Below are 123,331 nucleotides of genomic sequence, written 5' to 3'. Positions count from 1 at the left end.
ATATGTCTTTCTCCAACTGACTAATTTCATTTAGCATAATACACTCTAGTATATATATATACAACTATGTATACAACTCCATCCATGTCTTTGTAAATGGCAAGATCTCACTCTTTTTGATGGCTGAGTAATATTCCATCATATATGTATGTGTGTGTGTGTCTATTTTCATATATGCCACATCTTCATTATCCATTCATCCATTGATAGATATCTGGGCTCTTTCCATAGTTTGACTATTGTGGACATCGCTGCTATGAACATTGGGGTGCATGTGCCCCTTTAATTTACTATTTTTTGTATCCTTTGGATAAATATCTAGTAGTGTAATTGCTGAGTCCTAGGGTAGTTTTATTTTTAACTTCTTGAGGAAACTCCTTACTGTTTTCCAGAGTGGTTGCACCAATTTTCATTTGGGTGGGGAGAAATTCTGACTACAAAGGAGTGTGGCATAAGGGAATTTTGAGGGGAACAGAAGCTATTCTGTGTCCTAATTACAATAGTAGTTACACAGATCTATTCATGTGCTAAAATGAGCAGGACTGAATACCTTTTTTAAGAAAATAGTTTTAGTGTTCCCTTATTTCCCGCAATAGTCACTTCAGACCTTCACAGATCTCCTCTACCTCCCCGCTCTTCTGTCAACCCTTCCCCTCACACATCTGAAAGAGAAAACTGACATTATTAGAGAACTTTCTCTTTCTTGGCACCTTTGTCAGCCTTTAGCACTCCCCCTGTGGTAAGCAGAATTCTAAGAGGGGACCCATGATCTCCACCCCTAGAGTCACGCCCATGACTAGGTTATGTTATATAACAACAACATTGAACGTTATTTAAGCCTGCAAAATAGTGATGCTTAAGAAATTTCCCAACCTTCTGTCTTCCAAAATTCCTTTACCCTTTTATGTTCTGAGAAATAGTTTGCCATAGAGAACCACTTTTTCCAACTTAAATAAGATTTGCTGTCCAACTTGTTCATGGTTCTCCTAAGACTTCCAGATGTCTCTGTTGTTTATCTATAATAAGCCCCTTTTCTATGAACCTGATGATGTGGGCAGACTCAGAACATCTAATTTCCATTCTCTGTTTCATGGTTGATTAGCTGAGATTAGAAGTATTTGTCTGCCTGAAACTAGCTGTCCACAGAGCAAAACATTTCGTTCAGTTGAGCAAGTGAGACCTCCCTCCACCTGCAAAACATCTCCAACTATAAAGCATGCCGTATGCTACTTGGTTCATCTAATTGGTTAATCAGTTCAGGCTGCTATGACAAAATAGTATAGCCCAGGTGGCTTATAAACAAGAGAAATTTATTACTCACAGTTTTGGAGGCTGGGAAGTAAAAAGTCAAAGAGCTGGCAGATTAGTTGTCTTTTGAGAGCCTGCTTTTTGATTCATAGATTGCACCTTCCAGCCCTATTATGGTTTGGGAGTACTGTGAAGTCTTTTTTGTAAAAGCCCTAATCCCATGCATGTGTATTCCATCTTCAGGACCTAAGCACCTTCCAAAGCCCCAGCTCAGCTGGGTATTAGGACTTCAGCATATGAATTGGGGGTGGGGAGGACCAAAATAGGTCAGGACAGCTCTCCTAGAAGCTTGAAAACCAAACCACCTGATCTTTACTTAATAGAACTGTGATTGATCTTTACTTAATAGATCTTTACTTAATAGAACTTATCTGATCTTTACTTAATAGAACTGAAAGATTGTGTTCACATAAGATCCTGTGTGTGAATATTTAGTTCTTCCTAATATTGTCCCTCATTTTATTTTAATTAATTAATTAATTAATCAATCAATTTTATTTTCCTTGAATAAAATCAATATCCTCATCTGTCCAGGGTTTGATTTCAATGTGTGGTGCAATGAATCAGATAGGATTGCATCTCACCTTGAGTCCGTCTTTGTTCCCCCCAGGCGAGGAGGACTCCTCAAGCCTTTGTGGTCACTCCACTCTTCACGGGCAGTCCAGGGAACCCGATGGCAAGTCCAGCTTTTGGTCCTGTGTCACAGACCCCTGTCCATCAATGTGGCACAGTGAGGATTTTATGGGCTTGATTCCGGGTGCTGGCTACTTTTGGGTTTATGGTCTCACCTTTTGATGAGCTCCAGAAGTGATTTAAATGATTTATGGAAATCTCACCACTGTGGGTAAAAAATAGCAGAGAATCTGGTTTATTACTCTTTTCTCTATCTATTTTGTCTATTTTAAACTCAAATCAATTAAGGATTTGTGCAATGGGCACAGAACCCCTCTTTTATATGAGCCAGTGAGTTTTGTATTTCTGCTTGGCTGAAATACAAAACTGGATGCAATTTTTAAAAAAAGGATTTTATTTAAGGGTGCCTGGGTGGCTTAGTCGTTAAGTGTCTGCCATTGGCTCAGGTCATGATCCCAGTGTCCTGGGATAGAGCCCCACATCAGGCTCCCTGCTCCGAGGGAGGCCTCCTTCTCCTCCTCCCACTCTCCCTCCTTGTGTTCCTACTTTCACTATCTCAATCTCTGTCAAATAAATAAATAAAATCTTTTAAAAGAAAATCTTTAAAAGAAAGATTTTATTTATTTATTTGAGAGAGAGAGAAAGCATGCCCATGAAGGGGGGAGGGGCAGAGGGAATCTCAAGACCACTCTGTGCCCAGCATGGACCTGGACATGGGACCCAATGTGGGAGCCTGATGGCGGTCAGTCCCAGGCCCCTAAGATCATGACTTGAGCCAAAATCAAGAGTCAGACGCTCAACCAACTGAGCCACTCAGGTGCCCCTGGATGCAATTTTTAAACTGAAGCTATAACCTATTTGCGTCTATATGTGTATTTATGTGTCTGTGAGTGCGTAGTATTTCCTTTCCTTCATGGAATTACCAGATTAGAGAAGAGTGCTTTTGGGATTGATTTAGAGATAAGTAAGCCTTATATAATTTCTAGAATTCCCAGAAATGAAGGAAATTGATCCTTTAATAATTTCAATGTATGTATATACTAACTCAAATGGTTTAAAAATTCAAGTTCATATGATTTAGGTAAATTTTTGGCAAATGAGACTAGATTAGTCCTATTGCTTTAATAAAAACACCTATATTTTTGAGTTATTAGCATTAATTATAAGACAAGCATATGCTTTTTTCTAATTGGGTATGCTTTTCCTGGACTTGTACAAGTTTATTGATCAAATAAGCTAACATTACATCCGCTAGATGTTTAAGATTTTTAAAAATGCAAATTGCGTTTAACCAAATTGAATCATCATTCTGACAAACTTCATCTCAACAGTATTGAGGTTTGTAGTATGTCAGCTTGAAAATGATTTCCAAGATCTTTAGGTAACTTAAACTCTTGGACTGATGCTCAGTTGAAATAATGGATACTCATTAGATGCCTAGATCATTTCTAAATAGGATAAGATACTGAAACATTCATTGCAAAGCAAAATTTTTAGCTTATGTAATCTTCATGTACTTTTTTGCCTCTCATTTTTATATAATACAGAGAGGTCATATATTTGGATCTGTTAATGAATGTGTTGATTTTTGCAGCTTTGGAATGTGTATGGCTATGAAAATTTGTAAGATGGATATTCATAAGCTCTGTTGGCCTGCTAAAAATGCTAATGTATTACATTATCTAATGTCTTCATATTCTCTGTAAAATTGAAGTGACTGTAGGGTTTTTTTGTTTATATATTTTTATTTTTATTTTTTTGATCTGTGATTTTAATTATCTTAAGCCTTATCACATAATTTACAAATTTGTGCTGATGATATATCTCCTCTATTTTAACCCTTCTAACGAGTTGGCAAAAGGACCATTACCAATCATACATATATGGTATTTCCACAGATATTTTTATTTTTTAAAGATTTTCTTTATTTATGGCAAAGAGAGAGAGAGGGAACACAAGCATGAGGGGGCTGGAGAGAGAGAAGGAGGCTCCCCTCTGAGCAGAAAGCCCCAATATGGGGCTGATATGGGGCTCCATCCCGGGGCCCTGGGATCCCAGATGCTTAAGGACTGAGCTACCCAGGTGCCCAGGGACTGTGGTTTAAAGTCATAGTCAGGGGCGCCTGGGTGGCTCAGTGGGTTAAAGCCTCTGCCTTTGGCTCAGGTCATGATCCCAGGGTCCTGGGATGGAGCCCCACATCAGGCTCTCTGCTCAGCGGGGAGCCTGCTTCCCCCTCCCTCTCTGCCTGTCTGTCTGCCTACTTGTGATCTCTGCATGTCAAATAAACAAAATCTTAAAAAAAAAAAAAAAGTCATAGTCAGTGTATGTGAATGAGTCTCTACTCAGCAATAGGGACAGAGAGAAAAAAACTGTATGCAGGGCTTGCAGGATGAGTTTTGTTAAGCAAAATGAGAGTAGTTTTGTCCCAAGGTAATATGACTGTACCATTATGAGAAGGAAGGAAGTATAGGAAAAAATCTGAATGGATATATAAAGTTGTAGAAGGTTCTCAGAAAAGAAGTTTTATTTGTGGTGAAGGTGGATAAAGCTTTATTTACAAGATTACGAGGGGCTGCTGGGTGGCTCAGTAGATTGGGTGTCTCATTTCAGCTCAGGTCATGATTTTGAGCTCCTTATCAAACCCCACGTAGAGTGCCCTGTACCGGCTCCCTGATTTCAGGCAGTCCGCTTGTCCCTCTGCCGCTCCCCCTGCTTGGGCTCTCTCTCTCTCTCAAACAAATAAATAAAATACTAAAAAAAAAGATTATCTAAGTTTTAGAAATAAATACACTGATGTAAAACTAGAAACTGGTTTTCTCTCTGTTCAAATGATAGTCTTCTTGTATTATTTGCCTGATTTATTTAGTAAGAGATTGTCAGGGATTTTTCTTTTTCCTTTTTTAGATTTATTTATTTATTTATTTGAGAGAGAGAGAGAGAGAGAGAAAGAGAGAGAGAGAGAGAGAAAGAGAGAGGAGAGAGAGAGAGAACACAGAGGGAGAGGAAAAAGCAGGGATCCCGACATGGCGCTTGATTCCAGGACTCTGGGATCATGACCTAAGCTGAAGGCAGTTGCCTAACGACTGTGTCACCCAGGCACCCCGAGATTTTTCTTTACCTTCTTAATACTTTGTCTATATAACAAAGATTCTATATCTTATTAGAATTTTTTCCTGTGCTGTATGTTGATTTTATCATGTTCTTGGTTATTTAAGAGAACAAAGTCTTCCTACTTTTGAAAGTGCTAAGGTTTTTTATAATCATAACTATCTCCTATGTATATTTTTTAAATCTTTTATTGCCATTTTGGTTGGATAGGTAGTCAAGCATTTCCCGTAACCTATGATCGATCCTATTTTTTTAAAAAGATTTTATTTATTTATTTAACAGACAGAGATCACAAGTAGGCAGAGAGAAAGTGAGAGGAAGGGAAGCAGGCTCCCTGCTGAGCAGAGAGCCGGATGAGGGGCTCCATGCAGGGCTCCATGCAGGGCTCGATATGGGGCTCGATCCCAGGACCTTGGGACCCTGACCTGAGCCCAAGGCAGAGGCTTTAATCCACTGAGCCACCCAGGTGTCCCTGATTGATCCTATTTAAACAAATGTTAAAACCTCCTGATAACTTTTGATATTCTGCCTTCCAAAATCAAATCCTAAATGATATGATTTGCACCTAAAATGCATTTCCTGGGGCGCCTGGGTGGCTTAGTTGTTAAGCATCTGTCTTCAGCTCAGGTCATAATCCCAGGGTCCTGGAATCAAGCCCCGCATGGGGCTCCCTGCTCAGCGGGAAGCCTGCTTCCCCTTCTCCCTCTCTCCCTCCCCCTGCTCACATTCCCTTTCTCGCTGTCTTTCTCTGTCAAATAAACAAAAAATTAACAACAACAACAACAACAAAATGCATTTTCCAAAGGGCTTCTGAAAAAAATCACAAAGAATTTGTTCTTTTGTCTTATAAAAATAGAGGTTCTAGAAATACTTAGACTTACTTGATATGTTACTATTGATGAGTTGCATGGGAAGAGTTCTCAAATCAGAAGAAATGCTTAACCCTCCCTAGGCTATAATGGTAAATCCCTAGGTTATAGGTAAAATGTTATTAATATAAATATTTTAGAAATTGTATGTTTGGGGCTCCAGTCAGTAAAGCATGCAACTCTTGATATAGGAGTTGTAAGTTTGAGTCCCATGTTAGGTGTAGAGATTAATTAAAAATAAAATCTTTAAAAAATTGTATGCTATTTGGAAGTTCCTAGAGATTTGCCAATATCTCCATTGTCCATGGTATATGAATTATATCCTGTTTATCAGAGCCCATGGCTGCTTTGCTTGATATTTAGCAACTAATGTACAATGAATACAATAATAATTTCAGTCATTTTTTGCAACATTAAATTGGTCATAACTTTATTTCTTTAATATGGCTCTAGCATCTTCTAGTCCAAAAGTTTTAATCTGGGGATTCATATCATTTAGCTATGGAGTTTTATGAATATACAAATGTTCAGGATTTACTCCATTCTTTTTTTTTTTTTTTAAGGACTTACTACATTCCTACTGAATTTCTTTACTCGACAAATTTGATATATCCTTGGTATAATCTAACTATATACTTGGTATATCAATGGTATATTATGTCTCAGGATTATTACATGTTAAATCTGAAGAAAGTTTTTTCTCTATAAATATTTTCATTCATTTTCATAAAGTAAATGTAATATTCACTCCTTTTTTTTAAAGGTTATTTATTTATTTTTTTAAGTAATCTCTATATCCAACGTGGGGCTTGAACTCACAACCCTGAGATCAAGAGTCCTATGCTCTTCCAGCTGAGCAGCCAGGTGCCCCACACTCTCCTTGAAAACAAAATTAATCATGATGTTTATAGAGATTTTGTCTAAACCTTTTTTGGATTGACTTTATTTTGTTTTGCATGTCACAGAAACAGCCTTCTTTGCCAGTTTCATTATTCTTATAATGAACATATCCAATCTTTTCCTTCTGAAAACCATCAGTAATAAGTTAACTGTAGCTATTTTTAATCTTCTGTCATCTATCTGTGATGTGGGAAACAAAAGCAGAAGAAAAATTATTAAATTTCCTTACTATCTACAGCCCACTGACAAGCCCTTGAAACAGGCAGAGTGACTTTCCTCTTGGTACTCAACTGCCTTGATGCTGATACTTTGTTAAGGGCAAAAGGCAACCTTAGCCGGACCCCCAGGACCCTGTAAGTCTACTTTAATATATACAAATTCTTTGGGAAACTTCCTTTATCTCTACCCCCCAAGGTACATGTTGGGACACCTGGAGGCTCCCGTCATGATCCAGCCCTGCCTTAAGTTCCCTGCTCAGCAGGGAGCCTGCTTTTCCCTCTCCCAGACCCCTGTTTTTGGGTTCTCTTCCTCTCTCCCTCTCTGTCAAATAAATAAATAAATAAATAAATAAATAAATAAATAAAGTCTTTTAAAGAAAGATACATTTGATAATCCTCCTCCAAGTTATGACCCACTGATATACATCTGAAGGGTCTCATGGCTGAGGGTTTACTGAACAATAATAAATGACTTTTCCCAATAATAGCTAGCCCCCTCAGGATCCTGAAAACATTGTTTCCAAAATACCTGGGAGGCTTATGCTATCCTTAACCATCTCCCAACTGGAATGTATATAATGGGCCACTCATGACCCCAGTGCAGCTCTTTCTGCCCACAGGTCCTGTCCCTGTGCTTTAATAAGACCACCTTTTTGCCCTAAAGTTGTCTCAAGAATTCGCTCTTGGCATCAGCTTTGAACCCTAATGTCTTTCCTATAGCAATCTACAGATAGTTTTTTATTTTACCCTGATGCTTCCCAGGCAACAGGCCAGAGTGCATCACCAAAGATGGACAGTCTCAGAGCTCTGTGCCCAGATACTCTGGGGACAGACTTCTGATGGGGTTGCTTAAACTTGAGTCCATACCAGTGGGTTGAGCTCGGATTTCCAGAACTCCAGCTCAGAAGCAGGTGGGTTCCTGAGACTGTTAACCCAAGATGGAGTGGTATAAGAATTAATTATATGGGACTGAATAAACTAATGAAGGGTAATTGTGGGTTTTGTTTGGAATATTGTTGATATTAATGTTATATTTTCTGAGTATAAGGAACCCTTTTCTCTGTCCTCTTAAGCTCTCTATAACTCAAAATAATTTAGTATACCCAGCTCTTGTAAACAGAAGCATTTATCTTTTTCTCCCTACCTGACCCCTCCAAAATTTGAAAATTTATTGTGTATTCTTGTTTTCATGACAATATAGTACTTGCACAATTTCAGTAAGAGTTTGTCCTCTTCATTGATCAGACTTAATTGAAAACATTGGTTATGCAACCAAGGCCTTGTCTGGAATGTCCTGTTTGAGAATAATGCACATTTAGTCAGATATAACCACTTTTAAGGAACTATGGGTAATTTCATGACACTAACCCTTACAAAACGTGCTTAGGAAGACTAGACTGGTATCTGGCTTACAGGGTGAGTAATGAAGGTCACTTCCTTGCAGGCTTAGGAGCCTTAGGATATTTTAGGGAATCTGAGACATTACCCGAATTGGTGGCCTGGCTCAAGAGGCTTTTATTTATTTTTTTTTAAGATTTTTAAAAATTTTATTAATTTATTTTTGAGAGAGAGGAAGAGAGAGCACAGGAGTGGGGGAGGGGCAGAGGGCACTGAGCAGGGAGCCTGATGTGGGACTCCATCCCGGGACCCCGGGGTTAACGACCTGAACTGAAGGCAGATGTTTAACCGACTGAGCCACCCAGGCGCCCCTCTTTGTGATTTTCTTTGATTAGAAGGAGAAAGATTGTAGAGAGAAATTTTTCGTTAGTGGAAAACTATAGCACACTCTCCCAACTGTAATCCCAAGTAGCTGTAGTTGGAGTTATCAGACTCTAGCCCTGTTCATTGTCTTGACACTACTGGCACACTTTCTAAACTGCATGTGATTGACAGATTTGCAGACTGTCTTCTCTGGTGGAGAGTTAAATGAATCCTCCCTGCTCGTGGAAGAACCCTTTTGGGTACCTACCTGCGATTTGGACTGGATAGATCCTGTTGGCTTGCACAGAGATCATGAACCCTCCCCAACGGCTCAGTTCTTCCAGATTCCTTCACTATTTGGCTACGACTCTCTAAACAAAGTTTCCGAAATTTTCTGCCTCCTGCCTGACTCCGTGTACTCAAGAACTAAAACCTGACTGCCCATAGCCCATTTTTGTGCTGCAAAGGCCTTTCCCTTCAGGATCCCAAGAAGCCCTATGGGTGGGCTGAAGCCCAAGTGGCTTCATTTAAACCTTGGAGGGCTCAAGGACTTATACGCGTAACAGACCAAGCAGGATTTTTCCCTGGACGAGCCACTGTCTGGGCCAATAAGGAAGCTTGGCAAGATACTGAGTTACACCCGCCCTTACGTAAGAGGTAAGCAAAACCGTGGACAACATGATCAAGATTATGAACACCTTAGCTTCAGGGAACTCAGTAAGTGGTGCTCCACCAGCTTCATGGAACCCACTGAACTGGTCTACCCTTGGGTCCGGCTCCTGAGGCTATTTCCTTTAGTACAGATTTTCACCTTGTTTCCCTTTTTCATTCCAGGCATTCCTCTTTAAAAGATATCTGATGTCCAGGACTTTAAAACAACTGATCCTTTCCATGACCTCTACACCGATGGCTCAAGTGATTTTACAGAAACATTACCAAATAGAGATTTTTAAGAGATTATTTCTTGGATCCTACTTGGCCTCGCTTAGGAATTTCTTCACACTTCTGAGTTGTTGAGCAAAAACTGATATTCATTCATCTCAAACAAGAGACTGAGTAGGTTGAACTTTACTGGAGACTTGTGCCCTTGGAGAACAGCAAGCGTTAAGACCGTCCCTCCTCCCCCAACACCGATCTTTTGTGTTCCAGGAGAGGGCTCATGGCAAAGAAATACCCTTTTCCATGTGACTTGGATAAGACTCAGAGTCCACACTTTCTCATGATCCCCATAAGACTTGAGTGTAACTCTATTTATCTGTGACAAGGCCGAATTCCCATCTTTCCCTTTTTTTCCCACAAACTTGCTGAGAAAGCCAAACTAGGTCTTCCTATGTCTTGTTCTTTGTCTCATGATTGATTGGCTGAGATTTGAATTGCTTACCCCTGCAAGCAGCTATGCTGGTGAATTTCAGGTGTCACCCGGACTGGGCTGAAATGCTCAGAGAGCTGGTAAAGCATTTCTCGGTCTGTGAGGGCGTTTCTAGAAAAGATTAGTGTTTGAATTGGTGAACTGAGCAAAACAGGGGTGCGCTGGCTTGGTGGGAGTCACCTAATTCTTTGAGGGCACCATAGAACAAAAAGGAGAAAGGAGGGAATTAGCTCTCTGCTTGAGTTGAGAGATCCATCTCCTTCAGTCCTCTGACCTCACAGCTCCTCATTCTCACAAGCTTTTAGACTCAGGTCGGCTTTTACATCATCTCCATGGTTCTGAGGTCTTTGGACTCAGACTGAGTTAGATCGCCAGCTTCCCTGGTTCTTCAGATGCAGATGGCAGACTGTGGGTCTTCTTGGCTTCTGTAACTGTGTGAGCCAATTCCTTTTTTTTTTTTTTTAAGATTTTATTTATTTATTTGACAGAGAGAGTGCCAGAGAGCATAAACAGGGGGAGCAGCAGAGGGAGAAGGAGAAGCAGGCTCCCCACTGAGCAAGGAGCCCGGCTCAGGGTTCTATCCCAGGACCTGAGCTGAAGGACGATGCTTACTGACTGAGCCACCCAAGTGATCCAAGTGTGAGCAAATTCCTCTAATTAACCTCCTCTTTTTTTTTTTTAAGATTTTATTTATTTATTTGACAGACAGAGATCACAAGTAGGCAGAGAGGCAGGCAGAGAGGCAGGCAGAGAGAGAGAGAGTAAGGGAAGCAGGCGCCCTGCTGAGCAGAGAGCCCGATGCGGGGCTCGATCCCAGGACCCTGGGATCATGACCTGAGCCGCAGGCAGCAGCTTTAACCCACTGAGCCACCCAGGCGCCCCTAATTAACCTCCTCTTATCCTCTTCTTTCTTTCTCTCTCTCTCTCTCTTTTTCTCTCTCTATGTGCTATTGGTTCTGTTTTTCTGGAGAGCCTCCACTGGTATACTAGCTACTCATAGGGAAATAAAATATCCTGTTTGGCTACCTGAGACTTTCCCTGCTTGCAAAACCAGTTTAACCGTAAATCGCTCCATCTACAACTTGTTTACTCTTCTTTAGGAAACTCTAAGGCAGGGGCGCCTGGGTGGCTCAGGTGGTTAAGAATCCTTGCGTAGAACTGCCTGAGGGTCCCCTATGGTGTGGAACCGCAGAAGGCCTCTAGTTGGCGGAGTAGCTCCAGCTGGTACCCAGCGAGAGAGTGGGGACTTCAGGCCTTCAGCTGCTAGGAACTGAATTGTGCCAACAAAGTGATAGTCTTGGAAAAGTTCCTCAAGCCCCAGATGAGAACTGCAATCTCACTGACACCCTGACACCACCCTGGAGGCCAACCAGAGATCCCAACCACATCATGTCGGACTTCTGACCTACAGAATTGTGAGTGAAGAAATGTGTGTTGTTTTAAGTTGCTACATTTGTGGTAATTTATTACATAGCAATGGAAAACAAATACAACCTTTTAAAAACCATTCTTTGTCTTCATTGATCTACACCTCTTTTCCTTTCTCTGTGGTTAGTACCTCTATGCTACGGTCCCTCCCCTTTCTGCACCCTCAGAAACGTCTTAATCTACTGATTGCTCATGTTGTTACTCTTCTATGGTTCATTCCTCTCAACGTTTAAATATGCTCAAATCTCTCCTGTAAAAGCAAAAACAAAAACCTTCATTTGACCTCATCCTATACCGATCTCTTCTTCTTTTTTTTTTAATACTTTATTTTATTTATTTGAGAGACTGAGAGAGCACAAGCCGATGGGGGTGTGGGGAGGCTTACCAACCCGATCTCATAGTGGGGCTTTTAACCAAACATACTACCAAAATTGTTCTCAGACAGATCACCAGTGACCTCAATTTTGTTAAATTCCGTAAATGCTGATCACACCTGATCTCACTCTCTTTGTTTTTCCCCTTGTGTGAGGGGCAGAGTTAGGTCTCAAGCAGGGGCCCAGAAACTGTCCACTGAGTCACTTCCAGACCATGGCCTTGCCTGAGGTCCTTCAGCCCGCCAGGCAGTTGGAAAACCACCTCATGGAACTCGAGCTGCCAAGCTGGGCTGACACAGCCTGAATCAGGCCGGTTCTGGATTTGCATGTCCATTGGCCTTTCTCCTCTACAAGTCTCTTCTGCCGAGATCCCCTCCTTTCTGAGCCCCCCAGGCAGCTCAGTGTGGGCGTACAGGGGGAACAGAGGTGGGATGGACACAAGAGATTATCAGTCTAAACCTGCCAATTAGCCAATATGAGCCACTCCTCATCTGCTGCTATTTGAATTAACCTGAAATCAAATTAGAAATCCACTCTCCTTAGTCACCCTGGCCACATTACAAGGGCTCAACGGCCACATGTAGCTAGTGGCTCTCATATTGGACAGCACGGTCTAGGGCAGGCCCATCCCTGCTGAGAGTTCTACAGCACAGCACTGGGCTAGAATTCCTGATCAAAATTCAACGGGCAGGGACTGGAGTCTGAGAAGGGTACCATTTGGGCCCTGCCCCACTGCCTGCAGAAACAAGCCATTTTTTTTTTTTTTTTTTTTTAAAGCATGGAGCCCCATGTGGGGCTTGAACTCATGACACTGAGCTCAAGATCAGCTGAAATCAAGAGTTGGACGCTCAAACCATGAGCTGCCCAGGTGCCTCCAGACACAAGTCATCTTAAAGGAGGTTTCCACAGGTGAGGCCCTGGGGCCAGACTAGCTCTACGTACATTCCACTGGGTGAGGCACAGAGCTTGAGAGGTCAGGCTGAATCTCCATCTGTTGTAGCTCTTCACCATCCTGCTTATGCGTGGGCTGGGACAAGCCACAGACACCCCTTCTCCTCTGCTGAATGGTCCTTTACCCATGCTCTCCTGGTTTCCACAACACCACTCTCTTATCTTTCCCCTTATTTCTCTGATGATTCCTTTGCTCCTTCTCATCGCCTCTAGGGGGGGCTCTCTTTCACCCACCTGCTCCACATCTTAGGATAGCTCAGATGTTTAGGGGTTTTGCACTCCCTTGGGACTGCAAGCTCGGCAGACAGCTACATACCTCACACACACATTTGTGCCTGCACCCTGCCCCTGCACACACACACACACACCCTTGCAGCCTTGTATCTCCCTAGGACTTAGACTTACAGTCCCATGGAGAAAAATGGAAATAGAGCCCATGGACGATCGCTGAAATGTTCTCAAAATGCTGCTCCCCTCTAATGGCAGAGGTTCTTCTCAACTCTTACTGAGTCAAGTTCATTAAACTAGTTCCTCAACTTTTAGGAAGAGTCTGTTCCTAGGGCCCTCCTAAGACCACGAAGGCAGAGAGCTGTTGGGCCTCTCCTACCATCACATTAGGTAAGTCCTGATATTTCTGAACCTCCTCTCTAGTGGAGACCAGGGAAGAGCTTCTCAGATGATCCCAAAGAAGGACCAGTCCTGTTCTCCCCAAATCATTTTGGACTGATGCTCTTGGTAAAATAAAATAAAAAGGAACTGCCAGAAAATGTGATGGAAATCCATCTGATTAGGGGCACCTGGTGGCTCAGTTGGTTGTCAGACTCTTGATTTCAGCTCAGGTCTCCATCTCCGGGTCGTGAGATTGAGCCCTGTGTTGGACTCCACACTCAGTGCAGAGATGGCTTGTCCCTCTCCCTCCTTGAATACACACTTTGCCTCTCTCTCAAATAAATAAATAAATAAATAAATAAAATCTTTAAAAAAAGTCAATCTGATCAGGCAGTTTCAGACTGCTATGAAATCTTCTAAGTATCTGTACTCAATTTTTGTATTTCTTTACTTGTAGACCTGTAATATACAGTTTATTTCCCTACAGTATAGTTTATGGAGCATTTTGAGTAGTCCTGGTCTCTGGAGAGAAGGAAGGCCAAGGGACAAATGTTGTCTGCCATTTTTTTAAAATTCATTTTTTTATTGTGTTATATTAGGCACCATACAGTACATCATTAGTTTTTGATGTAGTGTTCAATGATTCATTATTTGCATATAACTCCCAGTGCTCATTACAACACATGCCCTCCTTAGTACCCATCACTGGGCTACCCCATCCCCTGCTCCGAAACTTTCAGATTGTTTCCTGGAGTCCAATCTCTCATGGTTCATCTCCCCCTCTGAATTCCCCCTCTTCAGTTTTCCCTTCCTTTCCCTAATGTCGTGCATGCTATTCCTTATGTTCCAGATATGAGTGAAACCATACGAAAATTGTCTTTCTCTGCCTGACTTACTTCACTCAGCATAATCCCCTCCAGTTCTATACATGTCAATGCAAATGGTGGGTATTCATCCTTTCTGATGGCTGAGTAATATTCCATTGTATGTATGAAACACATCTTCTTCTTCTTTTTTTTTTTTAAGATATTTATTTGACAGACAGAGATCACAAGTAGGCAGAGAGGCAGGCAGAGAGAGAGGAAGGGAAGCAGGCTCCCTGCCGAGCAGAGAGCCCAACGTGGGGCTCGATCCCAGGACCCTGGGATCATGACCTGAGCCGAAGGCAGAGGCTTTAACCCACTGAGCCACCCAGGCGTCCCGAACCACATCTTCTTTATCCATTCATCTGTTGAAAGACATCTTGGCTCCATCTTGGCTACTGTGGACATAGCTGCTATGAACACTGGGGTACATGTGCCCCTTCTTTTCATTATAACTGTATCTTTGTGGTAAATACCCAGTGTTGTCTGCCATCTTGAACTATATCCTGGTTACTGTTTTCCAGGATTTATTTTTTCTTCCAGCTTTTGGTGAGCTGGGAAGATGATTACCATCTTTCCTTCGTTTGAACTCTCGGCTCTCTGTGTGTGCCAAGCTTTCTACTTTCCAAATTATTTTTTGATCATAAGCATTGCTCAAGGTCTCCACCCTTTAGTTGATTGCTCCTTGGTAATGTTAACATCTCCATTAGAGAGTATGAGAGGTATTTTGCAGGGAGTTAAACTGAATTGTCAGCTTTTTTTTTTTTATAATAGCAGTGCTTGCTAGACGTTAGGGTCAAACACAAGTTTGAACATAACTTGTGAATTTCATTTCACTTTAGAGATAATATTACTGTATACTTGATCTGAGGGATCATCCTTCAGAGCAAGACTCAGTTGAGGGAGGACAGAAATAGTCACCTAAGCAGATAACAGATGCAGGGCTGGTGGACACTGGATCCCTACATCACCCTTTTCATTGACTCTCCAAATGTTCTCTTTCCTTTCCCAATTTTCTCCAAGTCTTTATCGTATACATCAGCTTAGCCTCTAGAGCTTCTCTTTTTGCCACGCTCTGGATTTTAAATCATAATGACATGAGATCCCCAATTCAGAAGAAATGACGAGGAGGGAAATGTCTGGAGAAGCCAAGCCATATTCACAATTGTTTTCTTTTACATATGAATCTCTGGGTCATGAGTGTGAAAGTAATGCTAGACCTGAAGCTTCTTCACTTTTACTATTCAAAAACACCAACTTTGACTAGAAACTAGAACACTCAAGAGGGATTTGTGATCATTTTGAGGAGAAAACAAATCAACAAAACCCCTTCAAATACATCCAGGATCTTTTTCTTTTTTTCCAATACCAAACAAACGGATGGTATCCAAATTCTCCCTGTACAACTTGTTTGAAGAGGTTTAAAATGCCAGTTTTAAGAATGCTGCCAGGAAAGAAAGGACCAGGGTTATGGATCTCTCTCCTTAATAATAAATTATCATATTTTATGTATGGTCACATCTCATATTTAAAAAAAATTTCTGTAGACACTTGTGCCCTGAAAGTCTCTGAGTTTAGTAGGAGAGGCTTTAATCAAAATTGGCTGAGAATGAAACAGGACATGATTGAATTACCTTGTCAACTAAAGGGAAAAGATTAGACTTGTAAGAGTCATCAAGATGCTGAGACATTTTAGAGTCTAGAGAAAACAGAACTTGCCTTTTAACCTCTCCAGCTTCCAACACTTTGCAATGAGGAAATGTCTCCCATGACTGTACTTGATTTCCTATAATTATAGGAAATAATTTGAAGGCAGTGGGAATCTCATCTTCCTGACCCAAACTGGCTACATAGAAATACCTCACCTCTTAATACTATAGTAGACATTGTTATCCAAAGAGGCTTTCCGCAAAGGTGTTCCTTGTTTCTCCCATACTATTACTAAAGTGATATTAAAATCTCTTTACTGGTTGAAAAAGAAAAAAACTTCAATTTTCTCATGAATTAAAATGTCAACCTATCTATTGTTAAAATAGATAGTATTTAATTTTGGATTTGGGGCCTAGGTTTCATTTTTTTCCCCAGCCTTATTCTGATATAATTTTTAAAAATTTTATTTATTCGTTTGACAGAGAAACAGTGAGATAGGGAACACAAGCAGGGAGAGTGGGAGAGGGAGAAGCAGGCTCCCCACTGAGCAGGGAGCCCAATGTGGGCCTGGACCCCAGGAGCCTGGGATCATGACCTGAGCCAAAGGCAGACATTTAACAACTGAGCCCCCTCAGCAGCCCCTATTCTGATATAATTGACATATAACATTGTATAAGCTTAGGGTGGACAATGTAATGCTTTGCTATACATCTATATTGAGGAATGATTATCACAATAAGGGATTTCTTTTCTACAAAGATGCACTAATGAAAGTACTGCTAAAGAGAGGACACAATTGCAGAAATTACCATGACATCATGAACGTAAACGTGAAGATTTTGTAATTTCAGAGCTTTCATAATTGGCCCTCTTACCGAGTGACGTGCTAAAAGAGTCATCTCATTTCCTTTAAAATCAGTTAACTCCTTTCCAGGGGTCCTGTCACCAATCACAACGGGGAAGTCTGATCGGGAGTGTTTGGAAAGGCTTATGTAAAAGAGGGATAAGGCAGAGCCGAAATTACTATGCTCACTATTGATCCAAAAAGTTCCCATCTTATCATTTATATTAAACTTACTATAAAGTTAGATTTATTATGTACTTTAAGGAAAGCATATATATACACCCTGATTTCGGCAAGCGAAGGTCCGAGTTAGGATAATAGATGTGGTTTCTCCTGCCAGAAAGAACGGCTCAGACTTTTCGCAGCGCTGACCAGGTGAGTCCGGCGGTGAACTGAGCACACACTGCCCTCTGGTGGCGAGAACTTGCCCAGCCTCCAGGGCAGCCTTCAGCAGTCCGCCACAGTGACATGCGCACTCCTGCATCGTGTACACTATTCCTGGCTCTTTTTTTTTTTTTTTTTTTTTTAAGATTTTATTCATTTATTTGACTCCGGGAGAGAGAGATCACAAGTAGGCAGAGAGGCAGGCAGAAAGAGAGGAGGAAGCAGGCTCCCTGCTGAGCAAAGAGCCCGATATGGGGCTCGATACCGAGACCCTGGGATCATGACCTGAGCGGAAGGCAGAGAGGCTTTAACTCACTGAGCCACCCAGGTGCCCCCTATTCCTGGCTCTTATGTGAGCTTGCAGAATGGATTTCGGAAGCCCTTCTTTTTACAGTGAAACGTAAGTTTAAGAATCTGGCAAAAAAAAAAAAAAAAAAAAAAAAAATTAAAAAGAGAAAGCACCAGGGTATCTCAGTTAGTTTGTGTCTGCTTCAGCTCAGGTCATGATCTCTGCTCAGTGGGGAGCCTGTTTCTCCTCTGCCTGCTTTTCCCTCTGCCTGTGCTCTCTGACAAATAAATGAAATCTTAAAACAACAACAACAAAAAAGTGAGTAGATTATTATATACGTCTGCTCACATCTAGGAGACAATGAGCTCACATTAAAAAATATTATGCCCAGGAAGTGGTAAGAATATTCTTTGTCCATTAGTAGTTCCCTTGGTTCCTGAAGACCATGGAACCAGTGTATCAGCCTTGGTTCACACACTTCTGCACAGTTTCACTTAGACCACTGTTCTTTGGGTTCTGTCACACGCCATCAAACTTAACCCTGATATACTATGGGTAAACTTCATGAATGTTTACTGCCCTGCAGCGTAGGTATTTATTATTATTCTTGTTTTTTACAGTTGAAGAAACAGGCTCAGAGGGGCAAGGAATCAGCTTGGGAAAGAGTGAAGTGTCATCATACCAAGACTGGAGAGAGAATGGGCCAGATTATAGGGGATCCCAAATGTTTTCTGAGTGGTGATGGGATAGAATCAGTGTTCAAGAGAGGTTTTCCTCATAGTTCTATGGGGGATGAAGTTGTGACCAACTAAGAAATCATTTTGTTAGTCTAATGACAAGACAAGAGTGTAAAGAGAAAGATGGGGAATAGGTGAGAACCTAGCCAGGTAAAAGTGAGACTTTGTGATCTTTCAAATGTGATGTGGTAGTCAAGATAAATTTTTTTTTTAAAAAGATTTTATTTATTTATTTGACAGACAGAGATAACAAGTAGGCAGAGAGGGAGGCAGAGAGAGAGGTGAAAGCAGGCCCCCCACTGAGCAGAGAGCCCTATGCGGGGCTCCATCCCAGGTCCCTGGGATCATGACCTGAGCCGAAGGCAGAGGCTTTAACCCACTGAGCCACCCAGGCGCCCCAAGATAAATCATTTTTTTGAATGTTATGATTATGTCTAAGAAGACTTAGTGCTTAGTTTTGCACTTTCAAAAATCTGTCAGTTACAATAAATGTTAACAGTAAACATTTGCAGAATGGAGTGCCATATGTTAGTGAAGCACTAACTGTAACTTGTTTCCTTTGGTATTCTCTATGCCTGGGGGTGAATCTTCTGGGTTTTTTTGTTTGTTTTTGAATCTTAACTTCTTACTAAAGTTCTCATGTAGCAACTTTGACAGCTGGCCGTCTCTTAACATTTTTTTTTTTTTTAAGATTTTATTTATTCATGAGAGAGAGAGAGCACAAGCAGGAGGAGGGGAGAGGGAGAGGAAGAAGCAGGCTCCCTGAAGAGCAGGGAGCTCAACAAAGGGGCCCTGTTCCAGGACCCTGGGAGGATCATGACCTGAAGTGAAAGCAGACACTTAACCAACCCAAGTGCTCCTCTCTTAACCATTCTTATCCTTGTTGTCTCTGACTTTTTTCTGCCTCACCTTGATAAGACACATATATAGGCGAATGTATTCAAATTGTGTAACCTAACCCATGCTTGGCACTTGGGGTCTGAATATTTAGCCAAGAGATCGGTTAGTTACCTTATTAAGGCAGATGGCTGCAGACACGGCATTTTGACCAGGTGATATGGGATTATGCTTAGACCCAAGCAGAACAAGATCTAATGCTCTCTGTAATCAGACGGCAACTACTAATAGCCATGCTTGACTTATGGATGGATGATGATAAGAAATGTGAGGACAAGGACAGAAAATTGCAATTTTGAGGGTCTTTGAGAGACGATTTCTAGTAAGAAGACGGTGTTGATTCGTGGTTCTGTAATGTATGTGTTGTGTGACTTAGGGCAAGACACTTCAGCAACGTTCTCGTTTATAAAATGGGTATAAAACATTTAGTGTAAAATTGACTGTTACATGGTAGGGGCTCATAAATGTTTAAGTCTGAATTTTTTATTCCAACTAATTGGCTATTAAATTGGACCAAAATGGATTACATACATAATAGCAACCAAAAATATAAGAATTAGGAAGAATTTCAGCAAGCTAAAAACTGTTTTGAATAAATTGAGACAGCCTATGTTCCTAGATGAGATTAAATATGGTTAATGTCAGTTCTTACACATTAACTTACAGTGTGAGTAAAAGTTTAGTAAAAACAGTTAAGGGAATACTTTTTGGATATGTAAAAGTACTTAAGAAGAACAAAGGGAGGATATATAAAACAGGATTCCAAAGAAGGAGAGTAGGAGATTGGTAAGAAATAGCTCTAAAAATACTAAAACAAAATATTATAATAGTTAAATGAGTAACTTCAATAGTATAGCACAGAAATTAGATAATTAAAAAATGTAATCACTATAAGTCATATTCAATTCATGAGTTTGGAATGTAACAGTTTGGAAAAAACCTAAGTAATGTCTCACCTCATTGTTGGATACTGTTATAAAAAACAACTGTTAAATCAGAAAAAATTTTATTAAATTATTGAATGAGGTTGATTAAATTTTGAAGAGATAGAAGAATACAAAGATAAACACGAAGGGATTTGATTGAAGAAAAATTAAGAGCTTTTGTAAGTTAAAAAAAAAAAGCCTTTGACCAAAATAACAAGGCAAATATTAGGGGGAAAATGGTAGCCAAAAGGATATAGTATCAGTATTAATAATTCAAGGCCTGTAGAAATGGAAAAAACAAACAACTTGCTTGACGTTATTATTTTGGCACATTGAGGATCTATATAAATAAGTTTGTCAAGTTTAACAAATAAAAACTCATAAAAACTGATAAAAGTTTGGATTTTTAGGTATTCTTATCTGAAGATAGAGATAATTATCTGCAGTAAAAATGAACCAATAGTAATTAAAGGCAAAGACAAAATGGATTAACTTTGGTCATTTGATGTTATTTTATTCTATATTATAATTGAAAACAACAACAAAGAGAGTGAAATGGAGCATGTGGGTGGCTTAGTGAATTAAGCATCCAGCTCAGGTCATGATCTCAGGGTCCTGGGATCAACCCCCACTTTGGGTTCCATGTTCAGCGGGGCATCTGCTTGAATTTTCTCTCTCTCTCTCCCTTTGCCCTTCCCCCAGCTCACTCACTCTCAAGTAAATAAATGTTCTTTAAAAAAAAAAAAAAAAAGACACATGAAACAATCTTTATGGCCACTTTTAGGAGGTACACATCTATATTATATCTGTTCTGGCTTACAGTATTAGCCTTTAGCAAGTTGATAAAAGGCAACTGAAAAATTTATGGAGGAGTACAATGTTTCAAGAAATACTAGCGCAATGTATACTTGCTAACAGACCTAATAATATAGCAAAAGTTTATTTTGTTTCTAATTTCAATATTGCTATTAAATAAATTACCAAACAGCCTAAAATTCTTCCTTTTCTTTTTGCCCTCCCACATCCTGCAAAAAAAAAAAAAAAAAAGTACCCCAAAAAAGCAAGCCCTAAATAAATGGTAGTGGTCAACAGATTAGTTAATTGTTAAATAATGGAATGAAATAAAATATGGTCCTTTAGAAAAGATTTTTATTTTCTTGGCACACAGACATAAAAATGACATTTTTAAACTAGATATAGCAGTTGAAGATATATTGGAAATGAATTACAATTCACTAGGTTATAATGTCCACAGATATGATGACAGGTCTCATGTTTCCTCAACTATCTTTGAAACTTTCAAATTATCACAGCATACTGGTTATACTGTAAACTTACTTCTCATGTTAAAGAGTAAGGTTGATCTGGATTAGTGAAAAACCAAGGCACAGAACCATCACCAAAATGTAATATAATGGTACCTCATCCAACATCACTCAGGAATGAAGCATTTTATTTAGGTGTTTTTCAAATGACATTTATCCCTCTAAAGTCTAAAACTGTTATTTTAACTACTTTTGATGAAATAATATCTAACATGCTTTCTTAAACTTTAAAATAGACCATGCAGATAATCACAATGTTCTTTCCCTTACAGTCCTTATTGGAGTATCAACCACTTAATTTTCTAGTACAACATGATACCCTTAAAAATTACTGAGGTGGGTAATTGCCCTTCAACCCAATATGGCTATATTTTAGAAATTGTCAACTTTTTATCTATCTATCTATCCATCCATCCATCCATCCATCCCATTTAACTATCAGCTATTATTTAATTTCATTAAATACATTGGTTTTCAGTTATTTTTCTTACCACATTTAATATAAGAGGTTAAGGTAGAGCAACATAACTGCAAAAAACCTTTGATGACTAATGGTTCACTCTCTCAAGGTAGGTCATTCCTTGTAACTGCAAAGGTTAGAAAATTTATACATTGAGCAATGAAGAAGGAAGGGACATTTGGATACCGATGCATTTATAGATAGTGACCAGACGACTAAATTTGTAGGATTTAATCTGCTTTAGGTTGGGAAACAAAAAAAGTAAGCTGTTAAAACTATTTCTAAAGTAGGGTCAGCTTTGAAGAAGGGTGTGCAGGACACATTAAGTTGTAAGAGCTTTTGAATGTGGGAATCTGACATCTTAAAGTATTCATATATTTTTGCTACCTAGAAGTTTAAGTTACTTGCTTTTCTTATTTTTATTTCTTAGTCATACTGAAGATGGTTGGGTATGTGACCTTTAACCAAGAAAAGTGTTACAGTACCATTATTTTATTAACTATAAATATACAACTGAATAATATTAAATAGTAATGAAAGGATTTTTGCAACTATTTTCTTTCAACTAAAAGTACAGTGGTCTTATTTAAGTGTTTTCTTGAGACAAGAACAGTAAAATGATAAAAATTCCATCTGGAGAATAAAGTATTATTCAAAAATATCAACTCATATAAATGTTAAAAACCTATTTCCTTTTATGACTTCAGAATTATAGTCATGAAAAACTTTTTAAATGATTCTACTGATTTTAAGATAACTACTAAATTCATATATTTTTACTATATTAAGATTGTTCTCAATGCTAAGCTTATGTAGCGTTCAGTTAATAGGAAACTAGCATCCACTCTGACCCATCAATACACTTTTACACATAAACCAAAAATAAGTTTTAGAAAAATTAATTTAGCATGTTTTTCTTCAAAGTTCTCATAAATATGACCAACAAATGCATTTTGAGAATATAAACCATCTCATAGTAGGAAACAGGAACTCAAGATTAATTTTATAAAACTTTTTAGAAAATAAATTCTTAAATGCTTGTTTTTTTCCATACATCCTATGTATGCATCATTAACATAAAATTATGGCATTCATTATATTAAAAACATATTAATATATTAGTGAAATAAAAGCACACAGTGAACATCTGTGCTCCATTTCTGAACATAACATTGTAGATAGATACTCCCATGATTCAATATTTGGTTACTATTTATCAAATGCAGTGTGGAAGGTGCTAGGAATAATACAGTAAAAGGTGAGAGAACATTAGTTAACTATAGCATATTCTGCATGTATTATTACTAAAGAAAATATAATACCACAATTTGAAGATACTTTTCCATTTCTTTCATTATTACATTCTCATATTTCATTTTTACTTATGTACAGTAGATTACATGATTTTTCTTTTTTTCAAACTCAGGATCAAACTCTTTATTCCTAGGTATTTCAAGAATTCTTTCTGAATTCAAAAGAAAAACATCCTTTTGGTTATGATAGTTTTTGTTTCTGATCAAATCAAAAGCTACCTCTGTACATTAAAAAAAAAGAACAAAAGAAAGACCAATGCTTTTGAAGTCTTACCTAACTGGGTATCAATATCCTGTGAATAAGATTTTTTTTAAATGATTCAAGCCTGTGCATATAAAACATTTACATTATACTTTGACCTTGCACTCCATAATATAAGTGACTGCATATTTAATACATATCCATGAATCAACTATAAGTCATAAAGTGTTTCAAGAACAGTAGCAATTGACCAGGCTTGTGTTTCACAGCTGAACGGACAGTACTGGCCATTCTCATTGGTCAGTTCAGGAAGTCCTTTCCAAGGGGATCTTAAAAAAAAGAAAAGACATTTCATGAGATATAACACATAAATTGTTTGTATTAATGAAATAGGCAATACACTTGGTGCTTTTTTCTTCTAGTACAGTGAAACAATCATATGTAGTCATTTGCTACAAAATAAAACAGATATCCTTATGATCTATGTATAAACAATTTAGATTGAAATTATTCTTTCAGGGGTGCCTGGGTGGTTCAGTCATCTAAGCGTCTGCTTTCAGCTCAGGTCAAGATCCCAGGACTTCCATATCAGGCTCCCTGCTCAGCAGGAAGTCTGCTTCTCCCTCTCCCTGTCGCTCCCCCTGCTTGTGATCTCTCTCTAGCTATCTCTCTCTCTGTGTCAAATAAATAAATAAAATTAAATTTTTTTTTTTTTTTTTTTAAGTAATCTCAACCCCTTGGGCTTGGACTCAACCCCAAGACTAAGAGTCACATACTCTATGGACTGAACCAGCCAACTGCCCCGGGATCTGGGCTTTTAAATAATATTCTTCATAAATACAACAAACAAACAAACAAACAAAAAAGTAAACAAACCAGGGATAGAGAATTGCCCAACTAGACTGGGGCAGGGAAAGTAAAAGATGAGCTTAAAACATTTTATTGGGCCAGAAAGCAAAGGTCTTCCACTTCTGACAAACATCAAATAGCACAGACAGTATTTCCCTCCTGCCTGAAACAATCAAAATACTGGACAAGGAATATGAAGCAATAATCTTCAAGATACTGGATATTAGGCAACAAAGAACAGTGATCCCTAGGAAATGAGAAAAAAAATGAAGGAAGCCCTATGACTACCATACCTTACAGCCTGAAGGGAGTTTCCAGGACTTGGCACAGGGAAGAGAACACAGGTAGAGCCTGGCAGACTCCTTGAGAGTCCAGGAAAAACACTAGAATTTTCAGGACAGAGTACAAAAAAGGATAGAACTCTGGAGATATGCAGAGGGGCCCACTCAAGTATTCACCTACCAGTCAGTCAACACACACAAGGAAACTAATGAAAGACGGGGAAGGAAACGAACAAAAGATGGGGAAAGAACCTCCTGAAGGAATTAAAGTAGTACCTGACATTTACACAGGGTCAGCAACAGTGCTTATTTCCACCAGCCAGGTTTGAAAACTTAATAATTTTAGGGATATGGGATAGAGAACTCAGATGGGCCATGACTCATTAGTGGAGAATAATTAGCCCTCGACTAAATGCTGCTCTAGCCAGGCCTAACAAAGCTTAAAATCAGGGGCGCCTAGGTGGTTCAGTCAGTCATGCATCTGCCCTCAGCTCAGGTCATGATCCCAGATTCCTGGGAAAAGGCCCTGCATGGGGCTCCCTACTAAGCAGAGAGCTGCTTCCTCCTCTCCCTTTGCCACTGCCCCTGCCTGTGTGCTCTTTCTCTCCCTCTGTTGAACAAATGAAATTTTAAAAACTTTTTTTTTAAAAAGCTTAAAATCAAAACCTGAAAGGATCAAACTGTTTCCAAATAATTTAACTGCATTCCAAAACAAAGTTAAGATTATTTATAGAAATACAAAAAAATCTAATACCAAGCAAGGTAAAATTCATAGCTGGACTCCAATAAAACACCAGCAGGTGATAAGTAGGATAATACAACCCATAAGAAGAGAATAATCATAAGTGAAACTAACCCAGATATCAATTAGCAGACAAAGACATTAAAATAATTATTGGAACTGTATTCTATATGTTAAAAATATTCAGCAGAGACATGGAAGATATAAAAAAGACTGAAATCAAACTTCAAAAGATAAAACTACAATGTATAAAATAAAAAAAAATACTTAATGGAAATAGTGGCAGATTAGATAGAAGGATGATAGCAGATTACCAGTCAAAACAATGCAAGACTTCAATGCACTGAAAGAAAAAAAGTTGTCAACCTTTAATTCTAAGTACAACAAAAATATCTTTCAAAAATAAAGGCAAAGGGTGCCTGGGTGGTTCAATGGGTTAAAGCCTCTGCCTTTGGCTTGGGTCATGATGTCAGGGTCCTGGGATTGAGCCCCACAACAGCCTCTCTGCTCGGCAGGGAGACTGCTTCCTCCTCTCTCTCTCTCTCTTTCTGCCTGCCTCTCTGTCTACTTGTGATCTCTATCTGTTGAATAAATAAATAAATAAAAAATCTTTTTTAAAAAAGGCAAAATAAAGACTTTCCTGGCAATATAAGAGCTTAAAGAATTTATCGTGAGCAGGCTTGCACTATAAGACATGAGAGAGGAATTCCTTAGGCAAAAGAAAATTATACCAGACAGAAACAGAGATATTCACAAACAGGTGAACACTGGAAACAGCAACTATATGAGTAGTTGTATAAGACCTTTTTCTGTATTATTTACATATCTTTAAAAAATAACTGACAGCATAAACAAAAAGTAGTAACAATATTGTGGGGGAACTATAACATATGCAAAGCAAAATAGATTACAATAATAGCACAAACGCCTGAAAGGGAGAAGTGGAACTATACTATTATAAGAATCTTAAAATTATTATTATTATTATTATTCATTATTCTTATACTATACCTGAAGATAAACCATGATAAGTTAAAGATGTATATATAAACCTAAAGCAACAATTTTAAAAAGTAACAAATTAGCCAACAAAAGAGATAAAATGGAATAAATATATACTGAATAATAAGTATCCAGTACAAAAGAAGTAGAAAAGAGGAAAAAGATAACAAAAATTAAAATAAACAGAAAAAAATAGATTTATACTTAACCATATAAATAATCACATTAAGTGTAAAGGGTCTAAACTTTCCAACTAAAAGTCAGAGATTATCAAGCTGCATTAAAAAAAGCAAGATTGCCATTATATGCTGTTATGTACAAGAAACCTACCTTAAACATAAAGACACAAATAGGTCAAAAGTAAAGAATGAAAAAATATATACCATGGTAACAATCAAAAGAAATCTGAAATGCTTATATTAATATAAAACAAAGTAAACTCTGAAGCAAAGATAGATTGCCTGTGATAAAAATGGTCATTTCATAATAAAAGAGGGTCAATTCACGAAACGAACAAAATAATCCTAAACACTTACGCACCTAATAATAAGTTTTCAAAATACATGAAGCAAAATATGATACAGCTGCAAGGAGAAATAGACATCTGTAATTATAGTAGGAGATGTCAATACTATTCTCTAGGTAATTCATAGAACAAGTAGATGGAAATTCGTAAGTACATTGTACAACACTATCAAACAACTTGACCTAGTTGACATTTATAGAACATTCCACCCAAGGACACCAGAATACACATCACCCCCCGCCCCGCCCACTGGAAAATGGATTAGTAACCTAGACAGAACATATTCTGAGCCTTAGAACAAGTATCAGTAAGTTTAGAAGGATTAGCATCATATAAAGTATATATTCTGACTACAATGGAATTAACTTTGAAACCAGTAACAGAAACACCTCTGGAAAATGCCTCAATATTTGAAAGCTAAATAACACCATTCTAAATAACCCATGGGTCAAAGAAAAATCAAAGGGTAAAGTAGAAAGTATTTTCAACTGAATGAAAATAAAAACACAACAAACCAGAATTTGTGGGATACTGTTGATTTAGTATTTAATGGGAAGTTTATAGCATTAAGTCCTTTATTAGATAAGAAGAAAGGTCTTTAAGTCAATGACCTCAACTTTTACCTTACATTAGAGAAAGACAAAAAATTGAACCTAAAGTAAGCAGAAGAAGAGAATAATAAAGAGCAGAGTAGAAATCAATAAAACAAAACCCAGAAACAATTGAAAAAAATCAATAAAGCAAAAAATTGGTTCTTTAAGAAGAGCAATAAAATGGATAAACTTTCTAGCCAGGCAGAACAGGAAAAAAAGAGAGAAAATACAACTTACCAGTATCAAGAATGAGAATGTTGATATTGCTACAGATTCCACAGATAATTAAAAGAGTAACAATTCACTTTAGATAAAACCATTTCTTAAATTGTAACAAGTATTTTTGAACTATCTATTTAATCATGACAGAAAATAATGAGATATTACCATAATACAGAGGAAGAAATTTATTTCAGAGTGGTTAAGTAATTTGTTCCAAGTTACATGTAAAGTAAGTAACAAGGACAAATTTGAAATCCAGTCTGGACCCAAAGCTCACACCTGAAGCTAGTATGCTATCAAAAGTAGCTATTAGGAAATGGTAAGATATAAAAAAGCAAAGATAGTTTGAGAAAAAACTGTAGAAAGTAAGGAATCTGCATTTCATTTTGTAGGCAATAGGGAATTACTGAATAAACATAAGACTAAAATTGTGAGAGTTATATTTCAAGCAAATTAATCTTGTTTGAGGTAATATGACAAGATGGAGAGAGGGGAGACTGGAAGTATGGAGGCTATTGCCTAGTTCAGAGAAAAGGCTCTGAGTTACAAGTTAGGCAGCAGCAAGAGCAAAGAAGATGGGCTGTTAGAAGGCAGAATATAACAGAATCAAGTCTTGGCAACTAACTGGATGTTCTGGAGAAGTAATGAGGTAAAATTCAAAAGTAACTGGGATGTTTGAGCTTGCAGATCATGCATAATGGTAATACCATAACAGCAGTGGGAAGAAAATCATGTGTGGGAGAAGATGAGTGAGGGCAGAAAGACATCCAAGGTAAGAAGTGTATCAGGTAGTTTAAAAGTAGTAGTGAACCTTATGAGAGAATTCAAAATTTGCTAGAGAATGAAGACATGGGATAGATGAAATATAACAGGAGAAGATGTAGATTTAAAAAAAAGGAAGATTAAGGACAGATTTTTGGAGAATGAACATAGGTGCCAGGAAGAAAAGCCAGAACAACAGTAAATGGAGATAATAGTGTAGTAGTTAAGAGCACACCTATGAAGCAGGTTGCTTAGAGTTTAGTAACAGCTCTAGCAGATTACTTGCCATTTGACTTTGTAGAAATTACTTAACTTTCTTAGCTTCATTTATAAAATGGAGATAACTAATAATAGCTCATAGCGAAGTTAGTATCCCGTCCACATGACATGTACTAACTAACATATTAATCCTCAAAACAATCATGGTACATCCATTATATGAGGAATCAGGCCAGAGAAGTGAAGTAACCTGCCCATGGTGACACACCTAGAGAGTGGAGAAGTGAATAATAATAATAATAATAATAATAGGATAATCATAATGATAATAGCTATTTTATATAGTTTCTGGATTAAATGAGTGGTGTCATCTAAATGCATTTAGAACAATGCCTGGAACACAGTAAGTACTCAATAAGTATTATTTCCTATTATTATAATTGTTATTAGCATGAGGTAAACAAGGGAAACCTAATACAGATGGCATAAGGTTTTTTATGAAAGAAGAAAGCAACAACTTCAAATACTATAGGCAGGTCAAAGAAGAGAAATGAAAGGAAGTCATGGGATCCGGGAATGAGAAAGGATCTTGTTGAAGGGGTGCCTTCGTGACTCAGTCAGTTAAGCATCTAACTCTTGGTTTTGGCACAGGTCAAGATCCCAGGGTTGTGAGATCGAGCCCTGCTTTGAGCTCTGGGGAGTCTGCTTGTCACTCTCTGACCCCCTGCTCCTCCCCTACCTAATATAAATAGAATCTTTTAAAAAAAAAAAAGAAGAAGAAGAAGAAAAGCAAAGGAAGTTTCTTGTTCTTATTGAGTGGTCAGAAAGCAAAAGGAATGAGGCTACTCCTATAGGAAGTGTGCTGAGAAGGAAACAGAATGCTAGGACACAGCTAGAAGTAGGAATGGTATGAATGGACTTTATTTTAGGATGGGCTGACAAATTTCTTTCTAGCTTAAGAAGAAAGAATCAAGTGGAATACCAAGAAAGGATAATTAGTAGAGCAAGATCATGGAACAGGTGGGAGGGATGGGATCATGGGTAAAGTAGGAGAGTGATCCCTGCAGTGCAAGATGTTTTTACTTCTCACGGACAAAAGAAAGAAAAATAAATGCAAACAATGATAAATACTGTGGGGCAATAAAGAGAAGATGTAAGAATGTTCACATAACATACAATCAGACTCAATTTCTAGATGAGGAACAAGAATTATGAAAGGGTTGGGTTTTCTGTGACTACATTCAAGTGAATAAAATCAAATTTTGAAAACAATATTCATGGTGATAGATGGCAGCCCTTTGTGTTTGTATAATCAAGGAGATAAAATTTATGCTGTTTATGCATAATTATTCTGAGCAACAAGCTGTACATATACAGGCATACCTTGTTTTATTGTGCTTTGCTTTACCGCACTTTGTAGACACTGTGTTTTTTACAAACTGAAGGTCTGTGGCAACCCAGCATCAAGCAAGTCTATTATAGGCACCATTTTTCCAGCAGCATTTGCTCACTTTGTCTATGTAATATTTTGGTATTTCTCACAGTATTTCAAACTTCATTATTATTGTATTTGTTATGGTGATCTGTGGTCAGTGATTATGATTTGTTGAAAGCTCAGATGATAGCAGTTTTTAGCAATAAAACACTTTTAAATTAAGGTATGTACATTGGTTTCTTTAGACATAATGCTATGGCATATTAAATAGACCACAGTACAGTGTAAATGTAATTTTGACATGCACTGGGAAACCGAATAGTTTATTTGACTCACTTTACTGTGATTTTTGCTATACTGCGGTGGTCTGGAACTGAACCCACACTATCTCCAAGGCATGCCTATATTTAGGTTTAATCTAGAATTTGGGAAATTAGGATAGCTTTTGACTATATATATATATATATATATATATATATATATATATATATAAAATCTTACAAAGACACATAACTCTGACACTATCTTTAATAGTTATGACAAAGGAGGTGACAAATGGATTTGAAATAATAGTAAAAACCAACCCTGATATTTTAATTATAGTAAAACATTTCTGAAAATTATTCAGAAATTTATTTTTAATTTATTTTTAAATTAGTCTAAATAAAAAATTAACATACAGTATATTAGTTTCAGTTATACAATAGAATAATCCAGCATTCTAAACATTACTTAGTGCTTATTAAAGTAAGTGTATTTCTAATCCTTTTCACCTATTTCACTCATCCTTCCCCTGCACCTCCCCCCTGACGACCACATATGTCTTTAAATCATTTAACTCAAAGGGCCCGGCCCGAAAACTTTTCATTTTTGTGTTTATTCTGTTTTAGTCATACTCCCAAATATCCACTGTATTTAAAAAATCAGACTATTCCACATGTATAAATCATGCAATATCATCTTCAAATTAAAATAAATAGCAACCTAAAATAATTAAAGGAAGGTGACAATTATATCATTGAACTTGTCATACTAAATAAGAGTAAAGCTTTCAAATTTCACTGGGATACCTAGAGTATACGGAAATGAATTTTAAGGGGTTATTTACCTAACATCTAATAAACTGACTAAACACTAGTTATGGAAATTACATGACCCCTGATGACTTACCTCTCAAGATGAACATAGTGTCGGGAAAGAATGTTTTTAACCAAAAACACAGTCTTGGCATTAGCCTCAGGACCCATCAATTTGGAAAAATATAATTTTGCACGAAGAAAATACCCAACGGGCCACAGCCACTCCTAAAAAAGGGTGATTTAAAAGTAAAGAAAAAAAAAAGAGCTGTGAATACCTTTAAAGCTATTTGAAAAATAACTTCAACTGAAAACTCTGAAAAGAGAATGAAATTCTTACAGGTCCTTGGTGATAATTGAAACCTTTAGCAAGATTGTAGTTGTCATTGTCTAAGGCATTGTCATAAATTCCACAGTAAACCATATCACTGCAAAATGATTGAAATTTAGGTTAGAAAAAGATCAGCTATTACACAAGAAGCATTAGAAAGATTTTTCAATAGCAAAAGTAAGAGAAATAATAAAATTATTTTGTCTTCCAAATCTATAGAATAAGCTCATCATCTATCTAACCTTAAATTAGTATATACTGGGTTTAGAATACTTTTGGTTTTTTTTTAACAACCCATTTAAAAAATTAATTAATTAGCTAATTAACTAATTTCTAAGTAAACTCTACATCCAATGTGGGTCTTGAACTCATGACCCTGAAATCAAGAGTCACACGCCCTACTGACTGAGCCAGCCCAGCACCTCCAGAATACTTTAACAATGTGTTAGGAAATGATTAACAAATAGTTACTGGCTAATAAAGAAAAAAGATATATATATAAAATAAAATAAAAAAATATAAAATATATATAGTATTCAGGTATCTTGCCTTCAAGGAGTTAGTCTGACACTAAATATTGGTTAAAGTCAATTATTTCACTAAGCTTCTCATATACTGATGGTGACTAAAATACACACAAAATAATCTGAATTAGTAAACATTAAAGATACAGTTTCATTAATTATTATATATAAGAAAGGTTTTTTTTTTAATATTTTATTTATTTATTTGACAGACAAAGATCACAAGTAGGCAGAGAGGCAGGCAGAGAGAGAGAGTCCGAGGAAGCAGGCTCCCTGCTGTGCAGAGAGCCCGATGCGGGGCTCGATCCCAGGACTCTGGGATCATGACCTGAGCTGAAGGCAGAGGCTTTAACCCACTGAGCCACCCAGGTGCCCAAGGTTTTTTTTTTTTTTTTTTTTTTAAGATTTTATTTATTTATTTGATAGAGAGAGAGAGATCACATGTAGGCAGAGAAGCAGGCAGAGAGAGAGGGAAGCGGGCTCCCCACTGAGCAGAGAGCCTGATGTGGAACTCAATCCTAGGACCCTGAGATCACGGCCTGAGCCGAAAGCAGAGGCTTAACCCACTGAGCCACCCAGACGCCCAGAAAGGTTGTTTTTTTAAACTTGTCCATGATGTTATTTTAAAACTAACTAAAATTGGAAAAAGTTTTTTTTAAAAAACCTAATTAAAATAGATACTTATCAAATTACAAATAGCAACCAAATAGACATAGAAAATTTATATACTTACAAACTTAACAAACTATTACAAACTTACAAAGACACATAATACAGATATGTTTTTGTAGACATAAAGACAGATAATACAAGACAGTTATCTGTAGTCAGTTTAATAAATTACCACTTTTTTTCTTTTAGTGAGAGGCAGAACTTGTTACATGAGTAAGCTTTAACTGTGGGTTCCAGTGGTTCCTAACACCCCTGAAATTATGAAGAACACCTCAGAATATAGATACATACAAAAAGTCTGGATCTCAGGACTGAAATGAGTACACAGTAAATTAGGAAAATTCTACAAAGGTAAGGATACTATATAGAAAAGGGGATCTGTCATATATTGATATAGAAAGTAAATTAATGTTGGGTATCAAGCTTTAAAGGAAAACAACCAAAGACAAACAGGAAGGTCATGAGAAACTCAAGAAAAAACAAAAGTTGGAAAAGAAAAGAAATATAAAATGGCATAAACACATAATCAAAATAAAAACAAAGTCAATGGTTTAAATAAAAACAGTGGGGTAATTATATAGAAAGGATGGAAATGGTTAGTAGTAAGGTGAGGAGAGAGTTACTCTTTTATCTGTCATCATTAGAAGTGATCAATTAATGTCTAATATTTTTTAAAAACTCAAGAAACATCTGTACACACATAGTATTTAGAAATATGGAGGGAAATACTGGGAGTTAACAACTTGGAAAATAAAGACTGTCTCTAAGGAGACAATATGTCTATACTTCCAATGTCCTTAATAATCATGTATTACTTTTACAACCAGAAAACAATAGGCATTAGGAAATATTCATAATGTATTAGTTTTATAAGCTTAAAACTCTTATTGATTACACAATATAGGACAAGCATTATGAACACTGATATTTAATGAAGATACAGCTGGTATTTTTAAAAACTCTGTTTGAATGCAATTTTAGAGAGTGTGCTGACAACCAAAAAAATTAGGGCTGAGGCAATATAATAGCAACAACATTCTTAATACTTATACTCCAATTTACTCTGGGTCAAAAGTTTTCATGCCAAGATTAAATATAATTAAATATAATTATTTATTATATACCGTATGAACAACATTCTTAAGACTTATATTTTAACTTACTCTGGATCCAAAGTTTTCATGCCAAGGGGACCAAGCAATTTTTTTTCTGCAATCTCCAGAGCTTTCCATGCTTTTTCTGCAGTAAAGAGCTCAGGGGCCTAATGAATGTCAAAAACAAATATTCAAACTTTCGAAGTTCACAAAAGAATTAGTTTTCACCCACAGTGGAACATAAACTATTCGTAAACTTGGAAATGAAAACAATTTAAAAATTTAGTGTGGGTCGAATTGGTTTTGAGCACAGATGCCTAACCAGATCTAATGCTATGGGGCTGACTCAGAAGCACTGTTCTTGGCCTTAGAAGGTAGGAAAGCTGCTAGAGGTGATTATTTCCTTGTGTCATTTTAAGAACGTGTATGAGCTCCAAAAGGAAGTTGCCACAGCTACAATGAAGGCAGAGCACATTTAAACGCATCTAATTCATTTTTCAGAAGATTTATAATAGCTTCCTTTAAGTGTATCTGGTAATTGTTTTTTGATTTTGGGGTTATAGAGAAATACAGAAATACTTGCATTCTAACAGCATGAGTAAATTTATTTGTGATACGGAGAAGGAGAGAAAGCATATTTAGTACTCTTTTCGATAAGGCAGAAACAGCTAAGCAGGCACAGAAGGGCACACACCTTCTCTGTTTTACTGTCCTTATAGTCTACCTTTAGACTAAGTAGAGATAAAATGGAGTATAGAGTTCCTAGCTAGATAGAACACATTACAGCAATACAATGAAGGAAACAGAGTAGGATATGAAGCTACTCACATTAATTCACCAGTCTAAAGCTTCCCAACTAGGTGTTGAGGTACTACTGGTCATTGCACAGGTGTGCCGAAATACCCAGGCCTTCAGCTTTCCAGGCAGAGGGCGGGCCCGTGGCTAACTGAAGCAGTTGGACCTGGCACCACTACCCTAATCCATTTTGTTCAGTATTTGCTGTACAATACCATTATTTTCTATGTATGCTATCATACGAAAAACATTGGGAAGCACTTTAGTAGTTGTCATCTGTTATTTTCTGTTTTTTGATGCCAGATGTTGTAGGCTAAGGGTGGTATGCACAACACTTTATTAATTTAGAAAGACTGTATTAAACTAGCTAGTAAACAGTATGCTTTTTGGCAAGTAAATGAATTTGAAAACAAATGGGAATAAAAAACTAAATATACTCTAAATAAATAAATAAAATCTTTAAATATACTCTATCACAACATTTCTGAAATTTGAAAATAACAATTCACTTACTACAACCATTGCTATGGTAAAATTAGGCCTGAGTTGATAGTCACACCAAGGGCTTGAAGCTCCATAACTATCTTTGTATATGCCACGTTTGTGAACCAGATTAGGATGCTTTTCATTAGAATCTGAAGGGTCTTCTGATACATGAAACAACTTTTCAAAGTTGGCTTGTATTTTTCTGTTCCACTCCTCATAGGAGACTGTCACAACCTTTCCTGAAACATGAGAAAAGACTTGGCAGTTTTAAGCATTCAAAGAAAGCCATATATTTAGTTACAGCCGAAGAGTCATATTTAGGCAATAAATCATCCACTTTTTAAAAGTATCAGGGTCTTCTGAAGGACAACAGCCTGAAATTTAAAATTATTGTTCATTGTATTACCAGGAAGGATTAGACTCCATCAAATGATCCCTGATTTGTCTTTGTATCACTCTTAACATGTTTGATAAAGTTACATGTATGGTGCACTTGAAATGAGGCTAGTCTGAATTGAGAAGTGCCAGAAGTGTAAAATATATACTGGATTTCAAAGAAAATAGTCCTCTCACAAAAGAATGCAAAGCAGCTCATGAATAATTTCATGCTGATTACATGCTGAAATAACATTTAGCATATATTGAATTAATAAAATATATTATCATAATCAATCTCCCCTATTTCGGTCTACTTTTTAGAATGAGAGTACTAGAAAATTTAAAATTATATATGTGGCTGAAAAAGATCATATATATGGCTCAAATTATATTTCTTTTGCATAGCACAGTTGTAGAAAAAGAGATGTAAAGATTTCATAAGTGTTCACAAAAATGAAACTTGCTCACAGTCACATTAAGGACAAAGAAAAGCACATTTAGGCAGTAACTATGATGCTTGTCATATCTCAGGTCAAAGTTGCTGCAAAAATTAGTCACCAGGTTTGTTACAATTTTATACAAGGAAATTAACGTTTTTTCTTTCTTCTTAATCTTAAGGGTTTCTAATATTAGTTCATAGACTCAAATGATGATTACACAGATTAAGATTACAGACAGTATATTCAAAGTTTCTTTTTAAATAAAATAAACAGCTTACCATGTTTTTTTACTGTGACTTCATGATAAGGGAAAATTCTTTTTTTGGATAATTCCAGCAACCAACGGACAGCAGATTTACTCAGGCCCACAATTTCCACAGCAGACCCATCTCTAAAATTAAAATAAATTTTGTTCTGTGAGTTGGAGTCATTTAAGCACTACTTAAAGGGCATTCAATAAAAAATTTTGATGAATTATATACTATAAAAATAATTATCTATAAAAAACCCTCACTTTATGGAAATGTATACTACATATATAAGAAATCACTCCTCTTACTATTTTGCCATTGCTTACCTTCTTAACAATTAAAAAAAGTTCTATGAAGTGGAATGGTGATTATGGAGTTAAAGGAGATGGCAGCTGGAAAAGGTAGGGGTGAGGAACCAGAGAATACTGAAATACAGCACCAGAGAAAAGATAGCAAACATGGGATATAAGGCTGGATAAAGCCAGGGAAGATACACATAATCTGAAAGCCCATTTTTAAGAAAAATGAAAGGGAAGTATAAGAAGAACTAATAATGTACCAAAATAAACATGTTTTAAAAACAATTTGCAAAGCATGTAACGACACATAAAATTAAATGATATTTTTCACAAGTCTGACTGAAGATAAAATTTGGAATAAGAAAATAGTTTCTCAGACTTGATACTTTTTTTTTTACTTAATTAATTTTTCATTTTTTTAAAGTAGATCCTGATATCAAGACCTGAGCTAATATCAAGAGCCAAATGCTTAACCAACTGAGCCCTCTGGGCACTCCTAGTATGTAGTATTAAGCATTTAAAACTATAAAAAGAAATGATGGGATAAAAGATTAAAAAAAATTGGGGGGAAAAGGGTTCAGAAATTAAAAGTATTCCATAAAGAACAGGATTTGGGCATTTTCTACATTTATAAAAGATGGGCATAATGAAATATTTACAATGAAAGCAGTTCAGGTTAAGATAAGATCTTAATGACAGGGATAATGAATCACAAAACTTTCCTTTGAGGTCCTTGTAGAGAATCACCCATGAGAACTTCCAGAAAACAACAAAGAGCTTTACTTGATGACTTGTAACAAGAGAGTTATATTGTAGGAGAGAAAGGAGTGAGTGGAAGAGAAGTAGGAGGGAGGAAGGGAGCTTTTGACTGATTGACTTTTTATAAATATCATTTATTTATTTATTTGAGAGAGAGAGAGAGAGAGAGAGTGTGCACTCGTGTGTGAGTCTGTGAGTGGTGGAGAGACAGAATCTCAAGCAGACTCTGCACTGAGTGCAGGGCCCAGTGTGGCGGTGGGGGGCAGGGCAATGTGGGGTTTGATCTCACAACTCATGAGATCATAACCTGAGCCGAAACCAAGAGTTGGACGTTTAACCTACTGAACAACTCAGGTGCCCCACATTTTGACTGATTTAATATGAAGACTTCATGGTTAATAGAATAAAAGACTCCACAAGTAAGTGGTTTTAAAAAGGGTATTTTTATATAATTACCATACAAATAAATACTACCTTGGAGTGGCAGGGATTCCTCTATTTCTAGCTCTGTCACTTTCTCCCATTTTATCCATCCAGGTGCCACAATTTAAGCGATTTCCTCCATAAACAAATCCTGTTTCTTCGTCAACCCCTGCGGTTATATTAAAGCCTGAAAAAGCAAAATAGAACATTTATAAAATCTGATAGAGATATAATAAACTAGGAAAACTACTCTGGAGAGCAATGTGGTAATACCTTAAAAGTTGAAGATGCGCATATTCTAAGTAATTTCATTTCTAGATATGTACTTTAGAGAAATCCTTACCTATGTGCATATGAAGGTATGTACATGGATATTCAATGCAATGTGTTTGTATTAGCAAGAAAATAGTCACTGAGCAGAGGAGTGAATAAACACTGGTTTATTCATATGTGGAAAACTCACTATATCATTTAAAATTAATGAACTGGATTTACAATGCATCATAATTGATAAGACCCCAAAATAAAATGATCAAGCAAACAAGTTGCAAAAGGATATGCATAATAAGATACCTTTTCTTAGAAGTTTAAGATATAGATAATACTTATACAACCATGTATGTTGATATGACTATGTCTAATATGATAATACTTGATAAAATTTAAAAACATAAAAGTTATATGTATATGTTATAGTGTATTTAAATATACTGGCTACATACTATATAATATACTGAATAAATACTACATGGTACAAATCATATGTAATTTACACATACTCAAACACAAACTCATAAAATACAAATACATACATGGCAAAAACCCTGATTATAGCATAGTCATTAATTCTAGAGAGGGAGGGAAGAGAGAGAGATAAAGATGAAGCTTCAGATACATCTGTAATGGTTTATTTCTTTACAAAACAAAAAAGAAAGATCTGAAGAAAATATGACCAAATGTTAAATATCTGTCTAATTTTATTTCTAGGCTTAAAGGTGTAATTTATATTATTATTTTCTCTTACTGAAATGTTTCAGTAAAACCTACAATCTTATTTAAAACTACAATTATTCACAGATATCACAAAAAATGTTCTTTTAAATATAAAATCAATTTCTATTTCTTTCCCTAAGTGAAGGATAAAAAAAGTATCAGTGATTCTTACTATTTCAATCATGTATACAATTTGTATGTTACCACTACAAACACTAAATTAAATAAAGGAGGTTAACTACTGTTTAAAATATAACTTAGAACATGTAAGAAGGAATTTAAGTTCTTTTTTTTTTTTTTTTTTAAGATTTTATTTATTTATTTGGGAGACAGAATGAGAGAGAGCACAAGCAGGGGGAAGAGGGAGAAGCAGGCTACTTGCTGAGCAGGGAGCCTGAAGCTGAGCTCAATCCCAGGACCCCAGGATCATGACCTAAGTGAAGGCAGATGATTAACCAACTGAGCCACCCAGGCGCCCTAGAATTTAAGTTCTTCAGTCTAACATCAAAATTTGCCAATGAGTTAGTGAGTTATCTGAAATATCTGAAATAGATCACTTAAAATGATTATCATTTTACATTAAAAACAATGTTTACAAAAAAAAGTCCACAATCCTATTACCCTAACAAAACTATTACATTTATGTATTCCTTTCTAGTCTTTTCACATAATAATATTTTCATAAATCTTTCATATCAACTATTTTTCATGTATTACATTCAACGCCCATAAGTCCTTAATATTTTATAGTCCTTAATATTTACATTATATTAATATTATACAAATTATAAAAATTATGATTTGTAGGAATTACAGAATTTTTCATTCAAGTCAATGTAAACATTTCCTGTTAAACATGAAGACTGTTTCATCCTTTTATGTGATTGTAAGCAATGTTATGATCAATATTATGTAATATCACTTTTTTATGTGTTTTAGATTACTTCATGGACTAAAGTCCAAGGAGTGGAATAAATTCATGAACAAAAACATGAATATTTTATATCTCATAAAACATATTTGGGTATCTATCTATCTATCTCCAAGTTGCTTTCCAAGAAGAATGAGTCAATTTACAATGTCATCTGTAGTATTTGAATACCTCTCAAAACTAAAAACAGTTATTTGTTACTGTTTGTTATGGACTGAATTGTGTAAACACCCAAATTCATATGCTGAAGTCCTAAATCCAGTATATCAGAATGTGACTTTATTTGGAGATAGTAATCTAAAAAGTTAATCACATTAAAATAAGGTCATTAGCTTGGGCTCTAATCCAATTTGACTGGTATCCTTGTAAGATAAGGAAATTTGGGCACAGACAATGCACAGAAGGAAGCTGATGTGACAATACAGGGAGAACACCATGTAAACATGAACATGGCCATCTACCAGCCTAGGAGAGGGGCCTGGAAGAGATCTTTCTTTCAGAGCCCGAGGGCAGAGTCAACCCTGCCAAGACTTTAATTTTGGACCCCTCACCTCCAGAACTGACAGACCATATTTCTGTCATTTAAACCACCCAGTGTGTGGTACTTTGTTACAGCAGTCCCAGCAAATGAATACATTGTTTTTTGCTAATAGTACTTACAGAACTATGTGCCATGCGCTGTACTAAGTGCTTTAACATACATATATCATTGAATCCTCGTGTAAACCTTAGGAGGTAGGTGCTATTATTATCTTTCTTTTACAAATACAGATGAGAGAGGCAAAGAGAAGTTAAAACTTATGCAACAGAACACAGCTAGAAAATGAGTAGAGGGGAATTTTAAGATAGCAAGTCTGCATATGTCGGTAAAAAAAAAAAAAGATAGCAAGTCTGCTTCTAGCATTGGTGCTTTCATTTATGCTATGCTCTCTCTTATGATAATTTAGTGGGGAAAAATGGTGACCCCCTTTAATATTAATTTGTTTGAGTACTGGTAAGACTGAATGCTTCTCTTGTGCTTACCCCAGGACCCTGGGATCATGGCCTGAAGCGGAGGCAGATGCTTAATGACTGAGCCACCCAGGCACCCCAGGTCTAAATTTTTTAGTAGCTGAAATAAAGAAAACATAAAGTGACTAAATAGTAGATGGATATGGCTGAAGAATGAATTAGTGAGATGGAAGATCAGGCTAAAAAATTTCCAGAGGCAGCAGGAATGGATAAGAAAAAAACAGATAAAAAAAATATATGTATATATATATTTTTTTTTTTCTTAAAAATATAAGAAAGGAACTAAAAGCTGTGTGGGTAGACACAAACAAGAAGATATCCAAATAATAGTACTCCCAGAAAGCATAAAGAGAAGAAATACCTGAAGAAATAAAATGACAAATATTCCAGAAATAAGAGAAGATATCAGATTGAAAGGGCTCATAGAATGCCAAATGAAACAGATAAGAAGAGTTAGAATAAAATCCTGAATGAAAACAAAGAGATGGTTCTGAAAGCTTCAAGAAAGAAAGAGTAGATCACTACTAATGGAACAGGATAAGGTCAACAGAAAATAATTGGATGCAAGAAGGCAATGGAATAATACTTTTTAAAAATATTGAAGGAAAAGAACTTAAACTCAAGTGCATTATGTCATTTAAATGTGAGAACATAATAAAAAAATTTCCAGTCATACAAGGCCTCAGAAGGTCTGACACATAAATTCCAACTTTAAAAACACTTGGGATGCCTGGGTGGTTCAGTTGTTAGGTGTCTGCCTTCGGCTCAGATCACGATCCCAGTGTCCTGGGATGGAGCCCTCCATCAGGCTCCCATCCACTCCCCCCTGCTTGTGTTCCCTCTCTCACTGTCTCTCTCTCTCTCTGTGAAATAAATAGATAAAATCTTTAAAAAAAGTAAAAATAAAAACCCTCTTGAAGATAGTGCTCGTAACACAACAATGGAAACAACTATAGCACCTTAGAGATCACATGCTTTTTTTTTTTTTAAGATTTTATTTATTTATTTGACAGAGAGAGATCACAAGCAGGCAGAGAGGCAGGCAGAGAGAGAGGAGGAAGCAGGCTCCCCGCTGAGCAGAGAGCCCGATGCGGGGCTCGATCCCAGAACTCTGAGATCATGACCTGAGCCGAAGGCAGCGGCTTAACCCACTGAGCCACCCAGGCACCCCGGAGATCACATGCTTTTTTACTGGGCACTGTTCTGAGAGGTTTCATAAGTAACAAATAAATGAGATTAACTCATTGAATTAACTCAAATAAATAAATCTTGGAGGATGTTGTAAGAGAGATGGACAGAAAAGATCAAAGTACATATAAAAGCTTATTGCTACCTAAAAAAAGAAATAACCAAAGAAAAGCGAAAGAAAAAGTTAAGTCAAAATAATTCATTAAAATACAGATGGGGCACATGCTAAATTACTTGTTTTGTTAGGAATCAGTAGGTATAGTTATATAGATATAGGCCTTAGGAACAAAAATCATAAGGACAAGATGAGTGGATTAAAACGGAATGTGTTGGTTCTTCTTTATTTGTAAAAGGCAAGCCTACAAAGTTAATAAATGTGAGACATTATCTTTGTGACATGAGGGTGGGGTAGGATTTCTGAAATAAACTACGGTGAAGGACATCATAGATAAGGTTAATTTGGCTTTTAGTGGGAATATAGACTAGTGTAATCATTATGGAAAGAAATTTGGTAGTGTTTAATCAAAGAGCATATGAGTATAGTGTATGAGCTCTGATACAGTAATACCAAGTGAAAGAAGCCAAACACAAAGTACAAATACTGTATGATTCCATGTATATGAGGTACATAGAACAGTTAAATATTTAGATGCAGAAAACAGAATAGTGGTTACTAGGGGTTAGGGGATGAGAGAATGGGAGTTACTGTTGACTGGGTACAGAATTTCAGTGTGGGATGATGAAAAATTTTGGAGATGGATAGCAATGATGGTTACACAACAATGTACTTAAAGCTCCTGTGTACTTAAAATGGTTAAAATGGAGGCACCTGGGTGGCTCAGTGGGTTAAGCCTCTGCCTTCGGCTCAAGTCATGATCCCAGGGTCCTAGGATCGAGCTCGGCATTGAGCTCTCTGCTCAGTGGGGAGCCTGCTTTTCTCTCTCTCTCTTTGCCTCCCTCTCTGCCTACTTGTGATCTTTCTGTCAAATAAATAAATAAAATCTTTGGAAAAAAATGGTTAAAATGATATATTTTATGGTAAAATGATAAATGTGCATTTTGCCTCACACACAAAAACATCAATAGTAAAAAAAGAAAAAACCAATAATCCAATTAGAAAATGGGCAAAAGACACAGACATTTCATCAAAAAGAGATACAGATGACAAATAAGCACATGAATAGATAGATGTTCAATACCATTAGTCATTAGGGAAATGCAACTTAAAACTACAACGTAGAGTGGTTACCCAACCACCAGAACAGCTTAAAAAATGATTAACATCAAATGCTGCTGCGGATGTGGAGAAGGTGGGTCTCTTCAGTTTGTTCGGGGGAATGTAAAAAGATACAGCTACTTTGGAAAAAAGTTCAGCAGTTTCTTATAAAACAAAATCCATACTTACCATATGACCCAATCACATTCTTGGGCATTTGTCCCAGAGAAATAAAAATTTATGTTCACACAAACACCTGTATATAAATGTTTATATTAGCCTTATTTATATTAACCAAAAAATGGAAAAAACCAAAATGTCCAATAGATGAAATGTTACATCCATGAAAGAGAATACTGTGGAGTGATACAATGGAATAAACTATTGATACATGTAACAGCTTGGAGGCATCGCAAAGGGAATTATGCTTAGTGAAAGAATCAATATCAAAAGGTTGCATACTATATAATTCCATTTATATATATTCCTTTTTTTTTTTTTAAGATTTATTTATTTATTTATTTGACAGGGACAGAAATCACAAGTAGGGAGAGAGGCAGGCAGAGAAAGATGGGGACAGGCTCCCTGCTGAGCAGAGAGCCCGATGCAGGGCTCGATCCCAGAACTCTGAGATCATGACCTGAGCCGAAGGCAGCGGCTTAACCCACTGAGCTACCCAGGCGCCCCTCATTTATATATATTCTTAAAATGATAAAATTATAGAGATGCAGAACAGACTAGCAGTGGCCGGAGACCAGAGGTTGTTGGTGTGACTCTAAAGGGGTAGCACGAGGAAGACCTCTGTGCTGATGGAACAGTTTGGTATCTTGACTGTGCTAGTGATTACATGAAGCTATACACAGGGCAAAATTACACAGAACCATATATACATATGCTCACACACAAATGAGTAATATAAAAATAGTTAAAACTGAATATGGTCTAAAGTCTAGTTAACTAATGTCAGTTTCCTGATTTTGATATTATACTACAGTAAGATATACAGTAAGGTAAGATATCCTCATTGGGGAAGCTGGATGAAGGCTTCAGAATACTCTTATCTATAATTTTTGCAACTTTTTTTTCTTTTCTTTCTTTTTTTCTAACTAGGCTCCACACCCAACCTGGAGCCCATATTCATGACCTTGAGATGAAGACCTGAGCTGAGATCAAGAGTCAGGCACTTAATTGACTGAGACATCCAGGCTCCCCATTTTTTGCAACTTTCTATCAGTCTCCAATTCTTTCAACATTAAGAAGTTAAAAAAATCTACATGCACATAAAACAGTATATGTTTTGCAGAACATAAGTAAATACATAAAAATGTATATGTACTGTATGCTCCGCATATGTCTGTGCATTACTTCCTGTTTCTAAAGGGTAATAAAATAAATTATCATTAGTCTTGCACTGGCTGGTGATGATAGTATGCCACAAAAATAAGAATATGATTAACTTCTAAGAGGTTAAAAAAGTGTATCTATTTTAAATCTGTAGATGAAACTTTTTACAAAAAGAATTTTCTAACAGCCCAAATTAGAGACAGATTGTAGATGAAATCTTAGCTCTGCCACTTAGTAACTGTGTGACTCTAGGCAAGCTACTCTGCTTCAGTCATATCATCAGTACAAATGGGAACACTACAACTCACCCCCAATGTTCTTGGGAGTGTAAATGGGAATAACATAGGTAAAGAAGTTAGCATAATGCCTAGCACATAGTAAGTACTTATTATTATAATTATAAATGCAACCACCAAAATTGCCTTTCAAATTAGCTGACAAAATATATTAAATTTTATTTTTCTTCCAGAAGCTCAAACTAAACCTGCGAGATCAGGACTGTGTTAATCTTTCTCACTGTTATATTCCGAAGTTTTATACACAAATAAAATATTAGTCAAATATACGAACAATTAGAGGGTTTAATTCTACCTCATCAGTAAATCTTTACTATGTAAAGTTATGTACCTTCATCCTTCATGTTTCGATCTATCTGTGGACCAGCATTCCTTTCTCGGAATTGTATGCCCTGCATGTGTCTCTGCATTACTTCCTGTATTACTTCAAACAATGGTTGATCCTGTTTGAGACATAATGGATATTAATTCTGTTAGAAATCACATTTTTCTTACCTTCTCTCAAATCCCACAACTGATTTTCTGAAACATATATTGTCCTTTGGGGAAGAAATGGGGATCACAGGTGAGACTGGGGAAAGAAGGAGCTCTTATACACCAAATCGTAGAATCAGCCTTTGGCATATGAATATTTAACATACTGTAGTTTTGACTATTCATGTCTGTGACATGAAATAGTTTGTAATTTTGCTGACACACAAAAATGATTCTTGTGAATTTGTGTAATTTCTATTAGAGCGAATTGTGTAGCTAATCAATGTATCTATCTTATACAGAGATCTAAACTTTAAATCAGCATTGATGTTCTTACTCATTCACATATATAGTAATGGGGATAAATTACACACTAAAGTGATACTTTAGGTAAAAACTTTTTTTGAAAAATGTTCTTTGAATATTTCATGATAGAAACATCATGGGGACACAGACCTCTGCTAACTCTAAGGTGGTTTAGAAGTCCTCCGCAGTCACATACCAAACAAACTATAATATAAAGGTAGATCAGAAGTGGCAAAAGTACAGTATCATTGTACATTATTGACTGGGAAGAAAACCACTCAAAATGTTTATTTATCCTGCACTGTTCATAACATAACCTCTGGACTCCCTGGATTGGTGATCAGGCTCTCCACAATTTGGTTCACCCTTTCCCACCTACTCTTACTACCCAGCAGGCACCCTCCATAAAAAGCCAAATCAGACCAAGCAGTATGTCCTAAACTGTGCTTTGGTCCACCTTGCATTTTATTTTTCCTTTCATCTCTGAAGTCTTCCCACACCTTCCCTCATTTCTGCTGAAATCCCACTTACCTTTTAAGGTTCAGTTTAGGTGAAATTTTAGCTACTTAATGAAGTCCTCCCTGAGAACAACCTACTAGATTATCTCTCTCCCTTTTATGCACAGCATTTCCCATGCACTTCCTTTTACAATGGCCATATTAGGTACATATCATATCTTCTATCATGTTGCAAGTTCTTTAAGCAAGAAGCAAGTCTTATCTGCTCAGAGAACTAGCAGGTGCTAAACATATACCAATGCTTGAAGAATTTTTCAGATTTGGATTCTTTATTACATACATTTTTATATTAGAGGCTAAGTTATTTTTCAGGGAAAAAAAAATTGTTTGAAGAGGATTTTTACCAGTGTGCCGGCAGACAAAGGAACAGAATCATCTGTAGGATACATTCTGGAAACTGGGCACTTGAGAATGTCTAGGCCATTTGGAACCATTTTACAGTAATCCTGAATACACTGTAGCCACCACCACACAGCATCCCGGCAATTGTATCTGGCATAAGTTCCTTCACCCAGGAGATTAGGAATGAGACCGTGTCTCAGGGTACCAGCAAATGCTAAAATAATATTCCTAAAACAACAGAATTAAGTGGATCATTTGACATGAAAACAATCACTTAAAATATTTAAGTTCCTTTTTGTGACTATTATTTCAGATGCATTTCTCTCTTGTCCCTATTTCTTTAAATTTTCATGTAGAAAGCGGTCATAATATGAGATATTAATCACTGAATTAAAAGCCTGAAACCTTGATCCTAGCTCTGGCTTTTTCTCTGACAATCTGTGTGGCTTACCTTCTCTGGGATAGTTTTTTCATCTGCAGATTTAGGTATTGGACTGGGTGGCTTTTAGGGTCCGTTATAGCTCTAGAGTCTACTTCTGAAATCTGCAGTATTTCAAATTGAAGTAAATGCGACACGAACTGTATTATTTTAAATACTGCAGCAAATACATAAGAAAATAAATGGGTAAAAGCTGACCTTGGAAACCATGATTTATTTTCAAACACTGGTAGAGAATACTCAATCTTTTAAAGTATTATTGTACCATTGTATACCAAATGACAACTTCGTAAGATGGAACAGCATTTTTAAAAGGGGCATGAAAGTAAGACTAGGGTTTAAAACCTAGCATTGCCATCTGTATGATCTAGGAAAAGTCATTTAAAATGTCCAGGCTTCAGTGCTTTTTGGTTAAACCATTTAGAAATTTAATTAATTTTGTGTCTCAGTTTAATGCCCGCCTCTTCAGTAACAGTGCAGTCATTTGTATTCTGCTGCACAAGTGTTAATAGGGACAGTGACACTTCACTTGAGAAAAGGTCAGAATGCAGCGATTGTAACCATCCAGAACAATGTCATACACTTGAAATTTGAATAAAAAGACCGCTGTCCAAGAATATCTCTGCAGAAGGAGGAAGTAGAACTCTCTGTGGTACAGATAGCCCTGTGCCCACCGAAAATTGCTTTCCTACATGCTTCAACCTACTTTTTAGGTGGCTGTGGCCAGATTACTAGATTCTAAGGCAAGAAGGTGAATGGAACTGATATATGATAAGTGCATGAAACAGGTGTACTTTCCCCACTCTCTTTCCCTCTCTGCAAGCTGACTGGAGAGTAGTAATCAGAAGCCCTAGGAGATGTTTGATTCTCAAGAAGAAGGAGCCTATATCCTTGAATCATTATGTGGGAAGCTGGCTCCTGAACACCCACATTGAACCAGAAGCAAGAAATAAATTTCATTTGTGAAAAACCACTGAAATGTAAGAATTTATAATTTATAGCACCTAGCACTACCTTAACAAATACATTAGCCTCTCAGAATCATCCAAGTCAGTGTTGGCAAACTTTTTCTGCAAAGGACCAGACAGTAAATATTTTAGGCTTTGTTGGCCATATATACGGTCCCAGTCATGCATCCTTCTTCTTTTTTAAATGACTCTTTAAATGTTAAAAACTGGGGCACCTGGGTGGCTCAGTGGGTTAAAGCCTCTGCCTTCGGCTCAGGTCATGATCCCAGGGTCCTGGGATCGAGCCCCGAGTCGGGCTCTCTGCTTGGCAGGGAGCCTGCCTCCCCCTCTCTCTGTGCCTGCCTCTCTGCCTACTTGTGATTTCTGTCTGTCAAATAAATAAATAAAATCTTTAAAAAAAAATGTTAAAAACCGTTCTTTGCTCCCAGGTCATACAAAACAGGTGATAGGCCACATTTCTCTGACCCCTGATCTAGATAGTTATATGTAAAATTAAAAAGCAGAAATTGTTGATGGTATACAGAAACGATAATTGGGAGCCAAGATAACAAGGAAAATAATAATAATGATTTACATTATTATTATTTACATTTATATATGATGATTTATATATGATTTATATATAATGATTTGCATTTATGTAATGCTTAGCATGTGACAGATGTTGTTCTAGATACTATAACTGTATTAGTTCATTTAATCCTCACTAGGGGATGCCTGGCTGACTCAGTTGGTGGAGCATGTGACTCTTGATCTCGGAGATGTAGATTTGAGCCCCACGTTGGGTGAAGAGATTACTTAAAATCTTTTCTTAGAAAAAGATTTTATTTATTTGAGAGAGATAGCACATGCACACTTGTGAGTGAGCATGAACAGGGGAGGGACAGAGGGATGAGAAAACTCCCCACTGAGCATGAAGCCCTACACAGGGCTTGATTCCAGGACACTGAGATCATGACCTGAACCGAAGTCAGATGCTAAATGGACTGAGCCACCCAGGCATCACCCAAAAATAAAATCTTAAAAAGAAATCTTTAGAAAAACCCTGTAATTTAAGTACTATCACCATTTTACAGAGTACAAAGAGGATAAATAATGTATTAGTTGGTAGTTTGGAACCAGGATTAGAATGTGGCATCTGGCCCAAACCCAAGTTCTTAACCACTATACTGTGCTGAATCCTAATGTTCCATGTTCTACTTCTTAATCATAGTTATTTAGGATCATTTAAGGAAGAAGCAAACAGCCTCCCAAATTTCTATAACCCCACAATGGTCTCTTAAGTGAATAAGAAAAGGTCTTCTTATATTAGGTAATAGGGAAGAATGTAATACATTTCAGATGTCCACTTAGAAATCTTCAATCTAAAAAAGAAATTTTCCATTTTAAAAAGACCCAAACCGGAACATTTGTCATTTGAAGAGGGAAACTTCAGGTTTTTAGAATGACATCAAAACAAGTATCATTTAAATGCTTTTTCTGCTGAAAGTTTTAACTTGCAGAGCAGTGCTGTCAAACTTTTGCCTTGGGCTGCTAAGATCACCTGGAGCCCTTGTAGAAATACAAATTTCCATCTGCTATTCTACCCTCCTCATCCCCACATTCAGAGCTCCAGCATAAGGACCAAGAATTTGCATTTCTAGCAAGTTCTCAGGTGATGGTGACTGCTGATCTGTGGTACTGATTTGTGCTGGTTTGAGTGGCACTGCTGTATAGCCTCTCTTTTCTACCTTTGACAATTTCATTCATATTACTGTGCCATAAGAAAACATTATTTTAAGACTAAAAGACATAACTGGAGGTTACAAGGCCTGACAACACATAGAGGAAAACCTGATACTATAATTCTTTCTACACAACTCAGCCTTCATTATAGAAGGGAAAAAAATGATAGAATTCAAATGTTATCCAAAAGTTCATCTGAGTTCTTATACATAATTCGGGCATAGAAATTTTACTCTTTAGTGAGTGATGTTAGTAACATGATTACACATTTTTTGTTTTTACTGAGATCAATTAGCAAACGCTGAAGATAATTTGACCTATAAATGAAGGACTAGAACTTAATAACATCAAAGATATCCACTCCTTTGAAATTCTACGATCTTATTAAATAAACATGTTAAAAAAAACTATTTAATGAAAACATAACCTCCTAAATGTTACGAATAGATGGCAAGAAGGAAAGTTTGAAGAGTATGTGAAAAACGTTTACACATAAACTTGCATTGCAACTTTTTAGAGATCTCCTACCTGGCCTCTATGTAGCGTCCAGTAATCAGCAGTAGACCTCTCAGTGCAATAAAAGTATCCCTTCCCCAGCAGCGGAAAATACCAGAAGAAAAATGAGGTAAGCCTAATAGAAAATACAACAAAGTAATACATTAATCTTAATAATACACACAGGCTTATGAACTCCATTACTGTAGGCCAGTTCCCCTAAGGCAGGGGGACAAGAATGAGGGAGTCTGCAAGCCCTCTAAAATTATCTGTAAAATGTATGACTATACCTATGTCAACATTTCTGTGATGAGTTTCCATGCTTTTTGGTTTTTTTTTTTTTTTTTTTAAGATTTTATGTCTTTATTTTTGAGAGAGAGGGAGAGCAAGAGCAGAGGGGATGGGCAGAGGGAGAGGGAAAAGCAGACTCCCTGTTGAGCAGGAAGCCAGGCAGGGCTTGATCCCAGGACCCCCTGGGATCATGACCTGAGCAGAAGCCAGATGCTGAGCCCACTGAGCCACCCAGGGGCCCAGAGGTTCCTTATTCTTATTTTTTTTTCTTTTTATTCTTATTACATTCTTAAAGGAATCTGTGACCTCAAAGAAATTAAGAGTCAGGGGCAGAGGGGGGTGCTTATCTAAATGGATTAGAATGTGAGTCTAAACACAGATAAACTTTCTTTTGATAAATTAAGGGTTGAAATCAGAGATCTAATATTTAACATATAAACAAACACTTACTACAATATTAATAGTATATATATATTCAGTGACACAAGTGAAAACGGTTACTAAAGTATAAAGTACACTCTTCAGATATGAGTGTGGAAGAGCTCAGGAGAGAGAGAGCTGTGCCATGTAACACTAATGATATATTTGAAAAGATTTTACCTGCAATTAGAGGCAACAAATTAAATATGAAATGATCTTAATGATACATAACTGAACATGTTTATTAATTAGTCTAGATTCAAACTTTAATACCAAATTTGTCATTAATTCAAAACTACTTAAAAGTGTTACAGGGGTGCCTGCATGGTTCAGTCAGTAAAGCATCTGCCTTTGGCTCAGGTCATAATCTTGGGGTCTGGGACTGGGCCCCCATCAGGCTCCTTACTCAGCACAGCATCTGTTCCTCCCTCTCCCTCTACCCCTCCCCCTACTTGTGCTCACGCTCTCTCCCTCTCTCTCAAATAAATTAAAAAAAAAGTGTTACAGTTTGTTGGCCAGGTTTTACAAAAGAAAATAGAGATTTCAGGTACCAAATAACTTGAACATTCTACGTAAATGTAGCCACTATGCACAAGATAAATTAGGGTGATTGATGGATAAAATCTAAAATTTTTTTTATTAACATATACTGTATTATTTGCTTCAGGGCTACAAGTCTGTGAATCATCAGTCTTACACAATTCATAGCACTCACCATAGCATATACCCTCCCCAATGTCCATAACCCAGTCACCCTATCCTTTTCCTTCCATCCCTCAGCAACCCTCAGTTTGTTTCCTGAGATTAAGAGTCTCTTATGGTTGTCTCCCTCCCCAGTCCTATCTTGTTTCATAAAATCTAAAATTTTACTTCTATACTGAGTTTAGTTTCTTATAAAACGTGTCAAGAATACACTGTTACCTTTATTTGTACTAAAAATAATAATCAGTAGGAAAGTAAAGGAAATTAGCATTCTACTCAAAAAGAAATATGCTAAAGCAAAAATGTAACACATATTTCAGGAAGGGAAAACGAAGGTCTTAAGTAAAATGTATACAGTATCCATTCATAACTATCTTCTAAGCATTTAACACTATCTGACATTATCTTGTTTTCTTGTTTTCTGGTTTGTTGCATGAGTAACTGTCTTTTCCTAGAAGAAAATAGGATTCACAGTGACAGAAACCTTATCTGGCTTATTTACTAACCTATCACTGACAATTGTTAACTGGTATATAATATATATATAAATTTACTAAATGAATGAAATAGAAGGCTAATTATAAAAGGTAAATTAAGAGGCAAAAGAATTTGACTACAACAAAAGAAAATTTTGGCCATTTAAGTTTCTACTAATTGGGTCTTTACCTCTTTTGGAGCAGACATTTTTTATAAGAAGGATCAGAATTAAAGGTAACATCAGACACTTCTTTCCTAAACTGTCTCCAAAATAATGGTATAAAATTTCCCTAAACCTTTGTGTATTATTTACACATAGTTGATTATTGATAAATGGTTTATATATGGTTGATGGTTATAACTTTGATAACGATGAGGACAGCAGTTGACATATACATGACTCTATGCCATGCAGACTTCCTGGTACTTTAACCCATTTAACACCTTGTATGAAATATGAGTATAGATAGATTCAAGGGCGATTTTGAGTTGATATATCCCAAAGTACAGTCAGTTCATCTTTGTTAAAATTTCAAAACTATAAACTCTAGCACTGACATGTGGAAATGTTTGCATTAACTTTTGACCTCTAAGAGTATATGACTTACAGATCACATATTTTGTGATTTCTACCTTGTCATTTATTATACAAGTTTATAATTATACTTTTTTATTTTACTATTACCAAAGGCTTGGTATTCATCTTAAAATGAACCCCCAAAAACCTGTCTGCAAATATGTGCAGTTCTATTCTTTGTTGATATGGAGTGTACAGAACATTCCCTTGGGGGGCACCTGGGTGGCTCAGTGGGTTAAGCCTCTGCCTTCGGCTCAGGTCATGATCTCAGGGTCCTGGGATCGAACCCCGCATCGGGCTCTCTGCTCGGCAGTGAGCCTGCTTCCTCCTCTCTCTGCCTACTTGTGATCTCTCTCTCTCTCTCTCTCTGTCAAATAAATAAATAAAATTTAAAAAAAAAAAAAAAGAACATTCCCTTGGGATACTGGAAGAAAATATAAAAACTTCTATTTATATTTATCAGTTTATCTTTATAGTTTATATTTTTGTTTTATACTGTACCTGATTATAAGTATATTGAGTATCATATCTTCTATCAATATATCATTTATGATATCAGTATATCAGTATACTTATTTTGGGAGTGCTTAACAATAGCAGTGAATAATCAAGAATGTTGAGATCACTATTTTGTGTAATAGGCTTCTAAGCAATAGGCTTTAAAACCAAATTCTGCACATCAATTTTTTTCCCACAATGATCCAGTTCAGTTTCATGAGAATCTTCATGGATTCATAGGGGAAATATAAGTACCAGAAGATGAAATAGTTGAATGAAAATCTAAAACATAATTATGTAATGAAATATAATCATTCTAAATGAAAAGTTAATTTCTTTTTTAATTATCAGATCTAAGTCTTTTTTCTTGATATGGGTAGATGCAAATTTAAGAGGAAATCACATAAATACTATTACTTTCATCTTGCAATTTGGTAATTTTCAGCTTAGTTTGGAAAGTTCTAAATTCAGTGGCCTTAAATGTCAAGGAATCTATGAAATCTAAGGAATGCTAAGAAATCTATTCTTAGATTTGTTACCTGATTCAAGTTATAACATTACTTGCAGGAAACGATGCCAAAAAATATAGTTGAAAGCATTTGACTGCAATTAGACACATAATAAAAAATTATTTGACATTTGTTTTGTGTTTTGTAACTTGTAGAGGATCTTTCTCTTATCTCTTGGTAATTTACAAGATTGAGTTCATTTTTTAAATTGGGAAAAAAGTATAATATAAAAGGGTAGTAAAACAAATCTGATAAAAAAAATACAAAATGTCAAGAGTCAGAAAAAAAAAAAAAACGTGCAGAAGGATTGACCAGACACAATGAAAAACACACATAAGTAAATGCCTGTTGTACAGTATTAATTAAATAGTAAGCACAAATATTAGTTCTACAAGTAGATATGAAATTTTATTAAGCAGTCACATAAAATCTTGTTAACATCATGTCTTTTTCTAAAAATAGTGATTTCCCCATAACTCTTCCTCCCTGAATAATATGGACTGACACATTTTAACCTGTATGTAATTTCTTACCTGCAGCTAGAGACACACAACACTGCTCCTTTTCTTTTGTGATCTCATTTAGCCTGTATGGTACATCCATAAGTGAAGGTGAAAGAAGTGGCAGAGAAGGGCACTTTCCTACTCCACACATCTGCACTGATCCCAGGGAAAGGTGTTTCACAAAGGTAGAGCCATTCTGAACAAAGCTGTAACAAAGTGGCTGAATTTAAAATACAATTTGTAGAAATACAAAATTTTTTATTATTTATTTACTTAAAAAGTTTTATTGTGGTAAGAACACTTAACTTGAAATCTACTCTCTTAATAGATTTTTAATTGTACAATTCAATAATGATACTGTTATTTACAAGCACAATGTTACACAGCAGATCTCTAGAACTTACTCATCTTGCACACCCATTGTTTCATAAATTTTTAGTAATATCATTTTAATTTATTCTTTCCTTCAACTAGCCTCTCTACCAGATGTGTAACAATGGTAATACTGGCTGAAAATATTTCAGTTTGGTTAGATTTCAGAACTGCTTTCATTTCACCCAATATTATGGCTGGTTTTAAGTTCAAGGCCTATTGTGCAACAAATGGAAGGGCTGAAACTTTTTTTCAAATATTTTATTTATTTATTTATTTGAGAGAGAAAGAAAACACAAGCTGGGTGAGGGGCAGAGGAAGAAGCAGACTTCCTGCCAAACAGGGAGCCCAATTTGGGGCTAGATCCTGGGACTTGGGGATTATGACCTGAGCCAAAGGCAGATGTTTAACTGACTGAGCGACCCAGGCACCCTTGAAATTTTGTTCTTTCTGAAATTATTTCCAAATCAGTTTGGTGGCTCTTCAGTGGTACATTCAGATCTGTAATTTCATTTTAGGGAAATTTATCACTAAAGGCAAATTTTACTCATAGTAATAGCAGAATAAATTTTTCTCTTAATGAAAAATTAGGAAAAAAACTGTACGCATATTCTAAAAATTATATCTGTTAACAAGTCAAAGAATAAGTAGAAGCAAATAATATGAAACAATTAAATTTTCCCATGAACATGAGTTCTTAGCTTTACTGAACAGATTTTAATACCTATGTTTGTTTTTGTATGCTCCAAATAAAAGGATGCAAATACACTTACTATCCACTTACAAACTTTCTCAACTCTATGAATCTATGACAGTTCTTTATGTTTTGGTCTTTAAAGAGTATATAAACTGACTATATATGGTTTCTACACAAACATGCTTATTTACTCAAGCTTTGTTGGATATACCTTGACATCTGCTTCCATGCTATATCCAGAAGAGTGGTGTATGCACCAATTAATATAGCATCGAAGTAACATGGGATGAGATAACGTGGGATCTGCTTCAGGTAGAAGAACATAGCCTGCAACCATTTACCAACCTATTATAAAAATAATTTTAAAAGTTATTTTGGTGTGAATAGCCAAATTATGGAAAGAACCTAGATGTCCATGAACAGAAGAATGGGTAAAGAAGATGTGGTATACATACACAATGGAATACTATGTAGCCATCAAAACCCCCTGAAATCTTGCCATTTGCAATGACATGGACGGAACTAGAGGGTATTATGCTAAGTGAAATAAGTCAATCAGAGAAAGACAATTATCATATGACCTCTCTGGTATGAGGAATTTGCGAGGCAGGGTGGGGGGGTCGCCGGGGGGCAAGGAGGGAAAAAATGAAACAAGATGGGATTAGGAGGGAGATAAACCATAAGAGACTCTTTATCTCAGGAAACAAACTGAGGGTTGCTGGGGGGTTGGTGGGGAGGGATAGGGTGGCTGAGTTATGGACATTGGGGAGGGTATGTGCTATGGTGAGTGCTGTGAATTGTGTAAGACTGATGATTCACAGACCTGTAGCCCTGAAGCAAATAATACACTACATGTTAATTTTTTTAAAAAGTTAATTTGGTTTGTTTACCGGCTAGGTGCATTTTAAGAAGTAAATCCAAACATGCAGCTCTACTATCTAGTAATCTATCAACCAGATTTCCATTTGTTAAAATGGGAAGATGATGAAGAAGGGAGGAAAGGAGAAGTTTTCAGGTTAGAAAACTATGTTAATTTTATATACACCATAGTAATATAGTTTTTATTGTTTCCTTGTTTTATGAACTAGAATAGACTTTTACGTACTTCAGCAATAGTTCCTGATCGTGAAATAAGTCGGTTACTGACATAATCAATCATCCAATCTCCAGATCTCAAATTATCACAAAAGGGATGTCCCAAGTCATTCTTTGGTCTTATTTCTGCCAAGACGGACATTAATCCTGAAAATTCATAGAAATATCATGCTGTTATTGGCAGAGGCAATTTGTTCCCATAGCCTGGGCTACTGCTGTCTCTTAGTGATACGGGGTGAACACATATAGAGGTAGACACAAGGGCTGTTAAGACCATAGTCGCACTTCCCACGGTTGGAGATATGTGTGGCCACACTGGCTTGCCCTGAGATACAAAGACATACTGAAGGAGACTACTGTCGCAGGAGCTATGTAGAGCTTTCCAAGATTCCTAACTTCTGAGTCTTGTCTTATTCTTCTGAATTTAAATATTATAATATTCAAAGGCAACTAACTGGCATAGTTTCCCAGCCCGAAGGCATTGGGGGGAAATTGATTAAGTCTGTATCTTCTCATGTTAAAAAGTGGCAGAATCATTAATATTCAGGCAATTGCAGGAGTGGTTTCAGAGAGAGCAAGAGCATCTCTGGTGATAATAGGCCTGCTTTGGAAAGGATCTTTGAATTATAACAAGAGGGAGTTGGAACTAAACAAGCTACCAAGGTGAAGTATATGAGCATATTCTTAAATAATACTCAAGCAGAAACATTCGAATTTCTATACATACACAGCAGTTTCTGTTATTTCAATGATGGAACAATAGTACTTCTTTCATTACCCAATAATGTAATAATTTCCACATTAAAAATATTATATTAATAGCCTCACCAAGTTCATTTTGACTAAATTTATTTATATATTTAGGATTTAATTTTACTTTGTATATAGCATGTCTTGAGAAATAATAAATATATAAATTTAAGATGTAGTTCTTTCTCTCAAGGGGCTTACAACCTTCTTTGGGAAACAAAGCATAAAACATAAAAAAACTAGAAAACAAGACAGTATAAAAAATAATGCTCCACTTTTGCTCTAACTTTTTTTTTCTAACTTTTTTAAAAAAATATTTTATTTATTTATTTGACAGACGGAGATCACAAGTAGGAGATCACAAGTAGACAGATGGAGATCAGAAGCAGGCAGAGAGAGGTGGAAGCAGGCTCCCTGCTGAGCAGGATCCGGGGATCATGACCTGAGCCAAAGGCAGAGGCTTTAACCAACTGAGCCATCCAGGCACCCCTGCTCTAGCATTTTTGAAGAAGGCAAATATTGCTCAGTAAATATAAGTTTCACTTGTTGAATAATGGTGACATGATGAAGCAGCATTTTAGAAAAAGAGATCTGATCAATGGAATGGAATGTTCTGTGGAAGAGGTAATAAGAAATTTGAAAACTGGTTACTTGGTTTTACAGACAGGACTTAGTCTTTGAATAGGGTGTTAACTACGAAAATAAAAGAATATGGTATACTATAGAGAACACAGAAAAAAATCAGTCACAATCACTGATTGAATACAGAAGATAAAAGGGACAGATCCAAAAACAGATTCCTGGATTCCAACATGACTTATTATTATAAAAAGTAAAGAAGAAGAGAAGGGGGATTTTGTTTAGGGGAGAGAAAGTTAATGAAGTTGTTAAGTCTGACTTAATTGGATGTTGCTATTAAGAGTCTGCTAGAAATATCCAGTGGAACACTGGAAATACTAAACTGTCAGAGAAAAAAAGGGATTGATATAAAGTAAAAAAGTGAATCAGGAGAGAGTTAGTAAAGAACTAGACTTAACTTTTTTTTTTTTTTTTTTTTAAAGATTTTATTTATTTATTTGATAGAGAGATCACAAGCAGGCAGAGAGGCAGGCAGAGAGAGAGGAGGAAGCAGGCTCCCTGCTGAGCAGAGAGCCCGATGCGGGGCTCGATCCCAGGACTCCGAGATCATGACCTGAGCCGAAGGCAGCGGCTTAACCCACTGAGCCACCCAGGCGCCCCTAGACTTAACTTTAAGAAAGAAAAGGCCAGAAAAGAAGTTCAGAACAGTGCGGTTTTTTCAGTCAGGGAGCAGGAATTCAACAGCTCAGGGTGAAAATGGAGTGAGCAGCTGTCTAGGACTGGTAACATATACATTTCTCTATTTTGCACACCACAAAACATTTTTTGTTGAAAATGAGACTGTTTTAGAAAAAAAAAGTCAAAAGCACCAAAGTCTAGAAGGAAGTTACTGGGAACTTTGTTATGTACTTGGTTTTGTAGAAAGTACAAAAGCTAAAAAACAAGAATGCAAAAAAAGCAAACATTGTTCTTTCTCAAGGTGTAATCTAGTTAGTGGGGTCTTAAGGCTAACAATTATCAAGTACTAACTATGAACTAAGCATTGTCTAAGTGCTTTGCATGTATTAAGTCACTTAGTCCTTGTGGTAGGCACTATTACTGTTTTCATTTTACAAATTTTACAGAAAATTGGGCCATGCAGAGTTTACTCCAAGGTTATAAAGCTAGTGAGTGTAACGCAGGGAATCTAGAGCCCATTCTTAACCACAACAATAAATATTCACAAAACACTGTACTAGTTAGTAAAATATCTTCCAAGTAAGATGGTATAGCAAGTAAGAGGCATAGTAAATTAATGCAATGGGTATCCAGGGGGACTAAGATCTTACCGTGAAAAATAATAGTTAAAGGAATGTTTTGTGGAAGATGTAAGAGTCAAACTCATCCTTAAAGATGGGTTAGATGCACAGAGAAAATGAGTTGCAAAGGAGGCATGATATGTGGAATACTTCATGAACTAGGAATACATGTGTGATCAGCCACATTTCCTAGATAAAAATCCAAGAAAATATTTCCAACCAGGTGGGTTAAACTGATAATTAAATATTTAGATCCTATGTCCTGCCTCACAACTACTCTAACTACATAATGTTTTACTGTAAGTTCTCTTTTTGGATAAAACAAATATGCAATGAAACAAAGTTTTTGATTAGATGAAATAGGAAGATGAATGTATTATATTTACAACCTATACCATTTGGGGCCCAAATAAATTTTCTCATTTAGTCTTCAAAAAAGCCTATGTGAGATTCATTTTGTATTTCATTACCGAATACAAATCAACAAATTCACTATTTGTATAAACCAAATAAAAATACATCTTTTAACCCTAAAAAAAAAAGCCTATCAATTACACAATACTATTCATATCTTATAAAGGCAGAAATGGGCACAGAGAGGTTAAGTTACTGGCTGGAGGTCAATGAATGAGTGGGTGACGGGGCCACAATCTGAACCCAAGCAGTTGGATTCTAAGCCCACACTTTAATTCTATAAAGAAGATACCATATGACCCTAAAAAACTCCCCAAAACCCAAAAGCTTAACTATCCTTGTATTTGCTTACCTTGAAGACCTGCATATTTAAGAGATGACCAGTTTGGTATGTCATAACAGCCTCCACCATCCTCTTGTTCTTCGGCTTCACATCGGTAAAGTACCTGATTCAGCTCAGCCAAAGTTAATTTTGAGGCAATGCTAAGAAGTGGAAAATAAAGAGAACTGGTAAATACAGTAAAATGCTGTCAATAAAGAATCATAACCATAAAATACCTTAACAATATATGTTTTAGTACCTCAGCACTATAATATACATTACAAACAATATGTTATAAATAATAATTAAAGGATAAAACATGCTAAAGATTCAGTTAGAAGTAACATTTCTTCCAAGCCAAGAAAAACAAATCAATTGCCAAATTTTATTACTTGGAAGTATCCTAAAAAAATATTTTGGTTGCTACAACCTTTTTCTCACAAATTTGCTTTTTTGTTTTTCTTTTTTTAAAGATTTTATTTATTTATTTGACAGAGAGAGAGACCACAAATAGGCAGAGAGGCAGGCAGAGAGAGAGAGGGGGAAGCAGGCTCCCCACTGAGCAGAGAGCCCTATGTTGGGCTCGATCCCAGGACCCTGAGATCATGACCTGAACTGAAGGCAGAGGCTTAACACACTGAGCCACCCAGGAGCCCCACAAATTTGCTTTTTTAATCTTTCTTGATGGGCTTGGTTTTTTCTCTTCTTTATATTCTTTTAAGTAGGACAGCAATAACATTTTTATGCTAATTATCCTAAAATTGAAATACTTGTCAAGGACCAGCAAAGGGATAATCAAAATTCATAGTTAACTACATTAGAAATCATGTAGTATTTCTCTCCTCTCTTAAGATGGCACTGCCCTTTAGCTGGGTTATTCAAGAAACCAAGATTTTCTTAGCTAAGGATGCTTCTTGATAATAGTCAGAAGGAGGTGTCTGTCATGGCCTTGGTTTCCCCTTGGTCCAGGTAGCAGTGAAACTGTATAACTGACCACACTTGAATACAACAAAACCTTACCTTTTTTTAAAAATAATTCTAGTCATTTCATTCTACAGAACTGAATACATATCCTCTTGAATTTTATGTGAAAATATAACCTCTTAAATGTACTTCCTTTTTTCTCTTTTAGTTCTGTCTCAACTGAGAAAATTCTGGTTGGCTGGGCTTTGTTCCCTGCTTCTGCCAGACTCTGTCCTCATAGTTGGGACAGACTCTTCCTTCCTCCGCTATTTGTGAGTCAAGTTTGATCAAATCAATCAGCAGTCTCAGTACCAACTCCATTCTAGGCAAATGCTTTCTGACACATAGCCAGTGAACTTGCATACGAATTACCTGGGGAGCTTATTAAGACACAGATTTCTTGGCCTTACCCCGATAATCGGAGTAGGTCTGAGGATGAATATGCATTTTATAAGCATGCCACAGAAACACAAAACAGCTTCATCATGGATATTTTTATTTTCATTTCATTGCATTTTATTTTTTTGAAGATTTTATTTATTGATTTGACGGAGGGAGACACAGCAAGAGAGGGAACACAAGCAGGGGGAGTGGGAGTGGGAGAGGTAGACTCCCTCCTGAGCAGGACCGGATGTGGGGCTCGATCCCAGGACCCTGGGATCAGGGCTTGAGCCAAAGGCAGATGCTTAATGACTGAGCCACCCAGGTGCCCCACCAAAGATATTTTTAGAATGCAAATACTTTTCTAATAGTTTGAGTAGAGCTGATATCCTTAATGATAAAAGCTCTTATGAAAACAAAAAGTTGAACACAATAAAAAAATGGGTTAGTACATAAAATGGTATTTCACTGGATAAATACACAGCCAATGAACAACAAAAAATTTAGCTTGGGGCACCTGGCTGGCTCAGTGGGAAGAACATGTGACTCTTGACTTCAGAGTCATGATTTAGGTCCCATGTTGGGTGTGGAGCTTACTTCAAAAAGTTAAATATTTACAAAAATGATGTGGAAGGAATATGTTATATGCAACTTAGCCTCAGATAGTTCAAAAAAATTGTGTGCACGTGTGTGTGTATAGAGATGCATGTGTGTGTGTGTGTGTTTGCTCGTATCTATAGCTACATATAGAGAGTGCATGAGTTTGAGAGTGCACATGCAAGCACACATACAAATGATAAAGCAACAGGACATGTGAACAACAGATGATGCTAATATGACTACTGGTTCTTGGACCACTGTCTGAGTAGCATGGACATAGAGGACCCTTGAAACTGCTTAAATCAGGCTTGCAGTAACTTACCAGTTATTAAAGTGGCAAATCTACATAAACTAAGGTGTACTTACAAAGCAAAAGGAGTTTTTAATATAGGATCTGAGTTGTCAACAGCAAGGCTCCCAGATTTAAAGTGAGGACTGAACTGAGTCAGATGATTTCGAAGAATTCCAACAGCAACTTGTGCATGTGGATCAAGACTAACTCTGAAAACGTTAATTTAAAAAATGGTTACTTTTTAGGAATCATTTATTCAAAATTAACAGAATATGTCATCTATTTTACAAGCAAAGTCAACAGTTTGAACTCCAACATACCTGAATATAATAACACTTCCTGGAGACAAATTTTCAAATTCTATTTCTTGAATATATTCATTGGGTCCTTTTGTGGCAACTCCAGCTTGTTTAACAATTTTACTTTCACTAAGCTTGAAAAAAATTGTATAAAACCATTCAATCAATAATTCTAATATCCTTAAGATGTTAAACATGGTAGTAAGATGAGAGTCCCAAATACCTGAATATGTTCTCTAATTTCTACTGTGATGTTTGGCATTCCATTGATCGCATGCTCATCCTTCTGATAAGGTTTTGTATTTCTCTCAACAGTTCTGGCTTCAAGAACTACTTCTTCAATTTTGCCTATGAATAAATAAAAATATTAATGAAATTTCATATTAAACCATCTGGAATTAGGAAGTGCTAATTCAATTTAATTCATTAAACTTAGAGTTGAATATGAAATAGCAGTCTGAGAGTAGATCATTCTACCCAAGATGCATTTTTCACTCAATGCTTTGTTTTTAAAATTATAAATTAACAAAGACCTATCTGAAAAAAGATCTTATCAACTAATAATGGCTTAGCTCTTGGGAACGATATATAACCTTCCTAATTTTGAGCAGAGAGTAAATAAATCCCTTGAAAAATTTATTTAAAAAAATGAAAAATACATTTTTCATAGAAATACAAAAAGTAGGGAAAAATTTTAAAAAGCCAGATCCTACTTCCTAGCTGAAGAAAACATTACAAATGTGTACCCTTTCTTTCCCTTCAGAGGTAACTGTCACCTGCAATTTGGCATTCCTAAATCCTGTGCATTTTACTACATATATCTGTTTCCCAAAACAACATATATTATTTTCCATATTTCCAACCTTTATTAGAGTAGATCCAAATTATATATATATATATATTTCTGCAACTTGCTTTCCATTAAACAACACTATTTTTTAGATTTGTTCACATTGCTACATAAGCTGCAGCTCATGCTGCAGCTCATTTGTTTCAAATGCCAAAGAGTATTCCATTTTGTGAATACACCAAATATATTCTTGTTTGCCTGTCTTCTAATGGAACATATGAGAGTTTTTCAGAGATATACCTAGGAGTAGAACTGCTGAGTCAAAGGATATGTAAAACTTGAATTTTACTATTTAAGTAATTTGAGCCATTAATCTGACAATAAGTAACAGTACCTTTTGATCTAGAAATTCTACTTCTCGAAATAATTACTAAGAAATTATTCAAAAGAAAAAATATTCCTAGTGTATATTCACTGTTAAACATACTAAAGAATATTAAAGATGGAATACTAATATAATAAAACATGAAATATTTAACATAATGAAAATCACAATTTTGTTACAAAATGGAAATGTTTTAATGAAGACCAAAACAAAGCCCGAGATAATATTGTTCACACTGATGGCAACCATGTGAAACTGTACACATACATTAGCAATAATCAGACAAGATTACTGACTATATACTTGCAAGCAGTTAAAAATAACTAATGAACATTTAACCTTAAAACTATTCAAGTTGAGGGGCACCTGGGTGGCTCAGTGGGTTAAAGCCTCTACCTTTGGCTCAGGTCATGGTCTCAGGGTCCTGGGATCAAGCCCCGAATCGGGCTCTCTGCTCAGCAGGGAGCCTGCTTCCTCCTCTCTCTCTGCCTGCCTCTCTGCCTACTTATAGTCTCTGTCTGTCAAATAAATACAATCTTAAAAAAAAACAACAACCCAACTATTCAAGTTGATAATCTTTAAAAACTGGAGTTTATATATTTAATAACTAGGAACCAATATAGAATATGATGATTTTTATGGGAATCTTCATCCCCTCAATTAATTGCCAGACTTGGACAGTTGCTATATGCACAGGAGAACGTTTTGCTATAAAATATAACAGTAAGGAAGAAATAAAATACACACATCTAGAAAAAAAATCTAGCAATAATAAGGATATGATTTAGGGGTATGTTTTTATTTATTTATTTAAAGATTTTATTTATTTCTTTGAGACAGAGACAGAGATAATGAGAGAGAGCAGAGAGAGAGCACAAGCAAGGAGGAGAGGGAGAAGCAGACTCCCCACTGAGCTGGGAGCCTGATGCGGGGCTTCCCAGGACCATGGGAAATTAATTTGGGGTAACTTTCATTTTTACTACATGGACAATACCTGTTATGGAAATATTCTCAAATATTAACATTTTCTGAGTTGTGAAATAGCTTTATTTTCCTCTTAATTTATTCCCTATTTCCCATTTTGTATAAAACAAACATGTATTTCCTTTATACCCAGGAAATATTCATGTGTTTATATATATGTATATGTATGTATATTTATAGTGTGTCTAACTGTGTACTTGTGTATGAGCATGTACACACACACACATACACACACACACACACACACACACACATATAGACCAAAGTGGAAAATAGTTTAATATTTAAGGCTTTTCATAATCCATCTTCAATTACCTTCCTAGCCCTCTGTCACTCCACTGTTTTAACCAAATAGATATTTTCACTAGCCCCCATATAGTCTTACTAACACCTATTAATATGAATTTTCTTTTTTACATCTTTCAAAAACTAAAGTTCCACCTCCCTTGAGAAGCCTTTTCTAAATACTCAGTGATTTCTCTCTTTTGTGAACATATAGCAATTATAGTCTCTCCATATCTCTTCTTTGACAATTATAAAACACATCCCAGGGTGCCTGGCTGGCTCAGTTGCTTGAGTGTCTGCCTTCAGCTCAGGTTGTGATCCCAGTCTTAATTTCTTTCTTTCTTTAAAGTACAATCTATAACCAACATGGGGCTTGAACTCATGACCCCACGATCAAGATCAAGAGCTCTACCAACTGATCAAGATCAAGATCAAGAGCTCTACCAACTGAGCCAGCTGGGTGCTCCAAGTTATGCAAAATTTTGAACTCTTTTTCTCAACTACAACCACACCGGTACTGTGTTATAATCATAGTAACATTTTTAGGTTGCATTACCAGGGATGCACATTTGAGGTACTTCCTTGCTATAAAATGAAGTCTTAGGATTCCTGAAAGCAGTTCTAGACACAGATACAACAGACTGATGAATGCTGGGTGAATGTCTTGTTACTGCCACTATGTCTTCATCAACCTGATCTACATATACCTGAGAAACAGAAAGAGAAAACATGTTAGCGTTCAAACTGGAAAAACTTACTCTGAAACTGAACCTTAAGAAACTTACAAAAAGTTAGTTTCTTGCCTGAATGAAACCCTTGGCCCCAAGTTCTTGATGAAGTTTATTGATAGCACATCTGGCTGCAATAATTCCACTTTGGAAATTAACTTCACCTTTATCTGATGGAGATGCTCCAGGATTCCACTTCGTATAAAATCGTTCTTCAGAAACCACTGAAATCTGAACAAAGTTAAAACTCAGGCATGTGTACATTTTAATTATAATAAGATCTTTTAGTAAAAATGCTCATAGTTGGCCATGTGGATTTTAAAAGAAACATCACCAAGACATACCTGATGAGGCACTAATTCATCATAGCCTTTAGTACTTCCACTAGCACAACACGCCATGGAAACAATCGTGGTACTTGGCAGAGCATCATATTCTGACCTATGCTAGAAAACAATAAAATAAAAGCACCAGGGTTTATTTTCTTTCAAATGCGAAGTGCCATCCTATTGCATAATGAAGTAAAGGACAGTTACATAGTTATATACTGTAAGACATTAATTGGCTTTATTTTATTATTTTTTGACATTAATTTGCTTTAGAATTTAACAAAACATTCAAACACTATGTACCACAATCACGTATAAATCTAAGACATGATTCTGGAGCATGTGGATATTGCCACTAAATATCAGATCAAAAAATTTATTTTTTCCTTTTTCAAGTTTTATTTAAATTCCAGTCAGTTAACATAGAGCGTAATATTAGTTTCCGGTATAGAACTGAGTGATTCATCACTTACATACCACACCTAGTGCTCACAAGTGTCCTCCTTAATCCACCTCACTCATTTAGCCCACCCCTTGCCCTCCTCCCCTCCAGCAACCCTCAGTTTGTTCTCTTTAGTTGAGTCTGTTTTAATTATTTTTTTTTCTCCACTATGTTCATCTGTTATATTTCTTAAATTCCACAAACGAGTTTAGCAAAATAAGTGAATAGAAGAAACAGAATAGATGCTTACCACAATGGGACACTCGTTATCGTGGGTAATATCCATAAACAGGGCATGTGCAATAGCTGGCATTAACGGCCTCAAACAGGGCTGAACAAAGGATCCAACAGGTTCTCCTCCGTATCTGTAAACCAGTCTGCCCTCTTCATGGCTATTATATGCACTCATTGCCTCTGCAAAGCATTACAGAATATTTTAACTACCTTCATTATTACTGGTCAAGAAGAGGTTAGGTTTCTATCATGACTGAGTTTCCAAAAAAAAGACCATAAAATATTATCAAAAATAAAACTGCTTTAAACATTTAAACAAATGTCTATTAGTTTAAGTGACCAAAATGTCTTCTCTATAATTGGCCACAGGAATGGATCATGTAGGTAAAAGGGAACATACGTTGTTTATTAGGATGTTAGCTATATAGGATCTATGGGAAAAAATCTAAGATTTGATCATCTATCCAAGCAGGAGATGAAAACTGGATTTGTATATTTTCAAAAACAAAGAGATGCTGTTGTTCATGAGTTATCAATTCATTCTACTCATCTTTCAGTTGAAGAGGAGATGTTTTACCCCAGGAAAAGTGGAAACTTTTCCTGATAAAAACAGACTGAGATAGAGAAAAGTTGGTGTAGAGTATTTAAGAGAACATTAACTATGTTGAAAATTATTAAACATTGTATATAATGCTATTAAATGCCTTTTAATCTACTTAAGCAACAACTAAAGTTTTAGATGGGAAATACGCATCAACAAGCCTACCTCTTATTAGGGAACTAATGCCCAGTCTAGTAACAAAGATATTGTCCAGGTCTTCGCTTCCTGTGAACAGTTCGGCTACTACATACAAATTGGGTTGCAATTTCCTAGCAGCATCCAACATGTACTGCAAAAAGCACAGTCACAAATGTAACATAAAGAGAAAAGCAAGTGGGGGGTAGGAAAGGAGACAAGACTAGGCATGGATTTGACATAGGAAAATGTCATGGAACAAGACAAAATGGAAATCCAAGAAGAATTTCCAAATAAATTTAATTGTGCATATGTAAGAAAACATAAAAGGAACACAGGAAACAAGTAAATTTATAAAGAGATTAAAACAGTTAAAAAAGGAAGATTAGATTTTGCAAAGATACAGAGACACAAAGGGGGAAAAAGGAAGAAGAAAAATGTTAGTGTCACATTAAAAAATGTAAACCATAACACTGTGATTCTGCTAGGCTTTCACCCTGTTTTATGTGTGTTTGTTTTTAATACCTCTAACCAACTATTAATTTGCAGGCTTTTGACTAGGCCATTATTGGTAAATTTTCTGCTGGTGAGTCATTTAGCTATTGCAAAGATTAGGTCTAACTACACTAAAAGCCAGATTTTCCTACAAATGGTAATCAGCTCTTAATCACAAACCAAACTGGTTCCAATTTTCTTAATATAATGTTTGCACAAAGGTTAATAAAATAATTGAAATTCTGTCAGCTAACAATAGGGTTCTAGAAGATTTTGTAACTTAAAAATTAACAAATTGAGTTTTAATTTTCTGTTTTGCCATAATGTTGCAATAATCATATCTATATATCTATATCTATATCTATATCTATATCTATATCTATAGCAACAGCTATATATATATAGCTATATATATATATATATATATATATATAGCTGTTTCTAAGAGCACAATAAGGAAAAACCTCTGCTAGTTTTTGGAACTAAAAAATATTCTACCACCTTAACTAATGTTCACTAAATTCTTCCATATCAAATCAATTTTTTGTCACTGGACTCAAATCATATTCATTATAATACTGCATTAAAATAACAGAAATAGATATTTTCCAGTAAGTATACATTCTCAAAGAACACTAAATTGTCATTAGGAAGCTATCAAACATCTTATAAACAGGATGAAAATTGTGTTTATAAAGCTGTATTAGATAAAAGATACTGCTATAAATTTTGGCACTGCCTCAGTTTCTATAAAAAGCCCAAAGAGGGATAAACAACCTTTATGTTTACAATTACATTTTTATAAATAATCAATAAAGATGGAATCAATGAGGCTAAAACAAGCTTCAATATACTGTAATGTTAGTGCTTAAATAATAACATGTAACAAGTGACTTCATTGTCTATTAATATATCAAGAGCAATCAGAAAATAACAATAAGATAGAAAATTGCATATTATTAAAATGTTAATATTAATCCTTTAAAAGTTAATAATAAAATATTAGAAATATTTTAATAATATACATGGCGATATGGGTATGTATATATCATCAGAGACAATATAATCTATTTCCCTAAATTGAAATAAAAATATTAATGCATTAAACATTTTATAGTCCAGATATCCATAACTACTGCATCAAAAGATTTTGTTAGAATTGTGAAGTTATGCGTAAGTATTAAATACTACCACCAAATCAATGCTGGTGTCCAACTAGAAAAGAAAACACATACTTGCGTATTTTATTTAAGGAAAGCAAGGAAAGAGTACTACATTTCTTTGCTTAATGCAGATGAATTGTTTTTCTGTACCTCAGCTACATGAAGAGGAGTTGAGTGGCAGTTATCAAGACGCACTCCTTGGAAATAAGTTGCAGTTATTTCAGTGTATTTTTTCATGTGTGCCCAGAGAAAAGGACAGTCCTCTGGTTTATTCCCATAGCGTAATTTAACACTGTCTCCCCAGCAAATAAGTTCTCTCCTTAGATAAACTTCTGAGCCTGTTAAGAAAGGAGCTTGCTTTCAACAGTTCAGGAAATAACATGAAAACATTTACTTCAAGGAAACATTGTTTTTTTAAAAATCTTATTGACTATTTCTATCACAAACCATACACTGGTTAAAATTATGTCTAAAATGGTATGGTTATTTAAATATATAAAGTTAAAAAATTAGTATTAATTTATCTCAAACCGATTTTGTTAAAATTTGACCTAGAGTCCCTTCTAAAAATGTGTACTTAGTGTAAAAAAAATCAAGTTGCTTCTTTTAAAGAAAATCAGTAATAGTAATATCACAGGCCCTTTGAAGACAGCATTCTACCAAAAACATTTCTTCTTCAAAGATTTATTTATTTATTTGAGAGAGAGATAGACAGCATGAGCAAGAGAGGCAGAGGGAGAGGGAGAGAATCTCAAGCAGACTCCCTGCTGAGAGCAGAGCCTGATGTGGAGCTCAATCCCACAACCCCGAGATCAGGACCCACGCTGAAATCAATGGTTGGACACCTAACCAACTGAGCCACCGAGGTGCACCTCTACCAAAACCATTTAAAGCTGTGTTTCTACCTTGTTACGCATTTTGGCAATAGGTTACATTAAATCCACGGCATGCAGTAGAATGCCTTTTTGCATTTAGAATGACTACAAAGGAGAAGGCAGAGATACTTAAACCCAAAGTACATTCTTTAAGAAAAATGAGATTTTGAATTAGAAAAAGACTTCTCATTCAAAAAGACTTCTAAATGTTGAAAAACATATTGATGGGTGCCCAGCAAAATTCTGTCTGGCAAAGAAATAGCTGTAGAAAAATAAAATGCTGGGAGTGAAAGGGAAACCTAAAATTAGTTTTTAGTGTAATTGCTATTCAAATGTCTTAATACCCCTCTGGCTAATGAATGAAAATATCTCTTATGGCAATATAATCGTAATATCATGGTCTCGTATGTATTTTTAAAAATGCAATAGATTAAATTTTTAACCATATAAAATCTTATTTAGAATCATAATATAAAATAGATAGATAAAAGCCATTCTGGTTGAGCATATAAAGACAGGAGGGGAAAAGGGGGGAAAGGAAAAAATGAATCCCACTCTTCCTGTCCATACCTTCTCTTCTCTCTCAAACTGTATGCACTCTGACATCTCTGTGATGAAACAGTTTAAGAACTATTACCTTGGTGGGGAAAAAAGTCAATGAAACAGTTTGTATTTTGAGTTTGCTGTAAACTTTTCTGTCCCTATCCACAGAGAAGTTAACAAAAATGACATACCCGGCTCAGCAAAGTTTCGAAGGGGATCATCTCCCATTACCCATCCATTATGCGCCATCAGAAAACAAGCTTTATTTGGGTTATGAATCATAGATTCTTCTGCGGAGAGGGTCATTTCTTCATATGGGAACGTAAAATACCTATGGAGATACAATTAAATATTAAATCCATACAGAGAGATTCTTTGGAGAGAATTTAAATTAGTAATATTAAAATTAAAACTCCTCCTTAACAAATAGAATAAAGATTAGTCTTACACTATAGGAAATAAACTTTTTTACAGGTCAAAATCTTCAGAAGACTTTCTGAGTAGATCTACTAAGATTTGAGAAATGGGAAGTCAACATTATAGCATTATCTGGTTAACATTTTAAATAATAAATTAAAAATTTAATAAAATTACTAAGAAAATCATTGAAATATTGGTGTTACTTTTGCAAAAGCTTTTACTACACCTTAGTTGCCTAATCTGTGCTGCACATTACCTACAAGATAAGGATCTAAATGCTGGCTCAATTTGATTAACTTTGAATTTACTAGTAAGTATATAGTCCTCCAGAAACATTAATGTAATGTTTATAAACTGATTCATACTGAGGATAGTTTCTTTAAGGACCGGCCTAACAAAGTTAATATTAACCCTAATTACCAAATCAAAACTTCAATTTCAGTTAAAAAATGTACTGAAGTCACACATGGAAGGAAAACATTCAGATTAATTTAAAAAGTTAAATGCAATTTTCAATTTTTAACCTTTAATGAGAAGAAAATGAAAATGAAATACCTGGTAACTAGAGGATGTTTTCTAGTGACAGGTCCTAATTTAGGGCCATGGCCAGCCAGTCGTTCATAAAACACATTTCCCAAAAGGCAATTAACCACCTGAAACACATTAAATTATGTATCTCAGTAAAAACAATAACAAACAGTATTAAGACTCAAAGAAAAACAGCAGTTCAAAGTAGGTGAAACCTGTTCCTGATGATAGTTCATGAGTTGATGCTTCTCTGAATTTAACTCCTCAATTCTCTTACGGAACCAATTACAGCATTCATCAATTGCAGCTGGGCCCTTGCTAGAGCAGAGAGAGCAATACATGCTGAATATTTAATGGTTTTAAAATTCTACATTTAAAAATTTTCTAACAAGGGTCACAGGAACTTTATTTACTTATTTGAAACTTTAAACATATTCATCAGGATCTTAACTAATGGCTGAAGATGTTTTCCAACTGTAAAAAATATTATATACACATATAGGAACATGGTCCACCACACAGAAAAAAGAGGAAAACATCATGCATTTGAACTAGCAGAATTAAGGTGAATTACTTTTTTTGATTTTCTATTCAGGATTTTAATACTAGCTGTAAAGATCTGTAGGTAATATTATCCTTTATCTCATAGGAAAAAATTCATAACATACTCATGTGGTATGAAAGTTGCTAGTGCAATGTTCATATCTACAGTACAGCCAAGCCTTCTGAATTCAGGATCCTGAATAATCTTAAGGTGTTCCTTTGGATCAGGCTTGGTTGTTATTTTCCTATTTCCTAAAAGAAAGAAGAGATTATATCTTAAATGCAAATATCCACAGGGAGATTTTAACTGTTACTGATATTCAAATTTTCAGTATGCAATATTTTTTTACAGAAAATAAAACAAATGTTTATTTATTTCACAAACATCCTTCCTACCTCCCCCCATCTTCTTGCACACCACCTAACACACACACACACAGGCAAATATACACATAGGGAAGAAGGGGAAGAGAGAGATTGGAAGGGAGAAGAATATTATAGAAGAAAAACACAGGGATTCCTATCACTTCAAACCCTGCCCCACTTCTCTGCCTTAGCTTTCTCTTACTACAATTTTTAGGGCATTAAGAATGTTGGTAGTACAAATTTTCCTTCTAGGTGTTACCAAATACACTAATATCAGGAATTCCTTTTCTTCAAAGATTGCTTTCTATTCAGAAGTCAGTCTTATTAATGACTTTCTTTGCATTCTCTGAAAGAAACACACTGGCTAGTTTTTACACTTTTTTTCCTTTTTACCAATAAGCATATTCCTTATATAATAATAAAAAATGCAAATGTAAATAAATGTTTTGTGGGAAGAATTTTTATCCCTTTGCTGGAACTTGTTCCTGATAAATTAGATGTTGTGCAGGATTGCCTCCACTGGGTTTGATTTTATTAATTTTTTATTATTATTTTTAATGTTTCTTTTAAAATTTCAAATCAATTAATTAACATATAGTGTATTATTAGTTTCAGAGGTAGAGTTTGGTGATTCACCAGTTGTACGTTAACACCCAGTGCTCATGACATTAAGTGCACTCCTTAACTGGGCTTGCTTTTATATTAACTAACATCTGACTTATTCTTTTTTTTTTTTTTTTTTTTTAAAGATTTTATTTATTTATTTGACAGAGAGATCACAAGCAGGCAGAGAGGCAGGCAGAGAGAGAGGAGGAAGCAGGCTCCCCGCTTAGCAGAGAGCCCGATGCGGGGCTCGATCCCAGGACTCCGAGATCATGACCCGAGCCGAAGGCAGCGGCTTAACCCACTGAGCCACCCAGGCGCCCCACATCTGACTTATTCTAAAGAGACCTTGAAGTGGCTTATAAAAGCACAAACAAAATAAATAAAATATAAATAGATTCTCAAGATTTAGTTTCCGAGGTTCATTTGGAAGAGTATATATATTACACCTACCAGTGGAGCACCTAGGTTGCTCAGTGGGTTAAGCATCTGCCTTTAGCTCAGGTCATGATCCCAGGGTCCTGGGACTCAGCCCTGCACTGGGCTCTCTGCTTGGCAGGGAGTCTGTCTCTCCCTTTGCCCCTCCTCCTGCTCATTCTCTCTCTCAAATAAATAAATAAAATCATTTTAAAAAGCAAAGAAAAAGGAAAAAAAAAAACTGCCAGGAAGTGTTTGAAAAAAAGAGAAGCTTATACAATCAGTGTAAGGGATAAAACAGTCTTTAGTATTGATAGACTGGAATAGTACACATAACAAATCCACATACATTTAGTATATGACTACACTATGAAGTCTTTATGGTGTACCACAAATCAGTATAAAAGGATGGATTATCAACAATGCCATTTTTTGAACAAAAATAAATTCTAGGTGTGTTAACATTTCTTTATTTATTTTCAAAGATTTATTTATTTGAGACAGAAAGTGTGTGTTTGTGGTAGGGAGGTGCAGATGGAGAGGGAGAGAAAGAATCCTCAAGCAGACTCCCGGCTGAGTGTTGAGCCCGATGCTGGGCTTGATCCCATGACCCTGAGATCACGACATGAGCCAAAATCAAGAGTCAGGTGCTTAACTGACTGAGCTACCCAGGTACCCCTTGAACACTTAAATATAAAAAATAAATAAGATTATTAGAAGAAGACAGAATTTTTTTAAGAAAACAATGTTGATGGAAGATTTTTTGTAAGTGTGATGTGAAATTAGAAGCTATAAAAGACTAACATTTTTGAGTACGCTGAAAAAAACAAACAATCAAGAATTAAAAGATCAACAGCATACTAGGAGGACATATTTGAGGCCAGCATAACAAGGAATTACTAATACAATAAGTCAATGTGAAAAAGTCAAGCAGCCCAATAAAAAATAGGGAAATAGGGAAAGAACATTAATAGACAATCAATTAAAGATCTATAAGTGGTGCAACATGTGAAAATGTAATTCACTAATGAGCAAAGAACTACAAATTAAAATAATGTTTTGCCTGATTGACAAATGTTATAAAGATTAATGGTGTCTAATGCTAATGAGGGTATAGTTAATGATAATGTAAACTGGTACAACTCAATTTGAAAAGCAACTGGACAATACTTCTTGTAAATTTATCATTAAATTTGTATACTCTTTGACCGGGAAATTCTACATCTAACAATTTATCTTAATTTATCCTGCAGATTTATTCACCTAAGTAAAGATAACACATATACGGATATATAGGAAGATATATCCTTATAAGAATAACACATATAAGGATATATATAATACAGTTTATAAGGATTTAAGTTCTACAAAAGTAAGGGCTTGCTATGTTCACCACTGAATCCCCATGCCTGGAAGACTGCCTAATATGTAATAGGTGGTTCAAAAGGTATGTATTGAATGAATGAAAGAATGAATGATGAAAAAAACTGGAAATAATCTATCAAGAGGGCTAACGAGAGATGCCTGATTGGCTTGGTTAGTAGAGCATGTGTCAGGGTTGTGAGTTTGGGCCCCACCCTGGGTGCATAGATTATTTAAAAATAAAATCTTAAAAATAAAAAAAAAAAAGGTTAAGGGCACGTGGTTGGCTCAGTCAGTTGAGTGTCCGACTATTGCTTTCGGCTTGGGTCATGATCTCTGGGTCATGGATTCAAGCCCCACATCGGGCTCTATATTAAACAGGAAGTCTGCTTGACATTCTCTCTCTCCCCCTTTCCCTTTCCCTCTGCCTCTCCCCCTGCCCCAATGCTCCCCATCTCTCTCTCAAAATAAATAAATAAATCTTAAAGAAAATAAAAACAGTGTATTGCTCTCTAGAGGTTAAAAACTGCCTTTGGCAGCTGCAGTAATCTGCTCACTTACCTTGCACTCATGCACTTAACAAACATATATTGAGCTCTACTATATTCTGAGTATTGTGCTAAGGAACCAATAGTAAGAAACAGTCCCCAAGAGAAATAATTATGTATTATTATGACATGCCCTTTAGATATTTCTGCTAACTCTCAGATAGCTTCCAAGACTACAGTTTATAATAACACAAATATATAATAATAACAGATTTAATAATGTCTTAGCCAGAGAAAAGAAGGGTTATCCCTTTAAGAGTAATAATAAATTTCTTAAAATTGCTAGAAACATTCTAATGTATATCCTTTACCTTGTGTAAGAAGTCCTCTAAATTGCTCAACTGCTTTGTAAACATCTACTTGGAAAAATTCCCAGAGCTGAGTCTTTGGAAAAATATCTTCCCAAATTACTTTTCGAATGCACTGAAAAATTTCAATAGTTAAAAAAAGATATATTTAAAATATTTCCACTAAATATTATTTTTCAAATTAAATATAAACTCTAAATAATTTTCAACCATACATTTACTTTGTATTTTAGAAATTTTTTATTCTGTTTTAGTGTGGTACTCCTCTATACATACATTCATTTGATGATCATTTTCAATCAAAGCCGGTACTCCTTTTTCTTTGTATTTCCCTTCTGCAACGTCACAGGATAAATGCCACAGTGCTCTGTCTAAGACCCAGGCAGGCTTTAAGTGTGGAGAATTTACAAGATTATATGCACATTCTGGATGTTCTTGGATCCATCTACTATTAGCAGCTTAAATAAAAAGGAAAAATAAAGGAATATCTTGTAATTAAAGTGAAGTTAGTATCTATATTAAGTTTAAAGATGAAATAAAATATCAACATCGACCACTCATTGTCTTATATATTAGACAATATTTAAATGTCATAGTATATTATATAAACTATATATTACATTTCTTCATCAAATATTTAATATTCGTTTAAATTTTTATTATAATTTATGATATTATAATGTGAAAAACACTTTTTTGGTTGTGGTGTCCTGTCATCCACTTCACCATACCTTTTTCCGTTCTGTTGTAGGAATTTTTAATTGTAAGATGCAATTCTGACTTATTAACACTCCTATAAGAACAAGTTTATTATTGTGGGAGTTAAGAATGGCCTTGTCCTTGGCCCATTTTGATGGTCCTTGAGTCAACTACATTTTGGAACATTCCTTCTAAGCCTGAAAAACATCTTTCCCTAAAAGCCAGACTAAGGCTTCTGCCCCAATCTTCAGAACTCCAAATGTCATTTACACATTTTTTCCTAGGTAATCATTTCTTCCTGTATTTTTTTGGGGGGGGGGGGGGAGGTGAGGTTCTTTCCTCTGGATATTTAAATACCATTATATCTCCCTAAGGCTAAGAATACAAACAAATATACATCCCATTGAAACACAGTTATTTCTCTTCCTTCTATAGTCTGTTAGTTTCAAGACCAAATGTCTAGAAAATCCAACCTGTATCTGCGGTTTCCACTTTCTCCCCACAGTCTTGTTCCTTTTCCACTGCAATCTGCTGCTGCATCCAGCACTCCACTGAGGTTACTCTAATCATGAGATTTAGTGCGACTTTCTCAACTTTATCCATTTAACCTCTATCACATTTGCCATTACTGATTATTCCCTCACTGATGTATAAAATACTTCTTCCTTGATGTACAAAAGGTATCATTATCTTGGTGGGTTTTTTATTTTTCTTTCTCTCTTTTGGTCCTTCCTTTCTCATTTCTGCTAAAACTTTGAGGAAGGTTTGGTACATCTTAGTCTTTCTCTTTCTTTGAACATGTCTGTTTTCACCTCACCGCCTCTTCTAGTACCCACATCTCAAACCAGTTCCAGCTCCAACAAGGCCCAGGCACATCTACCCAAGCATTTGATGGGTAGCACTGCCTGAGGACACCATATTAACTCGAAATCCATTCACATGTTTACATATATCTACACTCAGAATGTGATCTATTCCAGGCACTGTTCTGGGAGATGGATATTCTGCAGCAAAAGTGAACAAGGCTCCTGTCTTCATGGAGCTTTTTCATTCTAGAGAGGTGAGTTGGTTGGCTTTATTTTGTTGTGCTTAGACAATTCTGATGGAAGAAAACTCTCTCACAGGCAACTTCTTTGTATAGCTAAATTTGAATGGTTAATGAGATACATTGTTTTAGTAAGACTGATAAAAGTGAGGCCAAGAAATTGCTCTGTTTCTTTTAAAAGGGTGTAGCTTACATCTTATCCATTTATATCAGTAAGTTCAGAATCAGAGGAGCTCTGCAAGGTATTCCAACTATTTACAATATTAAAGAATATTTGTTTTAATTTTTAAATAAACAAAAGTTATATATATTCTGTTTCATTAAAGTAGAATAATGGGGGCGCCTGGGTGGCTCAGTCATTAAGCGTCTGCCTTTGGCTCAGGTCATGATCCCAGGATTCTGGGATTAAGCCCCACATGGGGCTCCCTGCTCAGCGGGAAGCCTGCTTTTCCTCTCCCACTCCCCCAGCTTGTGTTCCTGTTCTTGCTGTCTCTCACTCTCTGTCAAATAAATAAATAAAATCTTAAAAAAAAAATAAAATAGAACAGAATAATGCCCCTGAATTCATACTGAGGAGCATGAGTGGTTAATGTACATGAAACAAAAAGTAATAACAACTATTGAATACCCACCATATGCCAGGTAAATATACTACTTTATCAATCCTCACGTCCTACCACATAATGTAGGACTTACTGTTATGTTCCTTTAACAGATGAGGAACTGAAGCACAGAGAGATAAGTAACTCAGCCAAAGTCATATAGCTAGGAATGAATTTAGGAAAATTTCTTCAGAAAGTTTCTTCAGATTCATCTGCAATCCTAACCAGATGAATGTGTTCATGCCTCAGTCAGCTGAGCACCATTACAATTCTTATAGAGTTTAAAAATCATTATTATTTTTAGTTTCATTTAGTAAGTAATATAGTACATAAATTATTTTTTTATTATTTATTTATATCCATAATAAACACTTGAAGACAGGATATATAAGAAACAGAGATGTTGTAATAACAGTTAAATTAATAATTCTCAAAAATCAATTTAAGCTGGTTTTTCCTAGATTCATCATCAGTTATTAGAATTCAAGATGTAAGAGAAAAATGTAATGATAATTATATTGTTTGGATTTTCATTTATTAAGAACACTAAAGCTATCCTAATTTTTAAATGGTAAAATCCTGAAACTTTATTACTTATTTTTTTGAAAGAACATCAAGTAAAAAATGAAGGAATTCTAAACCTTAGCTAATAAAGTATTATTTCTAATTCTGCAATAAAGAGAAGCCAACCCAAACTATATCTTAATATACACCAAAATTAAAAATGAAACACGGATTTCTAAAGTGGTGCTGTGAGGAACTTAGCAGACATTCTCCCCAGCACAACCACAATTTAAATAGCAAAAATTTTAAGTATACTCATTTAAAGTGTCTGGAAATTGTCTTAAGGGCATTCAGCATATGGAGAAACACTTCAAGAAAATCTACTAACTTTCAGCAAGAAAGCAAGAGTCTGTGGCATTTGAACTACAATCTGCTCCCTTAACCTTCCCAACCAGCTATGTGTTAATGGAAGCTCTGTGCCAGGTGCTCTATTCTAGGCAGGCATGGCCAACATGGAGACTTCCTCTTCCTACCATTCCCAGTCTGGGGTTAAAATTTCATGCTGGGAGAGGCAGGCTGCCCATGTTCTCACACTCCCTCTAGCCCCATTTTGTAGAAGCTCTATTCCAAGTAGGCAGGAAAAGAAAATCCAGTCTCCTTTCCTCCACTTCGGCCACCCCTTCCTCTGCCCCCTGGTAGGGTGGACATCCCACCTAGCTGTGGGAGGCCAAGAATACTGGGACTCCAATTGCCCCTGAAAGTTGGAGCTTACTAGTAGGGTGAAGGTCCCACGTGGGAGGGCAACTGAAAAGACCAGGGATTGCTACCTCCTGCCTTGTGTACCCCCAGAATGAAATGGTACCTGGGGAAAAGTGATCTCATCCCCAGCTCTGGAGCAGCGGCACAGGTGTTCTGCTCAGGGAGAAAGGCAATGAAGATGAAGGGCTCTGCCTGAAAGGACTGAATTTGTTTGGAAGAACTCCGTGCATAAGGGCATTACTGAAAATTATGAAGACCTTGGTGGGGAGCAGTTGAAAGAATGCTGGTAGCTCCATGATATAAGAAAAACATCAAAGCAAACAAACAAGTTTAACAGCACTAGGGAAAGAGAAAGCAGAGGACAGCTCTCCTGGGGCTCCATCCACTCAGAAGCAATTCTAATAGGACATGGGAAAGACTTGAAAAACATTCCTCATATCCTATACAGACACATCAACAGAAGACAACTCACTAGCAAAGGGGCTTAAAAACAACCTCTACCCAAACACTAAATGAACACTAACCTACAGTGACCGAGGGTGAATCCTAGGAAGCCAGGCTTAAAAATAAAATCATATTTACTTCTGGCAGTCTGGAAGACCATATGTATACCCAAGGCTGTGTGATCTCCAGAGCAACCAGAGAGGGAACCTCCAGGGTTCCGGTCCTTGGTAAATCTTTATCCATCCTTTTACTGTGAACCTATTGGTATCTTTGAATGTAGAGTGTGTTGGCTGTAGACAGCATATAGTTGGCTCTTGTTTTTCCAATTAACTCTGACAGCCTCTGCCCTTCAAGATACAGGCACATCTTGGAGATATTGTGGATTTGGATCCAGACCATTGCAGTAAAATGAAAATTGCAATAAAGCAAGCCAAACAATTTTTTTGGTTTCCCGGTGTATATAAAAGTTATGTTGATATTATACTGTAGTCTATTAAGTATGCAATAGCATTATACCTAAAAAACAATGTATATACCTTAAATAAAAAATACTTTAATGTTTAAAAGTGCTGTTATCTGAGCTTTCAGCAAGTCACAACCACAAATCCCTGACCACCATAACAAATATAATGATGAAGAAGTATGAATGATGAAAAGTTTGGCAAAAGTTACCAAAATGTGACACAGAGACATGAGGTCATGAGGTCAGCAAATGCTGTTGGAAAATGGCATCAATAGACTTGTTTGATGCAGGTTGCCACAAACCTTCAATTTGTTAAAAAAAAAAAATCAAGCAGTAACTGAGAAGTGCAAAAAAGATGAAGCACAATGAAACAAGGTATATGCATTACTTTACAAATTCCCTGGACCTTTGGCTTACAAAGTTTTTACTATGCTGAGTGAGGCTATCTTTGTTAAGTTACTTAAAATACACTGAGCTTTAGGACACATAGATTAATTTTTTTTAATCAAATTTTAAAGGTTGGGAAGTTTTTAGCCATTACTTCTTCAAGTGTTTTTTCCGTTCTTTCCTCTCCTCTCCTTCAGATATTTCCACGATGCATGTTGGTATGCTTCAAGGTGTCCCACCTTTCATTGGAACTCAATTCATTTTTATCTTCTTTCTTCTGCTCTTCAAAATGTATAATCTCTGTTCACTGATCCTTTATTCTGTCAACTCAAATATACTGCTGAATACCTCTAGTGAATTTTTAATTTTGGTTATTTACTTTTCAACTCTAGAATTCTCATTTGGTTATTTTTTAAAATTTCCATTTACTGATACTCTCTGTTTGATGAGATAGAATGATCATATCCTCCCCTTTACTACTATAACCTGTTTTCTTTTAATTCTTTAAATATATTTATAACAGTTGCTTTGAAGTCTATATTGGCTAAGTATGACATCTAGGACTTTTTAAAGGCAATTTCTGTCACCTGCTTTTTTCTTGTGTATATGGGTCACACTTGCTCTTTCTTTGCATTTCTCAATTTTTTGTTGCAAATTGGGCAATTTAGATAGCATACTGTAGCAACTCTGGATATTGAGCCCATTCCTTCCAGGAATTGGAAGGAATTGGCTGCTTGTTTGTAACTTGGTTAGACTGTTTCAGTGAAGTCTATTTCCCCTACAGTGTGCAGCCACTGATGCTGCCACTCAGAGAACGCAGCTGGGGCCAAGGGCAGTCAGCCTGGGATGACAGTGGTTTTTAGCATGGTTGTCTTAACTGTCTCTTTCCCTGAGCTTTGTTAAGCTGCTTGCCTCTGCTGGAATCACACTTAGCTGTTACACTCTTGTGCTATTATTTTTGATAATAGGCTGGAGCATAAATTGCTCCACAATCTTATCCAATTAAATTTGGACCCTTTGGCAGGGATAATCCCTGAGGCCAGTCTTTTGAGACTTGTCTGACCCCAGGAAGGCTGTTCTCAGCTGTCTCTTTCCCTGGTTCTTTTGGTTAAACTACTGGCTGGCCTATGATTTAGTATGTTGCTCTCACGGTGATACCAGCCTCCCCTTGTTTACCACCAAAGTCTCCACTATTTCCAAAAGTGTCCCATGACAGGTACCAAATAACATCAATTTCATTCTTCGTCTGTTCTTACTGCACATCTCCTCCTCTGGGCAGAATGTTTATGTAACTGCTCTATAGCTGGTGGCAGGGACTGAAGCCCATGGATGGAACCTCCATCCCATGAGCAAGCTGAGGCAAGGGCGACTGGGGCCCAGTATTCTTGCCCTGCCATGCACAGGGTAAAGATTTTCCCCTCTGAGTGGAGTGGGGTTGGATGAAGGAAGGGAGCCCAAGACCTCTCAGCTGTTCTTGCCCAGAATAGAGTTTATGCAACAGAGTGCTGGAGTTGGGAGGGACATGAGAAATGCTGGAAGCCTGCCCATTTCAACTGTAGCCCTGTGCTGGGAGTTGAGGAGAAAAGGAGCCTTGTGTTCCCAGCTGTACCTGTCAGGAGCAGACCTATCATCATTCTGAGCTGGGGCAGGGAGAAGCAGGTCCTGGTTCAAATGTCACAGACTAGGGCACCTGGGTGGCTCAGTTGGTTGAGCGACTGCCTTTGGCTCAGGTCACGATTCCGGACTTCCAGGATCGAGATCCGCATCAGGCTCCTAGCTCCTTGGGGAGTCTGCTTCTCCCTCTGACCTTCTCCTCTCTCATGCTCTCTCTCACTCATTCTCTCTCAAATAAATAAATAAAATCTTAAAAAAAAAATGTCACGGACTATCACTGCTCCTACTGAGAGTTAGTAGATTTTCTTATATGCTTCTCCACATGCTGAATCCTGTTAGAACAATTTCCAAAGACTTTAAACAGTTTTTTAAAAAATAATTTTTATCAGCCCTCACATTGCCAATCTGGAAGTTGACTCCCCTGAATAAAACTTTACAATAAAAACCTGTTTTCACAGAAAGGAAATTATGATTTGTAACACTTTCCAATTTAAGGCTGAAGCAAAGTTCACTTTTTTATATTGCACAGACTCTCTCAAATGCCTTAGAAATACAGTCTCCGATACAGACTGCTACTGTACCCCAATTTTTTTTCTCCCCTTGTTTCTTTAGTAACAGAATTCCCAAAGTTCAGCTGTACATACGGCTGATAGGCTACACTGCAAGACTCCTTTGCAGCTAGGTGTGACAAGAGAAAAAATCCTACCTGACAAAATGTGTGTGTGTGTGTGTGTGTGTGTGCATATATATATATATTATATATGATACATATATATTAATATAATATATATATATCAGATCATGCCCTTAAAAGGTATGACTTCTCTTCCTAATTTCCATTGGTTGAGGGTGATATCGGGAACTGAACGGCCATATTTTTTTTTTTTAAGATTTTATTTATTTGACAGACAGAGATCACAAGTAGGCAGAGCAACAGGCAGAGAGAGAGGGGGAAGCAGGCTCCCTGCTGAGCAGGAGAGCCCGATGTGGGGCTCGATCCCAGGACCCTGGGATCATGACCTGAGCCGAAGGCAGAGGCTTAACCCACTGAGCCACCCAGGCGCCCCTGAACGGCCATATTTGATTAAGAGTTAGAAGCAAAGTGTTGGAGATAGAGCAATGTGAGAGAAAGAACCTCGTTCTCTATTACCATTGAGCTACTATATCAGTCTTGGGATGCCTAGCTCATTTTTTATAAGAAATAAATACAGTTTCAGTCTTATATCAGTATATTTTTGTCTCTTTGTTAAAGCTGCCTATGCCATATCCTAACTACATATAATGCCATTATGTAGCTTGATAAGAATAATATTATAGATGTTAAACTATCAATAATGTCAACCTTTCAAGTGAAGAACACTGAGTTCTTACATATTAGGAAGTTTTCATTGGGGCATTGAGAGAAGATAATATTTGCAAGGCATGATGGGTTAAACTGAAAGCTGATCATGGCCAGAGGCTTCTCCAGGCCCAGTTGTTCTGACAGGTGATTAGACCAATCATCTCCCTAAGGATCACCAGTTGGGAAGCTCTGATACATTTTATAGAACTGTATATTGGTAAAGAATCTTGGGATCCAAATGAGTTAACTTCAATAAGCCCTTTTAGCATGGAAGGGGTATAATTTTTAGATTTAACTTCTAAGAATTTACCAATAACTTTCTGTTTGAATAACAGTCATTCAGTTTTTTCAAATATATACGATAGTACCAGAGTTGTTGTTATATGGGATTCACATGTTGGTCTGCAAAGTATTAATACTGCAAGTTGAAATATGTGATCCTATGTCTCTTCTACGATCACTCTCTTATTCTTTAATTATCACATTGAAAATACATGCTGACTTTATCTTCAATAACACTGTTTTCTTTGAAAGAAAAAAAGTGGTACTATATAAAGTGATTTTTTAATTGAAGGACACCTGCACATCATTTGTGTTTTCAAAATTTATGTTATATAAAACCATAAGAAAGAAAATAACCAGACTATAATATTTCCATCAAAATTAATGGAAGTAGTTAATGAAGCTCATACCAGTATGGTTGTAGACAACATCAGTAATACAAAGAATATTCCATTCCTTTTTCAATTTTTCCACTAGTTGTCCAACATCATTCCAGGTATACTTTTTATTAGATCTTGAAAAGTCAGGATTTAATTCTAACTGGTTGGCAAGGGAGTAGCATGATCTAGATAGTCCAAGAGTCTGTAATGGGGTAAAATGAATCATGTTGTAACCTGCAACACAAGAAAATAAACAAAGACCACTGTAAGAAAAAAGAAAAAAGACAAACTAAAACTAAGCAATATATAAGTTTAAACTTCCTTACGTAATTCTACCTAGCAAGGCAATTATGAAACTAGAAAAGGAGTCAAAGACTAGGGTTCAAATCCTACCTGTACCCCAAGTGACTTCAAGCAAGTCTACTTAAATCTTTCAGAATACCAGTGTCCTCATATATAAGACAGAGATAGTGAGAAAATGCATTTGAAAAAAATCATGGTACACAGTGCCTAGTTATTATTAGGGGTTCGATTTATATTTGTTGGATGTATATATAATACATGTAGAAAATATATTTTATATAAGTATATCAGCATGTCTTGCTCCTACTTTTAATCCTCTACTGTACTTGTGTTCTGTTTCAATTATGTCAGTGAATGTATCTCTTTCCTCATATTATATTCAACTTGAAAGCAGAAAATTAATAATACCCTTTGCATATACCCTTTGTATATGGGGTAGCACATACCTTCTATATGGAAGATAGTTACTCAATGTTGAATTAAAGTTATATACAATAATAATACATTTTCCAAAACATTTTAATAATTTACTACTAATTTTTATATATCAAAGTAAAGTCTTATAGATAATAATGATCTCATTTTATTATTAGAGCTCCTTAGTTTACTGAGTTGAACCATATAATATACTATTTTTGTAGGTTAAAAGTGGTTGTCTTAAGAACTTTATATGATTCTATTTACATTACTAAATAAACTAAGAAACAAAATTAAAAGGAGAATCAAAGCTTTTGAAATCTGTATCACAGAGGATAATTATATTTATTTTAAAAAAGAAAAGAAAGATAGCTGACATTACCTGATTCTTTTGCAACCCTAAGTCTGCTTTCCCATTCATCAAAAGGTCCCAGACATTTGGCTAAAAATGTCTGGAGCGTAACACAGTCCAAGGGTAACACATGATTATCAGCCCCAACATGTAAAACAGGATCCACAACTATGTAACCGCCACCACTTTTCTCATTTCTAAGGAGAAAACAAAACAAAAACTTCTCAATTAATGATAGAAAAAAAAATCCTCATCTGATAGTCTGATTTTTCTAATGAGAAGTGGAATTGTCCCATTTAGAGGACACGAAAGGCTAAGGATTTCGTTACACACCAAGTCAACATGTCTTCATCCCCAAATGGTGTAAGAGGACACGAAAGGCTAAGGATTTCGTTACACACCAAGTCAACATGTCTTCATCCCCAAATGGTGTAAGAGGACACGAAAGGGAATTGTCCCATTTAAAAATATATTTCTAAGAACATAAAATCATTTACAATGTTGCAATGAAACTCAATGGAAAAGCCTCATTTTATCTTCTTCTAATCTCTACATAATAATATAATACATATAACATCTAATAATGCTCTTTAAGGAAAAATAAGTGTACTAAAATCTGTCAGTAATATCAACAGCACTCAAGCAAATAGCATCTTATAATGAAGTTATATGAAAAGACTAGAATATTCAAACGTTTACTTAAAAAAAATACTCTGAATCTGCAATAAGTCTTATAATTACTTCCTAGGAATCAAAAAATCATATTCTATTTGCATCTCAAAAAATGCTGTAAAAATTGCACTGCCATGGTTTATATAGTAACTTTTTACAAGCTGGATAATTTAACTAGGTAAAATAAATTAACTTTTATCCCACATTTCCCACATTAACTTTTATACCCACATACAGAACACCTGACTTACCCTTGAAGGAAATAATACTGAAATGATCCAGCTTGCTGAAGATTAAGTTTACAGTATTTATCAGAATCATCTTCTCTCTCTGTTGGATTTTCCCATTCCAGGGAATGGAATTTTTCTCGATTAAATGCTTCTCCAGGAAATGGGTAATTTGTATACACAGTAACTGCTTTTCCCTGTAAAGTGGGGCCTAATCGGAACTGTAGTTCGAACCCTAAACAAAAAGCACATTTCAATAAACTCGTTGTAGGAACTTAAATTACCACATTAAAAAAACAGATGTTTTATTTAAAGTATTACATGAACTGATTTCTCAACTATGTTTAAATAACTCCTAGGGATGCCTGTGTGGCTCCTTCACTTAAGTATCTGCCTTTGGCTCAGGTCGTGATCCTGGGGTCCTGGGATAGAGTTTCGAATTGGGCTCCTTGCTCAGTGGGGAGCCTGCTTCTCCCATTGCCTGCTGTGTGCGTTTGCTCTCTCGCTTTCTCTCTGACAAATAAGTAAATAAATAAAATATTTTATTAAAAGATTTTATATATTTATTTGAGAGAGAGCGAGAGAGCAAGCATTAGCAGGGAAGAGGCAAAGGGAGGAGAAAGGGAGAAGCAGGCTCCCCACTGAGCAGGGAACCCGACAAGGGGCTTGATCCCAGGACCCTGGGATCATGCCCTGAGCTGAAGACATATGGGTAACCAACTGAGCCACACAGGAGCCCCACATAAATAAAATCTTTAAAAAAATAAAACAACTCCTAATAAATAATGCTGATTTGAAACTAATTTGGCTGAATTTTATATTTTAACAGACACTTTACATCATGGAACTGCTGTTTGCTCTATACTGTCCTTGTCTTCTCCTGGAAACTGATTACTATTTGCAAGGCTACTTTGGAATATGCAAATTCTTTTTCTTCTTCTGCTGCTGCTGCTTCTTCTTCTTCTTCTTCTTCTTCTTCCTCTTTTTTAAAGATTTTTATTTATTTATTTGACACAGAGAGAGAGAGAGACTGCACAAGCACAAAGATCAGCAGGCAGAGGGAGAAGCAGGCTCCCCCTGAGCAGGCAGCCCAATGTGGGGATCAATCCCAGGACCCTGGAATCATGACCTGAGCTAAAAGCAGACGTTTAATTGGCTGAGCCACCCAGGCACCCCTCTTTTTTCTTTAATAATATGTTTTCAAGTTTATTGAGAGTACTTTTAGAAAACTAGGATAACACTAAAATAAAAAAACAAAATGAAATTTTACTGAACTTGAAGTCTTTCTTTTTTAATTTTAATTCCAGTATAATTAACATATAGTGTTATATTATTTCCAGGTATAAAATATAGTGTTCAATAATTCTATATATTACTCAATGTGTGTACTCTTTTTTTTTTTTTATTTTTAACCTATTTAACCCATCCCTCCACCTGCCTCCTCTCTAGTAACCATCAGTTTGTTTTTTGTACTTAAGAGTCTATTTTTTGGTTTGTCTCTTTTTTCTTCGTTTGTTTCTTAAATGCCACATATGAGTGAAATCATATGGTATTTGTCTTTCTCTGACTGACTTATTTCATTTGGGATTCATTCTCTAGATCCATCCATATTGTTGCAAATGGCAAGATTTTGTTCTTTTTTATGGTTAACACCACATCTTCCTTATCAATTCATCTATGGATGGACACTTGGGTTTCTTTCATTTGGCTATTGTAGATAATGTTGCAATGAACATATGGGTGCATTTATCTTTTCACGCCAGTGGGTTTTTTTTTTTTTTAAGATTTTATTTATTTATTTGACAGAGATCACAAGTAGGCAGAGAGGCAGGCAGAGAGAGAGGAGGAAGCAGGCTCCCTGCGGAGCAGAGGGCCTGATGCGGGGCTCGATCCCAGGACCCTGGGATCATGACCTGAGCCGAAGGCAGAGGCTTTAACCCACTGAGCCACCCAGGCGCCCCTCAAGCTAGTGTTTTGATGTTCTTTGGGTAAATACTTAGTATAGGAATTACTGGATCATATGGTAGTTCTATTTCTAACTTTTGAGGAATCTCCATAATGTTTTCCTCAATGGCTATCCTAGTTTACATTCCCACCAACAGTACACATAGGTTTCTTTTTCTCCAGGATGTGCAAAGTTCTTATATTACCTCATTTCCCATAACCCCTCAACCTTTCCAACCCCTTGCCCCCACCTCTGAATTGACTGCCCAAGGTGGGCAAATAAGTAGTTAGAGACCTTTTCTAGTCTTTTTCCAAACAGCAACAGAGAAAGTGAGTTTCTCTCTGGTGTCAGAGTGTGTGATAGTATGCAAAACTTGGGAAGTACCACGGAACAACCATCTCACCACAGAGAGAAAGCCAGTCTTTCTAAGAGAAGATAACCTTTAGAAAGGCAGTTTTCAGATTTCTAACAGGAGTTCCAGAGGCATTTGAGCCCCTAATACTGTTCTGGATGTCTGCTTAAATCCACAAGTGTGGTAATAAAGGGTTAACAAGTGGCTGTGTGAGGCTGGGGTTGGGGATTGGGAGTGCTGAGCCCTGACTGAGCAGTGTTTGCTGACTTTCTAGGGGAAACAATCTTGCTGTGGTCAACCTTAAGCTACCAATGTGATATCACTGAGCATGGAACTGGGAAGACATACGCACAATCAGCTCCTGTGAGTCAACACAAGTGATTCCAGCAAACTACTGCCTCTATCCCTACTTCTCATGGTTTAGTATTTAATATTTAAGCTTTTCTTCAAATTCTTTGGGCCAAAACATTGCTGCTTTTACCTGTTAGGCTATTTCTATTAAAATATATCTGAGACTTCTATAATGTGTTACAAGTATTTTGCCATGGGATGAAAAAAATCAACACATTATAGTTATAATTTTACTGTGAAATAAAAAATTGTGGTTGGTTCAGGGCAGTTTTAAATCTTGAATATAATTATTAGAATGTGAAAATTCTGACTAAAAGTCAGAAAAAAGTCTGTTAAAAATATAAGGAATGTAACAGTATATTTATCATGATGAGCACTGAGTAATGTACAGAATTGTTGAATCACTATATGTACACCTGAAACTAATATAACACCGTTATATTATATACTATATTATATACTATACTGGAATTATAACAAAAGCCTAATAAGAAAGAAATATAAGGCTTGTAAATTTTAATCATGAATTTAACATTTCAATTAGTAAAGGGTAATAACCAATGAAATCAGGAAAATTTAGTTTTGCTGATTATAATCTTTAAGCTTAAGGGAAAAAATTTTTTTTAAAGATTTTATTTATTTATTTGACAGACAGATATCACAAGTAGGCAGAGAGGCAGGCAGAGAGAGAGAGAGGAGGAAGCAGGCTCCCCACTGAGCAGAGAGCCCAATGTGGGGCTCGATCCCAGGACCCAGGGATCATGACCTGAGCTTAAGGTAGACGCTTAACCCACTGAGCCACTCAGGTGCCCCAAGTTTAAGGAAATTTTAAAAATTTATTTATTTTTTTTTATTATTGAAGCATACTTGACATGTTATATTACTTTCAAGTGTATAACATGGTGATTCAACAATTCTACACACTACACAATGCTCCCTGCAATAAGGGTAGTCATCATACCAAGTTATCACAATATTATTGACTATATTCCCTATGCTATACTTTTCATCTCTGGGACTTACTTATTTTATAACTGGAAATGTCTACTTCTGAAGAAACTTTTTGGGAAGAAAGAAGCATACTAATACCTATACTTTTAATGTTCAATTTATTAAACATCTAACAAAGTATAGAAAATTATGTAAGGAGTGCCCACCATATATTGGAAACAAAATAGACAATGATCTCTGCCCTGGTGGAGCTTGCGTTCTAAAGGGGGAAGGCAGCCATTAAACAATGAACATGACGAATAAGTAAGAAAAAACAGTATGCCAGGGAAGGATAAATGCTAAGAGAAAAAAGAAAAAAATCAGAGCACTGTAAGGAAAATGGGGGAAAAGAAGAGATGGCAGGGAGGCGGTAGCAATTTTAAATAGATCGGTTGTTAACAAGTTGAAAAGCTTGAGAGAAGCAAGGGAGTTAGCCTCATGGCGATTCATGGCTATCTATGGAAAGTATTGACCAAGCAAAGGAAACAGAGAGGACTTAGGATGGAAGCATGCCTGGTGGTTTCCAGAAATAACAAGAAGCTCAGTATGTCTGGATTGGAATAAGCTAGGAGAGAAGTAGTAGGATATAAGGAAAGAAAGGTAACAGGGAAGTCAGATCATGAGTTTGTAGGCCATTGGAAGTATTTTGGCTTCTTCTCTGACCAAAATGAGAAGCCAATGAACAGTTTTGAGCAGAGACATCACATGACCTAACTTGTGTATTAAATCACTCTGTCTATCCCTCTGAGTATATCTGTTTCTGGCCTTAATGGAGTAACTGGTATTAGATTTGCCCTCTGCTGAGAAACTAGAAGAAATATATAAGACAACTGTTTTCAGAAATAAGTAGTGAAGCATTGTGATACCCGAGAGAAGGGTGATTCCTATGAACCCTCTACATTTCAGACTGGGTAAGCTTTCTGGGCTGTGACACAGGGAGCAGGAACAGTAGTCTGAGTTGAGGAGACAGAGATTAGAGTTTGGAGAGGATGAAGAAACTTCAATTTTCAGAGCAGAGTATGGCACAGAAGAAAGCTATGCAAAGAAAGAGCTCCAGAAAATTACTTAGGGTCATCTTGAATCTGCCTGAATACCAGGCTGACATGGGAAGTGTTTGACTACAGGAGGCTGGGCAAAGAATAACTACTAGAAACTATCAATTGACCAGTTCCCAGAGCTTACTCAGGCCTGGAAAACATTGCAACTTTCAAGTAGCCAGAGTTAAGAGACGTTGTTGAACACCTGTTGTATTCAAGAGTCGCTTCTATGTAAAAGGGCTAACATAGCCCTAGAGTAAGAATTACTATACACTTACCCTGTCAAAGCTTAAAATAGCCTCAAAAGGATAAGCTGACCCACAGATAATGTATATGGCTGCTAAAATAAAAGGTATCACTTCTTTAATGGAAGACAAAAAAATCCAGAGATACAAATACAGAACATTCACAATGTCTACCATCCAATAAAAAACTGCTAAACAGAAAGAGGAGGTGAGAGTGTCAATGACACAGATATCTGGGGGTAGGGCATTCCACACAGAGGCAACAGAATATGTAAAGGACCCGAGACTCCTGCTTCTGGCAAAGACGGATTGAATAACAGGGATTGGATTTACGCTCTTCCTTGAAACTTAAAGGAAAGAAACCAGGAAAAAAACAGACAAAAATATGTGAAACGATAGTTTTCAAGTCTGGACATCAGGCAACAAAGGGCAGTGATCCCTAAGAGACAGAAAATAAGCAAAGTGAACCTTACAAATGCCCCTTCTTACTACCTTTGAAGAAGTTCCAGGTTGAGGCACAAGGAGGAGAATGAGGCAGAGCTCAACTAACTTTCTGAGCTGAGAAGATGGAGCTAAGAATCTGTAGAGACCAAAGCAGCTAGTTTGCAGAAGAGAACAGTTAGTGAGGAGGAGAAAGCTGCACAGAGACAGAACTCCAGAGATTTGCTGAAGGCCTCCCTTCAGTATTCAGCAGAGTACTGATCAGTGCATGTCTGAGACCAGGAAGAGCACTAGTTTGCACCAGCCAGATTGGAAAAGTTAATAATTCATGAGGCACTGGGGAGACAGTTCAGAGGCTCTTGTTCTAGTGGCGGAGAATAATGAGCCCTAGACCAGGCACAGACTAGATCAGCTTCACAAATCATAAGAGTAAAGCTCAAAAGTATTAAAATATTTCCAAGTAACTTAACTTCATTACAAAACAAAGACAAAAAAACATTAATAAGAATCCAAAACTACCCAGCATCCAACAAGGTAAAATTCGTAATGTCTGGCATCCAAACAACCCAGGAATGACATAGATGTTGAACTAGAAGATAAGGAAGGACATCAGTTATCATAACTGTATTCCATATGTTTAAAAAGTTATTTCAAGACATGGAAAATATTAAAACACAGAACAAAAGATCCAAATAAAACTTTATTTTTTTAAAGATTTTATTTATTTATTTGACAGAGAGAGATCACAAGTAGGCAGAGAGGCAGGCAGAGAGAGAGGAAGGGAAGGAGGCTCCCTGCTGAGCAGAGAACCCGATGTGGGACTCGATCCCAGGACCCTGAGATCATGACCTGAGCCAAAGGCAGTGGCTTAACCCACTGAGCCCCCCAGGTGCCCCAAATAAAACTTTAAAAATGAAAACTATAAGGTCTGAAATGAAAAATCTGCAACATGGAATTAAAGATGGTGAGACATGGCAGAAAAAAAAATTAGCTGGGGCGCCTGGGTGGCTCAGTGGGTTAAGCCGCTGCCTTCGGCTCAGGTCATGATCTCAGGGTCCTGGGATCGAGTTCCGCATCGGGCTCCCTGCTCAGCAGGGAGTCTGCTTCCCTCTCTCTCTCTGCCTGCTTCTCTGTCTACTTGTGATCTCTCTCTGTCAAATAAATAAATAAAATCTTTAAAAAAAAAAAAAAAAAAAAAGAAAAAAAAATTAGCGACTTTCAAGACACGGGAATAGAAATATGCAAAACAAAACAGAGAAAAAAGAATCCAAAAATTGAAAAAGCATCAGTGATCTGTGGAACAAGTCAAGTGGCCTAATATACAGGTAATTAGAGTCCTAAAAGAAGAGGAAAGAGAGGGGGGATATCAAGTGTTTAAAGAAATAATGGGTAGAAAAATCCCCAAATTTGATAAAAACAACAAATTAACAGATCAAAGAAGTTCAAAAAACTCTGTCAAGAAACATGAAGGAAATCACACCAAGAAACATCAGAAGCAAATTGCTCAAAACCAGTGATAAAGAGAATATCTTACAAGTAGCCAGAGGGAGGGAAAATGTCACAGTAAGTTCAGAGGAAGAATGATAAAGATGACAGAGTCTCCTGGGACACAGTAAAAGCAAGAAGACAGTGGCACGGTATCTTTAAAGGTACAGTAGATTCTTGGACAATATGGGTTTGAACCGTCCAGGTCTGCTTACATATTTTTTTTAACAGTACAGTACTATAAATATATTTTCTTTTCCTCATGATTTTTTTTTTTAAAGATTTTTATTTATTTATTTGACAGAGAGAGATCACAAGCAGGCAGAGAGGCAGGTAGAGAGAGAGGAAAGGAAGCGGCTGAGAGAGCAGAGAGCCCCATGCGGGGCTCGATCCCAGGACTCCGGGATCATGACCTGAGCCGAAGGCAGAGGCTTAACCCACTGAGCCACCCAGGTGCCCCCTCATGATTTTTTTTTAAATATTTTATTTATTTGAGAGAAAGAGAATGAGTGATGGTGAGGCACAGAGGGAGGGGGAGAAGCAGACTCCCCACTGAGCAGAGAGCTCTAATTGGGGCTAGATCCTAGGACCTGGAGATCATGACCTCAGCTGAAGGCAGAGGCTTAACTGGCTGAGCCACCCAGATGCCCCTCCTTATGACTGTCTTAATAACATTATCTTTTCTATAGCTCACTCACTATTAGATTGCAGCATATAATATATATAACATACAAAATATGTGTTATCTGTAAGGCTTCTGGTCAACAGTATGCTATTAGTAAAGTTTTGGGGGAGTCTAAAGTTACACTTGGATTTCTGGCTACGTGGGGAGGTGGGTCAGTGCCCCTAACCTCTGCACTGTTTAAGGTCAATTGTACTGAAAGATTAAAACTGTCAGCCTGGAATTCTATACCTGGTGAAAATATCTTTCAACAATAAAGGTGATTTTTCAATGTCCGAAAAGATGTTACGAGGCGTCTGGGTGGCTCAGTGGGTTAAAGCCTCTGCCTTCAGCTCAGGTCATGATTCCGGGGTCCTGGGATGGAGCCCCGCATCAGGCTCTCTGCTCAGCGGGGAGTCAGCTCCCCTTCCTCTCTCTCTCTCTCTGCCTGCCTTTCTGCCTGCTTGTGATCTCTGTCAAATAAATAAAATCTTAAAAAAAAAAAAAAAGAAAGAAAGAAAAGAAAAGATGTTACAAATAAGCAAGGCTGAAGCTACAATGAACCCTACTGTGGTGGATATGAATCAGAGACAGCAGTGTCCATATCAGTTTGATTCAAAGCAAATCCTGAAATGCAGAACATGTAGATGTTTCAGTCATGTTTAAAATTGCTCTTTGGTAGATGTAAACCCTTCCCAATGATGTTTGACAGATGGTAACTTCTACATCACAACATTAAATACCAGGTAAGCTATTCTTTGTGAACACAAGATTTCAATAAAAGACATTAAGAGAATGCTGGACTCTTTCAATTTACTGTAATCCAATCAAATACCTCTACTTTTGCCTAAAGAAATACAAATACTGTGTTTTGCATAATGCAGACAATGTGAGGAATGAAGTTCTAGGCATTCCTTGAAAAAAGTTATACTTTAGTGATAAGTACTGCTAACCATACTCTTGGATTGCACTAAATTATGAATATAATTTTTTTTATAGCAAATGGCTTTAGCAAGTAAGAAACAAATTATCCAAATGGCATTATTAAGTAACTGCAAAAATCTAGGGACTTGCTTTTACTTCTTACATTGTACAGGGAAACTTACAATTTCTTTTCCAAGTAGCTATATACACAAATTTTTCTATATGTAATTTGGCATAAATATACTAAGTGTTAATAAGGCTTATGTTTGACTCAATAATTTCATATACATATATATTTTGTGAGGAATTAATCAATGATGTAAACACAGAGTATATTCATAACAGCTTTATTTACTACAATTAAGTAAACTGACAACAAACTAAATATCTAATGATTGGGAATGATTAAATAAATTATGGTACGAATTATGGTCTTATCCAAGCTAGAATATTATAAGTCTTTATAAGTCATGTCATCTAAAGATATTTAATAACATGGCTGTTTTTATTCTGTTTTGTTCATTTTACGCATCTACATAGATCTTTTGAAATCCTTTCTGGATAAAAGCATGGCTGAAATGTGTAAACCAGGAGGTGGAATTCACACACCATTATACTTTAAGCAGGTTTCAACTTGCTTGTATAGTGTAAACCCAATTTTGTTTTGAAACAATGACCATAGAGAAAAGGCTTTTTATGTGCTGTATAATTTTATACTTGGGGAAACATCATTTTAAAGTTAGAGGCACAATTATGAAGAGATAGTTTAAAAAATAATTGCTGAAGGAATTAAAACACAAAATTTTAATGCTCAGTGACTGTGAGAATCATAAATACATCTTTACAATAATGATTACATTTATTACAGAATAAGTGGTATCATTTTGAACAGGTACAAACATCAGAGATTAGTTGTCTGAGCATATTTAAACAACCTGTCCCCTGTTCAGTTTATACAAATATTGTTTTTATCATTACACAAGGATTCAGAGAACTTGTAGTACAAAGGTTAAAACTCATCCAAAATCCCAAAACAGTATTTGGATCAGTGGTATACCCTCAGAAAAAAACGGACAGCATTCTCTAAATATGAATATTTATTTATAGAATATACATGTATGATGATTTAATTGATTATATAAATTACAAAATAAAATTGGGATAAGATATAAATAAAACAAGCAATATTTTAAATAACTAATTCTATTTATTAATGGACAGAAAAAATTTTTTTAGCTCTCAAATATTGATAATATCTGTCAGTGACAGCAATGTGATTAAATAAATTTCATTAATTTTAAGTCTTGGTTTAATATTTTATGATAAAGTAATTTAAAGATTTCAACATCTGTTTATTGATATTTGGCTTAGTGTCCTCAGACTTGAAAAAACACCACAAAAAGATACTCAAATTCAAATGGAAGAAGCTCTTGGTGGCTATGTTTACTAATCCATGACATTAACTTTTCAATCTCATTCACCAATTATGTAAAGATTTTTGTTGAAATGTCAGCAAACTATATGCAGCCTGTTTCTGTAAATAAAGTTTTATTGGAACACAGCCACACCCATTCACTTATGTATTGTTTATGGTTGCTTTCGTGATACAATGGCAAAGTTGAGTAGTTGCAACAGAAAGTATATGGCCTGCAAAGCGGACATATTTGCTATATTTGCTATCTGAAGCTTTACGGGAAAAAATGTGCTCAACTCTCTTCTACAGTATTAATTTTCATCAAAAAGCAGTTAACTTTCTCACTCATGTTTACCTCACAAATTGTGTTTATTTTTTCAGAAGTTTTTTTTTAGAAAATATTTTCTAAGTATTGCACTATTGAAAGCTACATGTCATCCCTGAAAAAGACAAATCTCAAACAATAAATATCAAATACTTTCTAGCTCATCTTCAAGTTTGACAACCTCTTGAGGTAAAAGAGGCATTTATGATTATCCTACCTTTTTTTTACGAAGTATTGTACAGACTCTACTATTTAAAATAATATTATTTGTATATGTACTTAAACTGGTTTAGCTAAAATGTAACCAGTGGCAACATACCGCAAGCAAACCAGATGTGGTGTGATTGTAAAACCCTTCCAGACCTACAACCTCTACTCTTTTCTCAGAAAATGTCCTTTTTGTTTATAACTTATCTGACACACAAACAAAAAGCACCGATGTCAATTTATGGATTACCAAAATATAACTGCTTTTTTAAAAGTCTTTTTAAAAAAGTTATTTATTTTTTAGTGATCTCTATACCCAACGTGGGGCTCGAAATCATGACTCTGAGATCGAGTTGCCTGCTCTGCCTGAACCAGGCAGGTGCCCCCAGATTTAATAACTTTTTTAAAAACAAAAACAGATGAAACAAAAAAGGGAAAAGAAAGGAAAAATCATGTTCTTTTTTCATATATTCCAGTAGATAGATCACTGCTTTACCCTCAAGGGCACATAGCCATTCTGTAGACCTCTAGTACAATTCCCTGAAACTAAAATTTTTATGTACAGTACATGAAACATTAGAATACCTAGAGTACGTCAGATTCCATAATTACTCAGTTTACTAAAATTAGCTTAGGTCATAGCAGTACATGGTGTGGCTATCTTATGCCTCATAGAACACTAGGAATACTTTACTCAGATTAGCCATTCCCTCCTGTAGGCAACTAGTAAAGTGAGTGATTAAACTATTAATATAAACTAAATTTTTCCATCTTGTTCCCTCCACTAAATTAATATAAGCTCAAGCTCCTAATCAAGAAACCTTTATAAATATTTTCTTTAAAAAAAATTGTAAGTTGAAATTTGAGCAACCAATATAAAAATGGAAGAAATCCAGGTTTGGGGAAAACTGATTTTATTCATTATTCTGTCACTGAATGAAATAGGAAATATAGGGGAAGGCTATGATTTGGCTAGAAAAAAATCATTATTTGGTCTTGTACTTGTTGAATTAGGAGAATCTATAGAGATACTAGCCTTGAAAATGAGGAGGAATCCTTTCTTAGGGAAAAGTGAAAAGAAAAGAAAAAATGAAGAAAGACTTGGTGTCCAATTAAATATGAAAGAACCAAAAACTGGCAATTTCTTTACACCTAATTGGTCACCAAGTCTTATGAATTTAAAAATGTCTCATACTCTATTCCCTTTTTTTCTGTAGTTAAACCCTTATTTTTAACCAGACATATTTTCAAAATAGTCTTCTTGATGATTTTTTGTTTCCAATGTCCCTTCATCTTTCACATTATAATTACCTTTTATAACAACATGATCATCTTATTACTGTACCCAAAAAACTGACATGTTCCCATTTATATCATTTGGTTGAATTTACTGGTTTTAACTAGAGCTACAGACTGAAACACATCATTCTTATTTTATAAATCCTTCATAGTTCCCTCTTCAAATAAATTGGCTGAATTTACACTTTTTGCTTGCTTTGACTTGTGTTTTGGTAATCAATTAGCAAGGATATACTGACTGCTGTACATTGTACTAGGTTTATAATACTTTCCCTATCCTCACAGATCTTAAACTCTAGCTGGACCGAAAAGCTTTTAGAAGCTGCTACATTGTTCAGGAATTAATTGTTCTGTGACTACTGTGTGATTGGAAATCAAAGAAAGGAGATAACAAAAAGTTAAGGAAAGATCTCATGGAGGAGGCAGAATTTTAGCTGAAAGTTGAGAGGCAGGGGACACACAGAATGATAGGAAAGGGATTTAATAGATATAGAGGAATGTGACAAGGTGAGGGTATCAGGAAAGCTATGAGAAAAGCCAGGGGTAAGGAATTAAGAAGGGAACTATAAATATGTAGAACACTAGTAATGGGGAGCAATAAGATAACCACCTTGGCTGGGGAAGATGGATTCCATTACAGAATGTTTTGGAAGCCAGCCAGAGGCATTTAAATTTGACTTTATATACAAACATCAATAAATGAAAAGGGAAGAGATGGCATAAGAAGATTATTCTTTTTTTCCTTTTTAAGATTTTATTTATTGGTCAGAGAGAGAGAGCGCGTGTGTAAGAATTGGGAGTAGCAGGCAGAAGGAGAAGCAGGTTCCCCACTGAGCAAGGACCCTGATGCAGGGCTCGATCTGGGGGCCCTGGGATCATGGTCTGAGACAAAAGCAGCTACTTAACCAACTAAGCCATGCAGGGCCCCAAGAAGATTATTCTAGAATCCATATTCAGGCATATGAAAGATAGAGACAGGCAAAGAGAGACATTTGGGAAGAAATTAATAGTACTTAAAGAGACTGCAGTTAAAGAGAAGAAATCGTCAAAGAAGAGTTCAAAGTTTCAAAGGCCTTGAAACTATGAAAATGGAGATATCACTAAAATGAACAGGATGGGAAATAAACAAGGTTTGAGAATGGGGAGGAGATGATTTTGGATGCTAGACTTAAGCATCTCCAAGTGGAGCTATCCTGAGTCTATTCTATAGTGTAATACCTGGATGAAGCCAAGAAACCAGGGCAATATAGATAGATATAGTGATCTATCAATGCCTTTTACCAATTTAGGACTTTAAAACCATATATTAGGGGTGCCTGGATGGCTCAGTTGGTTGGGAGGCTGCCTTCAGCTCGGTCATGATCCTGGAGTCCTGGGATCTAGTACTGCATCGGGCTCCCAGTTCCACAGGGAGTCTGCTTCTCCCTCTGACCTTCTCCCCTCTTGTGTTCTCTCTCTCTCACTCTCTTTCTCTCTCAATTAGAAGAATGCAATCTTGAAAAAAAAAATAAAACCATATATTATTAATTTTGAGGTTCAAAATCCAGGAAGATAGAGGAGCAGAAATTAACATCTTCACTTCACAAATAAATGTTAATAATTCATGGATTTTCCCAAAGTCAAAAAAGCTGTTAGCAGCAGAGCCAAGAAAATTCTAATTTTGTACTCTTGCTATTATACTCCTGGCTTTCAAGAAGCAAGCAAAATTCAAGGCTCTTCTTCCAAAAAGAGCCGTCAGCATAAAAGCAACAAATGAGGCTATGAGAATGTGCAATTCTTTAAGGGCATTAGAAGAGAAAAAGAAAGGATTTCTTGCAGATAGAATTAATTAAAATGTGGAAGGAAGAGAGTTCAACAAGAGACACCAAGAAGTTGATAAGAGTACTCAAGAGGGTGGGAAAAAAAATCAAAACCAGGAAAGTGCAGAGTCAGGAAAACCAAAAATGGAGTAAGTACTCAGTGATCTTAAATGCCAAAGTTGGAAATAACGTATTTGATGGTTGAATTTTTTTTTTCTTCAAATATTTAAGTCAATATAATGAGGGAAAAATCCTTCAATGTTTACTGTCAATGTCTGTTATACTATTAAAAGGGGTTTCATTTTATATTTCATACATTAAATTTCTACTTCACAACTTATATTAACATAAATGAGTGTGGAATATTTTTCAATCTTGAAAAAGTATAAAGTCTAAAAAAAAAAAAAAAAGGAGCTCAAATATATTTCAACGTAACCTGATCAATTTTTTCACTTTTCATTTGGCAAAAAATATTTTCAGCTTTTTCTTCGCCATTATTTGAGAGGCTTTTGAGAAACCTAAGTAATAGTTTGCCTTTTGCTGTGATCCATTTTACTAAGTCAAAGTTCCAGTAAAGGAAAAGAATGAGGGCTCTAAAAAGCAAAACTATACATATACTCCCAGTAAAATTACAGATGAAGTAATTTACCAAGTTTTTATAATTGTTAATAGAAATAATATGGTGAATGTCTTGATCCTATATGCAACTTCTGTCGTAAGTGGAAATTACCATGGAAAGAAAGTGAGCTACTTTATCCTTGTTCTAACATGACAAACACAAAATATTTTCAATTTTATAACTAAAATTAACTCTCATTAGTGATATTTTTAGAATACAGCACCATCTTTGCACTGATCAAATTTAGAAAGGTCCTTGGCAATTATATCTATCTTAAAGTTTAACAAAATTTAATATGACATTTAATTAAAAATTTAAAAGACACATTAAAAAAATTTAAAAGGCACAGATTTAACTAAATAACTTGCTACTGACCTTGTTCAAGTCTGAAGAGGGTCTTTTCCAGCTTTTCCATTTCGTTCAGAAGTAGAATTCTAACCTGTTTACTGTGTCCCATTTTGGCTTCTAGAAGACTTCAAATCTTTCAGAATTAAAAGAACTCCGAAATCGAATGAGTTACCCCTATAAAACAAAAAGGAATTAAGATAAAGAAAATAACTACCATCTTAAATTCTTTAAGGCTGACAGCCGCACTTACATGTTCTAAATGTGTTTTAACCCTAGCAGAGCAAAGAGAAAGAATGAATTTTATAAATAAGACCTGAGAAGGCAAATTAATAGTTGTTTCCACCCTTCGTGCACAATAGGACCGAAGCAAAACTACTGTGTGATAGATTCTTACAATTAAAACAAAACACAAAACTAAATCATTCTCAGAGAAAAGCAATACGTTTTGGAAAGCCTGGATTTGGGCTGGGGGGAAAATTCCCGGTCCCAAGCCAAAAGGCTCTGAAGACCACAAATGGCACTTCTGCTTACAAGAGATTAGTCTGCTCAAAGATAACAGGTGGGAGAGTTCCCCATTCCCAAATTCGGGTTGGAAGCCACCAATGGGGAGATGAGAACAGAGGGAAGCAGTTGTTGCCCCTGGAATAGCTGCTGCAGACATAGGATGTACAGACAGAGCTATAGATAGAAAGAACGCATTTCCCAGAGAGGCCAGCGGTATTCCTAACACTTACACTGAGCGAGTTATACGTGCAGCTTCTGGGACACTGCAGGACCCGCCACTCTGGTGTTAGAGTCGGGGGAGGAGACGTGAAGGAAAGCAAAAAGGGAAAGGCAGGCTGCCCAGGCGCAGAAAGCAGCCCCAGACTAGGAGGGCCGGGCGCCGTGAAGGGCAAAGGGCGGGGCGGCGGCCGCGGGGCCAGGGCCGAGGCCGCTGTGTGAATGGCAGAGAGCTTCTCCGTGACTCCGCCTCGCGTTGGTCCCTCTGGAGACCCTCGACCCCACCCGGCCTCGAGTGCAAACGCCGGGGTGGGAGCTGTCAGATACCTCGCCCACTTCCGGGAGGCTCCGCACCCGCTCGTCGCTACCGCTAGTCTCGCGAGACTGTGGTCAGCCGGGCCGGGGTCCGGGAGGCGGCTGCGGCCCAGGCAGGGAGCTTTTTTTTTTTTTCTTGCGGCTAGGGAGGTGCGAGGTCCCGCTCCTGTACTTCTTTTACCCGCTCCGGAGCTCGTGTTTGAACCTCAAAATGGTGCGGTAGAAGGCTGCAGCTAGGTTGAGCTGCACAACAGGGTCGTTTTCTGGAACGGCTCAATGGTGGGAGGCAAGCGACCTGGCTTCTGGTGATGCTTCTACCACGATGTGTTTTGTGTTTTTGTTTTCATTTTTAAAATTTTTAAAGTGTCTATTTATTTATTTATTTATTTATTTTAATGTGGCCCAAGTTTGCTTGGCCCCAGTTCTCTCAATCTTGATTTCCCCATGTCTAAAATAAGGGGCCTGGCTACTGCCTCTGACATTGCATCCTTCAAGTGTCTACCAACCCTAGTGCTAACACAGGGCTCATCTTGAATGCAGACACGCAACTACTAGGTAGGTGAAGTGTGGCCAGTTTACAAACACTTGAGGGTGTAAATACCACTTGTACAATGTCTGATTGTATCTGATGTACATTGCATAGACCTGAAGGTTGTATGGGATTAAGGATAAGGAGGGCACCTGTGGAGATGAACGCTGGGTGTTATCCACAACTAACGAATCCTTGAACACTACATCAAAAACTACTGATGTACATATGCTGGCTAATTGAACGTGATAATTAAAAAAAAGAAGACAGGAGAGCAATTGTTATACAGTATGGGCTCAATAAATATAACTACGATTGCTTTAAAAAAAGATCTATACTGGCCATTGCTGCACATATTTTAGGCCAGAAATTTAAGATTTGGTACAGATGCCTATGGAAATTTAATGCAAAAACCTGTCTTCTAGAGTGTTTTGAGGACACCTAAGGATCATGAGAAAACGGACAAAGGTTTTGAGTGTGGAGAAAAATCTTGCTTCCCTTATTGTGGAAATACTGTAGGTCTAAAAACAATAATGGGTTAAAAACTAAAGATCCTGAAGTGCTTGTTTCAGTAGATTTCTGAGAATGGTTAGTTGCAAGTGGTCCAAAACAGAGTTTGGGAACCTGTAGTTCACTTATTCATTTGACTAGTATTTATTGAGCACCTATGATTTGCCAGGCATGGAAGTGAAACAAATGCACTGCCCTCATGGAACTCCTACATTTTATTTGTGGGAGACTGATAAACAAATTAAATAAGTCAATTATATAAGATAATGAAAGGTTGTAAGAAAAAGAGAAGTGGGAAGTGTGGAAGAGTCAGGAGAGGGAGGTTTGCCATTGTAAATACAACAGTCAGTAAAGGACTTGCTGGTAAATTGACATTTCATCCCCACAGAGTAAGAGGAAGGAGGATATGCAGGGTAGAGGGTTACACACAGAGATACCGAAGTGGAAAGGCCATGAGGTAGGAGCATATTTGCTGGATTCAAGGAGTCCACCATAACTGATTAGAGAGAGTTGTAAAAAATTATGACAGATAATGGGGGGTGGGGGAGGTGGGCAGCCAGATCTTATAAGACTTTGTAGGCTATGGCAAGTGTTTGGGCTTTTAATCTGGGCAAAAGAGACATTGGAGGATTTTGAACAGAGGAGTAACATAATCCAATAGAACTTTTAGAAGGATTACTCTGCAACTTTATAGAGAATAGCTAAATAAACTGGAGGGTGTGGTGAGGAAGGAAGCAAGACCAGTTATTTCAGTTAACCAAGAGAGCGGTGTGTTCGTGTAAAAAGAAAGTACAGCAGTGAAGGAGATGGAAGTCATTAAATTATGGATCTATTTTGAAAGTACAGTTTATACTGATGGAGAGAAAAGAGTCATGGGTGATTTTAAGGTTTTTAGCCTGAGCAAGCAGAAGATTATTGTCCAATAGAAATATAATGAAAAAAGAAAAGAAAAGAAATATAATGTGCCATATAGGTTAAAAAAAAATCTTTCAAGTAGCCCCCCAAAAGTAAAAAGAAACAAGTGAAAATAATTTTAATAATATATTTTAATATGGTGATTAACATAACATAATTTTAAAAAGAAAAAAAATATTTTAATATATTTATATTCAATTTAATATATAAATTTTTATATACAGACATATTTAAATTTAATAATATATTTTTTCCTACCAAGTCTTTCAAATTTGGTGTGTATTTTGCAGTTCTAGCATGTCTCAATTACAATAGTTACATCTCAAGCACTCCATATATTTGTGGCTAGTGGCTACCATAGGGACAATGCAGAAGGAGCTGCCATTTAATGAGAGAGGAGTAAAAGGGAAGGAGCAGAACTGGAGGATGAAATTCAGGAGTTTGGTTGAAGACTGTCAGTAACCAAGTGAAGGTAACTATTCATTTGTTTGACATAACTATCAAACATCCAAGTGGAGATATTGAATGATCACTCGTAGCCCTGGTCTCTGCAGTAGTGTTTTTCAAATTGTAAATAATAACCCAGTGAAGGTTGTAAAAGTTATTTATCAGTTGCAACCAATGATTTTTTAAAAATAAAATTGGAAAGATCTGAATGCAATGCACCTGATAAGTCTATTATTTCAAAAAACTTCTGTTTCTATTATGTATTATTGTACTGGGTCATGTATTCCTCCTGGGAGTCATGGTCAAAAACATGTTTGAGAGCCACTGCTCTAGGATGTATACTGTATAAAAGCATAATAATTCATGATTATGAAATGTTCCTGGGTTTTCATCCCAGCTCTGCCACTAACTAGCTGTGAAGCTTTGGAAGATACTCAACCTTTTTGTGCTTTGGTTTTTACAACTATAATATAGGGATAAAAATAAAAGCTACTATTAATTAAATGAGGACTTAGAACTGTGCCTGAGACATACTAAGTACTGTGGAAGTACAGATATTAGATTGGGACCCTAATTGATGGGAAACACAGTTCATGTTCATGTTTGTGTCAGGCTTTCCCACCCATACCTCCTTTTCCTTTCAGTCTGTCCCATGACCCTCTCATTGCACTGCCCTCCTGTTCATCACTCTTCTCCAGGGCTCCAAAATTAGCCTTTCTTGCTGTCCCCCAGCAAAATAGTCGCATTAGTGCCCATTATTTCAGCGAGAAATAAGGAGTAAAACAGACTGACAAAATGAATTCCTTTAGCAAGGAATTATTTTGACATAAATGTTTGAATTTTAAAAGATCTGTAAATCCAAATGATCTTGATTTTGGAGTTTTCATATTGTGAAAGAAAGTGAGGAATGTTAAGTAATGAAAACCTTATGATTCAAAGTGCTGTGTCTCCAAGATTACATTTACAAGCCACATAGTGCCTTTTTAAAAAAGAAGAGTCATGCTAATGTGCTATTTGTGACCTTGGAATGCCAGTGAATTTACATTCTAGGGCTTCAGTGGTGCCATGTGCTGCTTTCATTCTGGCGAACATCTGTTGTGAGCCTATCCTGTGCATAGCAGCCATCTATATATACACAATAATCTCATGCTGGAGTTGTCAGGAGAAGAATCTCCTTGAGGAAAATCTGATGGATAATCTCAGCTATTTGGCAGTGACTCTGGTGTTTTCTAAAACACTCATATTAACATATTTGGGGAGTGGGAGAAGGGCTGTGGTCAGAAGGGTCCGAAAACACTACAGTGTTTCTTAAGGTCTGTGTATGTGTCTGTCTGTTTTTAGAAAAGAAAGGAGTTACTTGGGTATTATGTATGGTATGGTCCCAATCCTGTAATAATTTGTGTCTGAAGTGGACAAGTCTGCCTCATTTGGTTTTTATATCCATCAGCATTTTCTGGTGTATTTTATTTTATAGCAATAATATAGTGACATTATTAATAATGTTATTTTGCAAAATTTGGAATTGTGTTTCCAAAATCTCTTCTAAATTGAATAATTTATTCTGCACTTTTTTGAAATATCCAGATTTAGCCAGTGAAGAGAAGAGAGGAAGATAAGAAAGGAAATAGAGTTGACGTCAGACAAATAGAAGGACTTAATATAATGATACAGAGATATGGAAGCCAGAGAGAGATTTTTTGAAAAGGGGATAGTATGATGTAAAGAAAAAGGACTCTGGAAACAAACCAGGGCTTAGTTTTAATCTCTCTGAATTACAGTTGATTCATCTGTAAAATGGAGAGAATAACATTTCACTTGAAGGGTCATTATGAGAATTAGATGAAATAATGAAAGCATTTATCAAAAATCAGGCTTTTAATAAATGGTAATCTAAAAAGAGAAGAGCTGATGGCTAGTTGTCTTTGCTGGGTGAGGGATGGCAGTTAGACAAAGCAGATGAAGAAGAGGCTCCCAGAGCGTGGGAATCAAAGGACATAATAAAAAGGTATCTTATTCAGTGAAGAGGGAGGATAAAAATAAATTCATAAAGTGAAGTCAGAGCCCAAGGTTTTAGACTAAATTAAAGAAAGCAGAGGAAGGATATTAAGTATGAAGTAAGGTTTAGTTGCTGTATAATTAGTATTTGTTAGAAAAATTATTGAGATGCACATATACAGAGGTATAGTTGTATTTTACTTATTTTTATTTTTTATTTATATTTTAAAGTAATTACATACAACTCTTTTTTTTTTTTTTAAGATTTTATTTATTTATTTGTCAGAGAGAAAGAGAGCACAAGCAAGGGAAGTGGCAGGCAGAGGGAGAAACTGACTCTCCACTGAGCAAGGAGCCTGATGTGGGACTCAATCCCAGGACCCTGGGATCATGACCTGAGCCAAAGGCAGACACTTAACTGACTGACCCACAACTGAGCCCTGATAGTTGTATTTTATTTAAAAACAAAACAAAACAAAAATAGAAATTAAAACCTGGGATCTTAGAGCTTGCATAGGAAAAGGCATTTAAAAAGTCCTAAGCATTAGGGCACTCGGGTGGCTGAGTTGGTTAAGTGCCTGCCTTTGGCTTGGGTCATGATCCCAGGGTCATGGGACAGAGCCTTGCATGGGGTTCTCTTCTCAGCACGGGGTCTGCTTCCCCCTTTCCCTCTGCCCCTTCCTTTGCTCTCTTTCTGTCTCTTTCTCCCTCTCTCTCTTTTTTAAAGGTTTTTATTTATTTGACAGAGAGAGAGAGAGAGCACAAGTAGGTAGAGCGGCAGGCAGAGGGAGAGGGAGAAGCGGGCTCTCCCCTGAGCCCAATGCGGGGCTCATCCCAGGACCCTGAAGGCAGCCGTTTAACCAACTGCACCACCTAGGCGCCCTTCTCACTGTCTCTTAAATAAATAAGTAAGTAAGTAAGTAAGTAAGTAAGTAAGTCTTTTTAAAAAAGTCCTAAGCATTGATGTAACAAATTAACCAATAACAGAGTATGGAATGCTTGGAAACCATGATAGGAGGAAACTCAAGATGGTTTTTTAATGGTGACTTTTTTTTTCCTAACGATAGGTCTTTTAAAATGTTCTTTGGCCCCCAATTTAAAGCTAAATCATTTTACTTTTATCCTTGCAAATAAATTTAATTTCCTGTCAAAATCCTGACTCCACAGTTTCCCTGTAGTAAGGTTTAGAGTTGGGAGTCTAGTTGGGGAGAAAGGATGAGAGGAGGGCTTGAGCTGATTTTCTATATTTGTAAGGACTACTTCAGCTGCATATGACAGAAAAAAAAAATACAAAGCAACAGTGGCTTAAAAAGGAGATAAATTTGTTTCTCCCATAAAAGTTTAGAGATGAGCAATTCAAAGCTGGTGTGGCACCTCTGTATAGTCATCAGGAACCCAGGCTCTCTCCAGCTCACAGCTTCCTCCCTCTCATTACGTGTGTGGACCTTATCATAGTACAAGAAGGCTGCCAGAGCTCCAGCTATCATATCCAAGTTCAGACAACATGATGGAGGAAGAGGAAAAGAAGGATACACCTCCTTCCTTTAAGTATTTCTGGAGATATGGGACAACATTTCTGCTTCTATTTCATTCACCAAAACTTGGTCACGTGCATCTAGGCAGCAGTGAAATTAGTCCAAACCCAGATTTTGTTATAGGGAAAGAGAATGAATAAATAGTGTCTGCTACAGTTTACATGATACTTTATTTTTTATTTTAATTGTTTTTAAAGCAAAAGAGTTTGGAGTAGGAGGATGGAAGTCTCAGGAGGAATGTCTCCTAGAAAAAAAGAAAAAAAGGAGGGAGGGGGCACCTGGCTGGCTCAGTTGGTAGAGTGTATAACCCTTGATCTCAGGGTTGTGAGTTTGAGCCCCATGTGTGGCAAAGAGACTACTTAAGAAAAAGAAAAAAAAAAAAAAAAAGAAAAAGAAAAGAAAAAAAAATGGAACTGATCATTTAGTGTGCTCGACACACTGAGAGATGTTTCACAAAAACCTTAGTTTTCTGTCAGAAAGCTTAGGGATGATGAAGCAAACAAACTTGCCAAAAAAATTGAAAAAGTCCAGTTGGAGACTGCACTTATAGATCTGTCAGCCAAATGAACTTGCTACAACTAAACTCCAGAACCAGCCAACTTACCCTCCCCATCACGGACAGACTGGGGAAATCATGCTCACTGCCTGTTTACTCCCGAAAAAGAAGGACAGAGTTGAGCCAAGCTCACTAGTTATTTTCCCCAAATTTACCAACCAGGTAAATCACTCCCCCTCCCCAGGAATGGAGTAAGTTAACTAGAGCAAAGAGAAGCCAAAGGTTTTTAGGGAGGCTCTGTCTTCAAAAAAAAAAAAAAAAAAAAAGAATTAAGGAAAAGCATTCATCTTCAGGCATTTTGCAAGTCTCTTAACCTTTTTTGTGCTTTAATTCCTAAGCTGTAATTTATTTTCCAAGGATATGCAAAAATAAAATGTCTGAAAAGTTTCAAAAATTAATATATACCCTATAAATACTTAATAACAGTTAATATTTAAAGAGCATCTAAGAGGTGCCAGGCACTGTTCTAAGCCCGTTATGTGTACTAAACTCAATTCCCAAAACAACATTATTAATTACCCCTAGTTTAAAGATATGGAAACTGAGCACCCAAGCTTAAGTAACTTATTTCAGGTCACGTAGTGGTCAAGTGGAAAAATGTGATTTCAACTGCATTCTCAGTGATTCTGTTCAGTAAACTCCAAATCTGCGGGCACTGATGTTATCCCATGGCCTGGAAATCAATAAAAGCTTTATAAATTGAATTTGGATGTTGCTGACTTTATACATGTCTGTGTCAACAGTGAGTGTGTTTTCTTTTAGGAATATTTGGCTAATCTAATACTCAGTGATCTCAGGACAGCTCCTTCAGGAAATCTTTCCAACTTTGCCCTTTCCACCATGGGTCTGGGTTAGGTGTGCCTCCTTCATGTCCTCTATTGTATGATATATCATGTAAAATGATGACCGTCTTTTTCTTTTCTCCCTTTCTCGCTAGAATTTTTGAGGCAGGGATTGTGTTTTCTGCTCTGGATGATAGAGTTGTAAAATTATTTACACTTCTTAGATTATACTATGAAAATGATCTTCTATTCTTTCAAAATAAATAAGCACTCTATTTTAGAATAGTTTTAGAGTTAAAATAGTTGCAAAGAGAGTATAGAGCGATTCCCATTTCTTCAAACCCAGGTTTCCCTATTGTTAACATCTTAAATAGTATGATGCATTTATTACAATAAGTGAACTGATATTGACATATTATTACAGTCCCTAATTTATTCAGATTTCCTCAGTTTTTACCTACTATCCTTTTTCTGTTCTGGGTTCCCATCAAGATACCATGTTACTTTTAGTTGTCATGTTTCCTTAAACAGATTTTGGCTGTGACAGTTTCTTATACTTTCCTTTTTTAATTTTTATTTTGTATATTTATTTATATATATTTTAGATGATTTATTTATTTGAGAGAGAGAGAGAGAGCATGAGCGGAGGGGAATAGGGGTGGAGAGATAGGGAGAAACAGACTCCCTGCAGAGCATGGAGCCTGATGCAGGGCTTGATCCCAGGACCCTGAAATCATGACCTGAGCTGAAGGCAAGTGCTTAACTGACTGAGCAACCCAGGCACCCCAGACTTTCCTTTAAAAAAATTTTTTTTATTGATATATGCCATTGTGTAAGTTCAAGATGCAGGATGTGTTGATTTGATACATTTATATATTGCAAATATGATTGCCACGGTAGAGTTAGTTAACACTTTGCCACATTACATAATTATTTTTGGGGGGGGGATGAAAACCTTTAAGACCTAGTCTCTTTGAAGTTTGTAACACAGTATTGTTGTCTGTAAACACTGTGCTGTACATTAGATCTCCAGGACTTACTTATCTACTGGTTATAAGTTTGTAATCTAAACAACATCTCCCTAGTTCTCCAATCCTCTAGTTCCCCTTTCCCCTATATCCTCTTTATCCATTCATCCACTGATGGACACTTAGGTTGTTGCCATATGTATTTTATTCTTAAAAGCCGTTCTCATCTCCTTTACTGCTCCTCATCTGCTAGATAGGCGTGGGAAAACAGAAGGAACTTTAGTCTACTCTATTTGAAAACTGAATCAGATCCAATTATTTAAATAATCTCTTTAGCCCTATTTCTATGAAATAACTGTTTTACTGCTTTCATCCCCATTCCTCTCCCTACTTCTAAATTGTGTCTCACATGAAATCATCACGTTGGAGGAGTTGAACTCTGTGATCTTGGACTGGGCATTGTGCAGAGGCTGATGTTCCCTAAAGTACGTCTGTGTAGTCCTGTTCCTGGCTATCCTGTTGATGATGGCTACTGATGTCTACAGCTGATAACTTCCTGGTCCTTCTTTCTTGGTGTGGCCAGAGTATAGAAGCCCTCCCTGCTGTCTCAGACTTCTTTGATGTCCTACTTTCACCGCGGACCCATCCGAGTATCTGGAGTGTTCTCAGCCTGGTCCAAGGCACAAGGCATCCATTTCATAAGCCTTTGTTGGAGCCACCTCACCTCTGCCATGGTGGATCCATGTACTATGTGCTGGGGATGAATACTGGGTCCTGTCTCTAACTGATGTCCTTGCTTTACCCTCCTAATCATGATGGGAGTCCCCTTTTTGGACCCCTGCTCTACTATTTTTTTTCCCCGGGCATAGCACTCTTCATCCAGAGCTCAAAACAGAGCAGAACAAAAAGTCCTCTATGCATTTGACAAATACTGTACCTACTGTGTGCTAAGCACTGTTGTAGGCACTGGAGGTGTGGTAATGAACACAGCAGACAGAATACTTGACCATCTGGAGTTTATTTTCTAATAATGCCCTGAACTTCTCTGATCTGTTTCCATCAGGACATATCAAACTAATTGTCTCACCTACCTCTCTCTTTAGATGGTCTCATTTTCACAATTACTCAAACCCAGAAGGAATGGATTTCCCTTTTTTTTCCTATCAGGAGCTAGCCCATTAGTCTCCACCTCTAAAGTGTTAAATGAGAGATAAAAGAAATTAGAGGGACTCCTAGGTGGCTCAGTCGATTAAGCGTCTACCTTTGGCTCAGGTGGTGAGCCTATCCGGCTCCTTGCTCAGTGGGGAGCCTGCTTCTCCCTCTACCTGCTGCTCTCCCTGCTTGTATTCTCTCTCTCTCTGTCTCTAATAAAGAATTTTTCTCTATAAAAAATGCCTGTAGTCTTGCTGCAAAATCCTGTTTTGGATGTCAGGTGTTTAACATTAGCTTGTCTTTTTCTTTGCATTAATTCTTTAACAATCCAAGTCCCCTACTGAGGCAAGTGGGTGTCTTAGGCCTAATGGGAGAAAGTCTTGTATGTGGCAAAGGCAAATGAGAAAGGCACAATGATATTTTTGATTAATTCAAAATGGATCAAAGACTTAAAACATAAAACTAAATAACTATAAATATGTATATATATAATCTATAAATATAGTTTATGGGGCTATAAACTACAGAACCATAAAACCCTTAGAAGAAAACATAGGGCAAAAGTCATGATACTGGATTTGGAAATGATTTTTTGGATATGACATAAAGGCATGGACAATAAAAAAAAAGTAAGCATATTGCACTTCATGAAAATTAAAAACACTTGTGCAAGAAAAGACACAATCAACAGAGTGAAAATGCAGTCCACGGAATTGGAGAAAATATTTGCATAACTGTATTTGATAAAGGATTAATATCCAGAATATATGGAGGAAATCAACAACAAAAAACTGAACAACTCAATTCAATAATTGGCAAAGGACTTGAATAGACAGTTCTCCAAAGAAGATACACAAATGGTCAACAAGGACATGAAAAGATGTTCAGTATCACTAATCATCAGGAAAATGCAAATCAAAACCACTGTGAGGTACCACCTCATACCCACAGATGGCTACTATAAGAAAGAAAGGTTTTCTACTGTAAGATAATGTACTCTGTGAACAGAGATAAATTTACTTCCTTTTAAATTTGGATGTTCGTTCATTCTTTTCTTTTTCCTTCCTTCTTTCCTTCCTTCCTTCTTTCCTTTCCATAATTGCTCTAGCTAGGACTTCTAGACTCTATTGAATAAAAGTGGTGAAAATGGGCACTTATGCCTGTTTTTTTTTTTTTTCTTTTTTTCTGTTCTTCATCTTAGAGGGAAAAACTTCCAGGCTTTCACCATTGAGTATAATGTTTGCTGTGGATTTCCCAAACAAATATTTTGTTAAGGTTGTTTCTTTTTTTTTTTTTTTTTTTACAATTTAATATAATTTTATTTAGATTCAATTACATAACATATAATGTATTATTAGTTTCAGAAGTATAGTTGAGTGATTCATCTGTTGTATATAACACTTAGTGCTCATTATATCACATGCCTTCCTTAATGCCCATCACCCAGTTACCTGAGCTCCCCCTCCAGCAACCCTGCTTGTTTCCTATAGTTAGGAGTCTCTTAAGGTTTATCTCACTCTCTGATTTTGTCTTATTTTATTTTCCCCTCCCTTCCCTTATGAGTCCCTGTTTTATTTCTTAAATTCTGCATATGAATGTTGAGTGTTTTTTCATAAAAGGGGGTTAAATTTTGCCAAATGCTTTTTTTCTGCATCTACTGAGATGATATTTTATTTCTTTGAAAAAACATGCATTCCCCCCCACCAATAAATAAAAACATGCATTTCCTTTTCTTTCTGAAATGTCACAGGGTTTGAATTTGTAGTATCTCATGATAGTATGATAAGTCCATAACTAGCATGGTGCTAACAATGTTGCATTTGATGCCTTTTCAAAAGTAGCATTCTTATTAATTTTGGTTAGGTTTTTAAATTTTCTCAGACATGAATAGGAGAGCTGGTTTTGTGGGTCTTTTGCCTAACTCAAAAGGATGGAAAAAAAACAAAGGTTTCAAAATGGAAGAATGCATATGATATCTTGACAATAACAGTTATAGGTCCATCTCTCCAGAGATGTTATAACCTATAACAGGTATAGGTCCTCCTCCAGAGAGGAGGGTGGGAAGTATCCTTTTTCCTAACTCTCAGTGCCCAGAATTGGAGATTGTTGCCTGAGGTATATAAAAAAACTCTTCATAAAATATCCTGGGAGGAAATCAAAGAACAATGGTATATCCCTTGCCCTTTCTCCGTCTCCTTTCTCCAACAGAGATCGCATCAAACTCAGAAACTTTCATGTAGTTAATCTATTGTGAAGTATAAGTCTGAAAGAATCCATGTTCTGTAAATGGAGCAACAGTGAGCAGTTATGCCATTTGAGTCAGAATTATTGAATTGAAATATTTAGATTTGGCATTAAGAGAGAACCGTACTCCTTTTGTCATGTTATTATTGATTGCTTTCTCATTTTAAAGCTCTATAGACTCATGCATTATTCAATTCTCAAAAGTTAAGTTGATAGACTATCTAAGGGTAGATGGCCAAACAGTAATGTCAAGTCGGAACTGGAAAATAGAGGCACTTCGACTGACCCATCAACATAGGTCTTTATTTAATACAGAGCATCTTATAGTACATTGGGTAAAAATAAAATTAGGTGAAGTATAAGCTGTGAGTGATACCTGCTATACAGATTCTCAGTTTGTTGACCAACACAACCTAATTTACCAGAACACTCGACCTTAGTATTTCACTGCCAATCAGGTAACCTCAGAGGAAATGTCAACAGTATAAGACAGAGGCCAATCTATTTTAACCGCCTGAGGGTTTAAAAAAAGCCCTCTTCTCAATTTACAGTGACTGTGGGAGTCGTTTTCCTGCTTACCCAGTGATTACAGGCACTGTATATCATGAATGCTGCACAGTGGATAATCAGCAAAACTTTAAGGTCAAATTAAATTAATTAGCACTTTGGAAAGTTGATTGCATGACCATAGGTTACATGTCCTGTTGATACAAGTGATTGCTTCTTTGAAAAATACTAATAAACTTTCATTTTCTGGTTTTTTAAAAGTATTTTATCAGGAAGAATTTATTTAGAGATTCAAACATAGTGAAGTTATGTTTTAAAAATATATGTGGCTTAAATTTGACAATAATAGTATTTTTGAAGTATAAATATATGTGATGTACACTAAATTTAAAGCAGATTTGGTATTTTAGTCTGAACTGATTTTGCAAATCATGCCATATTCAGTTAACATGTTCTCTGGGATCCATCTTGACTTCTTTTTCTCTCCTTCTCAGGGTTTATTGAATCTTTGATATTTTAAAATAAGTTTTTAAAAAGTAATGAAAATTTGAGGTGATTTCTAATTCCTTTATGTTATATCTTAATAATGATTTTTTTTTTAAGATTTTGTATATTGATTTGACAGAGAGAGACACAGCAAGAGAGAGAACACAAGCAGGGGGAGTGGGAGAGGGAGAAGGAGGCTTCCCTCTGAGCAGGGAGCCCGATGTAGGGCTTGATCCTAAGACCCTGGGATCATGACCTGAGTCAAAGGCAGACGCTTAACAACTGAGCCACCCAGGCACCCCCCAATAGTGATCTTAAAATCAAGATGCCAAACAGTAGTTTTATGTTCATAATTCTAGACTTTTTAGGAGACAGGTTGACATAAAAGGTGATTTGTAAGCATATTCAAGTTTGAGAAGTGCCAGTCCTGTCTTTGTGCTTCAAGTTATTGTCTTCCTAAACTCCATTTTCAAAGACCCTCTACCTACTACTTTTCTGAAATCTGTAGGCCATCAACTAGCCAATTCAGCTGGGTGAGCTTGGACTAAAAGAATTTCTCAGAAATACTGAGAAATATTTAGAGAAATAAGGGATGATTTTCTATGTAAATACTGTGGAATCAATGTATGCTTTTTATTTGTATTTTTTTAAAGATTCATTCACTTATTTGAGAGAGAGAGAACATTTGGGGGAGGGAGGGGCGATGGAGAGGGAGAGTCAGACTGCGCCGAGCGCGTAACTTGACTCAGTGCTTGATCCCATGACCACAAGACCATGACCCAAGCCGAAACCCAGAGTCAGATGCTTAATGGACTAGACCACTCAAGCACCCCTTTTATTTGTATTTTAAAAATTTTTCTACGTTGAAAAATGAATATAGACTATATGAATAATTTATAGCTAGTTTTACCATAAGTCGGGTCATCTCTGGGTTATAAAGTTCTTTGGCACTTTAATTATTTAATATAATATGTATCATGTAGCTACAGTGCATTGTCTTGCAATATATTGATCTAATTGGTTTATGATATCAAAAATAAAAAAAAATCAAAATTACATTAGTATAGAATTAGTTTTCCTACAAAGAATAAGTGAACCACAGAATGTTGTGACAACAAGCTCAGTAGTCAACGTTTTGTTAGCTGGTGCCTAGAGGAGTACTTAAACCTAAACAAGATAGTTGCATTTTATTTGGTAGCATAACCACAGATAAAGTTGTCTGCTTAATCCCTGAGGTTAGTTTAAGAGGCAGAATGTGATGTTAGTTGTCACTTCATTACTCTAGGTTTGGAGAATTTGCTTCTAAAAGTTGTTTATTCATCTGCTAAACTGAACTTGCAACATCAGTGATAATATTTGATGCTTAAGTAGTACTTTACAGATTTTCAAAGTGTTACAATATTCATAATTCCATTTAATCTTCACAATAAGTTTGTGAAGAAGGCAAGATAGTTACTAACTCCACATCCCTGAGTTACAGATAAGAAAAATGAGGTCTTAGTTGATAAAGTGATTTCAGTAATAGAATCTGGCTAGTGTGTGGTTTCTAGGGGTTTTTTAAATTTCTTTTTTTTTTTAAGATTTTATTTATTTATTTGACGGAGAAAGATCACAAGCAGGCAGAGAGGCAGGCAGAGAGAGAGGAGGAAGCAGGCTCCCCGCCGAGCAGAGAGCCCCATGTGGGGCTCGATCCCAGGACCCTGGGATCATGACCCGAGCCGAAGGCAGAGGCTTTAACCCACTGAGCCACCCAGGTGCCCCAGTTTTTTAAATTTCTAAGTGTGGCCGCAAGGTATTCGTGGTTCCACAGAGACAAAGTAAACAGATTAGTCATACAAATAATTCGGTGTTTTTTATTTTTGTTTTTGTTTTGTAAAATAAAACAGCACAGTTTCAGAAATGACATGGATTCTATCCAGGCTGGTATAAGTAGGAAAGGATTCAGTCTGATTGGGTGAGATATGGTAACGATCGTTTCATTAATACTTTTAGTCAAATAACAAGGTCTTCATTCTTGAGAATGGAATTGGACCACAGGTTGTAGAGGACTACAAGGACTGAGCATAATACCAGGGCTCCAGAAGCCATATTGTCTAGGATTCTTTGCCAAGCTCCAGTCTTAATCGCAGAAGTGGAATGTAAATCAGGACAGGGTAGCTGCTCAGTCTAAAAGATTGGGGAAACACAGTGAGAATTGGGTGAGGATTTTGGGGAGGAGACTTGGGCTACTTAACAGGCTGAAGAATGTCACCCTGGAAGTGAAACATAAGGAAAGCTGGCTAATTCTAGACCATTTGACATATTCCAGGCATGGTTCTCGTGGGCCAGGTTCAGTCTGCTGATTAGGTGTCATTAGTCCTATCTGCTGGGCAGAGCACAAATGGGCAGGGGCAAGAAACCCTGCTCTTTGGGCACTTGAGCACGTGGTTCAACTTCTAGGGCATGTGCTTACCCGAGGCTTACATGAGCTGTGTAAAATGGGTTTTACATCACCTGTGTAAAATGGGTGCCACTTTTGTAGTAATCTTCCTATGTATTCATGGAATGCTCCCCGGGTGAGTATATATGGCCTTATCAGTGCTTCTGGAACTGTCTGAAAAATAGCACATTTTTTTTTTTAAGATTTATTTATTTGAAAGAGAGAGAGAGAGAGAGAGAGAGAGAGAGAGCAGGGGGAGGGGCAGAGGGAGAGAGAGAAAGAGAGAGAGAAATCTTAAGCAGACTCCCTGCTGAATGGGGCTGGACACGGGTCTGATCTCATGACCCCGAGATCATGACCTGAGCCAAAACCAAGAGTCAGTCACACAACTGACTGAGCCATCCAGGTGCCCCAGAACAGGCATTTTTGTGATAGAGTTATGTTCATAAGTTTGATTAGTATAAAGCAAAAATTAATTCAGTGACTCATAGTTAAAGGGAATAAAACCTGTTTCTCCATGCCACCAATTTCCTTATCTTGTGATTAGGCCACCAAAGAAGGACCAATCTCTGTACATTTCTATGACTGAATGAATATTTGAAGAATTTTTATTTGGGTTTCTTGGATGCTATGTTAAGTTAGGAGTCATCAGTACTCTGCTGTTCAGAGTGTGAGCCCAGGACCAGCAGCATTCACATCACTTGGGAGCTTATTAGAAATGCACTATTCCAGGCTGAATACCAAACCGGTGATATCAGAGTGTATTTGAACAAGTTTTTCAGGTAATTTGTAAGCCCATTCAAGTTTGAGAAACACCAGTTATGCCTTTGTGTCTCAAGTGCATACTTTCCCAAACCTCCACTTTTAACTTTCCTGAAATGTGTAAGTCGTCAGGTAGCCAATTCATTTGGATGCTTTTTAAATTTTAAAACCTATAATTTCGTGTGCTCTAAGTTGTTCTTCCCTTATTTGTCAGAAAAGGTGCACTTTTTTCTTTTGCATTCTTTACATTTTTTCCTTCTTTCCTCTTGATGATTTTTGCTTTTGGAGGCAAAGTGTCACCTCTGGCTTTTAGGAAATATTTTCTCCCTGATCAACTTGAAGATTTTTGTCCATGGCATTTCCCTCAACAACACTGAGGTACTGTTTCTGTTTAATATGGAATTTTATCAGAAAGGTGAGCTGCTATGAATTCCAACATTGTGTATTTCTAAGTAGCTTTAGAGCACCTTTAAAAATAAAACTGCCAAAAAATAAAAAAATAAAACTGCCGAGGAAACTACTTGGCGACTTTCTCAGCCATGTTCAGCTTTTTTGTTTGTTTGTTTTGTTTGCCTTCTCACCACATTACAGAAATCTTTTATGATCCAGTAATTCCGCTATTAGGTATTTACCCAGGGAAAATGAAAATACTAACTTAAAAAGACATATGTACCCCTATTTTTTGCAACATTATTTACAACAGCCAAGACATGGATGGATGCAACCAAGTGTCCATCAATAGATGAATGGATAAGGAAAGAGTGGGGGATATCTATATCTATATATCATGGAACATTACACAGCTATAAAAAAGGTTGAGAATGTGCCATTTGAGACAACATGGATGAACCTAAAAGGGATTATGCTAAGTGAAATAAGTCATACCGAAAAAGACAAATACTGTATGATTCCACTCATAAATGGAATCCGAGAAAATGAATAAACAAAAAAGCAGAATCAGAAGTATGAATGCAGAGAAAAAAACCAATGGTTGCCAGTGGGGAGTGGGACAAAATTAGTGAAGGGGAGAGGGAGACACAGACCTCCAGTTATGGAATTAGTAGGTCATGGGAATAAAAAGCAGAACATAAGGAATATAGTCAGTGGTATTATAATAGGGATGCAGTGGGACAGAGGGTGGATATACTTGTGGTGAATATAGCATAATATATAAACTTGTCAAATCACTAAGTTGTACACCTGAAACTAATGTAACATTGTGTGCCAACTATACTCAAAGAAAAAAAAAAGAAAAGAAAAAGAAAAATCTTGGACCTGATAAATTTCATCTCTCCCAGTAGTAGTTATATTTTATGTATCTTAGCTATAAGTCTTCTATTATTTTATTCCAGAATTTAGAACCAATTAAGGGAAAATTTGTATTGGACATTTTCTCCTCTCTGATCTCTTAGCTTTATTTTCTTTTTTCTCCCCATCTTTGTTATAAAAGGAAAAAAAATCCTCATGAGACATGTTGCCATTTTGAAGTTATGTATGTATGTATATACTATTTTTGTGTGTGTATCGGAAGTCAAATACAGAAATATTCTCTGTAAGTTACACTTAAACCTCTTTAGTTGGTAAATGCCAACAACATTGTTTCATAAGACTGCTCTTTACTTTGAAACCATATCCTCTGTTTCTTCATTTTTCTCTAAAAACCACACAGGATGATGAGGAAATAAAGTGAGAAAAGTATGCTGATTATACATACAACAAACTATGCTAAATATAATTTATTAAATGATACATAGAATTTCATGGTACAAAGTGTAGGGTTTTCTGAATTTGACCCTGAGAGTTCATTCTTGGTTACCTGAACTACTGGGCCATTTGGAACCAGGAATACCTTTCACTCAGTGTGAGAAGCCACACTTGAACCCAGTGTCCTCGAAGTCTACGGCATTATTTTACCTTCTTGCAAGAATTACAACTTTGTATGGTCTCTGCTGTCGTTGGGTGCTGAGCAACTAGCATTCACAGTCACTTCCTCTAAATAGATAGCATGCAATCCAGACTGCCTAACATTTAAGTTCTCTGCTTATGTCTTCTGAGAAGGTTGCTATCATGCTTGCCCTATAAGAAAGAAGAACAGCAGTGGGGAGGGGTCTTTTTCCTGGAGTACTGGACTGAGTGTCCTTCAGATGGCTTGGGGCTCACATATTTCTTCATGGGAAAAGTGGTAGGATCAAAGGACCTGTGACTTTTGTTGCTGATTGCTTGAGTTTTCTCAATAAAACCTATTTTTTAAACCTTTACAGTATGATACTGTAAAATTTACCCTGAGCTCTGGTGCACTTCAGGTGGCCACCACAAAAGGACCCAGCACATCAAAGCTTTGCTCTGCATACCTTGCTTTGGGCAATTCCTATCTCAGTTTGCATATTTGTAACAGGGATTGAAGTCACTGGCCCCATTCATATTTTGCCTTGGACAAAATGTCCTCTTGTGTCTGTTAACTCATGCATTTTCTTCTCAGACATTTACCTCCCTTATTCACGTATCTCCTTGCCCAGCTAAGATACCATAATGTATTGTTCAGTAATACTTCTGCTAGTTCCCTACATTCCCTTCCCCTTCTGTCTTCTTTGTGGCATCTGCCAAGGCTGCAATCATCGATAAACCAACTGCTTTCTCTATATCTGTGCCTGAGCAGCCAAGTGCTGCTTGAGAGAGTTACACAATAGAGCATGTTGATTTTACAGAAAATTAATTAAAATCACTTTGAACTGTATACTAACCCTGAAATGATTCTCAGTCAACCTCTCTCCCACTTTCCATAAGGATTATTTCAAGCCTGCTCAAACCTTCTTCCTCTCATCTGCTATGATTCTCAGAAGGTGGTCTTGACTTTCATTTTATAGAGATGATAGAAGCCATTAAATGGGAGCTCCATCACCTGTCCCACACAGGGACACCGTGTGTCCCATTTCCAGGACACACAACCCTGACTGCATCTCTGTTCATACTATTCCATTCCCCTTCTGTTGTAATATGGGTATAATTATTTCTCTCAGGGTAAATCCTCCTCTCCTGCTTTTATTTTACCTCTTCTCACCTTCCAAGGTATCTAAAGTTATAAATTATATTTTCTCTAATCTGAATATTCATACTCTTTCTCAGTTGATGCTTTTAAAAAGGCTCAAGTTTTTTCCCAACTAAGAGAAAGAGAGATGCAACCATAAAAAAAAAAAAAAAAAAAGGAAGGAAGGAAGGAGGAAAGAAAGAAACCTTGCCTTTTGCAATGACGTGGATGGAACTAGAGGGTACTATGCTAAGCGAAATAAGTCAATCAGAGAAAGACAATTATCATATGATCTCACTGATACGAGGAATTTGAGAAAAAAAGACAGAGGATCATAGGGGAAGGGAGAGAAAATAAGATGAAACCAGAGAGGGAGACAAACCATAAGAGACTCTTAATCTCAGGAAACAAACTGAGGGTTGCTGGAGCGCATGCTGGTAGGAGGGATGGGGTGGCTGGGTGATGGACACTGGGGAGGGTCTGTGCTACGGTGAACGCTGTGAATTATGTCAGACTGATAAGTCACAGATCTGTACCCCTGAAACAAACAATATATGTTAATAAAAAAAAGAAAGAAAGAAATTTTTTTAAATCTTAAGAAAAAGAAAGAGAAAGAGAAAGAGCAAAGAAAGAAAATCCTCACTTGATTCCTTCATTCTCTTTGAGCTACTGCCCTAGTTCCTCTTTCCAGACAAATTTTTGAAAAATTGTCTCTATGTACTATTTCTGTTCCTCTCCCACCAGCAATCTCTAAACCATCTTCAAGCTAATTTTGTCCTATGTTACTCTATCTCAGGATTTCTTAACCTTGGCACTATTGGCATCTCAGTCTGAGTCATTCCTTTGTGGTGCCATCCTGTACATTCAGGATGTTTAGTTACCAGCATCCCTGTCTTCATTCACTAGATGCCAGGAGCAGCCCTGTCCCTCCAGCTGTAACAACCAAAAATGTCTGTCGACATTGCCAACTGACTTCTGTGGGGCAAAATCACCTCTGGTTAGGAATCAGTACTCTAGCCCCATGGCACCTGTAAAGGTTACTGATGACTTTCATGATGCTACCTTTCATTTTTTTTCTGACTTGAAATTGCAATGGCATCGGACACTGTTAACCTCTCTCTTCTTGAGACAATGTTCTTCTCTCACCTCCAATGACTTGGTATTTTCTTGATTTTCTTTTTACCTCTCAAATTGTTTTTCATTCTCTGTCTCTCTCTTTCTGTCTCTCTTCCCCCTCCTCCTTTCTCTCTTTCTTTAAATCTCCTTTGCAGTTCATCCTTTGCCAATTGATAATTAAATGTTGGCATTCTCTTCTTACTCAGCTCTCTTCCTGGGGAATCTCACCCCATCCAAGGCTTTAGTTTTCGTATTTATACTTCTGCTTCCACCTACAAGGAACTAGCTTCCGTATGGCGAAGAGGCCAGTCTTCCCACCAAAGCAACAAAAAAGCTGGGTACAATAGTTTATCCATAGCTTGTGAGTCTTATCTCTGTGTGGTAGCCTTGCCCTCTAGAGAAAAAAAAATCTCCTAGGTCTACCTTTTGAAAGGTAAGAAAATTACTTCTTTTTTTAATAAAGGGATTTTATTTATTTACTTATTTGAGAGAATGAGAGCAAGAGAGAGAAAGAGAGAGAACAAAGGGAGAGGGAGAAGCAGGCTCTCTCCTGAGCAGAGAACCCAACATGGGGCTCATTCCCAGGACTCCAAGATCACCACCTGAGCCGAAGGCAGACACCTAACCAACTGAGCCACCCAGGTGCCCCAAAACATTATTAGTTCTTAATGAAAATAATACAGACAAAGATGGAAGTGCTATTTCTTAAACTGGCCTAGAAGGGCTTACATAATCTGCCTCCACCCCCGCCTCTCACCCCTGTACCCTCCCTAACCTCATCCTCCATCACTGTCCCTCTTGTGTTCCTACTCCTGGCAGCTGACCATTGTTCAGTCCTTTGCTGATGCTCCAGCACAGGACTCGTTTGCCTAGAATGCTCCTCTTGTCCACCTCTGCCTACTTAACTCATCCTTTGGGTCTTGCCTCAAGCAGACTTCCTCAGGCAGCCTACTCTGACCTTCTTGACCAGCGCTAGGCCCCCATGATGGAGGTTTTTAATGGTCCGTCTCCAGACATCTCCTTATGGCAGGGCACAGGAGCAGTTTTCCGTTTACATGTGTGGTTAATGAGGCAGCAGAATAAAATTTAGTGGTTAAAAGCAAGGATTTTGGGACCAAGAGTTTGCTCATCTTTAAAATGGGAATAGTAAAAGAACCTACCTCTAGGGTTATTGTGAGTCTTGAATGATTTAGTGTGTGTACAATGCTTAGAATGATGCCTGGAGCATAGTAAGCATATGTAAATGTCTGCTGTAGTTTTAAAAAAACTTAGAATTTTCATCTGTCTCTTCCACTATTTTTGCTCATCATTTTTTACTCAGTGCCAACATAGTTTATGACACATGGCAGGCATGTGGTAACTGCCAGAGTAATGTGTAAATTAAAGTTTGGAAAAAGAAATGCTATATAAATACACAAGCAAGTTTGTAGAGATGAAAAAATAGAGATTCTACGTTGTCTTTTAAAAAATGATTCTACTATGGTCATTCATTGTCTTCATTTTCACAATCTAAGCTAAGAGGAAAATTCATGATTTCTTAATTTTAGGAGAATTTAAATAATATTTTGTGCTTGTTGAGTTCATTATAACAAAATCAGTGAAGTCAAAGTCTTTGAATTAAAATATAAATTTGTTGGGGTGCCTGGGTGGCTCAGTCGTGGATAGAGCTAAGGGTATTATGCTAAGCAAAGTAATAGCTCTTCTAGTTTTTAGGCAGCCACCTTCTCAACTGTGTCATCACATGGCAGAGAGAGGGCAAGCTCAGGGCTCTCTTCTTGTAAGGGTACCAGTCCCATCAAATTAGGGACCTACCCATATGACTTTATTTAACTTTTACCACCTTCTCACAGGCCTTCTCCCTAAGTACAGTCACATTGGGGGTTAGGGCTCAGCATATGAATTTTGAGGCAACACAAACATTTAGTCCATAACACCATTCAAAAGAAGGATAGAATATGATTTTGGTGACTATGCCAAAAACTTTTAGAGAAATAGGCTTTTAGGACTGAATTCAAAGGATTTGGACTTGTAGAGTTGGAAATGAAATTATACCATGATCTAAATATTATTTGTGGAAAGCAGAAGGAATATAAGATTTATGTGTGGCTAGTGAGAATTTGTTTGATTGGTCTCCTAGTGTGTGAGAGGGAAATGAATGGAAAGTAGGTGAATTTTAAGTCATTGAAAAATTCAAATGATGAGCTGTGGAGTTTGTACTTTAATTCATGAGCAACAGGAACCCATACTTTTAAAAAGGAGTGATATGATCAGAGTTGTTCTCCCAGAATATTAATCTGGGAGAGACTTTAAGGGGCTGAAATTGATAGCCTAGTACTGGTCCGGTTAGGGAATTGTATTAATAGGAAGGAGGAAATGAGAGCCAAATCTGTAATAGTGGTATCAGGTACTCACCCGTGAGTCAAACATTGACTCTTCCTCAATAAGGCAGCTTTGTAGTGGAAAAACATACAAAGAAACTAATAATTAAAATATAATGGGATAAGTGCTAAGATAAGATTCAATCCACT

At 36.6% G+C, this 123,331-nt stretch overlaps 1 protein-coding gene across 2 annotated transcripts; it reads right to left on the bottom strand.

Annotated features, from left to right (window-relative positions):
* Positions 1–21,189: 21,189 nt before the first annotated feature.
* On the bottom strand, positions 21,190–100,892 carry AGL (amylo-alpha-1, 6-glucosidase, 4-alpha-glucanotransferase). 2 transcript variants are annotated; one of them, XM_032867207.1, is made up of 34 exons: positions 100,555–100,892; positions 99,848–99,994; positions 85,403–85,613; positions 84,510–84,676; positions 83,438–83,641; positions 75,163–75,344; positions 74,890–75,001; positions 71,408–71,534; positions 70,955–71,057; positions 70,767–70,864; positions 69,983–70,122; positions 68,524–68,711; positions 66,746–66,869; positions 65,996–66,159; positions 65,319–65,420; positions 65,050–65,205; positions 64,803–64,953; positions 62,026–62,150; positions 61,824–61,936; positions 61,578–61,712; positions 59,298–59,428; positions 55,915–56,051; positions 55,021–55,154; positions 53,771–53,946; positions 49,797–49,899; positions 46,139–46,364; positions 44,828–44,939; positions 37,569–37,704; positions 36,064–36,176; positions 34,995–35,206; positions 33,756–33,853; positions 31,406–31,493; positions 31,160–31,293; positions 21,190–23,687 (listed from the first exon to the last, which is right to left on the bottom strand). In XM_032867207.1, exons 2-34 carry the CDS (start codon positions 99,927–99,929, stop codon positions 23,570–23,572), a joined length of 4,602 nt encoding a protein of 1,533 aa, XP_032723098.1. In that variant the 5' UTR covers positions 99,930–99,994; positions 100,555–100,892; the 3' UTR covers positions 21,190–23,569. The 2 variants fall into 2 exon arrangements, with proteins under 2 accessions (XP_032723098.1, XP_032723099.1); XM_032867208.1 differs by lacking the exon at positions 100,555–100,892 and adding an exon at positions 100,071–100,367.
* Positions 100,893–123,331: the final 22,439 nt, after the last annotated feature.

This window comes from Lontra canadensis, unplaced genomic scaffold (assembly GCF_010015895.1).
Source record: "Lontra canadensis isolate GAN:19392208 unplaced genomic scaffold, GSC_riverotter_1.0 scaffold33, whole genome shotgun sequence".
Taxonomy (NCBI): Eukaryota; Metazoa; Chordata; class Mammalia; order Carnivora; family Mustelidae; genus Lontra; species Lontra canadensis.
Note: the sequence above shows the minus strand (reverse complement) of the source record. Positions and strands in the feature narration are given on the sequence as shown.

Coding starts and splice junctions, on each gene's coding strand:
- AGL (XM_032867207.1), bottom strand. CDS start 99,929: ATGGGACACAGTAAACAGGTTAGAATTCTACTTCTGAACGAAATGGAA. Junction 70,865..70,954: donor TGAACTATCATCAGGAACAG/GTTTCACCTACT, acceptor AATGTGTTTCAG/GTGGTTAATTGCCTTTTGGG. Junction 23,688..31,159: donor CACTATGTTCATCTTGAGAG/GTAAGTCATCAG, acceptor CTTTTTTTTAAG/ATCCCCTTGGAAAGGACTTC.